The sequence below is a fragment of the Ceratotherium simum genome, chromosome 19, assembly GCF_057802395.1.
Source record: "Ceratotherium simum simum isolate JZ-2026a chromosome 19, ASM5780239v1, whole genome shotgun sequence".
In the NCBI taxonomy this organism is placed as follows: Eukaryota; Metazoa; Chordata; class Mammalia; order Perissodactyla; family Rhinocerotidae; genus Ceratotherium; species Ceratotherium simum.
The window spans coordinates 57,229,260-57,349,349 of NC_141918.1; the positions used below are offsets into that span (position 1 = coordinate 57,229,260).

At 41.2% G+C, this 120,090-nt stretch overlaps 2 protein-coding genes across 9 annotated transcripts; both read left to right on the forward strand.

The window, feature by feature from the left end:
* Positions 1 to 10,959: 10,959 nt before the first annotated feature.
* Positions 10,960 to 32,104, forward strand: CCDC28A (coiled-coil domain containing 28A). Its single transcript, XM_004422365.2, has 6 exons — positions 10,960 to 11,220; positions 13,036 to 13,235; positions 15,699 to 15,862; positions 26,527 to 26,681; positions 28,521 to 28,543; positions 31,540 to 32,104. Exons 1-6 carry the CDS (start codon positions 10,960 to 10,962, stop codon positions 31,592 to 31,594), a joined length of 858 nt encoding a protein of 285 aa, XP_004422422.2. The 3' UTR covers positions 31,595 to 32,104.
* Positions 32,105 to 47,922: 15,818 nt separating this feature from the next.
* On the forward strand, positions 47,923 to 119,187 carry ECT2L (epithelial cell transforming 2 like). 8 transcript variants are annotated; one of them, XM_087444189.1, is made up of 20 exons: positions 58,038 to 58,260; positions 72,090 to 72,252; positions 76,241 to 76,493; positions 77,297 to 77,465; positions 78,182 to 78,320; positions 80,156 to 80,324; positions 83,554 to 83,682; positions 88,210 to 88,302; positions 89,854 to 90,036; positions 92,045 to 92,148; positions 93,702 to 93,827; positions 98,986 to 99,072; positions 101,891 to 101,964; positions 103,066 to 103,213; positions 104,864 to 104,937; positions 105,030 to 105,186; positions 105,859 to 105,924; positions 107,549 to 107,637; positions 116,509 to 116,681; positions 118,067 to 119,187. In XM_087444189.1, exons 1-20 carry the CDS (start codon positions 58,151 to 58,153, stop codon positions 118,192 to 118,194), a joined length of 2,634 nt encoding a protein of 877 aa, XP_087300315.1. In that variant the 5' UTR covers positions 58,038 to 58,150; the 3' UTR covers positions 118,195 to 119,187. The 8 variants fall into 8 exon arrangements, with proteins under 8 accessions (XP_004422423.3, XP_087300315.1, XP_087300317.1 ...); XM_087444191.1 differs by having other exon boundaries at positions 76,241 to 76,301; positions 101,891 to 102,105; XM_087444187.1 differs by having other exon boundaries at positions 101,891 to 102,105; positions 118,067 to 119,186.
* The last annotated feature ends 903 nt before the right edge of the window (positions 119,188 to 120,090 follow it).

Consider the following 120,090-nt stretch of genomic DNA (forward strand, 5'->3'; position numbering starts at 1 on the left):
TTAGATGAGACTGCATGTAAATTTGTGCATACTACATCTTAGCTACTAGAATTATTTGTACTATTTGGCTATGCTCACTTTCATGATGATATTATCACTGTCATTGCTGTGCTCCTGAGAATTGTTCAGACATGGACCGGCATTCTAGCCCATGGGCACAGAACGTGTGACAGCAGTTATGGAAGTGCCTCCAGGGACACAGAACAGCAAGTTCTGGACAAAGGAAAAAGGGTGCAGACCTCCGAGGGCCAGGTCATGAAGGACCTGCTCGCCCAGGCCAGGAAGTTGGTTCCTTACATCCTCAGGCCCAAGGACAGAAACCGTTTTGTCTGGCCAAATACACATATTTCTAACTATCTTTCTTATAGCCGCCTCACCTTTTACATCACATTGGCCCCCCTCCCTTTCCCCTCCCCATGCTTCCAAAGCATTCCATTCATGTCTCTGTCACTGCATTTATAATGGGGCATTTTACAAGCCTCCTCAGTTAGACAAGAGCTCCTGCAGAGGCTGTCCCCTACCTCACACCATATTCCAAAGAGGCAGAAAATCCTTAGTAAATATGTAGTAAATGAACAGCTACACTTCTGCAGGACAAACGAGAAAAACTGAGAGGATGCAATCCGTGGTGGATATGTTTCTATAAGGAGAAAAAGAAGAAACCAAGAACTGAATGATTAGAAGGAAAAACAGGGTGAAATGACAGAGAGACCAAAAGCTCCGGCAGATGCAGTGGGGGGCGTCTGGGGGCAAGCCCCCTTGACACTTGACGAGAATCATCTGGGTAGCTATCATATTAATCAATCTTAACACACTGCTGTGTCTAGAAAGTGGGGCTCTGTATAAGTTAATATGAAACAAAATTTAAGACACATTGGTAACTGAAAAAAAAAAGTTGCAGAACAGTATGTATACCCTAAGTGTGTGGGGGAAATACATGTGTGTATATGCACACAGACACAGACATTCATACATTGCATGCGCAGGAGATGAAACCAACATCACAGGTTGTCTCTGGAAGAGAGAGATCTTTTTCATTACAAAACTTTCAGTACCTTTTAATACCAGATACACATATTAATCTACTCATAATTTATTTTCAAAGAGATCTATAAAGAGAAATTTTAGATTACATTTCTAAAATTAACTTTAAAAAAAAGGAAGCTACATGTATACGAGGAAAAAAGGTCTGGAATGATATATACCAAAATGTGAATGGTATGGCCATTGTCTGTGGGTATTTTTAAATTTTCTCCTTTTTTAGTCTTTCCTGTCTTGATTTTCTAATTTCCCAGGGCTCAATCCTTAGTAGTTTTCTCTCTCCATATTCTCTTGGTGATCTCTAGTCTCATGGCTTTAAACAGCAACTATATGCTAAACAAATGTACACATCCAGGCCAGATCTGAGCTCCACAGTTCAACACACAACAGTGCCCAAGACATCTCCACCTGGAAGTCTAAACATCATCTCAAACATGACGACTCCAGAGTGCACTTCCTGTCCTCCTCCACACCAACACACAAGGCGTCCTCAGGTCCAGGCACCATCGTCTCTCACACGGGTCACCTCGATGGCCTCCACACTGGTTTCCCTGCTTCTTCCCTTGAGCCCTATAGTCTATTCCCAACAGCAGCCTGAGGTAGTGATCTATCAAAATGCAGGCCTCTGCTCAAAACTCTCCACTTGCTTCCACTTCTCAAAGAGAAAAAACCCAAACCCTGAAAATGGCCTACAAGGCCCCACAGAACCTGCAACCCCACCCTCCCACCTGCACAGCCTTACCTCTCTTACCTCTTGCTTTCCTGCCCTTCCACTCCCTCATCCTCCCCAGCCAGCCCAGCCTCCTTACTGCTCTTTCCAACCCAGGCAGGCTCCAATCTCACGCCGTTACACTCGTCCTTCCTCTGCTGTGACCCCAGATATTCTCAGGATTCAACCCCTCCCTTCCTTCAAGTCTCTGCTCAAAACTCACCTGCTCAAACGGATCTATCTAAAACAGCAAGTGCCCACCCACAACCCTATTCCCCTTTCCCAAGTCTATATTTTTCCATAATACTTACCCCTTTCTAGTCTACAGAAGTGATTTGATTATTATAGCTATTTTTTATAATCTGCTGTGCTCACATTTGAATATAAGCTCCATGAGAATGGAGATTTTTGTCTGTATTGTTCACGGATCCCAGAAAATATGAGACATACAGTAGATGTTCAAGAAATACATGTTGAATGAAAAGCTTGTAATATTGGTGTAATAAAGAATAATTCTAAAATAAGTCACTATAATGAATGAATGCTACAACTGTCTACTTATCCATAACCTGAAACCTTTTTTGAATATTTATAAACAGTATATTTTGCTTTAAAAAATCCATTTCTGTTACCTTAGGAAAAAATATTTATGGCTTTTATTTTTTTCCTATTTATTAGAACCAAATTAGAAAAAGGCTTTATTTTCACTCTGGAAAAGAAAAGTAAACTATTTTATCTCAGTGACTGCACTTTCTACCATAGGCAGCACAGCGGAGGAAAGACCAACAGTATTCAGGTTAAAGACAGGGCCCACCTCCACCACTATATCAGCACCGTGCGCTTTCAACACAGTACCCGAGTCTCTCGAGCCTCCCTCACACGTCTGCAGAACGGGAAAGATGACCACCTCACGGAGCCGTGACGATGGCACCAAGTGGGCAGTATCCTCTCCATTTTCACAGCTTAGGACACAGGGCCAAAGGTTAGAGGACTAGTCAGGGAGCAGGTCAGAACTCTGTTCCACAAACCGTGAGCCCAGGATTCTTTCCCTGCACCATCTCTCCCCCTTATTGCCCTGGGAGAGGGTAAGGGGAGAACAGCTAACTGGGGACTGGATTTGACTCTTCCTTCAGCACACGAGAGCCTGTCACCTCGAGCAGGGCCTTCAGGAAGTGCACTATTGCCACCTCTGGGCAACGCATGAACCACCTCAGGTCACCACAGATCTAAGCTAGTTAGATGGAATTAACAATAATTCGGGGCAATGTCGCTCCCACTTCTCCTTTCCTTTTCATGTGGATAATTATGCAAAATCACATTCTCCTCCCTTTGATTCTGCTTTTCAGATCTCAGCTATTTCCACCCCAAAAACCTCTTCCTCATACCCTACATATGTGTTCTCTTCAACCCTCTTCCACTTTTTATTAGCTCTTCTCCAGTTACCGCAGATAAATCTTTCTTCCGCTTTCTGACATCCTTTGTTATATTTATAAACTCTAAATTAGCCTCATTCTGGTTGGAAAGCACAAAAACAGCATTCACAACACACCTAAATCAAGGAAAAGACCAGCATTTGCTCTGAACTGTTCTAGGCTCAGTGAACAACACAGTGCACCACCCCAGACCATGATCAGATGTCCCCTTCAGCATCTTCTCGGACAGTTCACGTACCTCTTTATTCTAAACTCACGTAGCTGGGTGCACAGTGCTTCATGGAGCTGTGGGTGGCTTCATGTGGTTCTACTACCTGGCAGCACTGTAACCTTGCGTGGCTATTCAACCTTTGCCCATTTCCTCATCTGTAAAGTGGGATCATAATGGAATCTCCCTCCTAGGGTGTTTTGAGGATTAAATGGGTTAATTCATTTAAAGCACTTACAATGGCTGCTGGCACAGAGTAAGAGCAAAATAAACATGGGTTACTGATATTTCCTCGAACATGAACATTCGATATTTAAAATTTTTTTTTCGTTATTTCTTACTCTTTAAAATACTATTACAACTTTTTTGTGTGTGTGTGAGGAAGATCAGCCCTGAGCTAACATCCGTGCTAATCCTCCTCTTTTTGCTGAGGAAGACCGGCTCTGAGCTAACATCTATTGCCAATCCTCCTCCTTTTTTTTCCCCCAAAGCCCCAGTAGATAATTGTATGTCATAGTTGCACATCCTTCTAGTTGCTGTATGTGGGACGCAGCCTCAGCACGGCGGGAGAAGCGGTGCGTCGGTGCGCACCCAGGATCTGAACCCGGGCCGCCAGTAGCGGAGCGCACGCGCACTTAACCGCTAAGCCACCGGGCCGGCCCAATTACAACTTTTTTAAAAAAACTCGTTTTAACTACAAATACAGTGTTTCAGTCACAAAATCAATTAAATATACTCTTATTAGGTAACCTGATGATCTGATTACCACTCATAATATTGTTTCTATGGAAAGCTTATTGAATTCAGAAATATTTACAAATGAAATTTTGAAGCATATGTTATCTGGAAGATAGGGACTGCTTACATTAAAAATGCAAATATACATAAAACTACGACATATGATTTAATTTACCAGAAAATTCTTTACTTTTTTGAACCAGGATTTATTTCATAAGCAGTTCATCCATTTCTGCTGACATAGCAGCTACGGATCAGGCAACTCTGAAAAGCATCAATCAGAGGTGAAGGGGGCAGGATCCCCTCGCTTATTTACAGTCTGGCTTTTGCGACCAGACTCACTGTGTTTGTATAACATCACTACTCTAGGCTACACCATCTGCACTTGCTCAGGGGTCAGTTTCCTGAAGATAAGTTACTCAGCTGAGGAACTAGGATCTGCATGGACAGAGTACAAAGAGCAGTCAAGTTAGACTGACAACCAGGGAGCCGATCCTACCAGCTACTTCCTTTTTATCCCTCCAAATAAGGAAACACCACTGTGCCCTGCAGACCCCATGAAATTCTGTTTGTTTTGGAACTAACAACAACAAAATATCTGTTGGTAAGATTGCCAGATTTAGCAAGAAAAACACAGGATGACCAGTTAAATTTGATTTTCAGATAAACAAGAAGTACTTTTTTGCTATAAGTATGTCCTAAATATCGCATGGGACATACTTACAACAATCAAGTATTCCTTGTTTATCTGCAATTCAAGTTTAACTGACCATCCTGGTATTTAATCCAGGTATTTAATCTGATCACCCTATTTGCTGGGAAATGATTTGTTTCTAGACATATTACAGTTCTCTCTCTCTGACTTTCTCTCTCTCTCTCTCTCACACACACACACACAGACACAGGTTTTCATACTTTGAAGGAATACATGCGTTTTATAAACAAAGTACACCAATTTGTATTTACCTTCAAGGTTTTGGAAACTGCTTGAATTAGAAAGCTACCAGTAATTCTCATTTGTGTTCAAATTGGGGAAGAAATCCAGAATCTCATGTAACTAATTTTATTTCTTATTTGGCTCTGTAGAATTACAGAAATAAGATATAAAATTAAGTTTTTATTTTAATTCATTTTTGTTCTCTTTTCTCAAAAGTTAAAGGAAATCCCGTCTCAAAACAATTTAATGAGATAATACTGCCACCTGGAGATCAGAGGCAGCTATGACTAAGAATTAGCCTAACTTCTAATTCCCGAATAAGTAATCAACTTATTGAAACACTTGATTTAATTAATAATGCCATTTTGCCACTTGTCATCATATGAGTCTAGTAATTTTTTCCCATTTGTTCATTCATTCAATGAACATTTTCTAAATTTCTACTTTATACCAGACACTATGGTAGGCTTTGGGAATATAAAGATGTATAAGATCTGGTTCTTCCTTTAAGCAGCTAACAGACTAGTGGGACAGAAAGGCAGATTACCAGGTGTCATCCTAGGTACTCTCGCCCTTTAAGATTAAAATGAAATTAAATATAACCTCAATCTTTATATAATGGAAAACTCTATCTCTCTGCTTTCTAAGATTGAAGGGTAGAATGTGGTTTGTAATTTTCCCATTCACCTTGGACTCTAAGCTCCTGCTTTATCTGACACAGTTCAGTTTATGGGCTACTTTATTGTTACACACATGTTGCCCTTGTTTCCCACCAAACCTCCCTAAGATGCAGAAGACAATGCCTTTTCCTTGACTTCCATTATGATTAACGCACACAAAGCTTTGAGCTTGTAGGAAATTTACCTTGATGTCTGGAAGCATGGAGGATGTGTGTGTGTGTGTGTGTAATTAGAGCAACACTAACAATTACAAATTGAATAACAGACTTCACTGCTCTTTTTAAAGTCCTTTCCACCTTTTTTTTTTTTTTTGTGAGGAGGACTAGCCCTGAGCTAATATCCAATGCCAATCTTCTCTTTTTTTTCTTGAAGAAGATTGGCCCTGAGCTAACATCCATGGCCATCTTCCTCTACTTTATATGGGACGCCACCACAGCATGGCTTAACAAGCGGTGCGTTGGTGTGCGCCCGGGATCCGAACCTGCGAACCCTGGGCTGCCACAGTGGAGCGCGTGCACTTAACCGCTTGCGCCACCGAGCCAGCCCCCTTTCCACCATTTTGACTCCCCTTTCTCCTTGTGCTTCCTTTTCTGTTTTCCCAACTCCCACCCTCTACCACCGTGAACGAGTCTTCCTACTTGATTATACAAAGCAATTCAACTTTCTCAATCTCATATCCCCAAACTCAGCCTCCTGCCCACCTGTGCATACCCAGCTCTTACCGTTGTATTATGACACACAATGGGCCATCTACCTAGAGACTCATCCCTTTTCTTGCCCCTATGTAAAGATTTATTTCCCCACTGTCAGGAATTATGGCAACTCCTTAAAAGACAGAGTGGAGGCAGTTTGGGTTTTAAATAACACATATAAATTTCCTTGTTCACTAGAGATATAAACAAGGTGTTATGGGAGCCCTTCCTCCTCTTCCCTCCCTCCCCCATCCCTTCCTTCCTTCTTCTTTCTCTGTTATACTGTAAGCCAGCCCTGTGGGTATTTCTTAGCAGTCCTGTGGTACTCCATGGTAATACTGCTGAACTCGAACTAAAACTCAGAAGGAGAGAAAACTGAAGGAAGGGTTGTAATGCAGTCTAGCTAATTTGCTCATGGCATGCTTTGTTTTCTGGTTAAGCCTGTAACACAAGCCTTCCCCTAAAGCTGCAGTGTTCCTATGACAAGAATTTGGAGAAAGGATACTAGAAGGATGAATCATCCTCATATCTTGCTGATAACCATTCCCTAATCCTGGTAACTACTCTTGGACTTAGAAAGGAAGTGTGAACATGAAATTGAATTAAAACATTAATTTTGTAAAATTCAAAACGTTAAGTTTAAAAAGAATCACTCAGTTAACAATTTCCCTAAGCTTTAGGACTGGTTCCTTCATCAGATCCCCTTGGCAGGAAGGCTAGTGCACCAGAACACAAAGTGCCCAGCTAAAGAAAGACCACACCCTGGGCATTAATGATGCCATCTGATTGGCACTGTGACTGAGCCTAGATTTTTAGACTTTGGGGTTTAAAGAGGGATTGTGGGAATCACTTTATTTTCAGAAATAAAATCAAAGAACTTCATTCATTCATAACACATACATTTACTGAGCATCTACCTTGTCACGTTCTATGCAACGTGCTTAAGATACAAAATCAAATAAAACGATACCTGCCCTCAAGGAACTTATAGCCTAACAAAGAAGGCAAATTTATTAAAGACCATATACATAAGAATTTTGTAAACGTCTAAGACTTTGTAACTTTTCAGGTTCGTTGTTTCCTCCTTGTTTGTTTTTCCAAAGCAATTAGCAGTAAAATATAAGGGTCTCTGTGTTATTTTTGGGCCCTTCACTAATGCTTAAGACATACATCTCAGAGGAGACCAGAAATCTAGGCCAGAACACTGCCATTCTTTCAGTCCCATGAACATGGCAAGCTTATTTATGCTTTAGGGTTTCTTTACTAGCTGTTTCTTGAGCCAGACATGCAAGGAAGCATTGAGCCCGATCTATCTCGGCCTAGGCATTCTGATATGGGAGGAAAAGTAGGTGGAGGAACACCTAGCAAATGATGGATAGGCTTCCAAGTTAACACAAAACAAAACAAAACCTCTTCCATATAAGAACCACAGGCACTGAGATAGAGCAGCCCTTTGCTTTGGGCTGAGACACTTGCCTTTTCCTTTAGAGTGTAACCTTCTCAGGGGGAGGACAATGCACGTTTGCAGCTCAACACATGAGGATGTACAACAGAGGCTTCCAAACCCATTCATTTCCTGAGGACCTTGCAGAAAAATATTCCTGATTCAAATAAAACGTCAAAAAGATTATGACATTTATGATGCTATTGGAGATTTGAACACTGCCTTGATATATAACAATATTAAGCAATTATTACTATTTTAGGAATAATAGTGAAATTGTGGTTGAGTTTTTTTTATCTTTTAGAGATCTATACTGAAATATTATGGATTAAATGACGTCTGGGATTTTCTTCAATATAATACTAGAGACGGGAGAATGTGGGGAGAGGGGTTTAAGTGAAACAACACTGGCCATGAGCCAGTACGTGGAGGATGGGTACAGGTGGGTTCATTATACCATTCTGTCTTCTTTGGTATATGTTTGAAATTTTCCTTAAGAAAAGATTTTTTTGTAATAGAGATTCCTGGGTTCCCAAGAGATTCTGCCTGAGTAGGTCTAGAGCCTGTGAATCTGTATGTTTGCATCACCATCACTACCAGGAGATTCCGGGACAGACTCCTCCTTGCCTACCCACACTACAGAGTACAGTAGTGTTGGGTGGGTTCTTGTTAATCAAAACTCTTATCGTCCATATAGTGTCCTTAAGAAGAAGGTATCTGATTAGAGTAACTTACACACAGTGTGCACTTAACAGTCAATCCAAGTGAGGGATTTTTGCAGTTTAAAGGAAAATCTAGCAATCTCAAAGAACAAAATTTCTTTCAGGGAGGAACTCTAGATTTCAGGTAAAAGAAATCACACTCGAAATTGTACCTCGTGACTCCATCTCATGTCACTCTTTCCCAAGTCAGTTCAATCCAGCCACACCAACACCTCACTTCTTCAAATGAGCCAAGTTCATTTGTGCCTAAAGACCTGTGATTTAGCCATATGTCTTGTCTGAGGATGCTCTTCCCTCAGATCATTCCATGCTGGCTCCTGGCCGTTATTCATATCTTAACCCCCAAAGCTGCCTTTTCAGGAAGGCCTTCCCTGATACTCCCTCTTCAGTACCCCGCCACTTACAATAACTCCCTACGACTTTAAGCTGTTATTTCAGAGCACTTATCACTAAATGAAACCATCCTATTTGTTTACTAACTTATTGTCTATACCCTGTATCAGGAATAAAACATCTCTGACTACAGGGCTCTTGTTCTTCTTGTTCATGGACGCACCCGACCTCCCACAACAGAGCCTGGCCACAACAGGGATTCAATACAGAACTCTGAATCCTGAAATAACTACATTCTACCTTCTTGTGGCCCTACATTATACTGGGGGTTGCGAATACAAATACCACAGGGCTCAGATGGGTACTAAAGGTAGGGGGTCTTAAAGAAAACTTGAGATCACTTAACCCCATCTAAAGGAGGCAGCTGCTCTTCAGCTTGAAGTATTGCTGCCAGGCTACAATGCAGATCTAGTGTGTTCAGATCTTCCCATTTATTACTGGGGTGCCAAATGAATGAAATGATATCCATTTTTTTATTCTTTCAATTTTAATTGTTAGCAATCAATTTGAAAAAAATTTAAAATAGCATGTGAGTCACCAGTCTGCAAGTTCTGCTCATACAGATAAGACAAATTGGAGATTAGTTAAAAGACACTTGAGGAAAGATACTGGGGAAGATTATACCCTACAGCATTGTTTGTAATGGTGACAAATGGGAAACAACCTAACTATCCATCATTATGGGAATTCTCAAATAATTTGTGGCAAACTTATTTGACAGAATACTATACAGTTAAAGTTAAAAATAAAGTCTAGCCATATGTATCAATATGGACAGATCTCAAAAACGGAATTGGGTGAAAAAGTCAAGTTGTAGATCAATAGACAAAATATAATAGCATTCAAGTAAAACTTCAAAAGCCCCAAGTCATCCTACATGTTGTTTATAAATACACAGTAACAGTGAAAGTATACAAACTATATTAGCATATGCATATCAAGTTTCAGACGGCAGGTGCCTCTCAGAAGGGAAGTGGAGTGGCACTAGGAAGAGCTGGCACCCACTTAATCCGAAATATTGTCTTTCATTTAAAAACATAAAACGACAAAACGTAACATCCTTTCATTCTGGACAGTGGGTACATGAATGTTTACTGTTTTCCTTTTTAAAACATTTCAGAATTTGGTGGTGGAAGAACATCCCATACCAGAAGCCAGGATAACTGGATTCGTCGTTGCTCTTCGTCTTCGGCGTCGATATAATCTCTGGATAAGGTTTCCTCATTAGCAAATGCGGGAGAGGTATGCGGTCCTCTCCGGAGTCTCTGCACTCTTAACAGTCTATGAACCTAAAACCTGCCCACCCCGGGCCCCTACACAGGCAAGGCTTTCCAGACTAGGGAATGAACATGGATTTCTGCCCTCATTTAGGATAGTTCCATCTCTCTCAATCCGCAATTCCTTCTCCACAGGCAGTATGTGTAGGGAAGAACTGTCCTGGCGACAGAGACGCGGCTTTATTAGCCTTTCTGAGTGTCAGATTCATTATTTCTAAAACGGGGATTGTAACACCTATCCCATACAACTGCAGTGAGATTTAGAGACAACGTGTATCTAGCGCCTGAACAGAGGAGCTGTTAACAGTGGTAGTAATCGGATCTCATTTAGGGGCACAGCATCGGGGCTACACAGAACTGCGGCTTTTCACGGCCCTCCCAGCCGAGGCTGGTTACCTGGCCAGGTCCTGGCAACGCGGCGGAAACAATCGGGGAACGGTTGCTATGGCGACGCCAGGTTCCGCCCCCGACTTCCCGAAGAGCCTGCTGGGAGCTGTAGTCCTTGGGCGCCGCCGCTCGCCGAAGGGGCGGGGCAGCTTCCGGAAGGGGGTATTTCTCGTTCCTACCTCCACCGACGCCCCTTATCCCTGCTGCCTGTGGACCCCAGACCCAAAGTAAAAGCCCCGCTGTGGATTTTTGTTTCCACGCCCGCCGAAGGCTCAGCTGAGGCCGGACGGCCGAGGAGATGCGGTGCCGGGGGCTGAGGCGGGGGCGGTGCTGGTGGCGCCGGAAGGGGCGGTGCTCGCGCCGGGGGGGGGGGCACGCAGGCTCCGCCCCCTTGCGTCACTTCCGTAAACAGAGGGCGCTGTGGTGGCGCGGGGTGTGGGATGTGAGCCCGGCTCGGGCGGCAGCGGGAGCGCCGGCGGCTGCAGCTGCGGCGGTGGCTTCGGAGGCTCGGGGGTCTCTGCCGGTTGAGGAGGAGGACCCCGATCCCCTTCTTCCTCAGGTATGAAGCGGAAGCAGAGGCACCCTCAGTGTCCCCCTGTAGGCCCTGCCACCACCTGCTCTGGCACCTGCTGATTCTGGGGTGAAGGGTCACCGCGCCGGCTGATGGCGGAGGGGATGAGGTGACAGGGACTCCTCGTGGTCCTGCTAGAGGCCGTGGTTCCGCTCTCAACCCCGAGGTGTGAGTAACTGGGAGCCGGGATACGAAGGCCTCCTTCTCTAGAAGGTTCCCTGCTCCTTGGTGTGCGGGAAGGATTTCCGTGCGCTTGTGACAGGTGTTACCTTCCAAAAAGGGATACATTTCAAGCAGTTTAGACCACTGTTGGTTTATTTGCGTGGCTTTGCTTTCTAGGTTTTATTTTTTTGTATGACCAAATGTGTATTAGCATCGTTAAATTTGAAGGCCCATGTGCTTATGTGTATCATAAACGTGTACAGATCCTTGCCTCTTCGGAGAACTGGTATCCCATCGTCTCTATTCAGTCGTTTTTTACAGTTTCATTTAATTTATGTTGCATGCTGAAACAGCGCCAAAATGCCTATTCTGTTACTAACAATGCTTCTTAAAGGAAAAATTGTTAGGATTTAAGCGGATATACATTTGGTATCTGGGATTAGAGCCTCTCCTTTAAAGCCTTTGCTGCTTTGGAGGTGCCATAGCTCTAGTGAAGACTGGCTAGAGTCAGCCTGAGTCAGCTGAGCTCAGTGGTTTAAATCTCAATGCTAGCGGCGTCGAGTCCAGACAGTAGAAAAGAATCTGTTTTCATTAAAATTCTCAAGTAATTATTTTGGGAGTGACATTAGTGGATTTGAATCTTTTTGAATGCTCATAGCATGATTAAATTCAACCCAACATACAAAAAAAAGGCCTGATGCTCCTGAGGCATTTGACAGTCTGATGAGGTAAATAGCCACATAAATTTCTCGTATTATGACACATGAAACAATATAATTAAGAATTTAATATTGTGCATCAATGTAAAGGAAATGTAGAAAGATAGTTTTAGATGGGTGGCTGTTAGGAAAATAAAGCTGGTTAATACATAAAATAAGGGAAAGTACTGGATAAATAGAAGACCTTACATTCTCTATGGAAGGGCCAGCTGTAACTTCATAGTGTAACTTTTGATATTAGGAAAAGTAAACATATAATAATAAAGTTTCATGTTTCCTTGGAAATAGGTAGAGAAAGTATATTCAAAATAGTCTTGGAACAAGTTTAGTTTTATAGAACTTCACGCCATCAATGAACTGGAATCAGGACTATCCCTAGGCAGAAATTGAGTTTCTGCTTGGTAGTTGAAGTAGGGTTTGTAATCGCTAGTTAAAAGGCAGATACCCCTGTCAGTTATACATCCGTTTGAGTCTAGTTGGTTCTTCTAAGACTATGTTTTAGAAGCGAGGCGAACGCCAGCCTGAAGCTGGAGTCAAGGTGGGAATATCACGTGACTGTTTTGATTGTTCTTTTATGTGTTGTTCCCCTCTATAATGTCAGCTTTTTGAGGGCAGGGACCTTGTTTTGTTTAGTGCCATCTCCCCAGTGCCCAGAATAGTGCCTGGCAAGTGGAAGAGGGTAGATATTTGTAGGATGACTAAATAAAGAAAATCGTGAAAAAAAATTTTCTCTAACAAGCAGTTCTGCTTAGGGCTGCTTTGTACACAGTATGGTAGGTTAAACTTAAGGGATCCTTGTTCTAACTTTGTCTGATGACCTCTGAAATTCTTGATCCTCTTTCAGCCCACGAAGTGGATCTTTGAACTTCTTTCATTTTGGCATATTGTAGCATACATGTATAATTTTGCTGTATTTCCTTAGGTCATAAGAAGCTGGCCTTGGTGTAACAAGGACCTTAAAACAATGGAGGAACGGAAAGTGAAGAGGAGGAGTCCTAAGTCTTTTAGTGCCCACTCTACTCAGGTTGTTAATGCCAAAAAAAATGCCATTCCAGTTAGTAAAAGCACAGGGTTTTCAAATCCTGCATCACAGTCAACTTCACAGCGACCAAAGTTAAAAAGGTGAATTCTTTTCTTTCACGTTATCATAGCAAAATGCTATTAAAACAAGTGCTAAATCCACTAATTCTTATAACAGGTTGTCTGTTGGCTTGACTTTTAAAACAGTTGAGGCCAGATTATATGTGATTTAGAAAAAATTTATAAAGGTTATAGAGATTAGAAAATGCAAAATGAATGACTGGTTTGAAGGCCTTTACTTTGCCTCATATTAAAGTATACAGACGAAGAAAACTTGTAGACAAAGTTAATGAGCTAGTCAGAATGGGAAAAAAGATATATGGGTTGTTTTTAAAACTAAGTTGAGTGTTTGAGTTTTGGTAGTTTTTATTCTTAAAAAAGAGTGGTTTCATTGTTTTCATTCATTTGTATTTATTGTAAAAATTCAAACAGGAAAAGTTCAAAGAAGAAATTTAAAACACTAAAATCACACCACCTAGAAGTAATCATTATTAATATTTGGTGAAGATCATTTGTCTTCAGACTCTAAAGAAACAGGAGTGACAAGTTTAAATGTGTTACGTATTACTGCTGTATATATATGAGTATTTTGTAGTATTAGATATTTGGAAAGCAAATAAGATCTTTAGAGAAAAAGCATTTCGTAATCTCGGTCCTCTTTCTAATTATGATTTTTTTTTTTTTTTTGTGAGGAAGATCAGCCCTGAGCTAACATCCCTGCTAATCCTCCCCTTTTTGCTGAGGAAGACTGGCTCTGAACTAACATCTATTGCCAGTCCTTTTCCTTTTTCTCCCCAAGGCCCCAGTAGATAGTTGTATGTCATAGTTGCACATCTTTCTAGTTGCTGTATGTGGGACGAGGCCTCAGCATGGCCAGAGAAGCAGTGCGTCGGTGCGCGCCCGGGATCCGAACCCCAGGCCGCCAGTAGCAGAGCACACACACTTAACCACTAAGCCACGGGGCCAGCCCCTCTAATTATGATTAAATAAACCTGTCTCCTACTGCAAGCTCATCATGGAGAGGCAGTTAAGGAAGTAATACAGCACTCTGTAGCCTCTGGGTTTACACAGAAGAAGAGACAAAATTGCTGCCTTGATGGTGATCTCATGCTCTCTTTGAGGAAACAAAAGGGACATAGCCAAAGACAGTTGGGAAAGAACATTCCAATAATGACTTGGCTGCTCTCTCGGGAGGGAAGAGGGATCAGAGACAACACAGAGGTAGGAAGACCAGTTGGGAAGCTGTTGGAGTAGTTCAGTCAGGAGATGGGATAGGGGCCGGCCCCATGGCCTAGTGGTTAAGTTTGGCATGCTCTGCTTCAGTGGCCCAGGTTCAGTTCCCAGGCGCAGACCTACACCACTTGTCGGTGGCCATGCTGTGGTGACGACCCACATACAAAATAGAGGAAGATTGGCACAGATGTTAGCTCAGGGCGAATCTTCCTCAACAACAAAAAAAGAAAAACCAGATAGGATAGTGGCAGTGGAGAAGGAGAGAACTAAAGATTAGACATATATTTGTGGGTTTAATCAGTAGGACTTCATGACTGCAGGTGGGGGCCTTGGGAAGCTGGAGGAGTCAAGGATGATAGCGGGTTTTAGCACTCCATCATATGGTGATTATGAATTTATTTGTCCTCCTCTCACTTCAGACTGGGCCTCTTCAGTGCAGTGTGTGATGCTGAGTGCATCTTTGTGTACCTGGTATCTGGCATAGTGTCAGCTCCTGAATAGGGCCCCATAACAACTTATTGAACACCTGATAGTCCGAGGAACAGATAGGGTAAAGTTTGGAAGGGAAAGGTGTAATATATTTTACTGAGAAGTGAAATATGAAACATAGGATAGTAAGAAGACTTACTAATTCTCTCTTCAGTTTTTTCAATCCAAAGAATTAGCATATTTTATAAATGTATTATTCAAACTTTTTATATGCCTTAGCAGTTATATTTTATACATTTGTTTGAGATTTTCACAACCTATTGTTTTGGTTTCTGGCTTAAAATTACTGGTTTTATTTAGTTTTGCTTTTGTTCTGATTTCTTGTTTTTAAGGGAAATTCCATTTAATTCACTAATTTTTGGGGGGGGGATTGCACTTTTATTTATTTATTTTGTGAGGAAGATAAGCCCTGAGCTAACATCGATGGCAATCCTCCTCTTTTTTTTGCTAAGGAAGACCGGCCCTGAGCTGACATCTATTGCCAATCCTCCTCCTTTTTTTCCCCAAAGCCCCAGCAGATAGTTGTATGTCATAGTTTCACATCCTTCTAGTTGCTGTATGTGGGACGCGGCCTCAGCGTGGCCCGACAAGCAGTGTGTCGGTGTGTGCCCGGGATCAGAACTCGGGTTGCCAGTAGCCAAGCATGTGCACTTAACCGCTAAGCCACGGGGCCAGCCCCTAATTCACTAATTTTGCTTAATCTAGAAGAGCCTGAAAAGATATAATTGTCTCTTTTTAAAGATAATTATGTCCAATTAATTTTTCATTGCATCCTCTTTGCAGAGTGGTGAAAGAAAAGACCAGACCTCAGGGTGGAGAAGGAAAGGGCGCGCAGTCCACCCCCATTCAGCACTCCTTTCTCACCGATGTCTCAGACGTTCAGGAGATGGAGAGGGGCCTTCTAAGCCTCTTGAATGATTTCCACTCGGGAAAGCTTCAGGCGTTTGGTAAGCAAGAAACATTTCTCTGTACTGTTTTCTTCTTAAGATGTTTGTGTCCTATTTTCCACGTGCATTTTGCACTTCCTTTTAAGAGTGTTGTTTTCTTCTATTAAAAAGGGAGAGTTAGTTGGAATGTTAAAGTAAGATTGCTGTTACGGACTAAGTGCCTTGAAAGTGTAACAAAGAAAAGGAAGATTCTACATCAGTTAAAGTATTAAGACTTAGTGTTTTAGTTTTGTAACATCATGAGGTCGTTTTTAAGCCTTAGCTTGTTTCTTGCCCATGATTCCTGGCTTTCAAACATGAAAGAATCTGGTTTTCTTGTTCTTTCATGAGGATATAAGAACGGTTGACTAATTGTTCCAATAAAAAGTCTGAAGAGGTATTTTTGTAAATTAGTCACAAAGTATATGGTCAGATTTTTGATATTCAGCTTGCACCTTACTTTACAAGCTTTTTCTGATGATAAAATTCTTTCCCTGTATTTTTAAAGCAGTTTTCAAATTACTGAATGCACACATACAGAATCTCACACAGACGCATAAATGTCATCAGTGTACGTGTTGGGTTTAGTGCTGTCTTCCCTCCCCCACTTTTTTGCTCCATGGCCTCCTGATCCCCTTCCTGCTCACTCTATTGGCTCCACCTTCCCTCATCCCAGCCAGACAACCGTGTTAAAGTCCAGGTGTGAATCTTTTCATATTTTTCTCTGGGTTATAATACAAATGAATATGAACATGCACACAAGGATTTTTGTTTTCTTGATTTTATACAAATAGTATCTTATATATACTTTTCTGTATCTTGCTTTCCTCACTAAACAATATTTGATGAAAATCTCTCCAGGTCACCTGGTATAGCTCTAATTCATTCTTGTTTTTAATGGCTACATAATATTCCAGGTTGTGAATATATCCTAGTTTATTCAACCGTTTCCCTATCAAAGGGCATTTACTTTGTCTCCAGTTTTGAGCCACTGGGCAGCTGATGTAGTGAACATCTTTTTACGTGTAGGCAGTATCCTTATGCAGGAGCTTTTCTTTCTTTGGGGTGGATTCCCATAAGTGGGATTACTGGGTCAAAGTACATGTGCAATTTTAACTTTAATAACAATATCCAGATTGCTTTCCAAAAGAGTTGTTGCACTTCTAGTCTCCATCAGCAGTTTATGAAAAAACGCTTTTCCCTGAATTGCCACCAGCAATAGGTTTACCAATCTTCTCATTTTTGCCAGGCTCTGGGTGTAAAGTGAGATTTCTTTATCACTGTGGGGTTTGAATATCTGTGTGTGTTTGCTAAGCAGCTGGATTGCTCTTTGCAAGACCTTGACCCAGTTTCTATTTGGTTGTTTATCCTTCTGTTGTTATTGTTAGTTGTTGAGAGCCCCTGTATATTGTAGATAGCCTCTGACCTCTGTGGTTTGTTTTCGTTTTTGTTTTTTACCAAATTTATTATGTTGTGGACTTTGTTTTGGTATACTTAACCTTGTTAAAGTCTTTGATTTCTGGGTGCTCATGTATGTCTGTCTTTTCTTATAGTGCTGGATTTCCAGGCTTGGTTATACTATTATTTGAAAAGAAGACATTAAAATGCACTATGTATTGCACAGAGATGTTTATTACATCCCTTCCTCCTTGCTTTACCCCAGCCCAATAAGGTGGTATCTTTAGAATATCTCCACTTGCCCCTCTCCTCCCCTCTTCTCTCCCACCCTTGAGGTGTAATCTTTGGATCACTTTACTTCTTTGCTTTCTCCCCAGCTCGCTCCCTGCCCCTACTCCTCTGTGACTTGTGTTCTTGGATTGAATCTGTGATTCGTTGGGTTGCTCTCTGTACGTGTTGCAGATGAGAAGTCAGTTGCCAGTCCGACTCTTTCTTAGTAGGTAATTTTTTTCTGTCTTGATGCTTGAAAGATTTTTTTTCTTTATCTTTAAAGTTTAGGCATTTACCAGGATATGCTTAGGACTGAATCTTTTCTTTTTTTTTTTTTAATTTTTTGTTTATTGCAGTAACATTGGTTTATAACATTGTATAAGTTTCAGGTGTACATCATTATACTTCTATTTCTGCATAGATTACATCATGTTCACCACTCAAATGCTAATTACAACCCATCACCACACACATGTGCTGAATTATCCCTTTCGCCCTCCTCCCTACCCTTTCCCCTCTGGTAACCACCAATCCAATCTCTGTCTCTAAGTGTTTGTTTATTGTTGTTATTATCTACTACTTAGTGAAGGAAATCATATGGTATTTGACCTTCTCCCTCTGACTTATTTCACTTTGCATAATACCCTCAATGTCCATCCATGTTGTCACAAATGGCTGGATTTCATCGTTTCTCATGGCTGAGTAGTATTCCATTCTGTATATATACCACATCTTCTTTAGCCATTCGTCCCTTGACGGGCACTTAGGTTGCTTCCAAGTCTTGGCTATTGTGAATAACGCTGCAATGAACACAGGGGTGCATGTATCTTTACGCATTGGTGTTTTCAAGTTCTTTGGATAAATACCCAGCAGTGGAATAACTGGATCATATGGTAGTTCTATCCTTGATTTTTTGAGGAATCTCCACACTGTTTTCCATAGTGGCTGCACCAGTTTGCACTCCCACCAGCAGTGTATGAGAGTTCCCTTCTCTCCACATCCTCTCCAACACATGTTGTTTCCTGTCTTGTTAATTATAGCCATTCTGACGGGCGTCAGGTGATATCTCATTGTAGTTTTGATTTGCATTTCCCTGATAGTTAATGATTTTGAACATCTTTTCATGTGTCTGTTGGCCATCTGTATATCTTCTTTGGAGAAATGTATGTTCAGGTCTTTTGCCCATTTTTTAATTGGGTTGTTAGTTTTTTTGTTGTTGAGATGCATGAGTTCTTTATATATTTTGGAGGTTAACCCCTTATCAGATGTATGGTTTGCAAATATCTTCTCCCAATTGTTAGGTTGTCTTTTCGTTTTGTTGATGGTTTCCTTTGCTGTGCAGAAGCTTTTTAGTTTGATGTAGTCCCATTTGTTTATTTTTTCTATTGTTTCTCTTGCCCGGTCAGACATGGTGCTTGAAAATATGTTCCTAAGACCGATGTCGAAGAGCGTACTGCCTATGTTTTCTTCTAGAAGTTTCATAGTTTCAGGTCTTACATTCAAGTCTTTAATCCATTTGGAGTTAATTTTTGTGTATGGTGTAAGGTAAGGGTCTACTTTCATTTTTTTGCATGTGGCTATTCAGTTTTCCCAACACCATTTGTTGAAGAGACTTTCTTTTCCCCATTGTATGTTCTTGGCTCCTTTGTCAAAGATTAGCTGTCCGTAGATGTGTGGATTTATTTCTGGGCTTTCAATTCTATTCCATTGATCTGTGTGTCTGTTTTTGTGCCAGTACCATGCTGTTTTGGTTACTATAGCTTTGTAGTATATTTTGAAATCAGGGAGTGTGATACCTCCAGCTTTGTTCTTTTTTCTCAGGATTCCTTTAGCTATTCGGGGTCTTTTCTTGTTCCATATAAATTTTAGGATTCTTTGCTCTATTTCTGTGAAAAATGTTGTTGGAACTTTGATAGGGATTGCATTGAATCTATAGATGGCTTTAGGAAGTATGGACATCTTAACTATGTTAATTCTTCCAATCCAAGAGCACAGAATATCTTTCCATTTCTTTGTGTCTTCTTCAATTTCTTTCAGAAATGTTTTTATAGTTTTCCATGTATAGCTCTTTCACCTCTTTGGTTAAGTTTATTCCTAGGTATTTTATTCTTTTTGTTGCAATTGTAAATGGGATGGTATTCTTAATTTCGCTTTCTGCCACTTCATTGTTAGTGTATAGAAATGCAACTGATTTTTGTATGTTGATTTTGTATCCTGCAACTTTACCATATTCGTTTATTACTTCTAAAAGTTTTCTGGTGGATTCTTTAGGGTTTTCTATATATAAAATCATGTCATCTGCAAATAGTGACAGTTTCACTTCTTCCTTTCCAATTTGGATCCCTTTTATTTCTTTCCCTTGCCTGATTGCTCTGGCTAGGACTTCCAGTACTATGTTAAATAGGAGTGGTGAGAGTGGGCATCCTTGTCTGGTTCCTGTTCTTAGAGGGATGGCTTTCAGTTTTTCACCATTGAGGATGATATTAGCTGTGGGTTTCTCATATAGGGTCTTTATTATGTTGAGGTACTTTCCTTCTATACGCATTTTATTCAGAGTTTTTATCATAAATGGATGCTGTATCTTGTCAAATGCTTTCTCTGCATCTATTGAGATGATCATGTGATTTTTATTCTTCATTTTATTAATGTGGTGTATCACGTTGATTGATTTGTGAATGTTAAACCATCCCTGCATCCCTGGAATAAATCCCACTTGATCATGGTGTATAATCTTTTTAATGTATTGTTGTATGCGATTTGCTAGTATTTTGTTGAGGATGTTTGCATCGATGTTCATCAGTGATACTGGCCTGTAATTTTCTTTTTTTGTGTTGTCCTTGTCTGGTTTTGGTATAAGGGTAATGTCGGCTTCATAGAATGCGTTAGGGAGCTTCCCCCCCTCCTCAATTTTTTGGAAGAGTTTGAGAAGGATAGGTATTAAGTCTTCTTTGAATGTTTGGTAGAATTCACCAGGGAAGCCGTCTGGTCCTGGACTTTTATTTTTGGGGAGGTTTTTGATTACTGTTTCGATCTCCTTACTGGTGATTGGTCTATTCAAATTCTCTATTTCTTCTTGATCCAGTTTTGGAAGGTTGTATGATTCTAAGAATTTATCCATTTCTTCCAGATTGTCGAATTGGTTGGCATATAGCTTTTCATAGTATTCTCTTATAATCTTTTGTATTTCTGAGGTGTCTGTTGTAATTTCTTCTCTTTCATTTCTGATTTTACTTATTTGTGCCCTCTCTCTTTTTTTCTTGGTGAGTCTAGCTAAAGGTTTGTCAATTTTGTTGATCTCTTCAAAGAACCAGCTCTAGGTTCTATTAATTTTTTCTATTGTTTTTTTGGTCTCTATTTCATTTATTTCTGCTCTGATTTTTATTATTTCCCTTCTTCTACTGATTTTGGGCTTTGTTTGTTCTTTTTCCAGTTCCTGTAGGTGCATTGTTAGATTGTTTATTTGAGATTTTTCTTGTTTGTTGAGATAGGCCTGTATTGCTATAAACTTCCCTCTTAGAACCACTTTTGCTGTATCCCATAAATTCTGGCATGTCATATTTTCATTTTCATTTGTCTCCAGGTATTTTTTTATTTCTTCTTTGATTTCTTCGTTGACCCAGTCATTGTTCAGTAGCATTTTGTTTAATCTCCACGTATTTGTGGCTTTTCTGATTTTCTTCCTATAGTTGATTTCTAGTTTCATACCGTTGTGGTCAGAAAAGCTGCTTGGTATTATTTCAATCTTCTTAAATTTATGGAGACTTGTTTTGTGGCCTAATATGTGATCAATCCTGGAGAACGTTCCATGTGCATTTGAAAAGAACGTGTATTCTTCGGTTTTTGGATGGAATGCTCTGTATATATCTACTAGGTCCATCTGTTCTAGTGTGTCATTTAAGGCCAATGTTTCCTTATTGATCTTCTGTTTGGATGATCTATCCGTTGGTGTAAGTGGGGTGTTAAAGTCCCCTACTATTATTGTGTTACTGTCTATTTCTGTTTTTATGTCTGTTAATAATTGCTTTATATCTTTAGGTGCACGTACATTGGGTGCGTAGATATTTACAAGTGTTATATCCTCTTGTTGGGTTGTTCCCTTAATCATTATGTAATGCCCTTCTTTGTCTCTTTTTACAGTTTTTGTTTTAAAGTCTATTTAGTCTGATATGAGTACTGCTACCCCAGCTTTCTTTTCATTGCCATTTCCATGGAGTATCTTTTTCTATCCCTTCACTTTCAGTTTGTGAGTTCTTTCAGTCTGAAGTGTGTCTCTTGTATGCAACATATATATGGGTCTTGTTTTTTTATCCAATCAGCCCCCCTGTGCCTTTTAATTGGAGCATTTAGTCCATTGACGTTTCAAGTAGCTATTGATAAGTATGTACTTACTGCCATTTTTTAACTTTTTTTTCTCAGTGTTTTAGTAGTCCTTCTCTGTTCCTTTCTTCTTCTATACAGAATTGATGGTCTCTTTAGTTTGACCTCTGTCTGAAAGCTCTACTCTTTTAACTCCCCTTCTCCCTCCTTTTATGTTTTTGATATCATATCTAACCTCTTTGTTGTGCATTTGTATCCGTTACCCTCTTATCATGGAAATAGATAATTTTTCCTATTTGTGGTCTTCTCTTTTCCCCTTAAATCAGTCCCTTCAACATTTCTTGTAGCACTGGTTTCTTGGTGACAAACTCCTTTAATTTTTGCTTGTCTGGGAAAATTTTGATCTCTCCTTCCATTTTGAATGATAACCTTGCTGGGTAGAGTATTCTTGGCTGTAAGTTTTTTCCTTTTAGCACTTTAAATATATCATGCCATTCTCTTCTAGCCTGTAAGGTTTCTGCTGAGAAGTCAGCTGATAGCCTTATGGGGTTTCCTTTGTACGTAACTTGACATTCTCTTGCGGCTTTTAGGATTCTCTCTTTATCTTTAATTCTGGACATTTTGATTATGATGTGTCTTGGTGTGGGCCTCCCTGGGTTTATCTTGTTTGGGGCTCTCTGTGATTCCTGTACCTGGATGTCTGTTTCCTTCCTTAGGTTAGGGAAATTTTCATCTATTATTTCTTGAATTAGACTCTCTGCCCCTTTGTCTCGCTCTTCTCCTTCCGGGACACCTATAACATGGTTGTTAGTGCACTTGATGTTGTCCCAGAGGTCCCTTAGACTGTCCTCACTCTTTTTAATTCTTTTCTCTTTTACCGTTCAGCTTGGGTAATTTCTTCTAGTCTTTCGTCCAGCTCACAGATCCGTTCTTCTGTATCCTCTACTCTGCTTTTGAGTCCCTCTAGTGAATTTTTCATTTCCAGTATTGTATTCTTAATTTCTGATTGGTTCTTTTTTATATCTTCCATTTCTTTGTTGACATTCTCACTGAGTTCATCTATTCTTCTCCCCACATCAGTGAGCATCCTTAACACTCTTTGTTTGAACTCTCTGTCAGGTAGGTTGCTCATTTCTGTTTCACTTAGTTCCTTTTCTGGGGTTTTGTCCTGTTCCCTTACTTGGAATGTATTCCTTTGCCTCCTCATTTTGCCTCTTTCCCTGTGCTTGTGTCTATGTATTAGGTAGGTCAGCTACGTGTCCTGCTCTTGGATAGGTGACCTTATGCAAGTGATGGCTTAGGAGGCCTGCAGTGTGCTTCCCTCAGTTCTCAATATTCCAGGGGTGACCCCTATGTGGGCTACATGTGTCCTTCTGTTATGGCCTGTTTGCTCTCCCTGTAGGCACCCAGGGAGGCCGAGTTATGCTCCTGGCCAGCTGTTGTAATGCTCAGCTGCTTGTAGTTGTTGTGGGCCCTTCAGTCTCTTTATCAGGTGTGGGGAGCCCCAGCACAGTTGGCTGCAAGTTCTAATACCACATTTGTGTTGCAGTATTTCTTTTAAATGAGTATGCCCCCAGCGTGGCAGTTTGTTAGGCTCAGGGCCTTACAATTGCTCTAAGCCTCCAGCCTTTAGGTCTCTTGTCAGCTCTCTGAGGATTGCAGCTGCGTGGCGCTGGCCTCAGGCACGGGAGCACCCAATTGTTTCAGGCTTTGGAAGGTGGGGCAAACCCCCTATGTGGGTCTTGGAGAAGCACAAGTCTTCTGCAGCTGACAAGCCCTGCCACCCACAGGTCCACACACACAGTCAACACAGTCCTGCCCTGTGTGCACGCCCCGACCTCCCGAAGCGGACCCAGTCTCTCCACACAGGCTCCCGCCACCGCCCCACACTCTCCACCCGCTCCTTGTGCACACCCTGCCCCGCTCAAGTCGGCTCAGTTGCCAGGCTGCAGAGAATCCAGTCACCAATCTATGCAGACCCACAAATTGCCTGAGGGCTTGTTGTTGGGTGGGGCCAGTCTCTAGGGTGGGCTGCCCACCCTGGCTGAGCTGGATTAAGTCGGTGCTCTAGCGGGTGGGGCAGACCCTGGGCTAGCAGGCCTCAGGGAGAACTCCAATGGCGTCTGTGTCAGCACGCCCACACCAGGCCACAACAATGGCCGCCGCCAATGTCCTAGTCCCTGGAGAGGTCTCACCTCTCACCAAGATGCACTCAGGGCCTATCAGGTGTGTCTCTTTTCAACAAAGCACTGTGCACCTTTTTTCTGGTGATTTTAGGTTGCTTTCTGAAATGGGTGAGTTTGCACATGGGCCCTTTAAGAGCCAGTTTTAATTTCTTTGTGAACCAGTTTTTCTGGGGGTATTCCCCAATGTTTTAGTAGCAGGCAAAGTCCGATATTATGCCACTCGTCTTGATTGTGCTGAGTCCACAAAATGCCCACAGGGGGGGCGCTCCCCCACTCAGGGCCCCGCTCCTCCAGGGAGGGCTGCATACCTGTGTGCTGCTCCCTGCGGCCGTGAGGCGCTGCAGCTTGTGAAGGCGGTGTTTTTCCTCTCCAGAAGGGAGTTTCGCCTCTTCCACCTCAGTTAGGATCGTCCCTTGTTGCAGGAGTTCCTCTTATCCAGTTTTCAGTTCTGTCTCAGGGGTAATTTTTCCACGAGTAGTTGTAAATTGGCTGAGTCCGCGGGAGGAGGTGAGTTCAGAGTCTGCCTACGGCGCCATCTTGACTTCCTTCCTCAGGACTGAATCTTTTCTTATCAATCCTGCCTGGGAATCAGTGAGCTCCTTCATTTCTGCCAACTCATCTTTCGTCTCAAGGAACATTTTTCTTTTTTTCTTTTTTTTTTCCTGAGGAAGATTAGCCCTGAGCTAACACCTGTGCCCATCTTCCTCTATTTTGTATATGGGATGCAGCCACAGCATGGCTTGATGAGCGGTGCACAGGTCCGCACACAGGATCCGAACCAGCAAACCCCGGGCCGCTGAAGCAGAGCACGCGAACTTAACCACTACGCCACCGGGCCAGCCCAAGGAACATTTTTTCTATTGTTCATTCATTTCTCCTCCATCTGTTCCTTTTTATCCTTTTGGAGCTTCTATTGTTCTCATGTTAGTTCACCTGGTTCATCCTCTGAATCTCTTCTCTTTCTCCTTGTGATATCTTCTACGTCTTTATATTTTTACTCTGTATTGTTCTCCTCTCTGTCTGTCTCTATGTGTGTGTGTGTGTAAGTATATATATGTATATACACACACGTATATCTATGTGTACACACACATGTCTATATGTGTACACACGTGTATGTATGTGTGTACACACATGTATATATGTATACACACACGTGTATATCTGTTGAGGTATCACTTGGCCTTCCAGGTTACTAATGATTAAAAAACATCACTAAAATAGAGGAAATATGAAGAAAGTATGATTTTGAAAGAGCTGTAACTAGCTTCAAAATTGTTAGTAGTCTTTAATGTAATTTAATATAGTCAATTTATGAAGATGATATAAAGCTGGATAGAGGAAACTATAGTGTAATTTACATTAATTCCTATTCAAGATACATCAACTTCAGCTGAGCTACAGTATACCTTTGAGAAAACCAAAGTTTTTTGGAAAAAGATCATCGTATCAATAGGTTGCAGGGGCTGTACTTAAACTGTAGGAAAACATATAATGTGCCATGTATGTCCATTAGTTGCTCTGGACAGATAATGCCACCTCAGAGGACTCTGGTCAATAAATACTGTAAGACCTGTGCTTTAGCAGTTAAGTTGTCTTGCACTGCTGTATACAATTGAAAATATTACATTGCGTTTCTCATGCCTCATAACATTCTTCATAAATATTTTCATTCATATTTCTTAAAGGAGGAATACATAATTGATTGGCAAAATGATTCATGGTTGAAGTTCTTATAGGACTCTTTTTTTGTTTGTTTATTGCAGTAACATTGGTTTATAACATTGTATAAATTTCAGGTGTACATCATTATACTTCTGTTTCTGCATAGATTACATCATGTTCACCACTCAAATACTAATTACAACCCATCACCACACATGTGCCGAATTATCCCTTTCGCCCTCCTCCCTCCCCCCTTCCCCTCGGGTAACCACCAATCCAATCTCTGTCTCTAAGTGTTTGTTTATTGTTGTTATTATCTACTACTTAATGAAGGAAATCATGCGGTATTTGACCTTCTCCCTCTGACTTATTTCACTTTGTATAATACCCTCAATGTCCATCCATGTTGTCACAAATGGCTGGATTTCATCGTTTCTTATGGCTTATAGGACTTTTAATTTCACTCAGATTATTATAAAATGTTGGGACACTCAGTTCAAATGGCAGTTGTCAAATTGGACATGGTTAGATGATGCTATCAGTTCTATATTTGATATTACTATTGAAAAAATATGTTTTCTTTACCTAAGAGATGATTTGGTTTTTTTAAAAACAATCTTTCCTATCTGATGTGTTTTAGCACCCATGGTCATTTCTTATATTGTCATTATTTTCCTGCTCAGAAATTTGATTTGTAATTATACACAGAAAATATGTAGTCATTAATGGTGTAATTTACAAAAGAAATAAAACTGATTTCTTTTGAGCACCTAGAGTTTGAAAGTTTTTCCTCAAGACAGTTAGTTTGAACTACGCTCATCTTTACTGATGTTCTGGGATGTCCCCCAGGAAATGAATGTTCCATTGAGCAGATGGAGCACGTCCGGGGGATGCAGGAGAAGTTAGCTCGCCTGAATTTGGAGCTCTATGGGGAGTTAGAGGAGCTTCCTGAGGACAAGAGGAAAACAGCCAGTGACTCCAATCTGGATAGGCTTCTGTCTGATGTGAGTATAGTTGCTTCTCTTTATTCTTTCTTTAATAAAATTTTCTTGAGAGAAAATTCACCACTTTAACTACTTTAAAGCATACAATTCAGTGGTTTTTGGTATATTCACAATGTTGTACAGACAACATCACTGTCGAATTCCAGGACATTTTCATCACCCCAGAAAGAAGCCCTGGATCTCTTAATTCTCCCCTCTCCCCATGCCCTGGCCACCACTGATCTACTTCTGTCTCTGGATTTGCCTATTCTGGAAATCTCATATAAGTGGAATGAGACAATACGTGCCCTTTTATGTCTGGTTTCTTTCACTTAGTGTAATGTGTTCAAGTTTCATCCATGTTGTATGTTACTCTTTTTTTAAAGAAATACAGTCTAAGGAAATTACCATATTTACATCTAAGCATATATTCTGAGAATGCTGGCAAATCTAAAAGTGAAATATCCACTTCCGCACATATATAAGATCTTAACATATGGAAAGATAGTATATCAGAAGACTGACATAATTAATACATTTTATATTGTTTACTCAGGTGGTAGTGACTCATTTTTAAATACAGAACTACGTTTGGTGTTTATGGTAATTTAGCACATTCCAGGTATATTAGCTTGCTAGAGCTGCCATAACAAAACACCATAGACTAGGTAGCTTAAACAACAGAAATTTATTTTCTCATAGTTCTGGAGGCCCAAACTTGGACATGAAGGTGTGGCAGGGTTGGTTTCTTCTGAGGCCTCTCTCTGTGGCTTGTAGACGGCTGTCTTCATGTTCTCACGGCGTTCTCCTTCTCTGCGTGGGTGCCTGTGTCCAGATTTCCTCTTGTAAGGACCTGAGTCATATTGGATTAGGCCCCACCCCAGTGACCTCATTTTAACTTAATTACCTCTTTAAAGACCTTATCTCCAAATACACTCACGTTCTGAGGTATCAGAGGTTAGGACTAAAACATGAATTTTGGGAGGACACAATTCATCCCATAACAACACGTATGATTCTTATACTGAGAAGTATTACATAAATTTGCCTCTTTAAACTTGTTTTGGAACCAAAATAAAGAAAAATTGAATTCAATATATTTTAGTTTCAGAATAGTTTCCATATTCACCAATGACAAAAAGGGTCAATTTCTGTTGCTTTTCTTTATCTTTTGAATAAGTAAATGTGAGGGAAATTATATGCCCATACTTGAACAATTTCAAGCCTATACTTTTGATTTCAAGTGTACCATATTCAGTCTTGGAAGTATTTCCTTTTACCAATTCCTTTTAACAAATATAAGCTTAATTTGCAATACATTTAGAAGAATGACTATGGTATGATGAAAAGAACACCAAATGAGACCAGAAAGACTTTGTTTAGTCCACGGTCTGCGTTTGGGTTATAACTGTGTAACTTTGGACAATTTACTTAACATTTCTATAACTAAGATTTTTCCCTCTGTAAAATAGGGGTGACTAATTCTACCTCATACTGAAAACCGAATGTCATGTGAAATCTTTTTGTAATTCATAAAGGTTTTAAAGATTTTGATCATTAAAATGGCAACTTTTTTCTTTTAAAAACTATTATTGAAGATGATTATAATTATGCATGGTTTTAAGAATACTTATAAAACTCTGGTTTTTATCATCTGGTTTAATTCTCTTCTCATATTCTTGTGTAATAAATGCTAAAGCTATGCTAAAGCTGGAGATTTTTGGAAAGATTTTTCTTTAATATTTTGCTTTTTCATTTAAAGAAAGCTTAAATGAAAAATTATTTAAATATGTACACATTTATCTACTTAAGATATTTATCTTATAAAATGAAAGTCCACTTTGTCTCTCTGTGTTGCAGTTAGAAGAACTGAATTCCTCCATGTATCCTTTGCCTGGTGTCAGCGGTGGAGGTTCACTTATAGCTTCTGCTGATCAGTCCCAGTCAAGTGAGCAGAAACACGGGCTGGTACTGACTGGGGCGATGCCTCTGCCCCTGTGGTTTCCAAATAGAATTCTTAGTTGTTTTTTATGCTGAAATTTTGTTTCTGGTTTCTTCTGCTTTGCTTTATATTGTTTTTGGATTTTTTTAAACAAATTAAAAGAAAATTTTTTAATTAAGAGAAGTGAGGATTAGGCTAGTTGCTGTATATCTTGAATCTTAGATTCTTAAGCTAAATGGCAGTTGGATTTGCAGACATAATATACTATACTTAATTTAGTATCATTACATAGAATATTTCAGATGCATAAAAAAGTGTATTATAGGATTAGCTTCAAGGAAACCACCAAGGCATATATGAAATATTCAGGTTTTGACATTTCATTAAAACAGTTATTTCAGGAACTTTTCAAAATGTATTTTTGAACATAGTGATAGGCACAATGTGAAATATACAAGAACAATAAGAAGTGATCCTGCCTATAAAATCATTTAATTTGAGGGGGAAGACATCCCTTTGAACCACACGGTGAGATACTAGAACAGGTACTGGTTGCAAAGTCAAGAGATCTAATTTTTGAAATTTGGTTCCACATTCTGATAATGTAACTTGGGCAGATTTTTTAACATCTCAGAGTGTCCTCTGTAATATGGGGTAATTGCTATATGTAATGATGTGTATATGAAAAGTTTCCAAAATACATAGAACATATATATATAAATTACCATTATTGCTATACATATACTGGTATTAATTGCTGAATTGTGCAGCAACAGCAATGAAGAAATAGAGAAGTATATACAAATCCAGTAATAGCAATTAATAGCTAATCTTTATTGAATACTTACTATTTGCCAAGTATTTTATGAAGGGTTTTACACTCGTTATCTCGTTTGGTCCTACCCTTGGAAGTAGGTGGTGTTATACTCCCCACTTTACAGATAAAGAAAATAAGGTTTTGAGAAGGCACATACACTGTGGGGAGATTAATGTAAGATATCATTGCCAAGAAAGACTTAAATACGGGGGTGAGATATGAGTTAATTAGGGGGCTTTTCTTAGGAGTAGTTCCTGGTTCTTTGTTCTTTTCTTTATATTCGTCCTAAGCTTTATCTTCTTTCTATAGCTTATGACATTTAAGTATCTCCTATCCTCTTAGCTGAGTTTTGTTAAACATTTAGACTTATTTTTCTCACAGCTTTCCTCGATTCAGCCACTGCAGTTCAACAAGGCAGCGAGGTAGAATACAAGAGCATGGGCTCTGGATTGTTGGTTTCAGATCTTGGTTAGCAGCTGTGTAACCTTGAGCAAAGTCTGGCAACCCTTATTTCCTCATCTGTAATAAATGTTGTGCCTGTACTAAAACTTTCCCCTCTCTGTCATCAATGCTTCTGTTATTTTTATCTCCAAGGTTATTTAAAAATCCCTTCCATGACTGTGGCAAACATTGCTGATCAGTCATGGCACTATCTGCATTGAGCCTGGACGTGAACATGAAACGATCTGCCATCTCTTAATTACAGCTAGTTGTCAGGCATCATTAGTTCTGCCTTTTATTCTTCCTTCATTCTCTACCCTCATCAGCTGATTCCATAACCTTTCAAATTTCTGTTCCAGCTCTAGAGCTTTACTGTCCAATGTGGCAGCCACTAGCCATGTAGCAACTGAGTACTTGAAATGTGCTATAAGTATAATATGCACACCTGATTTCAAAGATTCAGTATGAACAAAGAATGTAAAACATCTCAATATTTTTCATAATGATTACATGTTGAGATGATAATTTTCTGATTATTAGTATGAATAAAATATATGTTAAAAATTGTATCTGTGGCTTGCATTATATTTCTATTGGACCATGCTCCTGTAGACTTCGGACATTGCCACTAAATTATTCTTTCTAAACATCACTTTCATTTTGCCATTACTATTTCTTAGCAAGTTTTTTACCATGTCAGACATTTTAAAGGCTCTCAATAATTTGACCACAACCTATACTTCCTGTAATATTTTTCATTCCCCCCATGCTGGTTCTCCAGATGCCCAAGAGCACATGTTTGTGCTCACCTTAGTGCCTCTGTTCGGGTCGCACTTCCTGCCTAGAGATGCTCTGGCCTCCCCTGTCTCCTTATCGGATAACACTGAAGCTGACCACTTCCATAAAGCATTTCATTTGTACCTCAAACTAGCATTCTGCTTTATTTTGTTATCTGCTGATTTTTGTGTGTTAAATCTCAGCCTTCTGACTGGATGAGAATGTCTCTGATGGTGGTACTCCTGTCTGTACATTTTTGCAACCTCTGCCATACGTGAATTGCTAGCATTTAGTTGTCCTCAACATATCTATATCATTGTTTCAATTGAGTCTTGAAAGAATAGGCAGCAGGTGGATCATACAGATAAAAGAGGACGGTGAAACAATGATGATGACAAAGGAAGGGAATGTGTGCAGGAATTCCATCCTGTTTCCAATCTTCTTCAATAATTCAGAGGATTATAGGAAGGGCTTTAGAGCTAGGATGATTTTATTTTTGACTTTTACAAAGAAATTGTTTTCCCAAGGATAATAAAGTGGTATTGTCTTCTCAAATGAATTTTTTTTAAGTCCAGTAAGTTTTCATACTTTGCCTCTAATCAGCTCCTTACCATGAACATGATTCTAGCTGCATTAAAAGAATTCTGTGTTGTGTAAGAACCTGGAACAAAGTCTTGATTCAGTGATATGTTTAAAGTCTTCAAATTCTAGACATAGTATAATTACTTCACTTACATTTAAAAAGTCTTATCACATCTCAGTTTCTCAGTAGCAACATAAGTGCTTTCCCTTTAAACATATTTGGTTTTTTTAATACCTCTGTCTCTTACTTCCTGAGTGTAATTTCCAGAAATTTAAAAGAAGTACTCATTATAGAAAATCTTCTTAACTGATGACTTCAGACAAAAACTCCATTTGGCAGATGCACAAGATGTTACAAATACTTCTACCAGCTAAAATGAAAGACAGTTGCTTTCTTGTGGTTTGAAGACAAGCAGCATGTTTTACTTTTCCAGCTGAATCCAGTAGCAGAACCATCTTCCACAATAAGGAATTAAAGTAATTGAAGTGCAATTGCAATGATTGTTTTCACCTACTGCTTTTAGTAAAGTTGACTTGCTGTAATTCACTGTAACTGGAGGCCGAGGCCTTGTTGAAGCTTGATCAGGAAATGTGATACCGACGCTGTGCTGCTGTACTTTATGTTGTTGCCTTACGGGGTTATACTTGAAATGCGCTGTGCTAAACCTGGTTGATCGGGCTGCGGGATTCTTCCTTCCCGAGCGCACAGACTTAGTCCAGTGTGAGCCTAAGTTTATGACGCACAGGCTTTTTGTGGCGGCCCAACTTCAGTTTACATTAGACAATCAGTACACGTGCTGTGTTTTCCCATGGCCAGTGAAAACAAAATGTTAAATGAGTATCTGTGAAATTTGCTATTTTTAATAAAGCGATCGTTTTAAATTAGTCTCTTTTTGAAGAAACCTGTAGTCTTCAATCTGCGAATACAAGCGTTCAATCCTCAAAAGCAAGCAATGTTTATAAAATTTGAGGTTCTGTAACTTTGTGGCAAATTTTGCAGCTTGTGCACATTTAAATATTGGTATAATGAAAAGAGCATGAGCTTTAAAGTTAGACCTTTGTTTGAATCCCATTCTGCTCCCTTTGTGTTTATTTACTCAGTTTCTTTGAGTTTAACTTTTGTTCTTAATATAGAAAATAAGCTAAATAACCAACTCATAGTAGTTGTTATGAGGAGGGAGGTAAAAGTGTGTATAAGATGCTTAGCACAATAGCTGACACCAGTAATGTTCAGCAAACATTAGCTTCATCACCCTTTTCAAACAGCTTTATGGAAATAATTCAAACACCATAAAATTTACCATTTTAAAGTGTACAATTCAGTGGTTTTTAGTAGATTCACAGAGTTGTGCACCCATCACCATAATCTAATTCTAGAATATTTTCATCACCCCAAAAGGAAACCCATTGCAGTCACTTCCCATCTCCCAACCCCTCAGCCTTTGGCATCCAGTTATCTACTTGCTGTCTACGGATTTGCCAGTTCTTGACATTTCCTATAAACAGAATCGTACAATACATGGTCTTCTGTGACTGACTGCTTTTACTTAGCATGATGTTTTCAAGATTTCAAGGTTCATCCATGTGGTAGTGTTACTGAGCCAAGTGGGCTTGCCTCCTGGTGAGTTAAATAAGACTCTATACCAGTGGAAGTTGTCTCACAAAGTGAAGTGTATTTGCAGCAAATAGGAGGCCATGAGGAATCATTTCCGAAGTCATGGCATCCCTGAACAAAGGGAAGCAGGAACTTTTATTTGAGGAATGAATATTCAAAAGGGAGAGGAGGGTATTCGCTTGCACAGGCTCAGTTGGAGAACATGCTTCCACATAACTAGGCCTAAGCTCCTCCTTAGGAGCTTAGGAGCTCCTAATCTTTGCATTAAAAATAAGGCCAAGGTCGGGCCGGCCCCGTGGCTTAGCGGTTAAGTGCGCGCACTCCGCTACTCGTGGCCTGGGTTCATATCCCGGGTGCGCACTGATGCACAGCTTCTCCAGCCATGCTGAGGCCTCGTCCCACATACAGCAACTAGAAGGATGTGCAAATATGACATACAACTATCTACTGGGGCTTTGGGGGAGTAAAAAAAAAAGGAGGAGGATTGGCAATAGATGTTAGCTCAGAGCCGGTCTTCCTCAGCAAAAAGAGGAGGATTAGCATGGATGTTAGCTCAGGGCTGATCTTCCTCATGGAAAAAAAAAAAATAAGGCTAAGGTCATGGGCATAGTTCTTGTGGTCAGGCTTGGTCAGTGTCCGGATGGTTGTTGGTTACATCTCCTTAACATACAAAAGGAAAAGAAACAATTTGGAAAAACAGTTAATCACTTCCAAACCCACCTTTGAGTTTCTTGAGCCGCCTAGTTGGTGACAGTATCATTATCTGTATTTCATTTTTTTATATGGCTGAATCATATTCTGTTGTATGGATATACCACATTTTGTTTATCCATTCATAGTTCTATTGCCTTCACTTTGCAGAAGAGGCCCATGCTTCTTCCTCCTTGTTTTCAGGCCACAGAAACAAGCACCTAACTGAGGACGGGGAAGGTGGGGACCTACTGAATGATATAAAAAAAAAATCTTGATTTTAGTAATTTTTGATGTTCTGAGTTCAAGGAATTTTGATCAATTTAATGAGTCTTTTTAATATCCCTTTTAAAAATGAGAAAATCACTAGAACATTAAATGCAACCTTCAGAACTTTTCTGCTGGGCTGACAGAATAAGGAGACCAGGGGGATAAAGCATTCTAGGGTCTGACAGAGCGAAAGGACACTTGGCCCTGTCACGTTTCTCTTGGATGGGTCCTGAGACAGAGTGAAGCAACAGCTGTCTCCTGTGGATTAGTGACAGAGCAGCAGAGTGACCTTCTTAGTTCATTTGTCCTTGTGTCAAGGGACCCCATGTGGGGTAACAGAATTTTAGCTTATCTAATTTGTATCCTTTCACACAACTTAAACATATGTTAAAGGCAATGGGGTCTTGGTTTAGAATAAAACTACTAGAATAAAATTTATCCTATAGATGTTTATTCTATAGATGTTGCATATTTATTATAGAAAAAATTTACAGATGATTTTTTAAAAAGTACTAGCAGAGCAAACCATTTAACATATTTGTGTACATACTTTTAGACTTCGTAAACTTTATTTACAATAATTAGATCATACTATTCATATGGTTTTCCAATCTGCTTTTCATACTGTGAACATTTTTCTATGGCGATAACTATTCATCTACATATAAAAGAAAAAACTTAATAGGCTTCACAGTAAATACTTAAAGGCATTGTGACCAGAACCTTTACAAACTAATCAGGGTGTTGTCTTGGTACCTGTATCATGCGAAAATTGGCAATAATAAGTATTAAAATATTCCGAGGATTTGGTAAAGGTAAGAAATCCCACCTTTCCCATCACACGGCCTTAAAATGGCTGGCTTTCTTTGAGACCAAGCAAACGTTGGCTTTAGTGTCCAGGTCTCCTGGGGTCCCGCAGCCTGGCGCTTGACCCTCTGCTGGGCGCCTTCAGGGGTTTCTGGTACCAGCAGTGACATCCGGGCTCCCACCGCGGGCTTCCGGGAGGGTGGCAAAGGAGCCCCAACTCCACCCTGGCCTTGGAGAGGGGGCGGTGGCCCGCGCAGCGCCCGACCCTCAGAGTGTGGTCCCAGGCCAGCCAGCGTCTGGACACTCGGGCGGCCATGCGAGTCCCTACGTAGACAGCGCGCTGCGGCCACGGCGCAGGCGGTGCGCTCCGCATCCCCATGGAGACGATGGGGCGGGGCGCGGTGAGCCGCGGGTCCCCGTGGAGACGGCGGGGCTTGGCGGGGTGAGCCGCGGGTCCCCGTGGAGACGGCGGGGCTTGGCGGGGTGAGCCTCCGGTCCCCATGGAGACGACGCGCTGCCGGTCCCACCCCTTTCTCTGCTGCGCGCGGAGGTCTTGCTCTCGTTTTCACTGCGCCGTCCTGAGAGCAGGCAGTCGCGCGCCGGTCTCTCTCCCACCTCACGGAGGTAAAGTTCTTGGCTTCTGGGCCCCGCATCTTTTGCTTGGTGCCCCGCGGGCACAGCGCCTGGGCCGGTTTAGTTTCCCCACGCAGGAAGGACCGTAAGCAGCGCTGGGGCGGGGCACCGGGCGCTCCTTCCGTGACCTTGGAGAACCTGAGCAGCAGACTGAGGGGCCCTGGGGAGAAACAAAAACGATCTCTGCGTAGTGAGGTTTGAGTTGCATTCTGTCTGCTCCAGAGCACTCATTTGGAATAGAGGTGAAGTCAGGTTATTGAGCAGTTTGAAAAACACTGATTTTCATAGGACTCCACACTGACTCACACCAACTCCCTTCCTTCTGCCAGTTCTCACCCTCCTTCCTGCCATGGAGTCCAAAACCGTGGGGAGTGAGTGGGCGGTAGTGAAGGAGAAATACAAAGATCTACCACAAACACAGTTCGTGGTTAGGACTGTATCGCTCTAACAGTTAATATGCTAAGATTTGATGAATAGGACAAATAATTAAAACCGTGGTACTTCTAAATATTCATCTTTTTAAAAGTACTCATCTGTGCTTATTGATAAATCTTGCCATAAGCATCAGAACAGAATATCCTGACGTCGTCTGTATTCAAGTTCAGCACAACTCGTAGCTTTTATTACGTGGCCTCCTCCACCTTAGATTTTGTAACTTAATATGTCTGTTGGATCCTGTTACAAATGAGAGGAGCCACTGATTGGGGGTCTCCTATTTTGTTCCCTTCTTGCAACAAACTTCAGAAACATGGAGAGCGCTTGTTTTACAGAGTGAGGCAAGAAAGAGGTCCCAGGTTTGTATCACCCACGCTGGAGTTTCAGTTCCGTGGAAAGCTGGGCTGCAAGCGATGCAGCAGTGGGACCTTTCCTTTTTCAGGAGTGACACGCTACGTATAAGAACAAGAGAAATCCTGAGTGATTAAGGGAGAGCTTCGTAGGACAGTGTTTTGGTTTTTGGAGAAAGGACACAGAGAAAAGATGAAAAATGGATGAGAATTTGGTTTTGTACACTTAGGTTTTGAGTCTCTCTGGTATTAGAAGATATTGCTGACTGCCATATTGTAAACATAACTCACTGTAAGTATTCTTGCCCCAGAGTAAATTCTCATCTCAAGTGAGTACCCTAAAATACTTCCCTGTCTTCCAATTTGCTGATGTCGTGAAAGAATAATGTCAGATCTACATATTAATTCAATTCGAAGCTTATTTTACCATCTAACTCATTTATCGTAATGATGGAAATTACTAATAAGAAGATCACACAAGGATAAATTGTCATAGTTGTGATAGTTGTGACACAGTTGTCAAATTCTAATAATCAGTGAAGGAATTGGGCTTTATTTAGCTAGTAACTTGCTTTTCAGCCCTTTGATGTGGAAAATTGGTGGATGTGAACAATTATTCATTTACTCATTCAGCAGATACTTGCAAGTGCCTACTCCGGTGGAGGCACTTTGTGGTAGCCGGTGTCTAGAATGGCTCCCAATGGCCCAGCTTCCTGGTGTTCATGCCTGGTGTCCCCTCCCCTCCAGTGTGGGCTAAACTTGTTTCTAATGCAAGGAAGGTTGCCAAACTTTTTCTGTAAACGGCCAGGTAGTAAATATTTTTGGCTTTGGGGCCCTATGGTCTTTCTCCCAGTTACTCAGTTCTGCTCTTGTGGTATAAAAGCAACCATAGACAATACATAGATAAATGTGACTAGCTGTGTTCCAATAAAACTATTTACAAAAATGGGTGGCAGGCTGAATATGGCCTGCTGACCATGTTTGCTGACTCCTGTCCTAACTAATCAAAAAGTGATGGTATTACTTCTGAGATTATGTTACACAAAGACTCTGGCTTCCATCTCACCTGCCCTCTCTTTTCCTCTCACTTGCTCACTTGAGTGGAAGCCAACTGACATTTTGTGAGCTAAGCTATGCAGAAGCCCACATGGGAGGGGAGCCTTTGGCTAACAGCCAGCGAGGAACTGAAGCCGTTGTTCCAACAGTCTGGGAAGAACTAGATCTTGCCAGCAACAACTTCCATGAGCTTGGAGGTGGCTCCTGCCCTGTCCAGCTCTGGGAGGACTGGAGCCCCAGCTGACACTTGGATTGTGAGAGACCCTGAGCCAGGGGACCCAGTGGAGCCAGGCCTTGACTCCTGACACAGAAACTGTGAGATAATAAATGTTTGTTGTATTAAGCCACTAAGTTTTGGGGCTATTTGTTACACAGCATTAGATGACCACTGTCATAACCAGTACTCACTATGATAGGCTCCTGTAACAACAAACAAGGGAAATCTCGCGTGTTATTTCCTCCTCCTGGACAGTCGCTGTAAGCATCAGCATGTTAAAGGTCCAAAGCAGCCTACAAAGAAGAAACATAGTTAATTTTGTTCAGTCAATCATTTCCCAAGCATATTTAACCACAGACCCTGTTTTTCTGGGAAATACGTATTAATCTCTTATGGAGCTACTATTTGGAGAAGTCTAAAATGCTGGAATATGAAAAGAGAGCATTCCATTTAAAGAAGTAGTAACTGCCAGCTGCCAATTGTCCCTGGGTTGAATAACTACTCAGTAGAGTTGACATCTTAGAGAATGAAAATAATCCTGTGGAAATTTATATCTCTGTCAGTCTATATCTATATTTATATGTATATCTGTCTATGATGTACTGTAACCACAAATTTAAGCCCCAAGCAGAGGTAGTGACTATTCTTTCTGTAATGTTGCACTCTTTATGTAACTTAGTAGTCCCTTAACACAGAGGATAAGAACAACTTGGAGAATTTGCTAAATAAAAATCCCTTACATTGGCTCGTGGAGAGATTTCGCATAACAACAGCTGGACATCTTGTGAATCTTAGGATTTGTTTTGATTTAATGTTGATTCAGGAGGAGGTATTTAATTCCCACATTGCCTTGAGGTTTTTATCTGAACAATGCATTATCAGACGGTCATTTGCCAAAACACGTCACTGCCTTTCTTTACACATGAGAAGATTGTGGCTCAGAGACTAAATTACTTGTCAAGCTTCAGTCTGGGGGGTCAGAGCAGGGTTCCAGATCTGGTGCTCACTGCCATGCTGCCCTCTGTCCTATTTCTAAAATTGTTTCTAATGTGGTACATGCCTTTCCCATATATTCATTTTTAAAATGTGCTTCTGTCTTATTGATGTGTAGTAAGAGAGGCAAGTGTTTGTCTTATTCTCAGAAGCTTCTGGCTCTCCAATAAAGTTCCTTCAGCTGCTCCACGCCCCATTGTTCTCTCTCTTCTTGGAATTTATAGCAACAGAGAGTTGATTAGAAACTTAGACATTTCTGATGCTTGAAGCCCAGCTATAATTTCACCAAGTGGTCATCCAATTTCTGTTTTAACATCTCCAGCAATGGGCAGAACCTCCTGAGACAGCCAAAGCTGCTGAAGTGATTGTTTTCCCGCTTAGATTGATCCAAAATCTGTCTCTCTATCATCCATTGTTCTTAATTTTGTCTTCTGGGGATTCACAAACCATGTGTAATTGGTTTTAGATATAAAAAGCCTTCAGATAGTTGGTGTGTGTGTGTGTGTGTGTGTGTATAGTGTGAGAAAAGGGTCCAATTTCTTTCCCTTTTTAAAAAACAGATACTCTGGTTTCTATAAATGGAAAAATCCATCTCTTCCTCTTTGATTTATCACCTAACAAGTGTCCATTTATATATGAGTCTGTTTTGGAGTTTCTCTTCTCTTCCCTTGGTTTGGATGTCTGTCCCTGTGCTAATACCGTGTCATCTTATTACTCCAGCTTTGTAGTAAGTCTTGGTATCTAGAAACATATCTCCCTTTCTTGTTCTTCCAGACTGTCTTGACTATTTTTGGCCCTTTAACTTTCGTAAATATTTTAGAATCAGCTTTTCAAGTCTCTCTCGCGCACACACACATGCACACCCCACAATAGCTCTTGGGATTTTTTATTAAGATGTCATTAAATCTGTATATCAATTTGAGAGAATTAATTAATTTTTTCATTCTTCTGAGGATCTAATTCATATAAAACATATCTTTCCATTTATTTAGGTCTTTAAAAACTTTTTTCAATAAAGTTTTTTTTTTTAATAATTTTTATTTTATTTTTTTGTGAGGAAGATCAGCCCTGCGCTAACATCCATGCCGATCCTCCTCTTTTTGCTGAGGAAGACCGGCTCTGAGCTAACATCTATTGCCAATCCTCCTCCTTTTTTTCCCCAAAGCCCCAGCAGATAGTTGTATGTCATAGTTGCACATCCTTCTAGTTGCTGTGTATGGGATGCCGCCTCAGCATGGCCTGAGAAGCGGTGTGTCAGTGTGCGCCCGGGATCCAAACCGGGGCCGCCAGTAGCGGAGCGCGCAAACTTAACCAGTAAGCCACGGGGCCGGCCTCTCAATAAAGTTTTATAGTTTTCTTTATAAAGTTTGTACTTTTATTTTTTCTAGGTACTTAATAGTGTTTGATGTTATTGTAAATGATTATTATTTTTTAAACTTCTTGTTTTAAATAGACGATATAGAAGAATATGCAAATCATAAGTGTAGAACTTAATGAATTGTAAGGTGAATTCACCTGGGCCCCCACCACTAGATCATTACCAGGACCCCAATACCTCTCATGTCCCTCCCCATCATTATCCTCTCTTTCTTCCCCAGAGGTATCCATCATCCTAACTTATTACTCTGTAGTGTAGAACTTTGCATAAATTAAACCGTACGAAATGTATTCTTTTGTTTCCAGCTTCTTTTGTTGGTGTGTGATTTCTACATATTGTTGTGTGTAGCGCAGATTGTTCTTTCCATTACATGAATCTATGACATGTAGCTTTCCATTACATGAATCCATGACAATACATTTATCCATTCGATTGTTGATGGATGCTTGGGTTGTTTCCAATTTGGAGCTATCTGATGCAGCTGTAAATATTCTTGTGGTTATTTTTGGTCCACATGTTCATATTTTTCTATTGGGTCAAGTGTATGCATATGTTAAACTTTAGGAAATAATGCCAAACAGTTTTTCAAAGTCCTTACACCAATTTACATTTTCACCAGCTGTATGCAAGAGTTCTGGATGCTCACCAACACATGGTCAGTCTAGTAGCTTGAAACAGGAATCATTATTTTTCACAGTTCTATGGGTAGGATGGCTTCACCTTGGCAGTTCTTCTGCTTCCTGTTATAGTCTGGGCTCATTCATGTGGTTGCATTCACCTGGGAGCTCAGTTGAAATAGGGTACCCATTGGCCCACCCCGTGGCTTAGCGGTTAAGCGCGCGCGCTCCGCTGCTGGCGGCTCGGGTTCGGATCCAGGGCATGCACCGACGCACCGCTTCTCCAGCCATGCTGGGGCCGCGTCCAACATGCAGCAACTGGAAGGATGTGCAACTGTGACATACAACTATCTGCTGGGGGTTTGGGGAAAAAAAGGGAGGAGGATTGGCGGTGGATGTTGGCTCAGAGCCGGTCTTCCTCGGCAAGGAGAGGAGGATTAGCATGGATGTTAGCTCAGGGCTGATCTTCCTCACAAAAAAAAAAAAAAAGAAAAGAAATAGGGTACCCACAATGGCATCATTCACACATCTGGTGCTTTGACTGGGGTGGCTGAAACAGCTGGGGGCTGACTCAATCTTGATCTCTCCATGTGGTCTCTCATCATTCAGTAATCTAGCCCAAGCTTATTTACAGGCAGCTAGATCCCAAGAGTGCAAAAATAGAAACTGCACATCTTCTTAAGGCCTAGGCCCGGAAGTCACACATCTTCACTTCCACAACATCCTATTGGCTAAAACAAGGCAGTGCTAATGGAGATTCAAAGGAAGGAGGGCAATAGATTCCACCTTTTGATGGGAGGACTGGTATGCATGTACTGGGATGGGAGCATTTTTTCCCGGCCATATACAGACAACAGACCATGTTCCATCCTCTGGCCACAATCATTCGTATGCTTTTCGCGTGCAGAATACATTTACTCCATCCCAAGACACCCAGAATCTCATCCAGTTATGGTATCAGGCTTGAAGTCCAGTTTCTTGTGATCTGCATCAAGTCCAATTGCAAATGAAGCTCTTTGTCCATGGCTCCTCTTGACCTGGAGACCTGTGGACTTAGCTGTCTCCCAGACACCTGGCTTACGCTGGTGAAACACAAAAGGGGCAACCACAGCAGTCTTTCCTGTTCACAAAGGCAAGAAACAGAGGCACAGGGCAGTTGCTGGTACATAGCAAGTCTAAAATTCATCCAGGCCTATTGCTCTGATTATCCCTCAATTGTGGTCCAGGTCTATGCCCTGGAAGGGGTCTCCTAATAATTTTTCTCAGCTTCTCTTGGCTCTGTCCTCTGAGTCACCCATCCCTTTCAATGGGAAATGAGTTCTGGTTGCAGCTGCATAGCTTTCTCAGCCTGCTTCTTGCCTGTAGAAAGTGGGAGGCTCGGAGGCTATTTCTTGGTCCCTTTTGTTTCAAGCTGGTCATGCTTTCACCAGAACAATCTTCTTGTCAGTTTTGTGGGCTTTCTGTGTATCTAACTAGAATCCGTTCTATTAGATGAGAGTTAAATCCACAAATCTCTGTGAGATAGGCCCTTTCTCCCTGTGCAGACACTCAGAGTGCTGGCACAGTCTTTAAGATTCTCAGAAACTCTTTTATTTTCTAAGTGAGAGAGTCTATAAGGTGCCACCTTAAACCTTTCAAAAACTTTATCATGGAGGTCTTTAAAATGAGGCCATTTATTACTTTGAGACTTTTTACTGGCTGACGATACTGTACTAGATGTTTTTTTTTGCTGAGAAAGATTAGCCCTGAGCTAACATCTGCTGCCAATCTTCCTCTTTTTGTATGTGAGCCACCGCCACAGCATGGCCACTGACAGACGAGTGGTGTAGGTCCAGACCCAGGAACCAAACCTGGGCTGCCGAGGCAGAGTGTGTCAAACTTAACCACTAGGCCACTGGGGCTAGCCCTAGATATTCTTTATTTCCACTAAATTCTACTCAAAGACTACATGCATCTTTCAGGGCATTTCATGTCTCTCTCCTTGTATCTCCCTGTATCCTAAAGAAGCCAGTCCTCACTTTTGGTATCCTGCCTGGAATCTCTTTAGCCAGGTCTACATACCCCATGGCTCATTGTCTGTTGTCCACATTAATGCAGGCAACAGTGTTAGTAAAGATTCCGCTGCTGTGTAACACAGGTCACCCTTGTCCTGGTCTTTCACACAACGTTGCTGCTCTTGTAGCCTCGTCTACAGTCTCCTCACCTCCCTTCCAATTTCCACTGCCACCCTTTCCAGAAGTCAATGCCAGATGCTTTAAGTTATGTTATAACAATGCTCTACTTCCAGGTACCAGTTGTTATTGCTGAAAACAAACCAACCCAAACTTTAGTGGCTTAAAACAATAATCATTTATTGTTTCTCATGATTCCAAGGGTCATCTGGGCCCAACTGGACAGTGTTCTACTCCATGAACCCACCCTGCTCACTAGAGCAGAACCGCTCACTGGAACCTCTCACTAGAACCAGCACTGCCGCCTTTGTCGTAAATCAGACGTCCTCCGTATACCTGTGAGTCTGTCTCTGGACTCCTCGGTTCCGTTGGTTTATTTGTCCTTGTGCCACCGTCTCATGCTCTTCCTTACACTAACTTTCTAATGAGTAAGTCCTGATGTCGCGTGCAGTAGCTCTTACCACCTTGTTCTCTTTGGAGTTGTCCTTGCCATTCTTGGCTCTTTGCGTGTCCACACACATTTTATACTGAGTTTATCAAACACGCACACACACTCCCGTACCTGCTGGGTTTTGATTGAGATTGTATTGAGATTGATCGATTAATTTGGTAGAACCAACATCTATATAGATATATACTATTATTTAGATCTTTAAAAATTTGTCTTGATAAAATTTTTAGTATTCTATGTGGAATTCGTATCTCTCTTTGATTTAAATTGGATTTAAAAAATCGTTACAAGTGATATATTCTTGTTTAATAAATGTTTGTTGTTAGTATACAGAAATACAGATTTTTTAATGTTGCCCTTGTGTGCAGCAATTTTGCTAAGCTTATGCATTAAATCTGATGATTTATCTGTAAATTCTTAGTATTTTCTACATACGATTATGCCTTTAATAAATAATGACAATTTTATTTTTTCCTTTTCAATTATTTTACATGTTATTTTATTTTCTTGCTTTATTAAATTGGACAGAACCTCCAGAACGCTGTTGAATAAAGGTGGTAGTAGCAACCAGAGGGAAAATTTCAGCGTTTTGCTATTAGTTTAATGTTTGCTGTGTTTCTTGTAACACCTCCTTATTTGGATTAGAAATTTCCTTTGAGTCCTAGTTTGCTAAGATTTTTTTTTGTTATAAATGGGTGTTGAAGCTTATCAAATGCACTTTTTGTATCACTGAGATTATCATATAATTTTTCTTTTTTGTTTTAATGATGAAAAGTACATTGATTTTGTAATATCAAACCAAATTTGCATTCCAAGAATAAATCCAACTAGGTGGTGATATATTATCTTTTTTATGTATTTCTGGGTTTAGTGTTCTAATATTTTAGTTAGGATTTTTGCACCCATGTTTATGGTAATAAACCTATAGTATTCCTCCCTTGTAACATCCTTGTTGAGTTTTGGTATCAGGTTATGCTGACTTCATAAAAGGACTTGGGAATAATTCTCATTTTTTCTATTCTCTGGAAGATTTTGTGTAAGTTTACAGTTATTTCTTCCTTAAATGCTGGTAGTTACAAATATTGGTTCCAGGAGTAGCATGCTACCATAACAACATTCCAAATTATGTGGCATTAACATCCAATCTGACAGCATGGGACACTGGGAAAGATGGCAATCCATGTTATGCAGTGGAAAAAATTTTGTAAAACTATAGTCTTGAGTAGAGTGAAGGACATATAATGTACCTAATGAGCTTGTACTTTATGCAAAGAGGTAGAAAATTAATGTTATTAGAATGAGTTCTTATTACTGGCTGCATTTGCCAAGGTACCACACGAACTAGAGGAGCTCGGGAAATATTTGGCTGGTTCGCAAGCAGGAACATAAAGGAATTCAGAGACAACTGAAAAACTCAGGTACTCGCAAGATTGGAAGGTACAACCGATTCTCATCTTCCTCTGGTGAAGAGACAATGGAGACTGCCTTTGGGCAACAAATGCTGCTTAAAACTGCCTGGTGACAAGGACCAGGACGTGGGTATGGCTGTCACACTGCTGTGAGGACCTCTGAATGGAACAAGGTGGCGCCCAGCCATACTTTCAGTGGGAAAAATACCTCAGGGAAGGAGACTTAGGGTTTGGCTCTTCCTAAGGAAGAGCCGATAGGCTCAAAATACTTGCAGTTAAATTCAGAGAGAGAGAAATGTCTCTAAACCATCGTGGCGTATAGCACTGCCTAGAGTCAAACAAAGAACGTGAGATAGACTTTGAGAAAGTGGTCCAAAAGAGAACGTGATTGTTTGAGACTGAAGTGATAATTAGGCCCCAGCCTTCTGCAGCAGGATTCAGAATCACTATGGATTAACTCTTATATGTCATTCTTCTCCTTTACAAATGGGAATATTTATTGCAGTTATCCTTTCCTTTTGCTACCACTCTTTATATGGTGATTTGGGGCTAGAGACAGATAACTTATCTTTTTAGTCAGAGAGCTCTAGATCAAGAGGAGCTATATCTGGATCTGCAGAGGCTGTTACCAGTTGTTCATATCTCCTGGGATCTAAGCTAAAAATATTGATAAGATAGAATTTTGGGGTTGTCTCCCTTAAGAAGTGGGTGAGTATGTTCTGCGTGTGGGAAAAGAAGGGAACTGACCCAAAGAGTGAACTGTGATAGACTGTATTCCTGTTCATGCCCTTGTTTCATCCCCTCCCCTTGAGTGTGGGCTGGACCTTATGACTTGCTTTTAACTAACAGAATAGAGCAAAAGGGGTGGGATGTTATGTGTGAGGTCAGGTTACAAAGATCCTGGCTTCCCTCCATGTGCCCTCTCTTGCTTTTCGTTCGCTGCCTCTGATGGAAGCAGGCTGCCGTGTGAACTGCCCTGTGGAGAGGCCCATGTGATAAGGAAGACAAGGGAGGCCTCCAGCCGCCAGCCCATGAATAGCTGAACCTGCCAACAACCGTATGAACGAGCTTCACACCTTTCAGATGAGACTGAAGTCCTGGCCAGCACCTTGACTGCAGCCTTATGAGAGACCTTGTAGCAGAGGTACCTGTTATGGACTTAATTGTGTCCCCCCCAAATCCCTATGTTGAAGCCCTGACCCCTAGTATGACTATATTTAGAGATAGAGCCTATAAAGAGATAATGAAGGTTAAATGAGGCCTTAATCCAATGGACTGGTGTCCTTATAAAGAGAGGAAGAGACACCAGAGATCTCTGTCTTTCTGTCTCTCTCTCTCTCCATGTTTGCACAGAAGAAAAGCCTTGTGAGGACACAGTGAGAAGGGGGCTATCTACAAGCCAGGAAGAGAGACCTCACCAGAAACCAGCCCTGACAGTTTGGACAGTTTGATCTTGGACTTCTATCTTCCAGAACTGTGAGAAAATAAATGTTTGTTGTTCAGGCCACTGAGTCTGTGGTATTTGTTACGGCAGCCCTGTAGACTAATACACTACTCCACTGAGCTGGCCTACCTTCCTCACCCACAGGAACTTTGAGATAATAAGGGTTTGTTGTTTTGAGCTGTTAAATTTTGGGGTACTTTGTTATGGAGCAATGGATAACTAATACATTAGCCTAATTTTTTCCTCTGCATCCTCTTTGACTTGTGTCCTCATATGTAGGCAGGTAGGGTGCCCTCTTGAGCCCTTCAGATTCTTGCTTTCCAGGGAAAGATAAAGTCAATATTCCTGGCTGATAAGGAATCATTCCAGTTTCTGAGTCGTTTTCCCAGCAGAGTGAAAAACAGCTCTGGTTTAGATTCACATTTGGCTGCAAGTAGATGAGGACAGGATGAATCCAATGACTTGGAGTTCGTGAACTTGTGTATATTTGTGTAGATTATCTTCCGTGGAGATACATGTATATAAATTGCTGTAATTATGTCTGTGTAAATGAACTGCTATAATTATGTAATTCCTATGAGGACAACATTAATATACTAGATGTTTCTGGGTAATCTTTTTTTTTTTTTTGTGAGGAAGATCAGCCCTGAGCTAACATCCATGCCAATCCTCCTCTTTTTGCTGAGGAAGACTGGCCCTGAGCTAACATCTATTGCCAATCCTCCTCCTTTTTCTTCCCTTTGTCTCCCCAAAGCCCCAGTAGATCGTTGTATGTCATAGTTGCACATCCTTCTAGTTGCTGTATGTGGGATGCCACCTCAGCATGGGCAGACAAGTGGTGCGTCGGTGCGCGCCCGAGATCTGAACCCGGGACGCCAGTAGCAGAGCACGTGCACTTAACCGCTAAGCCATGGGGCCGGCCCCTCTAGGTAATCTTAATTAAACAACTATTGAAATGAACCTATGGTTCCTAGAACTGGAAGACAATAATTTGCTGGGATGTCAGTCAAAGATTCTTCCAGGAAAACCCTGGAAATGGAGAGCTTCCACACAAGATTCAGTGCCTGGACACCTTTTAGCAACAAGTCATTAAATAGACAGGTGAGTTACATACTCTAGAATAAAATAAGTTTAATTTGTAAGGTTAATTTTACTGTGATACATTGGGTCTCATGTTGCCATATTAAACAAAAAAAAAAACACCTCTAAAGAATTTAGTTTATGAGTCACTTTAAACAAAAATAAAACTACATTTGTCTCTCCCAAAGATGGTCTCTTCTCACCCCAGTCCCCAGCTCCTGCCTTATGGGAGGTTCAGGGTCTGCCTCCCTCTCCTCTGTCCTCCAGGGACAAAATAAGAGCCTCCAGGGCTCGCACTCTTTGCTGAGTTGGGGAGGGGTAGACAGGAGGTGCTTTTGGTGATGTTCTGGTGTGGAGAGTATCGGTGTGTGTTTCTCTAATCCTCTCTTCCCTCCTGAGCTGACAGAATGGTTTGGTGTCCTGGGGATGCCCCTCCTTTGAAAGCTGTGGAGGAGGTAGTCACGCAATGGCTCCAGCAGCTCTGCCAGACCCTAATAGAGAAGGCTGACTGGTCCTCACAGCTCGAGTCTGGGTCAGGCGCATTCACAAGGGAGGGGGACTAGCCATCGTCACCTGAGCAGAGCTGGACTGAAACCCAGTTTGGGAGACGCTGGTCCTTGGTGTTCGTCTTCCCTAGAGACACGTCTAACAGTGGCTGTTTAGCAATATGTACTAGCTTTCATTTGGTGGGTGCTATGAAGATGCAGGACTGCGGGTTAGTGAAATCATACCTACTTCAAATGGCCGTTTTCACAATTAAACAAGTGTAGCCTGTATGTGCTTTCAAGACGAAATGTTTGGAATCTGTTTCCCCAGGCCCTCCTTGGGCCCCTCTATAGTTACACTCCCTGCCCGCCTTTCCCACAAGCCCCCCCAACACTCCTGGACTGGTCTGTGTCCCTGGATAAAAGCAGCTTCACTAAAGGGAGAGACCCTGCCACATATGTGAAAGTGCTTTGTGGGCTATAACTACTGCGCAAATGTTCGCTGTGAGGTTGTTAGATTGCCTAAGGGTTGCTTAGCAGCTAAGAATATATTGAACTGTATAGGAAAATGTCATTTTTCTCCCTTATAGCTCTTTCAGGAAAGAGTTGCTCTCATAAGTCATTGGTTTGACCTCTGGACTAACAAGCAACGTGAAGAATTCTTATTCACGATTTTTTTACGCTGCACTAAATCACAATTAAGGTAATGTAGCCTAATGATGTGATTATCATTGGTTCTTAAAGAAAATTAAATATAGTAAAATGTTTATATAACCTTTAAGGGTGTCTTTTTTTCCCCTAGAAAAAACAGAGCAATTGATATTTTAAGGTTTATAAACAGACTCTTATAGTGCTGCTCCCTCCTTGAGGGTGATGTGCAGCCTCGGGGGCCTCACCACCTTCTTACCACAGTGGAATGGTTAGTTTTTGCAGAAGCTTGTAACTAGCTTCAGCTGGGGAATTTTTTATTTTCTTTTATTTTTTATTTTTCTCCCCCAAAGCCCCAGTAGATAGTTGTATGTCATAGATGCACATCCTTCTAGTTGCTGTATGTGGGACATGGCCTCAGCATGGCCGGAGAAGCGGTGCATCGGTGCGCGCCTGGGATCCGAACCCGGGCCACCAGCAGCGGAGTGCGTGCACTTAACCGCTAAGCCATGGGGCCAGCCTCAGCTGGGGAATTTTTAACATTCTCTTAGTATATTAAATTCTCCTTGGAACTGTCAGACAGACAATGTATTTCAAGTAGATGTCTGGTGCGTAGGTAGGCACTCCATAGATATCCGTTACGAGAGTGGATGGATCTGAAAAATAGCTGAGAGGTGACCACGGTAGCAACACTTAGGGATATGGCCGAGACTTGTAGGCGGTGTCACTGACTACCAGTGGTCCTTGTTCTTATTCTTACCCTCCCTCCTGTTATGTCTGCGAGTTACTTTGAAATACTCCGGCAGAGACCACCATGTGACACTTGAAATTATGAAGAATGTGTTACTTGAAATTACACCTGGGGCTGCTGATGTTCCGATCAGGAAGTAATACTTTGGAGGGGTTAGCCAGCATCATGTTGGGAAGGTCACACTGTCTCAGCTATTACCAGATACTTTGCTAATTAGCATAGCAAATATCAGACATTAGTTATTATCAGAGCAACGAGTGCCTTGTTAACTTGCCAGAGGAGTGTTAGAAATGGACTCTCTGGTGAAATTAAAGGTATTCAAATATGAGACTGACCAAAATATTCCAGAGAGCCCTCCAGCATGCCTGGACCTGGGTGAGGAATCCAGCCAGGCCAGAGCAGGTGCTTGTGAGGATGGTTTCCAGGCTTCATCCCCAAATAATGGCCTTGTCAGTCAGGGATCTCTGGTAGCCCGAGGCCAACAATGAAGGCAATAACAGAATCCTGCTTCTGGAAACTTGTCCTTTCTCAATCAAGTGAAACTCACCCAAAGGACAGAGAGCTGGGGCTCCATCGAGCCTGCAGAGGAGACTGTGACGTGGTTTGGTCTTATTTCCTAAGGTTTGCTCAGTGAAACTCTAGCTATGACATCACTGGTGTTAGTTGGTTTCACTACAACCTGGTGGTGAGGCTGGGGGAGAAGCTAACCTTCGAACTTCTTAGGTTGCTACCAAAAAGTATCTGAGAGCACAAGACCAAACTGGCTTATTTTAGTTTGCAACACCTGCGTCCCACTCTTTCTTATGCCTCTTCCTGTGCATCTCTTTGGGTCGGCCTTTTGATCTCTCCTACCTGCTCGCTCAGCTTCTGCACTGTCAGCTTTCTCCTGTGTTCATGAGCACGTGGTGGATTGTTAACCGACTGTCCGTGATGGAGTCACCAAGTCACAGGTGAGAGACAGACACTTTCCTGGCTGTGTTGACAGAGGCTGCAAAGAGAGGCCCCAGAAAAACAGGCTCTTCAGTCAATGCCTAAAAATCAAGGAAGGGAACTTTTTTTTTTCCCATGGATTTTTTTTTTTTGATGTTATAATAGTTTATAACATTGTGAGATTCCAGTTGTACATTATTATTTGTCAGTCACCACATAAATGCATCCCTTCACCCCTTGTGCCCACCCCCTAACACCCTTCCCCCTGGTAACCACCAAACTGTTCTCTCTGTCCTTGTGTTAGTTTGTATTCCATATATGAGAGAGGTCATACAGTGTTTGTCCTTCTCTGTTTGGCTTATTTCACTTAACATAATACCCTCCAGGTCCATCCATGTTGTTGCAAATGGGATGATTTTGTCTTTTTTTATGGCTGAGTAGTATTCCATTGTATATATAGCACATCTTCTTTATCCAGTCATCAGTCAACGGGCACTTGGGTTGTTTCCACTTCTTGGCTATAGTGAATAATACTGCAATGAACATAGGGGTGCATAAGCCTCTTTGGATTGTTGATTTCAAGTTCTTTGGATAAATACCCAGTAGTGGGATAGCTGGATCATAGGGTATTTCTACTTTTAATTTTTTGAGGAATCTCCCTACTGTTTTCCGTAGAGGCTGCACCAGTTTGCATTCCCACCAGCAGCGTATGAGGGTTCGGAAGGGAACTTTTTATGGTAGTCATTGGCTAGGTTTCCTTTTACTCCAACTTTACGGCTTTCAATATAAGAAAATAATGGATCAAAGCCCATATCCATAATCGCTTTGTGGTGCATCTTGTTCTAGTCTCATGTACCATAAACCAAGCAATTTTAGTTGTAACCACTGGAGGTCATTAGAGATCTTGTGGTATATTTTGAGGCTCATTAACATTAGGCCTGACATTTTGTCACTGGAAATTGCATCCTTTGTCTGGTACCTGAATTCTTGTTTCTGTAGGACAAGGATGTGGAACTAATGTGTTAAGTGAAATTACTCTGCTTTGTTTCATAGCAGCTGTGTTTCTGCAGAGAGCTATATGTGCTTCGTAGTTCCACAAAGCTGTTATTACGTATTCTGGGCTGCTGGTTTCAGGGGAAATTGCAGGTCAATTTCTGGCCTCTAGATTTGGCATCCTGAACTCATCTTTAATTTGTAGTAGTGGTTTTTGTTTTTGAACCTCAATCCGTTCATTGCCCAAAGTCTAGATTAGGTCTTTCTTATACTGCTTCCTCTCCTTCTCCTTTGGTCAGCCGTCTCTTCTCTCCTACCAACGTCTACTGATACCATGTGCCAATAGTCTAGTCCAATTTGAGCTGTGCTCGATTTTAATTAAATCTGAAAGCCCAACTCATTTTATTTTTTAGATTAAAGTTAGTGCAATCAACTTTCTTTTAAACACTTTTATTGAGATATAATTCACATACAATAAAATTTATCCACTTAAAGGGTAGAATTCACAAAGTATATTGAATTTAGTGTATTCAATATACTAAATAGTATATTGAAACTAGTATATTCACAAAGTTGTGCAGTAATCACTACAATCTAAGTTTAGATCATTTTCTTCACCCTGAAAAGAAACCCCCTACCCAATAGCAGTCATCCCCCATTTCCATCTCCCAACACTGGGCAACCACTAATCTACTTTCTCTTTCTATAAATTTGCCTTTTCTAGACTTTTCATATAAATAGACTCATACAATGTGTAGTATTTTGTGACTGGCTGTTGTCATGTATTATAATGTTCTCACAGTTCATCCATTTTGTAGCATGTATCAGTACTGCTTTCCTTTTTACTGCCAAATAACATTCCATTGGATGGATATGCCATATTTTATCAATCCATTCATCAGTTTATGGACATGTGGGTTGTTTCCACATTGGGCTATTGTGAATAGTGCTGCTGTGAATATCTGTGTACAAGTTTTTCTATATATGGGTATCTTTCTTTTAGGTACGTACCTAGGAATAGAACTGTGGGGTCAAGTGGTGACAGTGCAATCAACTTTTAATTATTAAGCATTTCTTTTGAATCGTATTTATTCCTATAGTCCCTGCTCCCCCACAACTGTGAATAAGCCTGTGAATAAATGAGAGAATTTAGCATTATTTGAATGCCTGAAATCTTTATATATGAGCTAGGCTTTATTTGTGCAATACCTTGTTTTCAAGGCAGAGAAGCCAGTGTTTTAATGTTTTGTTTTATAATTTCTGAGTAATTTTATTTTAATTCAGACAGTTACAGTTATAAAGCTTAAACAGGATATTGCAGTATTGGTTGGAAATATATTGTCATAATTTTCTTTAAAAGTTTCTTTTTTTTCTTTTTTTTTCTTTTCTTTTATTTTTTTTTTAATTTTTTGTTTATTGCAGTAACATTGGTTTATAACATTGTAAAAATTTCAGGTGTACATCATTGTACTTCTATTTCTGCATAGATTACATCATGTTCACCACCAAAATACAAATTACAACCCATCACCACACACATGTCCCGACTTTTCCATTTCCCCCTCCTCTCTCCCCCCTTCCCCTCTGGTAACCACCAATCCAATCTCTGTCCCTATGTGTTTGTTTATTGTTGTTATTATCTACTACTTAATGAAGGAAATCATGCGGTATTTGACCTTCTCCCTCTGACTTATTTCACTCTGCATTATACCCTCAATGTCCATCCATGATGTCACAAATGGCTGGATTTCACCGTTTCTTATGGCTGAGTAGTATTCCATTGTGTATATATACCACAGCTTCTTTATCCATTCGTCCCTTGATGGGCACTTAGGTTGCTTCCAAGTCTTGGCTATTGTGAATAACGCTGCAATGAACACATGGGTGCATGTACCTTTACAAATTGGTGTTTTCAAGTTCTTTGGATAAATACCCAGCAGTGGGATGGCTGGATCATATGGTAGTTCTATCCTTGATTTTTTGAGGAATCTCCACACTGTTTTCCATAGTGGCTGCACCAGTTTGCACTCCCACCAGCAGTGTATGAGAGTTCCCTTCTCTCCACATCCTCTCCAACACATGTTGTTTCCTGTCTTGTTAATTATAGCCATTCTGACGGGCGTCAGGTGATATCTCATTGTAGTTTTGATTTGCATTTCCCTGATAGTTAATGATTTTGAACATCTTTTTCATGTGTCTGTTGGCCATCTGTATATCTTCTTTGGAGAAATGTCTGTTCAGGTCCTTTGCCCATTTTTTAATTGGGTTGGTAGTTTTGTTGGTAAGATGCATGAGTTCTTTATATATTTTGGAGATTAAGCCCTTATCAGAAGTATGGTTTGCAAATATCTTCTCCCAATTGTTAGGTTGTCTTTTTGTTTTGTTGATGGTTTCCTTTGCTGTGCAGAAGCTTTTTAGTTTGATGTAGTCCCATTTGTTTATTTTTTCTATTGTTTCTCTTGCCCGGTCAGACGTGGTGTTTGAGAAGATGTTGCTAAGACTGTTGTCGAAGAGCGTACTGCCTATGTTTTCTTCTAGAAGTTTCACAGTTTCAGGTCTTACATTCAAGTCTTTAATCCATTTGGAGTTAATTTTTGTGTATGGTGTAAGGTAAGGGTCTACTTTCATTTTTTTGCATATGGCTATCCAGTTTTCCCAACACCATTTGTTGAAGAGACTTTCTTTTCCCCATTGTATGTTCTTGGCTCCTTTGTCAAAGATTAGCTGTCCATAGATGTGTGGGTTTATTTCTGGGCTTTCGATTCTATTCCATTGATCTGTGTGTCTGTTTTTGTGCCAGCACCATGCTGTTTTGGTTACTACAGCTTTGTAGTATATTTTGAAATCAGGGAGTGTGATACCTCCAGCTTTGTTCTTTTTTCTCAGGATTCCTTTAGCTATTCAGGGTCTTTTGTTGTTCCATATAAATTTTAGGATTCTTTGTTCTATTTCTGTGAAAAATGTTGTTGGAACTTTGATAAGGATTGCATTGAATCTATAGATGGCTTTAGGAAGTATGGGCATCTTAACTATGTTAATTCTTCCAATCCAAGAGCACAGAATATCTTTCCATTTCTTTGTGTCTTCTTCAATTTCTTTCAGAAATGTTTTATAGTTTTCGGTGTACAGATCTTTCACCTCTTTGGTTAAGTTTATTCCTAGGTATTTTATTCTTTTTGTTGCAATTGTAAATGGGATGGTATTCTTAATTTCTCTTTCTGCTACTTCGTTGTTAGTGTACAGAAATGCAACTGATTTTTGTATGTTGATTTTGTATCCTGCAACTTTACCATATTCGTTTATTACTTCTAAAAGTTTTCTGGTGGATTCTTTAGGGTTTTCTATATATAAAATCATGTCATCTGCAAATAGTGACAGTTTCACTTCTTCCTTTCCAATTTGGATCCCTTGTATTTCTTTCTCTTGCCTGATTGCTCTGGCTAGGACTTCCAGTACTATGTTAAATAGGAGTGGTGAGAGTGGGCATCCTTGTCTGGTTCCTGTTCTTAGAGGGATAGCTTTCAGTTTTTCACCATTGAGGATGATATTAGCTGTGGGTTTCTCATATATGGTCTTTATTATGTTGAGGTACTTTCCTTCTATACCCATTTTATTCAGAGTTTTTATCATAAATGGATGCTGTATCTTGTCAAATGCTTTCTCTGCATCTATTGAGATGATCATGTGATTTTTGTTCTTCATTTTATTAATGTGGTGTATTACGTTGATTGATTTGCGAATGTTAAACCATCCCTGCATCCCTGGAATAAATCCCACTTGATCATGGTGTATAATCTTTTTAACGTATTGTTGTATGCGATTTGCTAGTATTTTATTGAGGATTTTTGCATTGATGTTCATCAGTGATATTGGCCTGTAATTTTCTTTTTTTTGTGTTGTCCTTGTCTGGTTTTGGTATCAGGGTAATGTCAGGTTCATAGAATGAGTTAAGGAGCTTCCCCCTCCTCAATTTTTGGAAGAGTTTGAGAAGGATAGGTATTAAGTCTTCTTTGAATGTTTGGTAGAATTCACCAGGGAAGCCGTCTGGTCCTGGACTTTTATTTTTGGGGAGGTTTTTGATTACTGTTTCAATCTCCTTACTGGTGATTGGTCTATTCAAATTCTCTACTTCTTCTTGATCCAGTTTTGGCAGGTTGTATGATTCTAAGAATTTATCCATTTCTTCCAGATTGTCGAATTGGTTGGCATATAGCTTTTCATAGTATTCTCTTATAATCTTTTGTATTTCTGAGGTGTCTGTTGTAACCTCTCCTCTTTCATTTCTGATTTTACTTATTTGTGCCTTCTCTCTTTTTTCTTGGTGAGTCTAGCTAAAGGTTTGTCAATTTTGTTTATCTTTTCAAAGAACCAGCTCTTGGTTTTATTAATTTTTTCTATTGTTTTTTTGGTCTCTATTTCATTTATTTCTGCTCTGATTTTTATTATTTCCCTTCTTCTACTGATTTTGGGCTTTCTTTGTTCTTCTTTTTCCAGTTCCTTCAGGTGAATTGTTAGATTGTTTATTTGAGATTTTTCTTGTTTGTTGAGATAGGCCTGTATCGCTATAAACTTCCCTCTTAGAACTGCTTTTGCTGTATCCCATAAATTCTGGCATGTCGTATTTTCATTTTCATTTGTCTCCAGGTTTTTTTTTTATTTCTTCTTTGATTTCTTCGTTAACCCAGTCGTTGTTCAGTAGCATTTTGTTTAATCTCCACGTATTTGTGGCTTTTCTGATTTTCTTCCTATAGTTGATTTCTAGTTTCATACCGTTGTGGTCAGAAAAGATGCTTGGTATTATTTCAATCTTCTTAAATTTATGGAGACTTGTTTTGTGGCCTAATATGTGATCAATCCTGGAGAATGTTCCATGTGCCTTTGAAAAGAACGTGTATTCTTCGGTTTTTGGATGGAATGCTCTGTATATATCTACTAGGTCCATCTGTTGTAGTGTGTCATTTAAGGCCAATGTTTCCTTATTGATCTTCTGTTTGGATGATCTATCCGTTGGTGTAAGTGGAGTGTTAAAGTCCCCTACTATTATTGCGTTACTGTCTATTTCTGTTTTTATGTCTGTTAATAATTGCTTTATATATTTAGGTGCACCTACATTGGGTGCGTAGATATTTACAAGTGTTATATCCTCTTGTTGGATTGTTCCCTTGATCATTATGTAATGCCCTTCTTTGTCTCTTTTTACAGTTTTTGTTTTAAAGTCTATTTTGTCTGATATGAGTACTGCTACCCCAGCTTTCTTTTCATTGCCATTTGCATGGAGTATCTTTTTCTATCCCTTCACTTTCAGTTTGTGAGTGTCTTTAGGTGTGAAGTGTGTCTCTTGCATGCAGCATATATATGGGTCTTGTTTTTTTATCCAATCAGCCACCCTATGCCTTTTAATTGGAGCATTTAGTCCATTGACGTTTCAAGTAGCTATTGATAAGTATGTACTTACTGCCATTTTTTAACTTTTTTTTTTTTCTCAGTGTTTTAGTAGTCCTTCTCTGTTCCTTTCTTCTTCTATACAGAATTGATGGTCACTTTAGTTTGACCTCTGTCTGAAAGCTGTACTCTTTAACTCCCCTCCTCCCTCATGTTTTTGATATCATATCTAACCTCTTTGTTGTGCATTTGTATCCATCACATTCTAATCATGGAAATAGATAATTTTTCCTATTTGTGGTCTTTTCTTTTCCCCTTAAATCAGTCCCTTTAACATTTCTTGTAGCACTGGTTTCTTGGTGACAAACTCCTTTAATTTTTGCTTATCTGGGAAAATTTTGATCTCTCCTTCCATTTTGAATTATAACCTTGCTGGGTAGAGTATTCTTGGCTGTAAGTTTTTTCCTTTTAGCACTTTAAATATATCGTGCCACTCTCTTCTAGCCTATAAGGTTTCTGCTGAGAAGTCAGCTGATAGCCTTATGGGGTTTCCTTTGTACGTAACTTGACATTCTCTTGCGGCTTTTAGGATTCTCTCTTTATCTTTAATTCTGGACATTTTGATTATGATGTGTCTTGGTGTGGGCCTCTTTGGGTTTATCTTGTTTGGGGCTCTCTGTGCTTCCTGTACCTGGATGTCTGTTTCCTTCCTTAGGTTAGGGAAGTTTTCATCTATTATTTCTTGAAATAGATTCTCTGACCCCTTGTCTCGCTCCTCTCCTTCCGGGACACCTATAACGCGGATGTTAGTGTGCTTGATGTTGTCCCAGAGGTCCCTTAGACTGTCCTCACTCTTTTTAATTCTTTTCTCTTTTACCTGTTCACCTCGGGTAATTTCTTCTAGTCTTTCGTCCAGCTCACAGATCCATTCTTCTGTATCCTCTACTCTGCTTTTGAGTCCCTCTAATAAATTTTTCATTTCCAGTATTGTATTCTTAATTTCTGATTGGTTCTTTTTTATATCTTCCATTTCTTTGTTGACATTCTCACTGAGTTCATCTATTCTTCTCCCCAGATCAGTGAGCATCCTTAACACTCTTAGTTTGAACTCTCTGTCGGGTAGGTTGCTCATTTCTGTTTCACTTAGTTCCTTTTCTGGGGTTTTGTCCTGTTCCCTTACTTGGAATGTATTCTTTTGCCTCTTCATTTTGCCTCTTTCCCTGTGCTTCTGTCTATGTATTAGGTAGCTCAGCTACGTGTCCTGCTCTTGGATAGGTGACCTTATGTAAGTGATGGCTTAGGAGGCCTGCAGTGTGCTTCCCTCAGTTCTCAATGTTCCATGGGTGACCCCTATGTGGGCTACGTGTATCCTTCTGCTGTGGCCTGTTTGCTCTCCCTGTAGGCGCCCAGGGAGGCTGAGTTATGCTCCTGGCCAGCTGTTGTAATGCTCAGCTGCTTGTAGTTGTTGTGGGCCCTTCAGTCTCTTTATCAGGTGTGGGGATCCCCAGCACAGTTGGCTGCAAGTTCTAATACCACATTTGTGTTGCAGTATTTCTTTTAAGTGAGTAGGCCCCCACCGTGGCAGGTTGTTAGGCTCAGGGCCTTACAATTGCTGTAAGCCTGTAGACTATTAGGTCTCTTGTCAGCTCTCTGAGGATTGCAGCTGCGTGGCGCTGGCCTCAGGCACAGGAGCACCCAATTGTTTCAGGTTTTGGAAGGTGGAGCAAACCTCCTATGTGGGTCTTTGAGAAGTACAAGTCTTCTGCGGCTGAGAAGCCCTGCCGCCCACAGGTCCACACACAGTCAACACAGTCCTGCCCCGTGTGCACGCCCCGACCTCCCGAAGCGGACCCAGTCTCTCCACGGCGGGAGCCCCACACACTCCGCCACCGCCCCACACTCTCCACCCGCTCCTTGTGCACACCCTGCCCCGCTCAAGTCGGCTCAGTTGCCAGGCTGCAGAGAATCCAGTCACCAATCTATGCAGGCCCACAAGTTGCCTGAGGGCTTGTTGTTGGGTGGGGCCAGTCTCTAGGGTGGGCTGCCTGCCCTGGCTGAGCTGGATTAGATTGGTGCTCTAGCGGATGGGGCAGACCCTGGGCTAGCAGGCCTCAGGGAGAACTCCAATGGTGTCTGTGTCAGCACACCCACGCCAGGCCACAACAATGGCCGCCGCCAATGTCCCAGTCCCTGGAGAGGTCTCACCCCTCACCGAGATGCACTCAGGGCCTATTAGGTGAGTCTCTTGTCACCAAAGCACTATGCACCTTTCTTTTTGGTGACTTTAGGGTGCTTCCTGAAGCGGGTGAGTTTGTGCGCGGGCCCTTTAAGAGCCAGTTTTAGTTTCTTTGTGAACCGGGTTTTCTGGGGGTGCTCCCCAGTGTTTTAGTAGCAGGCAAAGTCAAATATTATGCCGCTGGTCTCGATTGTGCTGGGTCCACAATATGCCCACAGCGGGGGCGCTCCCCGGCTCAGGGCCCCGCGTCTCCAGGGAGGGCTGCGTACCTGTGAGCTGCTCCCGGCGGCCGTGAAGCTGGCGGCTTGTGAAGGCGGCGTTTTTCCTCTCCAGAAGGGAGTCTCTGCCTCTTCCACCTCAGTTAGGATTGTCCGTTGTTGCAGGAGTTCCTCTCATCCAGTTTTCAGTTCTGTCTCAGGGGTAATTTTTCCACGAGTAGTTGTAAATTGGCTGTGTCCACGGGAGGAGGTGAGTTCCGAGTCTGCTTACGCCGCCATCTTGACTCCTCTCCAAAAGTTTCTTTTTAATCTCTAAGAGATATATTCAAATATCTAAGATTTTTTCTTTCTGTCCTAATAAATATTCCATATTGTTAAGATTTAAGAAGATTTCTTAAATGGAGTTTTATGATATTTAAGACATTTTTCAAAGATTCAGCTTCTTAAACCCTCTCTCTGGCAGATTCTCCCTCTCACCTCATCATAAATGGCACCTCTCCTGAGGGACCTTCCCTGCCCATCTTCACCCCCAGCAATTTTTCCAAACCTCTATCATGGCATTTCCCCCAATACATTATGCTTACATGTTCTGTTTTTGTCATTAGTGACATCAAGTTGACCCTGTGCACAGCAGAGTGGAACCCCGCCTGGTCTTTTTGCACCATTGGCTCACCTTCTGGCGCTATATCAGAGGATGCCCCGCTGCTATTCATAGGGTTTTCATGGCCAATTTTTTCAGAAGTGGGTGGCCAGATTCTCCTTCCTAGTCTATCTAGTCTGGAAGCTCCACTGAAACCTGTCCACCATGGGTGACCCAGCTGATATTTGAAGTCCTGGTGGCATAGCTTTCAGCATCACAGCAACATGCAGCCACCACAGTATGACAACCGACAGATGGGTGGTGTGGTCCCCTCGTTGGGAAATGAACCTGGGCCGCGGCAGTGAGAGCGCCAAATGTTAACCACTAGACCACCAGGGCTGGCTGTGTGCTTATATGGCCACATGTCTAATGGTTTCCAGTGGTGTCGTCCCCCTGCCACTTGACTAGGCTGATCTTTCCTGTGACTCCTTAAAGAAGACTGGGCTGTTTGTGTCTGTCACCCTTGGAGAAACCTGTAAGAAGTTTGCATCAGTCTCCTCACCACACTAGTGGGACCGGTTTCAAATTGCCTCTGCTCAGCAGCAGGTACCACCCCATACAAAGGCCTTTCATTCCAGGGCTGGAGCTGTTCAAACTTGTAGCTTTCCCTGGTGAGTGGGGCCACATTCATGCAACTACATTCCCAGGAGACGGCTGGATTGTCTGTGTGTGTGTGTGTGTGTGTGTGTGTGTGTGTGTGTGTGTGTTGGCAGAGGGAGATTGTGAACAGTGAAGGATTGGCTCTAGTCATTTGTCCCCATCAGAGCCGACTGGGAAAGGGGTTGAGGGTAGAAAAATGTACGGACCAACGTTTAGTTAGGAGAGAAGACCCCTCGCTCCCACTTCAGTATGCCCACCACTCTTTGCAAGCAGCCCCTGGGAGGACTCCATTGAAGATGTCTGTCTCGGTTGTGAACTGAGGGAATCTGGTGTATAAATTTTTCAGAGACAGCATACTCCTAGGTTAATTTTGATACAGAGCAGCTAGTCACTCTGAGTTATTGAATTTCCATTTGAAAGGAGCATACTTCTGTGTGGAGGCGGTGGAGAGGACGGGGGAGTATTCAAAGACACATCAGGTTTCTAAATACTCAAGACAAGTCTGGAGATGCGGGTCACCCTGACTCTCCCTGCCAGCCTTGCATTCCTGACACGTTCCTTCCTTTCACATTGACCAGACGATCACGGGCAATCATGTGAAATATTAGCATTGGCAGTTGGGCGGATGAAGCTAAGAAAGAAAGTGCTTGAGTTTAAAACGAAAGGAGAAACCAAAAGCCAAACCTGTTTTATTGGGTGGGGACAGGGCCGGGGAGAGCGGGTGGTGGGAGGGTCACTGGCTCACGTTAGGCAGAGCCCAGGCACCATGTGGTAAGTGGTGCCACTCTCCATTTATAACGTTTGGCTTATCTTTGTGGCACTTGGCACCGCCTGACATTATGTTATATGAAGTGCTTGTCTATTTCCCATCTGCCTGCGCTCTTCCAGAACATAGCTGCATGAGCTCAAGGGCTTTTTCTGTGACTCTTTCTGTCCCTAGCACTCAGAGCAATACCCAGTACCTAGTAGCCACTCAGTAAATGCTTGTTGAATGAATGAAGATGTCTAAAACACTGCTGATTACAATAACAAAAAGATAAGCATAAAAATATTTTCATTTGATAGTTCTCTAGGAGGAAGGAATTTTTCAAGATATTACAAGTTTTTGAATATAGGAGATTACTAACGCTTTGCTTCATTTAAGACTTTTCATTATTTAATTAAATCAAGACCTCTATAAAGAATTCCAAAAGGAATTATGCACAGTAATAATACCCACAGTGCCATCTCACACAATTCCAGGCGTTGCTGTTTCCACTGTCATCTGTGTGAATGGCACCTCTTGAAGCTGTTCATTGCACAGCTTCCCAAATGCAGCAGCCCTGATAATACAATCAGCCGTTTATAAAGTACTTGATGTTAGCTTCCAGATCTAACAAGTGTCCTTTTCCCCTCTGCATGGGAGGAGTCGAATCCACAGTAAATTCATTGGGAAATGGAGACAAGGTGTTAAGAGACCATTGGTCTTTATTCTGTATTTGAGAATCTCTGGAAAATGTCCAGGATGGTTACGGCAGAATAAGTGAACTAGCATCTGCCCCTGAGACCTGAGGGGGCTGGCGAGTCTTAGAAGCTGAAGTCACGGGCCCTTAGTACACAGTAAGCACTCACTGAGTGCTTATCCTTCTCCTGCTCTCTCTGTGTATTCTTTTGATGTCATGGTCAGAATGCTTTCAAGTGCAAATAGCAGAAATGGAATTCAAACCAGCTTCAGAAGAAATGGGAGTTTATTGACTTAAGATTTGTGTAGCTTCAGGCCGGGCTAGATGCTTGGATTCAACCAAGGATACCAGGGCTCTCTCTTCCTTCCAGCTCTGCTTCCCTATGTGTGTTGCATAAAACTGAAAAGATAAGTGTAAGACCCTTATGAAGGAAATTATAAATTTATATTAAAGGATAGTTAAAAAAAAGAAAAAAACCTGGGTAAATAGATGTGCCATGTTTAAACATGCCAATTCTCTCCAAATTAATCTTCAAGTTCAATTCAATCACAGTACAAATCCCCAAATAGCATTTTCTTATGGACCTTGAGAAGCTGATTCTAAAGCTAATCCGGAAAAGAAAGTGGACAACAGCTAAGACATTTTAAATACTGTATAAAGAAAAAAATGAGTAAGGGTTGCACTACCAGAAATTAAAATTTATTTATTTATTTATTTATTTATTTATTTATTTTGTGTGTGTGTGTGTGTGTGTGTGTGTGTGTGTGTGTGTGTGGAAGATCAGCCCTGAGCCAACATCCATGCCCATCCACTTTTTTTTTTATATGGGACGCTGGCACAGCATGGCCCGACAATCGGTGCGTTGGTGCACGCCCAGGATCCAAACCCAGGCCACCAGCAGCAGAGCGCACGCACTCAACCGCCATGCCACGGGGCCGGCCCCATCGCTACCAGCTATTAAAACCACTTTTTTCCATTTATGAAATACCCCCAAGTAGTATCTCAGTGTAAAGAGGAGGAGATGAATAAACTCAGAAGGGAAGGTCGGGGAGCTCAGATGCTCAGGCGGCTGGGAGATCTTTCCTGTTCACTGCTTTGTAACACTGTTTGTGACCCCCACCCATGCCACTCCCCATTTCCTCTCCTTCTTCCTGACAGGAGCCCTGTTTTTCCCCAGGTGTCATGTGCTTCAGGAGTCACTGGTCACCCTGCCCCACCAAGGGTGACTCAGGGTTGCACTGAATCGTAATAATTCCATCCCCCTGGGTGGGGTCTGTTTAGGAAAGGGCCTGTAGATCCTAACTCTGCCAAGGGGACATAAGAGAGAGGCTGCTGAGAGCTTCTAGAGGGTTGTCTTCATTCTCAAATGGACTTAAATAGGGACTTGAGGAAGGGACATGCCCTTTGCCCTCCTCCTGGCCTGTCTCTGTTGTGTGAGGATCTGTGCACATGTGGTGAGTTATTTGGGAACCACCTCAGGGGACAAGCCTGAGGACCAAAAGCAAACTGTTGAGTAGGCACGGTGAAAATGTGGATAGTCCTTGAATTCACTAACCCTGGAGCTGCCCTGTTGTCATTATTGTGTAAGAAAACTGAAAGGAAGACACAGAGGTTTAAAAACGGTCCGTAATAGTCCATTTATCTGGTCTTCACTTCCCCGGTCACATCAACTCTCCAGAATCTAGCTGAGAACCAGCTAGATTTGGAAAAACAAAAAGCATTCAGAGCCCTTCAGACCCTCATGCAGAGTCAAAGTTTTAATTAATTCAGGGCTTCAAAAAGGAGTTATCCATCCTCCTAAGACCAACGCACACACGTTCAACAAGATCAGGATCTGCCAGGCTTCTCTTCTACCTGCAGGGTGTCGAGAAGGGTGGGCCCTCGAATCACCTGGTTTGTGAAAACACGGACTGTGAGCCTCACCCATGGAGATTTTGGGTCAACACACCTGGGGTGGGGCTGAGGAAGCTGTTTTGGTTAAGTTCCCAGGGTGATTGGTACCCAGCAAGGTGTAAGACACGAGGGCTGGGGGACTGAAGACTCCTCCCACCTCTTGACTCCATTCCTCCTTGAGGGCAGGACACAGACCACCCGAGTGCCCTCCCTCCTGTTCTCAATGCCACAGAACAAAACTGTTTGTTCAGGTTCTGCAGGTGCCTCTCCCATCATCCCCTTGTGCTGCTGCTGAGTGGTTTTTGAATGCTTCATTGTGAGTAACCTAAACTTGACACAAATAACAAAGGAAACACTTTGCTCTTATATAATTGAAAAATCCAGAGGTGGGTTTGGCTGCAGTTGATGCTTGATCCAGAGGTTCAGTAATAAAACCGGTGGCTTGTTTTTTTCTGTCCCTCTTCTCTGCTTTCTGCAGTCGTGGCTTCACGATTACATTTCCTCAGTTGTGTCCAGAAGCAAAAAGAGGTTCTTTGTTTCAGCTTCACTCTGGTTGGACTAGTTTAGGTCCCCGCCCTAAACTTCTGCTAACTGCTGTGGCCAGGGGACTGACCCATGTGGATGGCACTAGGCTTAATCATGTGCTTTTTGGAGGTTCTATAGAACCACATGGACCATCAAATAGAAATTGGGGATATTTTACCTAAAGAAGGGGAAGTAAACGATGGTTCTGAAAGCTAAAGTCTATTCATCCAGCATTTAACAAACATTTCCTGGGTGCCTGCTAGGTACCAAGCACAGCTCTGGGTGCACAGGATTCAACACTAAACAGAGTGTAGAAGACTCCTGCCCTCCGAGGTTCATATTTTAGTAGAATAAAACTTGTCATAAAATAGGAAAAGGGGAATGTCCTTGCTTCTCATGGGATATTTGACAGTAAAACATAGCACCACTATAAATATTTTGGGGTATTTTCCATGTCTCAGAAGTTAGAGCATGTGGCGGACTGAATAACGGCCCCCAAATATGTCCACACCCTAATCCCAGAACCTGTGAGTGTTAGCTTATATGGCAAAGGGACTGTGCAGATGTGATTAAGGATCTTGAGATAGGGAGGTTCTCCTGCATAACTGGGGCTCAGCGTAACCACAATAGTCCTCACAAGGGATGCAGGAGACATCAGAGTCAGGAGAGAAGAGGATGTGGTGATAGAAGCAGTGGAAGAGGCAGAGACATCTGAGGATCCCATGCTGCTGGCTTTCAGATGGAGGCAGGGTCCATGAGCCAAGGCATACAGGCAGCTGCTAGAACCTGAAAAAGGCCAGGAGCAGATTCTCCCCTCAGAGCCTCCAGAAGGAACCAGCCCTGCCAACACCTCGACTGCAGCCCATGGGAACTGATTTCAGACTTCTGACCCCAGAACTCCGACAATAAATCTGTGCTGCTTTCAGCCACTAAGTTAGTGGTAATTTGTTATAATGAACAGGAAATAAATACCAGCATTGATTTTCTCTTTATGTTTTTCAACTTTTATTATTTCTTCATTCTTTATTCTAGTTTACACATATTTATTTAGCCCCTACCAAGTTACAAGCACCACACCAGGTGTGGGGACACAGCACAGACAAGGCAGCCACCGTACCTTCTTTTGTGGGGTTCACAGTCCAGTGCAAGGAGAAGACTTTCAGTGGGGAGCTAGTCCAAAACTAGTCCAAAGGACTGAGTTGAGGGTCAGCAAGGACGTAACAGAAGTGGTGCTTAGATCACACTGCGGTGCACGTCAAGTGGAAAGGACGCAGGTCCCAGCAGAGGGTGGGAGGCGGGTCCTCCCAAGGTCGCACTTGGTGAGGGTAGGCAGCCTCCATGGCGAAGTGTTTGGGCAGCAGGAATGGTCAGCCTGTTGGGAAGATGGGGGGATTCTGGCAGTACCCCAAAGCAAAATCCACTATTGTTATCTTATGCGGTTACCTATTTTGTTGCAAAAATAGCTTTTTCCTAGCCACATGACTTAGATTGGCAATGCTGGTTCCAGATAAAATTTCTTGCTCCTTTCTTGGCACCATATTGCTTCACTGGCCACAAGTTTTGTAATAATAGGACTCACACACGGGAAGTTATACTGCAGTTACATAACAACAACAAGTCTGTGTGCACGCATTGTCCTCTATTTTCCACAATCCAAGGCAGGCTTGGCCAGCCCAACTGATATCAAATAAATAGCTATGACTGTGCTAAGTAAGAGAGGAAAAGTAATAGGGACCTCGGCAGCCTTCCCTGGGGACCGGACACGTGGGCTGGAGTCTGAAGGACAAGTAGGAGTTGGATGAGCAAAGACCTGGGAAGAGTGTTCCACCTGGATGGGACGATGTGTTTGAACGCCTCAGGCCTCCTTTGTCTCCTCAGTAGTAACACCAGGCTTTTGTAGATGCGTTGGAAAATGTGGATAAACAAAAAGAGGAAAATACGAATCACCCATAGTCCCACCACCCAGATATAACCTGATGTCTTATGCTGATGTGCTTCTGTGTAACTATGAATCAGATATACAAATTATTTTAAACTCTTTTTTAAAAAACTCTTCTATCACCCCTCATTATGGTTTACCCACACCTGGCTTTGCTGTCTCGTTCACTGAAGACTTTAGCACATGGTTCTCCACTTTCTTTATACCCCAAACCCAGTCAGTATTCGTGTGACATTGGCATCCACATGGAAACCCACCTGCTACAGACCCTTACCATGCCGTAGAGCGTTTGCAAAGCTACCGCACAGACTAAGAGGTGCTACCTAAGCAGCTGGAAAACAGGGACCTCTGCCAATTCCACTCACCTCTCCCAGGCCACCTCCCCAAGCTGTTGTTCTAGTCATTGTCATTACTATTTTGGCAGCTTCTTTCTACTTCTTATCAGAAATTTAAGAGCAGAGAATTAGATTCAAGTCCCGTATTACTAAGCCTTGTTCTTTTTGCAAAGTACACGTTGTACATTTAGTAACACACTGCAAATCGTTATCATGAATTATTTAAATGAAGCCATCTTTGACACAATAAATGAGCAAAGCACATTTTGTTCATTGTCTCCTTACGTGTTGTTATTTCTCTTCACAGATTTCTTACTTTGCAGCATTAACTAAAATGCAATTAGCTACAATGTCATTACTGCAAACTACCCTCTGCTGCTCATATACTGATTTTTTTTATGTGACTGAAGCATTTTCTTTCCGTCTTGCTTAAGATTCATTATTCTTAAGTGTGTCCTTGTAGACTAGACTAGGAACAAATATTAAACATGTATAATTGAGGTTTACTTTAAAAGTAACTCAGGGGCCGTCCCGGTGGCTTAGCGGTTAAGTGCACGCGCTCCGCTCCTGGCAGCCCGGGGTTTGGATCCCGGGCGCGCACCGACCCACTGCTTCTCCGGCCATGCTGAGGCCACGTCCCACATACAGCAACTAGAGGGATGTGCAACTATGACATACAACTATCTACTGGGGCTTTGGGACCAAAAAAAAAAGGAGGAGGATTGGCAATAGATGTTAGCTCAGAGCCGGTCTTCCTCAGCAAAAAGAGGAAGATTAGCACGAATGTTAGCTCAGGGCTGATCTTCCTCAAAAAAAAAAAAAAAAGAAAGAAAGGAAAAATAACTCAGACTCAGTTCTCCCCTTGCTCCGCTGAGATGGAACAGTAGACGCTGTGGGTGGGAAGGGGAATAGAGACGAAAACTCCGAAGATACTGAGACTTGTCTTTGAAAAGGAGGCTGAAAACATTTCTGTGTTGCATCTTATTTTGTTGATCTGTTTTCTTATTCCAAATGGGAGCAAATTGTCTCTCAAGGGCCAGTGAAATGATTATGAAGCCTACCGCACAGTGAGGATTAGTCAGTGATCCATTGGGATTAACTGTTCTCCGTGTTGTCCCAGACTCGTTCAGCTTAAATGTTAATTTCTTTCGATACTGAGAAGATCCTCAAGTGACACTTCTGTATGTGGATACTACAGTCTGCCAGTACATGCACAGCTCCATCCTTTGCCCTCCTGCTTACACGACAGACGCACATGCACACACACACTTTCCCCAGGCTGGCATGCCAACAGGTTCATTTTAAGCCACTCTGTTTTGTCTTGGGTTGTGACAAGGCTGCCTGGACAAGGATCAAGAAAGAGCAGTCACTTAAAGCCAGAGGAGTAGAAACACACAAAATAATAGGCAATCATTAAACCTTGGAATTGAAGCAAGTTGCCTCTTCTTTAAAAAAAAAATTATTTTGCAATAATTTTTTTTTCTGTTTTTACAATTTTTATGTATTTATTTATTTATTTATTTATTTCCCCCAAAGCCCCAGTAGATAGTTGTTTGTCATAGTTGCACATCCTTCTAGTTGATGTACGTGGGACGCGGCCTCAGCATGGCCGGAGAAGTGGTGTGTCAGTGCGTGCCGTGGATCCGAACCCTGGCCGCCAGCATCGGAGCGCGCGCACTTAACTGCTAAGCCACGGGGCCCGCCCTGCGATAATTTTTAACTTACAGAAAAGTTGCAAAACTAGTACAAGTGATTCCTTTATACTTTTTACCTGGATTCCTCAACTGTTAACACTTTACCATTTTTGTCTTATTCTTTTGAGTCGTTGGAGAGTAAGTTGTAAACGTGATTTCCCACTGACTTTAAGCATTTCAGTATGTGTTTCCTAAAAAACAAGGACTCTGCTGAAAAATCAGAGTATATCCTCCAATATCAGGAAGTCAGCATTGATACAGCACTGCCATCCGACCCGCAGACTCCACCAATATTTTGACTGTTCCAACAATGCCGTTGTAATCGTCCTTTCCTTCTCAGTGCAGAATCCAACACAGGTCACCTACTGTGTTTAGTTTTCATGTCTCTATATCCACGTTTGATGTGGAGCAATTCCTCAAGTGTTTCCTCGTCTTTTCTTACCTGACACTTTTGAACAGTACAACTCTGCTACTTTGTTGAATGACGTTTAGTTTGTGGTTGGCTGAGATTTCCTCAAGATTACATTCAGGTTATACGTTCTTGGCAGGAACACCACAGAAGTGATTCTGTTCTTCTCAGTGGATCGTCCTGGGGACACACCGTTGCTCGTGATGTTGGCTTTACCACTTGGTGAAGATGGTTAATTATTAAGTATTCTGTGCTTATTAATTAATAAGTAATTAAAAAGTCTTTAAATTAATTAAAAAGTATTTGGATCTATAAATATCCTGTTCCTCATCGAACTTTTGCCCACGAGTTTTATCATCATTGATGAATCTTATCTGAAGCAATTATTACTATGATAGCTGATTTTCTAATTTCTTAATTCCTTCCACGTGTATTAGTTGGTGTTGTGTTGCAAGGTAGAATTTTTCCTTATCCCCAGACTTGTAGATGAAGCTCCAGTTAAGCCAGCAGTTTGGTAAGTTTGTGGTCAAGATTGTCTCTGTGTCTAATGGGTGCTCAGCAGCCTGTTCATGAAGGTAACCAAGGTCTTTTTGTCCCTAACTGGAGGTGCTGTTTTCATTTCACATTGGAACTTTCTGAGGCTTGACCCACCCTATGAGGCTTGACCCTATGACCCTATGGGAATTTAGGTCAGAGAAGAACCACTGCAGGAAGAAATCTGTTCAGAGTCATGACTTTTCTTTCAGTGAGTAAGTCTGTGTCCAGTAGGACCCAGTAACAGGGCAGCAGTGGCCACTTAGTGAGAAAAAGTTCTGTAGTCTCACTGGCCCAAGGATAGTGAGTTCTGGTGGGTTCTTATTGCCAAAGTTTCCAATCAGCTGTGAGATTGGGCACAAATTCTAATTCTGCTGAGTTTGGAGGATATTAGAGGTTCCAGGAAGAGTTTGATTTACTGATACCTGGATTGCTTCCAGACTTTCTTGTTCTAGCGATTCTTATTCAAATACGGCCACCTATCTGGTGGCTTGGGACTGTAGCACATGTCTATTGATAATATCTAAAGACGACAATCACGTATTAGGTATCTTTTTTTTGTAGTTGGTGGCCGCAGGGCCAGCAGTGCGTCTTTCATGGGCCATGAAATGTCTCTTTGGTCTAAGGCCTGTATAGCCCCTCAGATGACCACTTTGGTGAAACCGTAGATTATTTGTTCAAGATCCATCTGTGCTTAGGTGGCGTGCAATGCAACGTAAGACGTTTTCTTGATGGATGTCACATTATAAAGTTATTGTTGAATTTGTTTAGGCGTGATGATAGTATTATATGTTTTTTTTTAATGTTCTTATTGTTTAGTGATACACACTGAAATATTTATGGATGAAATGATATTATGTCCTGGATTTGCTTTAAAATAATATGGGAGTGAGGGAAGAAGAAGAAGGAATAGCAGATACTGGATGGGCTGTGAGGTGATAATTATTGAAACTGATTAATGGGGTCATAATAGTACCACAAATATTAAGATGAAATAAAGACATTTTCAGGTAAAAGGAAACTGACAAAATTTGTTGTCAGAATACTTGCAGTAAAGAAATGCTAAAGGAAGTTCTTCAGGCTAAGGAAATTGATACCTATGGAAACTTGGATTTATAGGCAGAAATGAGGACAGGAAATGGTAAATATGTGGGAAAACATAAAATTAAAAAAAAAAGTATGGGGCCGGCCCAGTGGCATAGCAGTTAAGTTTATGCATTCTGCTGTGGTGGCCCGGGGTTCGCCGGTTCAGATCCTGGGCGAGGACCTACTCACCGCTCATCAAGCCATGCTGAGGCGGTGTCCCGCATAGAAGAGCTACAACTCTACAACTATGATATACAACTATGCACTGTGGTTTTGGGGAGAAAAAAGAAAAAGTGGAAGATTGGCAACAGATGTTAGTGCAGTGCCAATCTTCCTCAAAAAAAAGTTATTTTAAAAACATATGACTGTTTAAAGCAAGAGCAATGTATTATGGGCTTTATAACGTAAGTAGATGCAGTATACGTGACAACAGGAACACAAAGGATGGCGAGGACTATACTATTGCAATGTTCTTTAGAAGAGCTGAGCAATCTTCTCAACTTGACCTAATATTTGTAGAAAACTAAACCCACCAACTTCCAAATATATGTTCTTTTTATGGGCAAAATGACATTCACTATGATAGATCATTTCCTGGTCTGCAAAATAAGACAAGATACATTTGAAAATGTTGAAATCTTATTAAATATATCTTTAACAACAGTGCAATAAAATTTGAGATTAATAAAAATATCTGGATTATCCCCAAATATTTGGAAATTAACTCACTTATAAATAACCTGTGGTCAAAGAAGAAATCACAAGGGAAATTAGACAATATTTCAAACTGAATGGTGATGAAACACAATGTATTCAAGCATGAGGGATGCAGGTAAAGCACAGCCGAAAGGGAAATAGATCATTAAGTGCTTATATTAGAAAAGTAAAAAGGCTTCAAAATTAGTGATCTAAATTTACACCTTAAGAAACTAGAAAAAAAAATAGCAAATAACACCTAAAGTAAGCAGAAGGAAAGAAATGATAAAGAGTGAAAAATCAATAAAATAGAAAATGGACAAACAATAGGGAAAATTTATAGAAATAAAAGCTCTTTTTTTGAAAATAGTAATAAACTTGATAAACTCCTAGCAAGAGTAACCAAGGAAAAAAGAGAGAAAACACAAATTATCAATATCAGGGATGAAAAAGGGGATATTGCTATAGATCCTATTAACCTTAGAAAAATAATAAAGGAGGGACTGGCCCAGTGGCATAGTGGTTAAGTTCGTGCGCTTCGGTAGCCCAGGGTTCACAGGTTCAGATCCCAGGTACAGACATATGCACCGCTTGTCAAGCCATGCTTGATGGCGTCCCACATACAAAAATAGAGGACGATGGGCACAGATGTTAGCTAGGGCTAATCTCCCTCAGCAAAAAGAGGAGGATTGGCAACAGATGTTAGTTCAGAGCCAATCTTAATGAAAGAAAATTATCAACAATTTTATACTAATAACTTCAACAATTTAAGTGGTTATTTTGTACATTCCATGGTTGTTTTGTAGATTCTATGTACATGCTACATGAATTGAGACAGTTTTACTGCTTCCTCCCCCATATGTGTGCCTTGTATTTTTTTCCTTGTCTTGTTGAACTGGCTAGGACCTCCAGTACATGCTAACTTGAAGTCGTGAGAGTGGACATTCTTACTTTGTTCTTTTTTTTTTTTTTTTTAATTTTATTTATTTATTTATTTTTCCCTCAAAGCCCCAGTAGATAGTTGTACGTCATAGTTGCACATCCTTCTAGTTGCTGTATGTGGGACGCGGCCTCAGCGTGGCCGGAGAAGCGGTGCGTTGGTGCGCGCCCGGGATCCGAACCCGGGCCGCCAGCAGTGGAGCACGCGCACTTAACCGCTAAGCCACGGGGCCGGCCCTCTTACTTTGTTCTTGATGTTAGGGGAGGCCTTTAATATTTCACCACTGAGTGTGAGACAGCCATGGGTTTTTCCTCTAATTGCGTTGGGAAGTCATTGTACGGTTTTACTTGCACGAGTGACATTATCTAATTTGCCTTTGAAAGAAACCGATTGAGCTGCCGCGTGGAGAATGGGCTGTAGGGAGCCTGGGGAGGAAGCAGGGACAAAGTTGGGAGGCGGCTGCAGTTGTGCAGGAGAGAGGCGGAGGTGCCTCGGACCAGAGGGCCAGCAGGGGAGATGGAGAGAAGGGACTGGATTTGGGGATACGTTTTGGAGGTAGAGCTCCCAGGACTTGCTGATTTATTGAATTTGGGGTAAAGGAAAAGAAAAAAAAAACATTTATAGCTTAAAAAACTAGGTTTATTTCAGATTTTTTTTCTGTGGATTTTAGATACTTTTGTTATTCATCTTCCTCTTTAGAATGGATCATTGCAAGTGGATATAGTATTTTTAAAAATCTAGTCTTATGTCATTTAGGATTTAATTATTTTTTTTAGGTCGAACATTAGAGAAAGAACAATGACAAATATTTATATTGGATTTTTAGTCAATTTTAGATATTAGTGTTCTGAACTCAATTTCTGTATCTTTCTTTTTAGGTTTGTCCAAGACTGGTTTTCAGAAAGGATGCAAGTAGCCAAAGTGGACTTCTCCACAGTGTTACCACGCTTCTTGTCTCTGTATATCTTTTCCTTTCTGAGTCCGAAAGATTTGTGTGCAGCTGCACAAGTCAGCTGGCCCTGGAAGTTCTTAACGGAACAGGTTTGTTGCTTGTCGTGTCCTCGTAATAGGGCCCAGATACAGCTGTGGTCTGTAATGAAGTCAGCTGGGGCAGCTTCCTTCCCTGAAAATAGTAACTGAGGGCGTCTGAACCATAATTAACTTATCCTTAAGAGAAGAAATGGGCATAAGTTAAATACAGTAATTTATTTTGTAAGTAAGGGGATATATACTATTCTAATAATTCATATGATTTTAATAATCTTTAAATAATTATACTCAATTATTTAGAAAACATTTTATCTTGCCTGAAGAAGTCTATTTTTTTCATGAAAAATTATTTAAGCTTTGGTTTTTATATGATATTTTATCCATGATCACTCACCTCGAAAACTGCCTTACAACCACCGAGTCAACTGACCCTCTTGTCGAACCCTCTGTTGAAGAATGTAAATCCACATCTCCAGCATCCTCTGCCATTAATTCTGCCTCTGTCCTGTTTGTCTCCTCATTTCCTTTTTAAAGATTTAATAAAATGTAATGGTAGACATACTTTAAACACAAGTCAATAATTTGCTTCTTCAACTTGTGCACACTTTCCAGGGTGGGCTTGTGTTGAGACTCTGATCTCAGAGAACACCTCGCTGTCTGCGGAGGCCCTGTGGCAAGCCCTGGGTTATAGCATCTCAGATGCCACACTCAGTGTGTGCGTGTACTGTTTCCATCTTTTTACTTTCAACCTTTCTGTGTCCTTATATTTAAGGAATATGTCTTGCAAACAGAAGACAGTAGTGGTGCTGGTTTTTTAACCTTCAGCAGTCTTTGACTTTTAGCTAGGGTAATTTAGTCTGTTTACATTTATGTACATACTGATATATTTGGGCTTAAGTCCACCGTTTCACTGTTTGTTTTTTGTTTGTTCCATGTGTTTTATATTTTATTTCTCTCCTTGTCTTCTTTTGGAGAACTTACATATTTCTTAGATTTTTGATTATAAATTCTTCTGCAGCTCTTTCATGGCTGCATAGAGATGGGGCTATTTTTCCACTTCTGAGATGGTGCAAGGAGCTTGGAACCTTTAACTCCATCGGCACCTCGCTCAGTTTCTATGCTTTTGTTGTCAAATATTTTAATTTTATACACACACACACACATATAAACAATACCCAAACACATTTAAATATTTACATATGTATTAACCTCACCAGACTTTATTACTATTGTTTTATATAGTTGATGTTTATTTATGAGTAACCACATTTACTTTTCTGTTGCTGTTCCTACCTTCCTGCAGCTCTGAGTTTCCATTTCAGATCATTTTCCTTCTGAATTCTCTTTAATATTTCTCTTAGTGTCGCTTGCTGCTGACAAATTCCCTTAGTTTTTTCTGAAAATGTCTTTATTTCACCTTCGTATTTGAAAGATATTTTCACTGGGAATTTGAACTCTAGGTTGACAGTTAATTTTTTATAGAACTTGCACAATTTTCCATGTTCTCTGGCTTCCATAACTTTTTTTTTTTTGAGAAGTAGGAAGTTTTATTCTTGTTCCTTTAAAGGTAATATTTCTATTTTCTGTAGTTGCTTTTAGGATTTTTTCCCTCTGTTTTTTGGTTTTCCACAATTTTATTATGATATACTATAACCGTCTGATCTCTCAGGTTCTTAGCGTTAAGAGAGGAATTCAGACATGACACAATGGCAGCAGCAAGCAAGCAAAGGTTTATTAGAGGAAAGGTCAGATACATTCAAAGAGAGGAGCAGGCAGTGCCGGAGAACGCATCTGCCCCGAGTCTTGGGCTAGTTTTATTTTTATTTGGGCTGTTTAGAGGGAATTAGCATTATCTCGTTATCCGCCAATAATGGTCTTTCCTCCACCCACACTTCGGGAGGGGGAGTTCTTGACCTTCTAGGGGAACCTCCGGAACTGTCATGGCAGTCATCCCCATGGAAGGGGGGGGCTCATGCATATGGAATTTGTATGTAAATTAAAGAAAGGTCATGTCCTCTAGGGGTGTAGAGCAGAAGGCTTTGTGCTGTCTGAGCACTCATTATCTTTATCCTCGTGGTTGAAGGTCTCAGACTCTGGTGGCGGCACCAGGTGGGTCTTAGTTCCTCTTTATCTGTGTCTTATGGGATGCCTGCAAGACTCTTCTTTGATGTAGCGAGGTCTCCCGCTGTGATTCCTCTGCTCATGTCTGGATGCCAGTAAGATGCTCCATTGATGTAGCAAGGTCTCCAACTATGATCCCCCACTCATGTCTACCTAACTACCTATCTCAATACCTAGAGGTGTGTGTGTATGTGTATTTATCCTGTTTTGTGCTTTGCAGTGATTTTTGAATCTGAGATTTAATATCTTTTATCAATTTTGAAGAGTTCTCAGATGCTGTCTCTTTCTATGTTGCTTCTGCCCTACTCGCTCTCTTCCGGGATCCCAGCACTTACATGTTAGGCTGACTCACCATGTCCTGTAAGTTTCATATTCTCTTCTGTGTCTTTTCCATCCTAGGTCTTTAGGATTTCAGTCTGGATTTTCCTTCTGGCCTATCTTTCAGTTGACTAATTATCTCTTTAGCTAGATTCTAATTTGATCTTAAACTGGTCCATTGAGTTTTAAATTTCAGTTACTGTATTTTTCAGTTCTAGAATGTTGATTTGATTATTTTGACAAAATTCTTCACCTAGCCATTTAATTTCTTAGTTATATTAATTATAGACTTTTTTTTAAAGTTCATGCCTGATAATTACAGCGTCTGGATCTCCTGATAGTCTCTCTCTATTTACTAAAACACAAAAGAAGAAACAAACAATTCTTGTCTTTTTGCGTGCCTGGTGTTTTGGATTGAGTACCAGATATTCAGCACAAAAACTGATGCCGTAATCTGAGTCTCTGGATGATGTGACCTTCCTGCAGAGAGAATTTGCTGTTGCTTCTGGTGTTTGGTTAGGCTAGAAATAGATCACTTAAATCTAATCAGAGAATGAGATATTTCAAACCTCACTTCAGGCTTTGTGATAGTTTGTCTAATTCCTTATCTTTACCTGGAAAGAGTCTCAACTGAAAGCCTGGTGTGATGAATACGGCTTTCCGCTTACTGGGCCCTGAGTTTAAATGTGTTTCTTCTCTTCCCTTTGGGACTCCTAAAATTCTTTATTGCTTCTCTGTCTTTCAGCCATAACTTTCTGCTCTGCTTCTCAGCCTGAACTTTACTTTGGAACTGTCACCTGCCTTGAAGTGAAAAGTGATGCCAAATATCAGGCTCACCTCTCTGGATTTCCCTGCTCGCTGGGGTCTTGGTTGCACAGTCCTTGTTGTATTGTAGCTCTATAATGCCATCAAATAAATGTTTTATATTTTGTCTAGATATTTGATTAGATTAAACCACATGAAATTTGCTGTTTTCTTTTTTTTTTTTTTTTTTTTAAAGATTTTATTTATTCAGTTTTTTCCCCCCAAAGCCCCAGTAGATAGTTGTATGTCATAGGTTCACATCCTTCTAGTTGCTGTACGTGGGACTCGGCCTCACGTTGGACGGAGAAGTGGTGCCTCGGGGCGCCCCCGGGATCCGAACCCGGGCCGCCAGCATCAGAGCGCGCACACTTAACCACTAAGCCACGGAGCCGGCCCGAAATTTGCTGTTTTCATATATCAAAACTGGTTGCATATTGGCAATATCACGTGGTTCAAAGTTGTTCCCAGTGGGAGGGTTGGTCCAAAACAAACTACTACACCATTGCTAGAAGCAGAATTCTCAGAATCTAGGGTTAAAGTAACCAGATGCTGTGGGAGCACTGGATAAGTGTACAAAGATAACTAACATATATATATGTATGTTCTATGTATGTTCATCAAAGAGTATTTTTCCTGTGGGGTAAGGTATGCTTCTTATTTCTCAGAGTTAGGTTTAGATCAACAGCACTAGAAATGTCAATGTAGTAATAAAAGTCATCTGTGTACCTGAAAACGTTACTAGAAACTGTCCTTAGAAAATTTTTACAATGCATCTTTTTCATTTCTCTTTCTGAAGGATTGCTTATGGATGCCCAAATGCACTAAGTTTGGATGGTTTCTGCCCTACACTCCAGCAGGTAATGAGTACGGGGCTTGGAAGCACCACTACATTGCTTGTGTGTCCAACTTAGATTGGCTGACACCTAGAGAAGCTGCTGCCATTTATGGGACCCTGAATGAACCCAAAACAGAAGAGGAGGAGCTGCAGGAGAGACAAAGAGAAAGGCGCCTAAGGAAAGTAATTTGGGAGAAAATTGCACTACGTAAGAGTGAGTGGCATTTTAAAACTTTGTATCTTATCCAAGTATTATAGAAACATGGATTTACATACAGATTCCCACAGAGAAGATAGCGCTGTCTTTCTGCAATAGCGTGTGGGTGGCATTCTCTGAAGTATGTTGAGGAAAAACTCTTTTTTTCTTCACTATATATTTTGAGTTAATTAAGAAAAACAAAAGGATTTCAGATGAACTATATAAGGTCAATATCAGTGCCTCCATTGCTGTCCTAGTTCCCCTCAGTTTATAAGACCAAAGACGAGGAGAAGAGAAAAGTACCAACACAGGCAACAGCAAATAAATAGGCTCAGGACAGTTCAGAAGAATTGGTGAAAAGGAGGAGAAATGAAAATGGGGAGGGAGCAGGAAGAATGGCATTAAAAACAGTGGAAAGGGAGCAGGGACCACACGTTTTTGGCTAAGCCTTTGATCTGCACGGTGTGTGAAGGAATCACCGAGACCGGTTGAGTTCTCCTGCCTGCTTTTCCGCTGACTCACCTCTGTGAGGGCCTGGGAAGTCACCTGCAGCCAGGAAGGGCAGAAACGGCTGTGGAGCCCATCAGTTGGTTAACCAGTTTCCACAGGAAAGAGGTGCTCGTACTCTGAGTTTTGTTTCTCGATCTGAGACGACTGGGGACTTGTGGCCACAATGCTGAGAGGATAAGAAATCAAACAGAATCTGTAAAAATGGCTGTAATTACTGCCATTTGGAGTACTGCCCTGGTCCAGCTAGATTTTAGATGCTTTATCTCTGTCGTGTGGCTGGGAGCCAAGCCTACTTCTTTTGTTTTCAGAGGAGTTATTCAAATTGCGACCCCCGTGGGCGAGTGGAACGTGCTGCTCGGAACTGTTAAAATCCAAATGCCAGCCACGTCTCTCCCAGACTGCCAGGGGTCAAGTGGGATTGCAGGAGGCTGTGGAGAAACAGCTTGTTCTGTCATCCTTAGAAGCTTTGCCCAAGCGGTAAGTAAACCTCCGTCTCCTGAAGGCTCAAGACCATGCCACGATACCAAGAATTCATTCTAGAATAACTTAGCAAACATGCAGGGTCTTCTATAGTTATATGGCTCATACCCTATGAAATATCAATAGAAATAATTCCTTAGTCTGCAAGAACAGTGGTCTTTAACGTGCTTTCTGAAGAGGGAAATATATAACTCTCAAAATTTATGTTTCAAATATTCTTAACCCTGCAAAGAGGTTATATTGTGGAGGTAGTTCATTTTCTGTATAAAGATATTGAGCAAAAATAACATTTTTCCAGAAACGTGTTTTATGGAATAAGCGTAGCCAGATGGTAATGTAGGTTAGGGGCGGCTTTGGGGAGCATGGAGACATCACTCAGAAAGCTGTGAGGCCCAGACAATTTAGGAAATTAAAAATTTCTCAGCTACTCCCTTTTAAAATGTTGTTCTGAACCCCTAGGTATGTCACTACACTCATTTTAAGTGCCCAACAAAAGCTAAGTCAGTTCCAGGAGACCCTTCCGGTGTCCCACGAATGTGGAGGAGAGGCCAGAGGACAGCTTTGGCCCCCTGCTGGGGAGCCCCCCTTGCTGCTATCCCCGAAAACCACAGGAGGAGACAGGCCCTGAGGCCACGTGCCCTGGATAGTATAACTGGTGCTCACGTATCAAATCAAATTCAGAGAAAATTAAAACTTCACTTATTCCCCTTTAGAAGCAATGTTTCTGGAAGCCACTCCTACCCTTTACTATCAAAGAAAAATTGGCGAGGAGTTTATAAAAATGATGACAGCTCTTCATATGCCTCCCAGCTACACTTCATATTAATATCATCTCGGATCCCTGCGTATGAGGTACGAGTGTGTTAGGGGCCCGCTCTTCCTGAATCGGGTTTTTTTTTTTTTTAATTATTAAATATTTATTCAACAAATAGGTGAAAAATTACCTGATGAGTCTGATTAGTATGAACAAATAACTTTTGTAAAGGTTTTTCTTAAATTTACCCGATTTGGACCAACCACGTTCAGATTTTAATTGCTTTAAGGTTATCTAAATAACCTACGTTACAACATCACTGATTTTTCTTTTTCCACTTTTTTTTTAATTTTGAAATTTTGTTGTACATTATTGTTTATCAGTCACCCTATAAGTGCATCCCTCCACCCCTTGTGCCCACCCCCCCACCCCACTAGCTCCTGGTAACCACCAAACAGTTCTATCTGTGCGTGTGTTGGTTTATCTCTGAATTGGGTTTTTTCATCGACACTAGAGGATGTGTGGCCGTCTTCTGGCCACCGTGTATATGAAAATGATTCATCTAAAAGGAACATGGTCTGATCTAGGTGGAAATTTACAGACCCAAAACAGTTTTAAAAATCTTATTTAAAATTCTTATTGAATTGAATTTGTTGCACTTAATTGAAAAAAGAGCAAGGTGATTAAGAAGTATTTTACAACTTCTTTGGAATGGCCAAGGAATTTAATAATATCATGTAACCACCATCTCTCAAAAGAAGAAGGTCGGAAATCCTATTTTGTGATCTGTTTAATGAGGGCACCATTAAATTAAAATATGTTCTTTGTATAATAAATTTTATGTTTTAATTATAATATAAATGATAAGAAAGATAAAGGAAGCACAAAGAGGACATAGGAAGCATGTATTTTATAGGTGTGTGTATATATGTGTACATATATATGCATTCATACACACACAGGGTTGACAGTCAGTAGGTTAAATTCATTGGCCTACTTAGAAAGTTTTCAAAAAAATTCCTATTTGTAACAAAATGATTGCTTTCAAGATACGAAATCACTTCTCTTTCTGGGCGTCTAGGAATTGACTCTAATAATTTACAATCGGCTAGCTTAGGGGATCCACATGAAAGCAAGATCAGGGTTTTGATTTCCTTGTGGGCCACAGGTAGTTCTCCTGGTGTGTAGATACATCCTGCTGGGCACAGAGGATACTTGTGACAGCATGCGGGTGAATAAACTGGTGTAAAATAAGTCCGTTCTCTCATTCGTCTTCTTTACATGAGGTTATGCCATAGTCACTTATCTGATTACGAATGTGGTGGGCGTTTAGTTGAACTGTGACCTCCAGACAGTGGCATGAGGTTTTGGGAAAAATCAGTGACATCAATGAGTTTCCAACCTATCTGCTGCTAATGAATTAACTTTATTACAATGAAAAGTTGATTTGGTTGTTGAATTGAAAGAACAGTGGTTTTAATATTTATTTAAATGGGAAATATTTATCAATCAGTATCGATAATTCAAAAATTCATAATTAAGAGGAAAACTTTAAATCTATTTAAGAAGTCCATTGCAAAATCGTATGATCTCCATTTTATTATTTTTTAAAAGTTGTATATATGTCTCTGTGCGTGAATGTGTATAAAGATGAAGAGACTGGAAGAAAATAACCTAACGTGTTAATAGTATTCATTTCTGAGTGACTGAGTTACAAGTGTACTTAATTTTCTCCTCTTATAATTAGAAAAGAAATAAAATAATTTAAAAAGAAACCAATGAAGGGGAAAGCTTATCTTCTTCCTTCTATAATTTCTGAACAAACAATGGTCTTTAAAAATCACAGAGGGTCACGTCTCTGTTGTGTTAATTTTGTTAATAAATATTCTCAAACGATGGCTTCAGCTTCTGCAGCTTTGATTTCGTTTTCTAGGTGGTGGTGGACAGTGTGCGGGCGGGGATCATCTCCGTGGTATATGAGCACAGCGGCCTGACCTTGGAGAGCCTGCTTTATCTCATAGAGAAAGCTCTGGATGGGCGGAAGGCACAGAGTCTGGGAGTATTCAGCGATGGAGACAGCAGAGAAATCAATTTACTCCAAGGTAAGACTGGGGATTGGAAAAAACAACCAAGTTTGCATTGATGTAGTGTTTGTCCACATGTATGACATTCAGAGTACTATTTAAGCTCCAATTTGCTAAGAAGGTTGATATCCTAGCTCAAAGCAGTCAGGCAGGAGGAGTTCCCTCTTATTCAAGGGAAGGTCAGCCTTTTTGTTCTAGTTAAGCTTCAACTGATTGGGTGAGGCCCACCCATATTGGGAGGGCAATCTGCTTTACTGACTCTACCTATTCAAATGTTAATCTCATTGCAAAACATCCTCTCAGACACACCCTGAATCGTATTTGACCTAGTATCTGGGTGCCCATGGGCCAGTCAAGTTGACACATAAAATTAACCATCATGCCATTAAACAACAACTTCCTCTTTTCCCCTCCCCCCAGCCCCTAGGAACTGCCATTCTGTTTTCTGTTCCTATGAATTTGACTACTTTATAATTTTATTTATTTATTTTTTTCCCCCAAAGCCCCAGTAGATAGTTGTATGTCATAGCTGCACATTCTTCTAGTTGCTGTATGTGGGATGCGGCCTCAGCATGGCCGGAGAAGCAGTCCGTCGGTGCGTGCCCGGGATCCGAACCCGGGCCGCCAGCAGCGGAGCGCGCGCACTTAACCACTAAGCCACGGGGCCGGCCGTGAATTTGACTACTTTAGATACCTCATATAAGTGGAATCATACAGCATTTGACTTTTTGTGACTGGCTTACTTCGCTTATAATGCCCTTAAAGTTCATCAATGCTGTAGTATATGACAGGATTTCCTTCCTTTTTAAAGACTGAATAATATTCCATTGTATGTATAGACCACATTTTGTTTATCCATTCGTTCTTTAATGGGCATTTAGGTTGCTTCCACTTCTTGGCTATTGTGAACAGTGCTGTTATGAACATGAGTGTGCAAATATCTCTCTGAGATCCTGCTTTCAATTCCTTTTGCTATGTACCTGGAAGTGGAATTGCTGGGTCGTATGGTAGTTCTGTTTTTAATTTTTTGAGGAACCTCCATATTATTTTCCATAGCAGCTATACCATTTTACAATCCCACCAACATAGCACAAGGGTTCCAATTTCTCCAGGTCCTCGCCAGCACTTGTGATTTTCTGTTTTTGTTTGGTTTGTTTTGACAGTGGCCATCCTAATGGGTGTGAGGTGATATCCATTATGGCTTTGATTTGCATTTCTCTGATGAGTAGTGATGTTGAGCATCTTTTCCTGTGCTTATTGGCAATTTGTAAATCTTCTTTAGAGAAATGTTATGAAGTTCTTTGCCCATTTTTTAATTGGGTATTTGGTTTTTTGTTATTGAGTTGTAGATATTCTTTATCTAGTCTAGATATTAATCTCTTATAAGATATATTATTTTCAAATATTTTCTCCCATTTTATAGGCTGCCCTTCAGTCTTTTGATTATGTCCTTAGATGCACAAAAGTTTTTAAGGTTGATGAAAGTGAAGCTGTTTTAACAGCAGCACATACCAAGATCTATACATTGGTGTGCGCTAACAACATTCATCATACTTCCAAATCACTTATACCTCAAAGGAAAGGTTTGGCTGACATCATTAACTTGTTATGGCCCATGTTTTAAAAATGTCAATGATGGGGCCAGCCCTGTGGCATAGTGGTTAAGTTCGTGCACTCCACTTCAGTGGCCTGGGGTTCTCTGGTTCGGATCCAGGCGTGGACCTGTGCACTGCTCATCAAGCCATACTGTGGCAGTGTCCCACATACAAAATAGAGAAAGCTTGCCACAGATGTTAGCTCAGGGACAATCTTCCTCACCAGAAAAAATAAAATAAAGATAAAATGTCAATGGTTACTCTTTCTTGGGGGAAGGAGATGATGAAGGTTTCAGAAGTAAACTTTCAGTTGCTGTTCTTCTTCATACTATAACTTGCATCCTTCCTTGCTTTTACCTAAAATAGAAGGTTTTAAGTTTTACTAACATGAAATCTTCTATCTTTGTGGGGTGAGGGAAGAGAGGGAATAAGATGGTTAAGGATCCAGCTGGCAAGGGACCCACGAAATGGCAGAGTGAGTACCTGAATCACCCATCAGACTGCTCCTCTGTGGCTGGAACTCAGCATTCTTGGAATAGTTTTAGTGAATTTTATTATTAGTAAAAATGAACTGTTTTCGGTTTAGTTTTACCTTACTTTTGGCCTTTCTTGTTTAGTTTATCTGTGCCTGGAGCAAGTTGTGTTCCACATTCTATTTTATATATCCCCAAAAAGTAAAGCACAGCTACTATTTGGGATTTAAATTTATGATGAGTTGCATGGTAGCCCTTCTCTAAATGGTGGAGAGGTACCAACTGCAAGTTTATCCGTCACGGTGGGTTCATCTCACATGGAGCAGACGAGCCCGTTAGGGTTTCCTGATCTCAGACTTTTGTTCTCCAGATAGAAACGTTTCCAAACTCTGCCTTTTCCTTGTTTTCTTTTTGTAAATCAATGGTAACAATAACAAAATACCTCAGAAAACTAGTTTCCTTTTGTATAATTGTGGTGTTTTTCAAAAAGCTTTTGCCTTAAAACCAACAACAAAATGGAACCCTTACTCCAGTCACCTGAAGAGGTCCTTCCATTCTGTATCTAGACCTCTCAATGTGAAGGAGTGAACTGTCGGGATTCTTGTGCCTGACTTAGTTTTCATTTTATTCCTGGGGCTTAGGAATGCAGAGTCTCCAGGACTTCTTTAGAAATGGGTCCAGACAGGCAGATTAGCTGAATTGTCGCACGGAATTCCCAGGAAGTGAGAGTGACAGTGATGTTCACCATTTCTGGGAGCCTTACTTCTGCTCTGATGACTTATTTTTTAATCAAAAAAAAAAAAAAACAGTTGTGGGAAACATTTTTATTTTGAAATGTGGTTGCCAAGTCCCAGGACTTGACTGGCGACCCACCCTAAACCTGCCTCGAGCCTGGTGACTGGCACCGCTGCACAGTGGAGGCAGAGACACGTCCTCACCCCGAGTGCATGGTGTCCAGTAAACCCAGAACACGAGGGAGGCCGTGCCATGTCCGACAGAGTCTCCGGGTACCTTCTGTGGCCCTCACGTGGTGCAGCGCTGAGGCGAAGGTGCCCTGCAGATCTTGGTCTTAGGAGCAGATGTTGGCATGTGGATTGTGGTTGCACTTTCACAAACTGCTGAGAGTTTCTGTTCATGAGACTATTACAAACTAAGATGACATCTTGATTTTTTCCTCAGGCTACAAAATTGGTATTAAAAATTTATTGAGGCCTGAGGTGAGAGACTTCTGGGAGAAATTAGGAAGCTATGTGGCCCCTGAAGAAGAAGGGGGTCATGTGGACCTCTTCGTACCACTCGGAGCATCAGGTCAGTTTTGAAAGGTCATGCCTACTTTATGATGATATGTTGTGAATTTGTGAAATGCCCTCATTTTAAAGGATTCAGTCATATTTACTCTCTATTTCTTTTTTCTCTGTATACCTCGTATACTCAGGTATTTAGGGGGAAAAGGGTTGGGGTTAGTGGTCAGAGTAACCTTTCCCTCCAGAAATAAAGTCACTAGTGGCAAGAGCCAGCCAGGAACATTGTTTCTATTTCTTTCTGGAAAACACTGTAAAATTAGCTTGCACAATACAGAGGAAAGTGCCTGACCAGCACAGAAACCACTGAATCTTCTCAGTCAATCTGAGAAGACTCTTCCTGCTGTGTGCCAGACCCAGAATGAGCAAGCATGAACTCAGTGACCCGGGACCTTGGGTTTGAATCTTCCTGGTACCACTTCAGCTGGGTGGCCTCAGGAAAGTGTGTGGACCTCCCTTTCCTCATATGAAAGTTAGGATAACAGTACCTTACCTTAGAACACTTGTGAATATCAAAATAGCATAAATACTTAAATAATAAAAATAAATAATAATATAAATACTTAAGGAATATTAGAATATTAAAGACGGTGAAGTAAGATGAGTGTGCTTGCTGATATAATTTTAAGTGCCTGCCTGTCTAATATCAGCCACTGTAATTCAAAGTTGATTTCAGTACCTGAAGGGAAACTTCAGAAACATTAAGTCAAATTCACTTTTTAGATATCTGTTAAATAAAAACTCTGCATTCATGGGCTATGTTTTTTTCACCAAGCAGAGCAGGGGTGAGGGAATGTGAAATTAAATTTTCTCAAATTGTTTCTTATTACCTGTTCCTTAGGGAACTGTGAGTTTTAAAGTTCTTCTTAATCCTCAAATTTCTCTGGACAATTCAATACATGCAAAGCATGCCCCTGGTGGGCTTCAACCAGGGGAAAGGAAAAAACAGAAGGATGGGATGGGGTTTAAAAGAAAAGGAAATACAAATTAGTGTAAAAAATATTTTTACACAGTTATTACAATTATATAATCTCAATTACTTAGAAAATACATGTAGAAAAATGTAGGAGGAAATATAGCGAAATATTAAGAGCATCTATCTCTAGATGTGTTTTTCAAATTTTCTACTTTTGAAATTAGTTTTAAAAGAGCAGGTTACAGAGAATATGGATGGTGTGATCCCAGTGTTTAAAACCTGCATCTGTGTGGGGAGGGTGCTGGTGGTGATAACAGTAGTTGGATAGGATGATAAGTACGTTTTCTTCCCTTCTGTTATTTTCCCTTTCTTTTATCTCTTTTATTTGCCTCTGTTTTCTGTAATGAACTAGTATTACTTTTATAATGAGAGCAAAGCAAATTTCTTAACTGGATTAGAAGAAAAAAAAGGATATAGGAAGTAAAGTATTAAAAGGATATAGGAAGTAAAATCCTGCAAGGCAGAGAGAATAAGGGCAAAAGGGACAGAACAATGGGTTTAGTGACATAAAAACTGTCTCAAGTGAAACTTAATGGCACTCAAACAATAGATTTCCCGCCATCACTCTGGGCCCTAAATCCATCCCTGAAATTCTCGTCCAGTGCAGTTTCCCCCTGGGTGAGCCATCAAGATACTCGTCCAGCCGGCAGACCCTGACTGCTCAGTCCAGACCACCTCAGCGTCACTCCTGAGCCTGCCCCCAGTAGCTGCATCACCTCTGGCCTCTTGATCTCAGGCACTTTGCTGTCTGAGTACCACTTCCAAATCCTGTACATACTCAAGTATTCCCACATCAGCAATTCTTCCCTGAAGACCTCCAGTCCACACACTCCTACTTTTTCACTATCATCATGCCTTTATCCTTGGTTTCTTCCTTGTTAAACTTGGATTTAATGGTCCATCATTATCATTACTCTTTTGCAAAGAATCTGAACTTCTTTGTCTTTCTCCTGGCTAAATCCCAACTCACCTTGGCTAAACCCCAGTGCTGGTTAAAACACAACCATCTGCACATGCGTGCACGAAAGCAGATGAAGACTGTTGGAAAAAGTAATACAATTGTTCTTATTGACCTAACTTTATTTTAATGGCATAAATATCAAATGGGGTTCTTCTCTTGGTTTCCCTAATACCACACATTCCTTGTTTTTCTCCTACCTCAGTGGCCTCTTCTTCTCAGTCTCCTTTGCTAGCTCCTTCTCTTTGGCGAGACCCTAAAATGTACCTGTGGTGTGATCCTGGGCTCTCTCCTTTTCCATGACTTCGCTCTTCCTATAGGCAGTCTCATCTATTCCCATGACTCTAAATTCAGTCTATCTTCTGAAGACTCCCAAATTCATATCTTCAGCTCTGAAATCTCTGAGCTGCAGACTCGTATCTAGCTCCTCTTTGACATCTTCTTATGGATGTTGAGTTTGCATGTCTAATAGGCATCTCAAAGTTAACACATCTAAAACAAACTCTTGACTGCCTCCCCAGCACCAAACCTACCCCTTCTCCAGGATTCCTCGGTTAAGATATCGTCATTCACCCAGTTACTGCGTTAGCCAAAAACCGAATACCCATCTTTTTTTCGGCATTATTTAAAAAATTTTAAACAGCTTTATTAAGATGTAATTGACGTAAAATAAACTGTACATATTAAAAGTGTGCAATTTCATAAATTTTGACATATGTGTATTCATACCCTCTGAAACCATAAAACTATCAAGATAATGAACATATTCATCACCCTCAAAAGTCTCCTCATGCCACTTTGTAATTTCTCAATCCTGCTTCTCCACACCCCCAGCCTGAGGCGACTACTGCTCTGCTGTCTTTCACAGTTTATTAGTTTGTGTTTTATAGAAGTTTCTATAAATGGAACCATACAGTATGCATTCCTTTTTGTCAGGCTTCTTTCACTCAGAATAATTATTTTAGATTCATCCATTTGCTGCTTGTGTCAATGGCTCATTTATTGCTGGGAATTATTGCATTGTACAGATATACCACAGTTTGTTTATTCATTCACTTGTTGATAGATAGTTGAAATCTTTCCAGTTTCTGGTTTTTACAAATCAAGCTGCCGTGAACATATTTCTCTTGGGTAAATACCTAGGAGTGGAATGGCTGGGTCATATAGTAAGTGTACGTTTAACTTGTTAAAAACCAACCAAACTGTTTTCCAAAGTGGTTGTACCATTTTACTTTTCCACTGGGAGTATACGAGAAGTGCAGTTGCCCAACACTCCAACACTTGACATGGTCTAGTCGTCTTAATTTTAGCCATTTGAATGGGTGTGTGGTGCTATCTCATTGGGGTTTTAATTTGCATTTTCCTAATGACCAATGATGCTGAGCATCTTTTCATGTGCTTATTTGCCATTCATTTGTCTTCCTTGATGATGTGTCTGTTCAAATCTTTTGCTCATTTAAAAAATTAAATTGTTTTCTTATTGAGAGATCTTGGAAAAGTGGATTGTGGAAAAGTGATTTGCAAATATTTTCTCCTAGTCTATGACATCTTTTCCTTCTCTGAACAGTTCCTTTTGAAGACAAATTCTTAATTTTGATAAAGTCAAATGTGTCAATTTTTTCTTTTATAAATCATGCTTTTGGTGTCATATCTAAATTTTTGGTGTCATTAATCTAAATCTAAAATTCTTTACGTAACCAAAGGTAACAAAAATTTTTCCTATGTTTTCTTCTAAATTATTTGTAGTCTTAAGTTTCTCATTTAGGTTTGTGATCCATTTGATTTTTTTTTTTTTAATAGAATGAGAGATATGGGTTAAGGTTCTTTTTTTTTCTTTTAATATATAGATATCTAATTGTTCCAGCACCATTCCTCATAAAGACTATCCTTTTCCTGATGGATTTCATTTGCATCTTTGTTGAAATCAATTGACTATATATCTGTGGGTACACTTTTGGACTCTCTACTTGATTTCATTGATCTATTTGTCAATGAAAACATCAGACACCAATGAGAGACCTCCCAACATTTCAGCTGCTGCCATCTAGTTCCAAGCAACTGAAGCAGTTTGGAGTAATTATTTATTCTTGGACCCCAAAGAATTAAAATATATTTTCCAATATATTAGTTTCATTCTAAGTAATTCAATCTACAGGCTGAATTCAAAGATTCAGTCTCTATGCAGGATCACTGAAGAAGGGGTGAAATTAATGCCAAATTTTGACCATTGTGTTCTAACCTGTGTTTAACACTTTGAAATCTATCCTCTTACAAGGAGACTTCCCCTTAGAGTCAGACTATTTTAGAAAATATATGTAGACTTTTCTCTGTTTAGCCCAAGGATTCCACATTTGAAGATAAGCACCAGGTCAGACTTCACGCTCTCGTCCTCCACCCTGTTGTTCAGTCCTCATCAATCAGTGTTTGACTTCTTAGGGTGGGCTGTGAAGTCTGACAGGCTGTTCCGTGAGGTATTTGAGTTGAAGATGAGAACTGGTCGTGGCCTTTCTTGACCAGTTTCTGAGTGCTCCTGAGTAGCACCTCACTGTTCCATGGCAAATCCTGTGAGTCAACTAACGAGAGTGTTCTTGACTGTGCAGAGGCAGGGACGGAGTTTCTCTCACAGCTGTCTCGACTCAGCGGCACGTTGTTTACCGCCCCCACTGGGATTGCAACTGGCTCCTACCAACACAGTAAGTGTGTATGGGGGCTGACCATGCTCAATAATGTCCACCAACTCCTGGATCACCAAAAGACAAAGCACAGCTAGTAATATTGATTCTGGCTGATGTCATTTACTGTCTTCCATTTCTTCTCTGAAGGAATGCCATCACTTCCCAACTATGTCATTTCTTGTCACTCAGTTATTTGCTTAGGATGGGATTATTCATTGTACATATTTGCTTCAAACCATCATTTGCAAAAACTTTGTTGAAAACTTCGTCTTTAACAGTTAAACAAAGATTTATAGTTGCTAATCTAGAGAAATAATAAGTGCAAAGAATAATTTTTCTTAGTAAAATATGACCAATATGGTTTCATTTGAAAAAATGAATTGTAGTTTTAAGGAGATGGTGCGGAGGCTTACTCAAGTTCCATTTCAGTAGCATTATCTGAGAGGAGAAACAAAGATAAAATACACCTGGAAGCAAAGTTTCATTTAGATACTAAGGCTGCAAATATTGGATCAAAATGTAACATTGGCTGACCAGCAAGAGAACCCAATTGCTTTGCTACAATAACTGATGGTTTCCTCACCTCCTGTCAAACAGGGCTTGGAGTGATGTAGTCTCTAATACCAAACACCAAGGGTCTTTCAAGACTGGAAAAGTCAGCATGCTTGGGAAACTTGTAAGGGAAGAGATTCCATGTTGATACCACAAAAATCACATTGACCTAAGAGTTTTGTTGCAGAAGTCACTTGTTAATTTTAGTTTATACAGCAACAGCACCAAATGATAGCATCTGTGGCTATGGAGAGAAGAATTGGCCAGCAGAGCATAGCAGGGCACAGACGCTGTCTTTTACGGAACAAGTTTCCTTCTTTTTCTCCTACTCTGTCTCCTCGTCCTCCCCTTCATTTTCCTTTTCGCTCTCTTCTTTTTACTTTCTAGAAGAACATGTTATAAAGATTTTCACATTGATCAATAAAAATGGGGGGAGGGGAATCAAATAAGTCTGTCCATTCAGGACAGAAAATCAAATTTAACATGGCACTGTATCATTCAGTAATTGATTTTCAAGGAGAGAAACTTTCTTAAGCACCCACACAGTCATGTAGAGATATTTGTAGAGAGAGAGCAGCTTGACATGATGTAAGAAAGATACAGGGTTGGCTACGAGGGGAATGACTTTGGATGGCATGATGGGGAGACCAGGCAGAGTAGGGTTTACTTGTATTTTCATTTTGGGGATGTAAACATAAAACAGTATATTCTTACTTAGATGCCTACTCTGCTTCCCGATGCACAAATTCAGCAGCTATTTAATTTTTGATTTCAAATATAATATGTCAACCTTTTCTATCAAAGAGTAGATAGACATTTGAAATTATTCATTGCATCCTTTTTGAGTTTCTAATCTTACCTTTGAAAGCAGACTATGAATGTTTAGCTTAGTCTTCTAATAAGAAAAGATAATAAGCCTAATACAAATGCAACTAAGTTTTTTTGTACTATAAACAAGAAGTAGAATTCTTTCATCTGTGCTAAAATCTGCAATAATAAAAGGAGAAAACAATTCAGTTCTCAGTGATTGGCTGGGACGACAGTGGGAAAGAGCTCCCCCTTCCATCTACTTCAGTGAATCAAAGCTGCAGATGTGGTCCAGCCTCACGGACTTCCTGGAAGACACTTTGAAATCAGTAAGGAAACAGTTAAGTCCTCTTTTCAAGGAGTTGCAGAAGAACATCAGTGGCAGGATGATAGGTGAGAACTCTTGCTACTTTTGTTGCAGGTTAATTATGAAGTTTGTCACATATCCAGAGTGAATACACATGTAGGAATGGTGCAAGTAAAAGTTGACTCTTAAACATCTTCAGTAAAACTTAAAACTTTTTTTTCATATCTCCTTTCAAATATAATGAATATCCGCTAAGAACAAATATATTCATCCTCAAAATGCTGAAGCTAGTTCCTGGTTTCATATTTTACCATCTCATTACCTCTATGTCAGTCAATTATTTACCTAGAAAACTTGCCACTTGTTAAGCCAGAGAGCTCTGTCCTTTTCCCATTACAATTTGCTATGAAAGTTAAGCACCAACATCCCAGTTAAGCATCTCTTAGACCACAGCACCCATTACTTAAATTGTTTTATACTTAAGTTCTATTTATTTGCTATCTAAAATATATAATTTGGTGATGGGCTCCATGGCCCTCTACTGAGCCTATGGACATCACTAAATTTATTTTCTCATTTATATTCCATACTTTATCACAATAAAGTCTTTTGGAAACAATTTCCTCTCTCAAGTTTGGATCTTCATCTACATCAGTCAATTCTTTAAAATGAAGTCTTTTTTTAACATTTAGTTAAATGGGTTTTCCTCCTATCTTTACCTATTCAATTTTTTCCCTAACTCTCCCCATTTGAATGAAACACTGTATCAAGTCATTATACAGCTGTGCCTTATCCTTTCTTCCCTTCCCCTGCCCTCCTCCTATTTAACATTTCTTTTTTTTTTTTTGTGAGGAAGATCAGCCCTGAGCTGACATCCATGCTAATCCTCCTCTTTTTGCTGAGGAAGACCGGCTCTGAGCTAACATCTATTGCCAATCCTCCTCCTTTTTTTTTTCCCCCAAAGCCCCAGCAGATAGTTGTATGTCATAGTTGCACATCCTTCTAGTTGCTGTATGTGGGACGCGGCCTCAGCATGGCCAGAGAAGCAGTGCGTCGGTGCGCACCTGGGATCCGAACCCGGGCCGCCAGTAGCGGAGCGTGCGCCCTTAACCGCTAAGCCACGGGGCCGGCCCTATTTAACATTTCTAACATAGTTAACTGTCTACACAGGAGCTGTAGCACACAAGTATGCATGCAGATATTTCATCTGTCAGCATACGTCCTTACATTCTTTACATAAATGCCTCCAAAACCAGGATTTGTTATCTTGGTTTTAACTCTACCATATTTAGAAGATGTTCAGCCAATATTTAAAAATATACTGGCCGGTGGTGTAGTGGTTAAGTTCACGTGCTCCGCTTTGGTAGCCCGTAGGTTCAGATCCTGGGCGCAGACTTACACTGCTCATCAAGCCATGCTGTGGTGGTGTCCCACATACAAAATAGAGGAAGATTGGCAGCAGGTGTTAGCTCAGGGCCAATCTTCCTCACACACACAGAAAAATAGTTATGAGGTTATAAGGGAGAACTTAGCTTCTCCGTTTTTTCACAGACATTAAGGACTAAAGAGAAAAATGGAAAGATTAACTTTTTAAAGATAGATAGAAGTATTTTTTTGATGATATATGTAAGCAATGAGAAGAAAATTGTTTTCAAATAAAAGCAAGTTCAAAACATCAAAAATGTAAAAGATGTCTGTGTGTGTATGTTCGTATGTTATTTCCTGTGGACTTAAAATATTTGTGCATTTGAGCACAAAGATAAAGGGGAGTGAGTGTGGAGGAATTTTTGGTAGAATTGAGAATATAAACTTTAAATTTATAATGTTCATTTTTGAGTGTTCTCTCTTGTTGTCCAGTTTATAGATTTCATTCAACATCAGCTTTGCCAGGGTGGGTGCTTTTTATATGCTGCACATTTAGTTGCTTTTGCTCATTTTATATTTTATTGTGGTAGATAATCCTCATGGCATAATAGGATTTTTATTCTTATTCTTGCATTTTATCCACTAACAAGCAACTGTGAGGACTGAGTTTTCTCCTTGATCAGGTCTCTTACATAAATTAATTACTAGCACATGGCCTTATATTTACAGGGCAATTTATATTTGACACCATGAGTATGGACAACATTCTGAATAACCAAGGAATTGCACAAACTTTGGCAGACGGATTGACAGAACTTTCAAAAGAAAACTCTGTAAGTGTTTCTATGAATAAAACAAACTACAAAAGCCCCAACACTTAAATAAATTTTTAGTTCCTATTTATTGTTTTTTACCAGTTTATCCCTTTGGGGGCACAATTCCTCAGAGAAATTGCATCAGTTTATAAAAATAGCCACTCAGATTCTGGGCCTAAGATGTATTGGGTACACAAAACAGATGGATAGGACAATCCTCTGGGGGATTTAGAGTTGAAGACATTTTGCAATTTTCTGTCTTGTGAGTAATTTCACTCAGAAGTGACTTGTTGCAAAAACACCTTAGTGGCTTTATATTTCACATAAACATTATTCAACAGTTAAAACAATTAATCGTATGACAGAAGAGCTGAGAAAGTGTGAAACCAGACACAAAAAGATGAAGGGCAAAGAAGGCTGAATGAAAGAGGAAGGAAAGAACACAAAAGAACGAAAATAAGCAAATCAGTGCTTTGGTTGGGGACAAGCATGGGGGCCCCTGAAGAAGCATTTTAATCAGAAACGGATCGTGGATCCTCTCCCAGAAGAGTCAGCCCAGTAGCAGGAAGCGGTGAGGAGAAGCAGTGTGAACACACCCCGCCCAGGACAATAGCAGGGCTGTAGGAAGAGGAGATCGTAGGAGTGGAGAACAGTATAGGACTGGGGATGATGCTAACATACCTGAGGCTACACAAGGTCTTTAGTTCTCCGAGGAAAGACTCTCAAAGCCTCCCCTGGAGTAGTTCTGTTTGAGGGTGAGTGTAACAGTGTCTTTGCACGCGCTCTCCTTGTCTATCGTGTTGTCTGCTCTGGTTTCAACATGGCTTCCTGGGTGAGCACCAGACATCTCGGGTCAGCTGTCCGTGTGGGTCTGAGAAGTTACAGTTTCCCGTGCTCTGTCTCCTCTGAAGGCCCAGCTCCTCAGTGCTCTAGCCAACCCGCAGGCAGCCCAGGGATAAAGGCCCTGGTGAGCTCTGCTGATAATATGATCAGGGATGTTCACAGGGACGACCCTGAGGCCTGAAAGATCTTGCACTGACCCCAAACACCAAAGGATTATTAAACGTGTTTGGCGTAGGTGCAGTAAACTTATCGCCACCTGATTATTTTAAATTATCTGTATGATATAGTTCCAGTGGTGCTCAAGCATAGCCTATGAGGGAACCGAGTGTGGGGTCTCCCGGGGTGGTTTCTCGGTGACTGTGCTGCTGGAGCGTCTCGCCCAGGCTTCTTCCCTGTGAGGCGAGGTTCCTCCTGTCCCCTCCTCGTCGGGCTGGGAGGCCCATGTGGGCCACTTTATTCTGAGGATCCTGAGATCCTTCCACAAGACCTTGGCATCCTAACTGGACAGTGACAATGAGTTGAGAACCAAAATTAACTAAAAAGTCCCATTTACTGACTCTAATTGAACAATAGTTACTTTGTTTTCTGGACTTACAGGTTAATTAGGTAGAAAGCTGAAACTCTACCCACAAATGGGTTCTCTTTTCTGCTACACTTTTGTTGGCATGTATTTCAGATGAATGTTTTAAGTACGAATTCTTTTTTTTGGGGGGGGGTGGATTTTTCAGAACAAACCTCTGGAATATTTGTCATATTTTCTGCTGAAGAAATGTAGTAAAAAGAGCGAAGACTTTGAAGGAAATGTTATTCTAACAAAATGTGACCTGAAGGCAACACTCCGTTTATTCACGAAGGTAAAGTTGTCGCTGTGACTTGGTGCTGTGGCTTCACTGCCATTAGACACGTGTGCTTAAGAAATTCATACACAGTCGTGATCATTCTACAGGGAAAGCTTTCAACTTGTCATTTCTCCTAAGAACTTCATTCTCACGGATTATTATAAAAAAGAGTGCTTTGTAGTTTGCTTAAAAGCAAAAGTGGTGCCATGTTGACCAGAGCAGCACCATTTGGTCGTGGGGGAGAATCGCACACTGGCACCTTTTCAGCTGAGTCCTGAGTTAACCTAAAGAGAGTTTTTTTTTTTTCATTTGCAGCCCAGGAAACTTTTTTTTTGTGAAACTAAGAATGGTTCTTTTTTTCTTAGTTGAGATTCAAATTCATAAAAGAAAAAACAAGTGGGTTTGAAGCTAGTTGTTCAGCTTGACTGACTATGTTCAGAATCCATACATTCTTGGTTAAGTGAAATAATCAGGATTCAGGAAACACTGCAAATTGCATTCTCACTCAGAAAGCTGATTTCTCTGAAAATGTCATTTTATGCCAACAAGGCACCTATCCTTGGTGACTGAAGGCTTGGGATTCCACCCCTGAAGCAAGCTTACCATGGAGACTGTTAGTAGTTCCCCCGCAGGTGAGCCATTTGCTCCCTATTCACCTGATGATCTGGAAGCTTCCTCAACACTTCTTTAGAGGAGAGCAGGGTGCAGGGATGGGCGGACAAGGAGGACCCCTGGCGGCAGCGTCCCCTCCTCCAAGCTGCCCCAAAGTTGTTCAGCAAAATGAAAGGCCTGCAGTTATGCAGACCCACCCTCTCCTGTTCCCAGAGCATGCCCCTTAGTCGAACCCCCTCCCCCCAAGCAGCTTGTTCTTCCCAGCCACAAGCACCCTGCCTGAGAGGAGCCTTAATAACCCCCTTTCTGGGGACCTCTAGGCCCTGTGTGGTCAGAGCCTGTTTCCCTGCTGCTCCACCCCTCAGTCTGTCTTGTCGGGAGACACTGTGGACCACGTGTTTGTCAGCGTTCTCCAGAGAAACAGAACCTATAGGATGTGGATATATGTGTAGAAAGGGACTTTTTTATAAGGAATTGGCTCATGCAAGTATGGAGGCTGACAAGTGCTAGGTCTGCACGGTGAGGAAGCACGCTGTGGACCCGGGAAGAGCTGATGGTGTAGTTCCAGTCCAGAGGCAGGAGAAAGCCAGCATCCCAGTGTGAAGGCTGTCAGGCAGGAGGAATTCTCTTTCATTTGCAGGAAGGTCAGGCTTTTTGTTCTAGTCAACCCTTCAACTGGTTGGATGAGGCCCACCACCTTAGGGAGGACAATCTGCTTTACTCAGTCTACCAATTTAAATGTTAATCTCATCCAAAATCACCCTGACAGACACATCCAGAATAACGTTTGACCAAATGTCTGGGTATTCCATGGCCTAGTCAAGCTGACATATAAAACTAACCATCACAAAAGACTTCTTGGGCAGAGGTCAAATCCCCATCTTCCCAATTCAGTTCCCTAAATATTTATAGGAACCAGCCATGTGGTGGGCATTGCCTTAGGCCCTGGGAATAGATGTAAAATGAGACACAGTACCTGCCTTGGAGGTGGATGAGATCTACACATAAATAGATGAGCAGCGTGGTTGGTTCCTGTTAGCAGAATGCAGGAGGCATTGGGGGCCCCAATGGGGATGGGACCAGGAGGGGATGGGGACACCAAGGCGGGTATTTAATCCAGATTCCCTTTCTGCTTCTCAGAGTCCTTCTGCTTTGTTATGGCAGCCACTATCTCTCTGAGATTCTTGAGCATTGTTCTCCCTGAAGCGTGGATGTAGTCTCCCCCATCCTTCAGCCAGTGAAAGCCTTGACAAATAGGACCCAGGGCCCCAGTCACACTCATTTTCCATCGGTTCACTAAAGGGAATGTTACTGCCAAAAAGCGGGGTTCTTCTACTCCCCACAAGACAAGCCAACAGTCGAGAGCAAGGAGGTAGGAGAGAAAGGTGTTTTTTACAGCTTGCCAGCAAGGTGGAAGATGGGGGGACTAACGTCCAGAAGAACCATCTTAAAACTACAAAATCTTGAGGCAGTTATATAGGGCAAATGGGCTGAAAAAGCAGGTCTTGGAATGTCGACCATCTGGTGTTGCAGACCTTGAGACACCATATCATCTCTTCTTTCTGTCACTGGTGATGGATACCAGCATAGGGCTTTCTTCCCGGAGGTCGGTACCTTCCAGAGAAGACTTAAAGAACAAAGTTATTGCCTTATTGCAACAGTGAGGTTTACTTGTAAACTGGGGCCATAAAGCTAACAGAGCATGCGTGTCCCCTGGAGACAGGTGCTTAATTATCTAGGCTACGTGCAAACTAAAGCGTCTTTACAGGGGCTGTCTGGAGAGTCAGGGTCATACGTAGTTCCGACGTGGTTTCCCTCCATAGGATGGCTTCCCCTATGCCAACTTTTGACTGTGCCTCTGTCAGTCAACTCAGTGGTGCTAACAGGAATAATCAACATGTAACCACATTACACACGCTCCAAATTCTTCCCAAGTCCTTATGACTTCTGGGTCTTTCTTGACTCCCTGTGGACCTTACTGAGGTTCTTCCATCCACCAGGACAGAGGGTGAGGCTGTCACCCTGACCATGGACATACAGACCCCGGAAATGCCCCTCTTTGGAGCAAGAAAACTTGAAGAAAGCAGTTGAGACAGAGCTATAGGTGCTTCCTCCTCTGAAGTGTTGATTTTACATTTGAGAGACCTGTTCTTGGTGAGAACCCTTCCTGGAATTTCTGACGTCTGGAAGAAGGGCCACTTAGAACATTTCCTCTCAAAGACACTGTCATTCTTTCCTCTGCCAAATAAAATCTACACTGAGTTAAGTCTTTTCAATCTGCTGTTGACCTAAACGTCAAATCACTTTAATAAAATAATGCAGCAAGTTTGGGCTTAGGGTTGCCTCATTGCTGAAATCAGGCCTGCCAGTGTTACATCACCTGCCTGTAATAAAACTACAAAAATGTGAAACTCCTTAATGCCCAGGAATTTCTTTGATACGTATATTTTTTAATCAAACTAGAAAAAATATGTTAGATTCTTATTTGGTTTTCTATTATTTAACTCTTAAGAACTTGTGCACAAAGCCCATGAAACAGAGTTGAGGACCCCAGGAGGAAAAACCACAGCTTAAATGTAGGTGCTGAATTAGGATAAAATAGAGAAGCTGAGTTTCTGCACACATTGGGGTTTATTTTTAAACCTGTCAGTATTCATCCAGAAGAGCACACAAACTCACAGCCACAGGAGTGGACAGTAATGGCTTCTACTGAGATAATTGCTTTAAAGACCCTTACGTAGGGGCTCATGTAAGAGGGCTTGTCTGCCAAATCCAGAACTGGATACACATACACACATATGTATATACATGTATACAGATAGATACACGTATAGAATTCTCTGCATCTATCAATCAATTTATCATTCATCTATCAATCATTTATCATCTATCTGTCAATCATCTCTATCAATCATCTACCTACCTATCACCTATCTATCCATCTATCTATCATCTATCTTCCTGTTGTCTATCAACCATCTATCCATCTATCATCTATCTATCAATCTATCAATCATCTATCTATCAATCTATCATCTATCTATCATCTATCTATCTACCTACCTATCGTCTATCTATATCTATCTCTCTATCTCTCTATCTATCAATCATCTATCTATCATCTATCAATCATCTATTTATCAATCTATCATCTATCTACCTATCATCTATCCATCTATCTGTCTACCTATTGTCTATCTATCATCTATCTATCTTCCTATATCTATCTATAATCTATATCTATCTATCTATCTATCATCTATCTATCATCCATCATCTACCTATCAATCATCTATCTATCATCTGTCTATCAGTCTGTCATCTATCTATCTATCTATCTACCTATCATCTATCTACCTTTCATCTGTCTCTCTCTCTCTGTCTTTCATCTTGCTGCCCCGTCAGGCCTGACTGGATCTGTGTGCTTGTAGTGTTTACACTGATTTGGATTCTCCACTGTTTGGGTTCTCTCAATCTTGGGCCAGACAGTTTGAGTTTAATTTTTTGTCTGCAACCACTTCTGCCTACACAACTATTGTTGTCACCACTGACCGGTTGAAGTTATCATTTTTCTATATAAATAATCAGCATTATTATTTTTTTGAAAGAAGAGAATGTTTCACTCATAGAAATTTTGAATTATTTTGTCAAAATTCAAAGTAGAATTTTTTCCCCTAACACAAGTATAAATACTTGCCAGGCTGACATGGGACAGCACGATGGGGGAGACCAAACAGTGAAGGGAAGACTCTGGAGCCGACGTGAAGTGCTTAGCCATCAGGAGTGGCTGCAGATACACAATAAAAATTCGTTTTTGCCTGAGCAGAGTAAGGCAAAAGGAATCTTGGTCACAAGCGGACCTCAGGGGGTTGCCGTAGGGAGTCTCATCTTTGAACGGGAAGGGCAGCAGGAATGACCACTCAGCAGCAGCTTTCGGCACAAATGTGGGACAGTCACTCCTCTGCTTGAGGGAACCTGGGAGGCTGCAGGCAGCAGAGGCGGCCATTCTTTGTTGATGTGCTAATGTATATGGAAGCCACAAGAACAATTAACAAGGTAAAGTGAAGGAAGAATAAGCCATATTTAAATGTGGAGACAGACAGGTCTAGAAATGGCGCGTGAGTTGTTTCTGACACATTTTCATTAGGTGAAGAAAGGGATGAATTTTAGAAAGTGCTGTGAGCTTTTTCTTCTGGCTTCTTAAAAGTAAGAAACCTATTTGCTCTCAAGTGACGAAAAACAGAGCAGGTTCCTTGAGCCTGTGAGGAGGTGCTGAAGAGCAGTATCCGTCCCCCGGCTCCCAGGGAAAAGCGGGATGCCCTGAGTGTAGTTTCTCAAGAATAACGTAGTTCAGAGTAAGCTAAACGTTATTTTTTAAATCATAAAATTTGATTTAAGAGAGGCATCAAATTTGTCAAGTGCTTAATTCATTGTGTCTGGAGAATATTGTGATTAGGGCTAAAAGCAGATCTCCTGAGAGCCTCCTGCAGGCACAGCCCTGACGGGGCGCTCACAGGTCCCAAGTCCTGCCTTCAAATAATCGTCTGCACTTAATCCTCAGGAAAGAAATGTTATGGAAGACAATCCTCAGGACAAAAAGTCAAGTCTCAGCCAAAGTGATCCAAATTTTGAGGTGCTGGTTCAGCTGGTAAGCCAATTATTACATAGTAAAAATTTTCCATTTGTTTTGCTCCTGACAAAAAAAATCTTCAGCTTTTTTTCTGGTTAGTTCTTTTTTCTTGCAAGTTTCCCTTAGGGGAAAAAAACCCCAAATACAGTTGGGGGAATCCAGGTGGTAGATTTTTCTTTTGAGAAAGCCCTAGACTGAAGGAAATTGAGCCAAGAGGATGGAGGGGCAACATCTTGGCAGCAAGAGCAATCTCTATGCCGCTCCTCGGTTTTCCATTATGACACCAGGACAGCATTTACAGAAAGGGCACGTGGACACAGAGGCTCACCATTTCCAACTGACCCACCAGCTTAGACCCAATTCAAACATGGTGTCTAATCAGTATAACTTTCAGGGGTCTGTCTTTCCATGTAGAAAGGGGAGTGCGTGGAGGAGGCTGCCAGATAAGCAGAGGGTTGGTCCTGTCCTGCCCTAATACATAGCATGCGCGTGCTGTTTCCATTTCTTGAATACATGCACACATTTATTATCATCACATTTCTTTCTCAGAATCCTGTAAAGTAGATGTTAGTAACCACATTTTATGGATGAGGAGCTAAAGTTAGAAAAGTTAAATGACTTCCCTAAGGTCAGACACCTGGAAGAAAAAGAAACTTGAATCCTGCAGGGCTGCACCCAGCCCCACTGCGCTGGGCAAATCCACCACTGCAGACAGAGCAGACCTCGGGTTTGCGGGCGTGGTGCTCACTCACCCCGAGTGCAGCCCCAGGATGACAAGGAGGAGCCTTTACACAGGGCAGTGGATGTGATGCCATCTCATCTGGCCGTTGATAGTAACACCTGACAACAGTTTTAAGACAACAGTGAACAGTTTTACAACTGAAACCTTAAGTCAAAATGATTATAAAGGTTGGATAACTCCAATATTAAAAAAAAAATGTACGTACATACCCATAAAAATATAATATAGGTTGCAAGCGAACTGCCAAGTGAGATGCAGATGTAGTTTTTTTTTTTTTAAAGATTTTATTTATTTTTTTTCCCCCCCAAAGCCCCAGTAGATAGTTGTATGTCATAGCTGCACATCCTTCTAGTTGCTGTATGTGGGACGCAGCCTCAGCATGGCTGGAGAAGCGGTGTGTCGGTGCGCGCCCGGGATCCAAACCCAGGCCGCCAGCAGCTGAGCGCGCGCACTTAACCACTAAGCCACGGGGCCAGCCCGCAGATGTAGTTTTAATTGTGGATAAGTCTAAATAGGCATTATATACAGGCCATGTGTTTGAAAGATAACACTTAACCAAGAATAGTGCGTTTATAGTATTTCAAACAGAGTGAGTTTTCTCATTTTTCCCTTAAATTACTTTTTACATTTAACTTTTAGTTCATGAGATTATGGTTGACTTATTTGGGTGAAGGTCACATGGCATTACCCTTAGTCTTGTCTTATTTTATTTGGGGCAGTATGGGGCAAACTCGGGGCTGGAGGGCACAGAGGAAATGGTGTTCTAACAGTATTAACAGTTCTAGACTCAAACACAAGGCCACTGAATTTTAAAAATTTAAATATTGTAATGGTTTTCTATTATAAACACACTCATTTTATAATATTTGAAAAGTACAGAGAAAATAAAAAGAATTGCCTAGTCCCAGTAATGAAAATTAATTTCTCCATATATGAGTGCAGCACACACAATATCAGGATTGTGGATATTGGTGGCTTCCTCTACACCAGTGTGTGATTTTCCCTTCTGCATTAGAAAATAAAACAGGACTTTGAAATCTAGAAGACACAGGACGTCTGGCTCCTGCTCCCCAGGAGGGTCCACAGTCCCCAGTCAGCACCTTTCTCACAGCACATGTGAGAGAGGAGCGTGAGTTTCAGTATTTCGTTATAAGCCAGTGGGCAGCAAATCAGCTGACGACGAAAGGACCAGCTCATTTCAGTTCTTCTGCCTGCAGGGTAATTGGGAACACTGCTGGGAAAGGAACTAGGAAAATGAGTAAGAGGGGGCAGCTCAGAGTCACGTCCACGAGGGCCAGACCCTGTGTCCTCGTCACTGAGTGACCAGCAACGAGCACTGACCCTGAACCAGCCCTTGATGGGCAGATGGATGAAAGTCAGGTCTCAAAATGCTCCCGTCAGGATTCAGGAGTAAAAGTCCGTTTTCTGCTACGGCATCAGGTGCCTGATGTGAGGGCTACCTGGTGATTCTGGGGACAAGGATGGTCAGCGGGGTCCTCCCTAGTCCCCTCTCAATGTTCCCGCTACCCTGCGTATCACAAACCAGAAAGGGGGATCTGAGAGTGACTGCCTGATTGCTCACTGCTTCCTTTTCTCCATCTCTGTTGACATCTGGCTTTTTGAGTCTGTAAGCCTGGAAAGACCAGCCCTGGCGGTCCAGTGGTTAGATCCGGCGCTCTTACCTCTGAGACCGGGATCGTGTCCCCGTCAGGGAACCACACCCCCCGTCTGTCTGCTGTCACACTGTGGCGCCTGTGTGTTGCCGTGATGCTGAAAGCTAGGCCACTGGGATTTCAGATACCAGCAGGGTCACCATGGTGGACAGGTTTCAGTGGAGCTTCCAGTCTGAGACAGACTAGGAGGAAGGACCTGGGCACCCACTTCCCAAAAAGTGGGGCTTGAAAACCCTGTGAATAGCAGCAGAGCATTGTCTGATAGAGCACCGGAAGGTGAGGGGATGGCGCAAAAAGATGGCAGGGTTCCCTGTGCTGTCCACAGGGTCACTAGTTGTCGGAATCCTCTCAATGGCACTAACAACAGAGCCTGGGAAGAGTCGTTGCGCTGTCCCTACAAGTTCTTAATGCTTTTTTACAGGAGAGAAAGCTCCAGATGGATTCAGCCGAAAAGCGAACTGGAATTGTCAGGGAGCTCTTACAGAGTGAGAGAAGGTACGTGCAGACGCTGGAAATCGTGAGGGACGTTTATGTAACGCCACTGAAAGCAGCACTGTCCTCAAATCGAGCAATTCTGAGCGCCGCAAACATCCAGAGCATTTTCTCTGATAGTCTGCGGATTTTAAGTCTCAACAGGTAAGCCTTGAATACGTATTCAAGGTGGGAGTGGTGGAAGGAATCTACAATTAATTGTTTGAAAGCTGCACAGAGGCTTGGTCATTCCCTGCCCCCTTGGGACCCTGATCATCTCACAGAAGAGAGAGGATTCTTGCCACTGGGCTGCAACCAGGAGTGATGATTCTCAGGGGCTTCTCCTGGCCTCCATTCAAAGCCACTGTACAAGGAGTGGAGTTCAGTGCCTGGGGATTCCGTATTTAATCTACTGTTCATGCAAAAGACAGTGGGAAGGAGAGCCCTCTGGGGCTGTTCTTAATCAGCAGTGTTTAGTCGAGCAATGGGAAAGGAACCGAAGGAGTCACTGAGATTAAATCTCTAGGATACTAGAATTGCTTAGAGGACCCGTGGCTGGGGGTCAGCTTGATAACAGCGTGTGTCGGGTGTGTAACAGTAACAGAGAAGTGATCATCTGCGCCGTGGCGAGTGGACAAGCTGTGCTTGTGCTTCTGCTGGTAACTCTCCGGGTGACTTGTGACAAGTTCTTCACCCTCACTGGGCCCCAGCTCCCACAGAATGAAGAGGTTGGACTAGGCCTCTGACAGCTGAATGAGGGAGTAATCCACCGGGACATGGGTCGAGAGAGGGTTATGGCACTCGCTGCTGAAGGAAGTTGAGCCCTGTCCCCTGAGGACTGTAAGAAGCTTCACCTGCCTGCCTGGCTGGCCTTGAGGGAATGGGATAGTGAGGCCCAGCCCCTGGAGGCCAGCCTGGGCTTCCGACTCTGGGAACTAAGGGGAAGTCAACTCCTCCTGTCCTGTCAGATCTGCACTGCCTTGTGTCAAGACAGAAGTATTGGGCAAAAGCTCTGCCATCGATGACCAGGCTGGAACAGGCTGCAGTAATGACAGTTAATTTGTTTTTGAAGTTTGTAGGTCATCACTGGGCAATATTTCATGGTCATGCTTTTCTCATTTGCAGGCAGTTTCTAGGTAACCTGAGAGACAGACTACAGGAATGGAGCCCAGCTCACTGTGTGGGAGAAATATTCATAAAGTTTGGGAACCAGTTGAACACATACACCAATTTCTTCAACAATTACCCTATTGTTCTGAAAACGATTGAGAAGGTAAACGACTGAGTTACCATCCAGGCATTCCGTAGACTTTCTGAGCTTGAAAGGACGTTTTGGGTGGATTGCAAAGGACTAGAATTACTAGGAAAGATTCCTTCTCTCCTCTTAGCTTCTAGGTCTCCCCCAGCTTACTGTGAGCTCCGTGAGGATGGGACTCCGACTTGTTTGATCTTGTATCCTAGGGGCCAGCACAGTGCTTTACACACAAGCAACTGGCTGTGGGACTGAACTAGTCCTTGTACAAATTGCAGACTTTCATCTGCCCCATTCACCCTGTGGCTCAGTGACAGGGAAGTGGTTAACAATTAGGTAGAAGCAGGATCACAGGCTCTGATTCCCTTGGCCGCCGCAGGCCTGTGTGGCCTTAACAAGTTCAGCTCTCTTACGGAGAAAAGGAATCAATAATCCATATGTTTCTTGGAATAAGGACACTCAATCTGTGGGATCTCACTACGAAATAAGGAATTTCTTTCTCACATTCCTTAGAGATTTCGTGATAAGCAATTTTCCCGTCGTGACTTATGCCGTATGCAGTCTGAGCAGGAACATTCAGCTGCCTTCTGCATCGCTTGCTGCTCTTGTTGAGATCTCTTCTGATGGCAATAAGGTCCCTCTTTCTTCCTTCCTCAGTGTGTATCAAAAGTAGCAGAAGAGGCTACCTTGCGACACGGTGTCGCACTTCTGCCAGTGTCCACTGTGCCCCCTTTGGCTGTGTCCCCTGTCTGCACTGAGGCCCTGGAGGGAAGGCCTGGGGCTGGGAGGTCTCTGGATGATTCCTGACCTCAGACGTCTCCTTTGTAAACTCCTGCCCCACCAAGGGAGTTTAAACACTGCTGGACCACTCAATTATGTGCAAGTTCCATGAATCAGGCAATTCCATAGATCTGACCTTTAGGCCAAGGATCGGAGCCAAGTGTCACGTATCATCATAAACAAAGTGGTGCCAACATTTTTATAGTTATGGATAATAATGATATCTATTTCACTAGCATAGGGTGTGCATGTAGGTCCTCAATAAATGTTAGCTATTAATATTATTAAATCAGTGAATATTTGATTTCTAGAAATTAGCAATCCTGGCATCTTTTAGGCATGTATGTACTGAGAAAAATGAGGTAACTTCTAGGGTGCTCCACTGGTGACGAATGAACACATTTTAACACAGGCATTAGGTACAGGGAAGCACTTCTATAGCGTCACTGTGGACAACGAGAGTAACGTGGTATTGCAGGTGAAAACCGTTAGCTGTTTCTTACTCTAAGGAAACAACGTCTGCCATGTAACAGGCACTTATGGATAGGATCCCCCACCACAAGAGTCAGGCATGAAATCCCTGAGCAAACCGAGGCTCAGAGAAGGTGAATAACTGGACGAGGTCACACAGACTTAGATAAACTAAATTAGAATTCCAGTTCTAATCCAGGCCCACCTGGTTGCGAGGTCCATTCCCATTTGTCTACACTGGTTAAGTCAATGAGTAGGTTAGGGTCATGGCATGATTAACACACTACACTCAGGATGTCAGTGGCACCAAGAGGACTCAGGACACTGTGGCCAGAGGTGGATCACGCTCGCCTGGTGGGACGGAGCGTTCTGCGGCTGACCTACAGAGCAAAGTTGTGACAGTGTAATGCCCACCTTCAGTGCAGAGAAATGATGCCAGCGTTCCGAGCTTTCCTGAAGAGGCGTGACCACACTGTTGTGACGAACATGCTGAGGTGGGTTCTGAGGCAGAGCACAGCCAGGGCCCCCAGTCAGGGCATGCTTGACCTTCAGGAGACTGGGGTTCCCTTCCCTGTGCCTCCTACAGCCTTCCGGAGCTGCTTCTGTACCCATCCCGAAGATTTGAGGAATATCTTAATCTTCTCTACGCTCTGAGGCTTCATACCCCTGCAGAACATGTTGACCGTGGTGACTTGACCACTGCAATTGACCAAATCAAACAATATAAAGGTTATATAGATCAGGTTGGTCGTTGATAAAAATGCTACAGTGTTTTGTGGTACTCTGACTCCAAGATCCTGAAATACCTTACCTTCTTATGGTGTTCTTTTGTTCAAACAAAATCTTTCATCCTTCTAATGCGAAATCACTGTGTTCAGTGATTTTGAGCACTAAGGGCATCTATTCCAAGCCAAACAACATGAGACAGAATATTTTCAGACATCTGTATAAGTACAATAAAACCTTTGTTAATATGACAGTTTGAAGAATAGAGTATTTGGATTGATTTTTCTAAATAACTAAAAGAAAAAAAACTAAAATTCTTTGTTTCTGAAAGTACTTCTTAATGTATTAATTAACTTTCGTGCCTTAGTATGTACAGCAATCATAATTATTCTCTGAAAGAGTTCAGCATCTTGGAGTACAGTACTGTCATTCTGAAAATATCCCTAATGTGCATACTGCAGGGGTGTCCGGGCTGTGTAAACTGATAACACATTATGCCCAGAAGATGCTTTTTGAATAGTCTTGTCACTTGCCTCTTCGTTTTAAAACATTGGGTATGTGAAATTGAGATTCTTATAGTTTATAAAAATACCAAGCCTGGTATCAAGTGCCATAAAATATTTTAAATCTATTGTTTATGTATAAAAATTTCATAATTTTAGTTTGCCTAAAATCACTTTGTTTTCTAGATGAAGCAAAACATCAATATGAAAGAGCAGCTGTCAGACATACAGAGAATCATCTGGGGATGCCCTGTACGTATTCTGATATACTTGCTACGTCTCCTGCTCATGAATGTAATAACCTCAAGTCATTGGCAAAAGGAGACTTGCAGGTTTCGGTTCAGCTTACATCTGTTGAATACCTGCTGCATGCCAGGTGCCGAGCTCCCACATTTCACATCCGTGCCGTCTGCAGATATGCTCTATGAGAAGAGGTTCACATGGGCTTCACACCATCCCACGGCTTTTCCGCAGTCTCAGCTCCTTGCTTGTGCCGCTGTGATCATGACCCCTCTGAGGAACGGGGCCATGTCTCCTGCTGTTTTATATCTCCCTGCACTTAGCACTAATGCAGGATGCTGAGGCTGAGGCTATCTCAAAAAATCTTAGAAGTCTCTGCTGGCTGTCTGTTCCCTACAGAACACTATCTGGTCCCGTTCTACCTGCTCTCTTTCTGCCTTGCTACCACCTTATGATCAACCACACTGGTCTACTCACAGTTGTCCAGTAACGTTGGTCTCTCCTCACACGTTTGTGCTTGGCCTATGCTCTTCCTTCTCGGAAATTGCCCTTCTTTCCTACTCCACTGGATAAACTCCTGTTCATCCTTTAAAAATCCAGTTCAATCATCATCTTCCTTTTAAAGTTCCCCCGACATCTCCCGCCGTGAGTTCCCCCTTCCTAGGTATGCTGCAGCACCCTGAACACCTGTCACATTTTATTGCCCTCCTTTACCCCTGGGTTGGGAGCTCCATCAGAAACTAACTGTGATTTACTTGTCTTCTAGTGTTTGGTATATAGGAGGAGCTCAATGTATGAGTTATTTTGAATAAAAAAGTATCAATTGATTGGAAATGTTATTTTTATTTTGTCAGTTGGGGAAGAAAGATGGAGTTGTTTTGTCAGAATTTAGATCTGCACATTTTGGTAGGGAAAGAGAAGTGGAATTGACTGGATTACAAAATGGCACATCTTGGCTCTCACAGAGTCCACAGAACTTATCTCTGGGTCACTGCTCACACCAGTGACCGTCTCCAGGGCTAGAGGAGCACAGGGCCAACTTCTTAATTTGTAACAATCCACTCACTTTCTGTTCTTGATAGACCCTTCTAACCCACCCCCACCCTACTTTATTTTTGATACTAGGAAAGCATTTATAAATAAAACAATAATTTCAGTAGTTTTTTTTTGTTTTCTGTGAGGAAGACCAGCCCTGAGCTAACATCCAATGCCAATCCTCCCCTTTTTGCTGAGGAAGGTTGGCCCTGGGCTAACATCTGTGCCCATCTTCCTCTACTTTATATGGGATGCCGCCACAGCATGGCTTGACAAGCAGTGCGTCAGTGCATGCCCGGGATCTAAACCTGTGAACCCTGGGCCGCCGAAGCAGAGCGAGTGCACTTAACCGCTGCGCCACTGGACGGGCCCCGTCAGTAGTTTTAAAAATTAGACAACATCCTTAAATAGTTTTCATGGTCAATTCTGTGGTCTTTCTAAGGAAAACTTGTTTTATAAACAATGAAAACATTTGCTTTTTCATAATTGAACTGAGTTCTCCTCAACACTTGCATCTTCTGGGACATAAAATTGTTCTGCAGTGGTGGGACTTATTTTTAACCATTTATGCACGTTTCTAATTTTGTTTTTGATTTCATAGACTATATCAGAAGTAAACAGATATCTGATTAGGGTCCAAGATGTAGCCCAACTTCACTGCTGTGATGAGGACATAAGTTTCTCTTTAAGGTAAACATTTAACCATCCTATGGCTGTGACTGTGTCTTACTCGTCTAGTACGTAGCATCCAGTACAATGTCTGACATATCGTAAATTGACGATAAATCTTTGTGTTGAACTGAGAAGTTACACACACATCTCTTTGAGATAATGTCAGATGCTTTATGACCTTACTCACACTCCAGGCAGCTACTGGGTAGAATGGGAGAAAATAAATTGTCTTTGCCAAGACCACACACTCCACAGAAACAGGAATTCTGAAGGTTGGTCACTTTCCTACTGAGAAGAGATCCAAGTATTGTGAGATATCACACTAATGATCTGCTTGACTGTAAGAAATAGAAGACCAGTTTATTATCCTCAGACAGTTATTGAGGTCAGAGAGAAAAGCTCTCACCATAAGACCACGATTATGCTGAGGTCTCACCATATCCAGTTTGCATAGTGCTCATGATACTGAGCAATGGGCTCCCTCTGCTCACTGCAATCTGAGCCAATTAATCACAACAAGTTAGAGATCAAGAAATGAAGTATAATTAGATGAACTGGCAAATCGGAAGACAGGTGACTAATGTCTCAAAGACCCATCTTCCAAGATTACAGAATCTTGAGGCAGTTATATAGGGAAAATGGGCAGTAAGGAGGGGGTCCAGGGATGTTGGTCTCCAGGCATGATGGGCTCCAGTTATCACATTGTTCCATTCTTCTGTCAGCTGTGATGGATACCTCGTAGCTGTGTTTCTGCCTGTGGTCAGCCTGTCCCTGGAGAGAAACTCAGAGAACAAAGTTTTAATTTATCAAGCTATCAGGGAGTACATAGGTAAGCGGAGGATTTTTTTTAGGGTACGTGCAGAGCAGCGAGTAGTAGCACAGAGGAGGGGCTGGGGCCATTTAGTGTAACAAGATGGCATCACTTATGCTCACTGACACTCACAGTAGTGTAAAAACCAAAGATGAGAGGGTGCCAATTTCCATAAGCTAGCATCCTCTCTCCTCCTTTAGAACAAGGACGGGCAAACTTTTTCTGTAAAGGGTCAGAAGGTAAATATTCTAGGTCTTGCTGGCTAAATGACCTCTGTGGCACCTACCTAACTTTGCCATTGTAGCTCAAAAGCAGCTACATAAATGACACAATACATGACAAATAATACAATCTTCATAAACAGTGCGGTACGTAAAGGAACAAGCATTGCTGTAGTCCAATAAAACTTTATTTACGAAAACAAGTGATGGGGCCCTAGTTTACTGATCCCTGCTTTAGAAAATTGTTTGCGAAACCGTGTTCTCAGTATTAATGGCAAAGATGACAACTCAAAAAATAGCAACCAAATAGAGAGGGATTAACTCCAATAAAAGAAATAAAAATTGATTTGTCTGCCATTTCGATGACTATTTCAGTGAATGTTTCCCAAGGCCCAGGGTAGGGGAATAGTTGGAAGAAATCAGTCCCCTCACCTCTATCCCCACTGAGAGTGGATCTTAAACGAAAATCAAATCAAACAAGTGTGTCACTTTTCTCGCTGTCACTGTTTTTTTTTTCTTTTGTTGTTTTTGGTCAGTAGCAATAGAAATGAGCTACAGTGATAGCTTTGGAAATTAGCTACCAAACCAGCAATTCTGAACCCAGTGGTGTAGCAGGAGACATGCTAGGGAATATTCCAGTTTTTTTTTTTTTTTTTTTTTTTAAGATTTTATTTATTCAGTTTTTTCCCCCCAAAGCCCCAGTAGATAGTTGTATGTCATAGGTTCACATCCTTCTAGTTGCTGTACGTGGGACTCGGCCTCACGTTGGACGGAGAAGTGGTGCCTCGGGGCGCTCCCGGGATCTGAACCTGGGCCGCCAGCATCAGAGCGCGCACACTTAACCGCTAAGCCACGGAGCCGGCCCATCCAGTTTTTGATTATTAGAATTTATTTTACCTTCATATATTCATTCTCAAACACTGTTCCTTTATGTATGTCTGAGTTTCTGACCTACAAAATTTACTTTTTCTCTGAAGGACGTCTTTTGACATTTCTTGCTGGGGGGGCGGTTTGGGGGGGACTACTGGCAATGAATTTCCTCAATTTTTGTTTGTCTGAGGGTCTTTATTTCTGCTTCACTTTTGAAAGATAATTTTGCTTGCTACAGAATTCTAGGTTGGTGGGTTTTTTCTTTCAACACTTATTTCACTCCACTCTCTTCTTGCTTGCATGGTTTTGGAAGAGACCTCCAATGTAATTCGCATCCTTGTTCCTCCATAGATGAGGTGCTTTTTTTGTTCTCTAGGTTCTTTCAAGATTTTATCTTTGTCTTTGATTTTCTAGAGTTTGAATGTGATATGCCTAGGTGTAGATCTTTTGGTATTTATCCTGCTTGGTATTCTCTAAGCTTCCTGGACGTGTGGTTTGGTGTCTATCAATAATTTTGGAAAATTCTCAGCCATTTTTACTTCAAATATTTCTTCTATTACTTTTTCTTCTCCATCTGATGTTCCCATTAGACATATGTACACTTTTTGCAATTGTCCCACATGTCTTGGATATTCTGTTCCTTTCTTTTTCAGTCTTTTTTTCTCTTTGCTTTTCAGTTTGGAAAGTTTCTGTTGACGTATCTTCATGCTTTCCTTGGCAATGTCCAGTCTGCTGATGAGCCCATCAAAAGCATTGTTCATTTCTGTTACACTGTTTTCTTTTTTTTTTTTTGTTAGGAAGCTCAGCCCTGAGCTAACATCCATGCCAATCCTCCTCTTTTTGCTGAGGAAGACTGGCCCTGAGCTAACATCTATTGCCAATCCTCCTCCTTTTTTCTCCCCAAAGCCCCAGTAGATAGGTGTATGTCATAGTTGCACATCCTTCTAGTTGCTGTATGTGGGACGCTGCCACAGCATGGCCTGAGAAGTGGTGCGTCGGTGCGCGCCTGGGATCTGAACCCGGGCCGCCAGCAGCGGAGCACACACACTTAACCACTAAGCCACGGGCCCAGCCCCTGTTACACTGTTTTCGATTTCTAAAATTTCCTCTTAATTCTTTCTTAGTTTCCATCTGTTTGTTTATATTACCCATCTGTTCTTGCATGTTGTCCACTTTTTCCATTAGACTCCTTAACTTATGTATCATTGTTATTTTAAATTCCTGTTCTGATAATTCCAACAACATCCCTGCTGTATCCGAGTCTGGTTCTGATGCTTGCCCTGTCTTATCAGACTGATTTCTTGCCTCTTACTATGCCTTGTAATTTTTTGTTGAAAGCTAGACATGATGTATTGGGTAAAAGGAACGGAGGTAAATAGGTCTTTAGTGTGAAGTTTTCTGTTTATCTGGCTAGATGTTAACCTGTGTTCACTATTTGTTGTAGCCATGGTGTCAGAGGCTACAATTTTCTCTGGTATTCTTGTTTTTGTCTCCTCTATTGTCATTGGGTTTCCCTAGAGATCCCTTAAATAAGGCCTGAGCCTTGTAGTTCTTTTTAGCTGTAATCCCTTGCTATTATAAGGAGTCCTATTGATGTGGTAGTAAGATGGGAGAGGAGGGGAAGTGTGCTGTAGTCCTAGGATTAGGTCTTAGTTTTTTAGTGAGCCTGTGAACCCTGCCTATGACCTTCACAAGTGCCTCTCAGCTTTTTTTTTTCACCTCTAAGATGAGACAGGAAGGCTAGAAGGAGATGGAGCTGGGTATTTCCCTTTCCCCTTGTTGGTTAGATTCTGCTAAATAGTTTCCTTTGAGGGCAGGCCTTTGCTAAGGAGAACAGAACTCTCTGGGCATGTTTCAGAATGGTTACTTTTCCCCTTCCCATTAGGAAGAGTGAGAGGATTTTTCATAGATCTTCACAGTGAGAACATGTTGGGACTCCTTAAACTATAACTCATGCAAGTTTTATGCAAGTGGGGAGGGGTGAGTCCCCCTAAGGCTAGGCCTCCAGGAGTTTTTCATCTCTTAAACTAGTTCAGTCTCTAGCAATTAGTCGTGACTTCCAAGCCTTTTACATGTCCAACCAGAAACCAGAAGTCTCAATTATTAGAATTTAGGCTTCTGTCTTCAGTATTTGAACAAAGAGTACGTTTGGGAATTTGAAGATAATGGAATACTAAATTATTTTACACTCTAATCATGAGGTACATTTATATTTAAATAGGCACTAACTCAGTGATGATTTGTGAAATAATAAATGTAAATGTAATTTTAGATTAATATTTGAATTTAAGTAAATGCAAAACAGGTTCATATTCCAAAAGATATTACAGAAAATTTAGCCAGAAACCTTGTTTTAGAAAGTTTAGAAAGTCACTTAAAACCCAAGAAATGCCATCCCCATGACTTCCATTAGGGATTGCTCACTTAGTGGAAACTCCGCTTACATTTATACCTGTAATACCGAGCCCATGAGTATCAGGCTTAACAGTTTACCATATATTTTAACTTCTCTCATTTTATATAATCATTACAATCACCTGGTGAGGCAGGTGGGCCTGGAACCGTGTTATGGGTGGGGAATCAGAACTTAGGTAAGTTGTCTGAGGTCACAGAACTAACAAGTGCTGGTCTGGAATTCAACCAGTGCCTTGTCCACTGATTAGACCAGCAGGTGGAAAGATGAACTGAGTCTTTCTCATAGGAAACTCACAAACACGGCAACAAGTACTGAACAAATTACTAATAAACAAGAGCTGTGACACAGAAAGAACAAGTGAATATTTGCACTATAAATGAAAAAATTTACTCTGGAGTAGAGGTGAAGTCATAGAGTCATTTTAGAGCTAGGAAATGTGGAGGCATTTGTCCCCCTGTGGACACAGCCCACAGAATTTTGGTATGCTAAGCTTCTATGATACTTTTATATACCTTGTAACTTTTATAATATTGTTTTTTAGAAACACTACTTTTAATTTATGTGACTTTAAGCTTGCTGATTTTTAAGCATGTTTTTGTTTTTCTTCCAATGGGGTTTCACCAAAGGTGCAAAAGTGGACCCTCTAGGGCTGGTGAACAGAGGCCTGGCCTTGAATCACCAAATGGAGGCATCCACTTCTCAGACCTAGAGTCCTCTTGAGGAAAAATCTTACTACCCTGACAAAAATGCATACTGTAAACTTTCCTTTTAGCCTTACCCAAAGGGGCTTACAGTCATTTACCAGGCACCTATGCACCGGAGAAGGGAAACATCCAGACTTCTCAGGGGTACTGGACTCTGGCTCTGAATTGACTCTTACCTTGGGGACACAAAAAGCCACTATGACCCACCAGTCAGAGTGTGGATGGCTGGAGCTAGGTCTCAGGTCAGCTCACAAACCTATGGCTGGCGGTTGTCTGTTTATGCCAAAGGTTGTGTCCTGAAAATTAACTTAAAGTTTTATTTAGTTATAGAAGTTGGGTACTTTGTCTTGTGGGCTGGGTAATGCAATAGTTAACAACAAAACATTTTTAGAAAGGTGTTAAGAATTTAAACTATAGTAGACCTGTTCCATTTTGCTGAGTCATTGAACCTATTTGTGACTAAGAAAAGAAATCCTACCCAAGTTCAGGGCAAAAACTCTACCCTTGCAATTGGTTCTTTTGAATGTGAGCAGAGTGGCTTTCTGAAACCCTCGTAGGAGCCATAGATTCCACTTCAGCTCCTCCATTATGTCAATATGAAAGGTGAAATTATTTGCTTTTACATATGTAGAAGAATTAAGTTTTTAAAAAAAGGTTCTGGTGTTTTTTGTCTTTGGATGAAAATTGTTGGAGATCATGGGGGCTTAATTTAGTAAGAGGCTTTTGAAAAGCTTTTTTCTAGATAAAACTGAAATTTATATATATTTTAAATAGCACTCTCATAATCAGATTGAAATAACAAAAGCCTCTGTGTGCGTTTACCTTTCCCTCCTTCATGCCTTCCAATTACCAGTGGCCTCAACTCCAAGTTCATGTGCCTGCTCCTTCCCTTCGTGGGCCAACAACTCACCTGGTCTGAGTGGGTCACAAAATTGGAATTCTTTTTCATTTACCTCTACTCTTAATGTTGTCCCTTCCAAGGAAAAAACTAAACACGTATTTAGCAAAACAAACACCCCTTTCAAAGCCACTTCTTTAAAGCTCCCTTGTAGGCACATACCCTGATAATTCAGATAAGACAGCAGTTTTAGTACAGCTGTTAAACATTTTTCTAAACTGGCAGAATAGTAGAAATAATTGCTCTTATCAGTGATATGGTAAAAATATTGCCCAGTAAGGGGCAAGAATATGGGTGGCGTTCCTTTGCCTGTTTAAAGTGGCCATGCACCACGTATAGCCCATTACACACACACTGAAAATGCACCCTTGCCTGCTTCCTCTCTCCCTCACCCCTAGTTCTATATGCTTCATTATTGTCAGGATAACCTACCCACTTGATCTAGAACACTGTTTCTTGCAAGATATCAGTATATGTGAAGCATTACACTCCTTCCAGCCTAAATTGTAATCACCTAGAGACGGGAAGGAAATGTGTGAAAAAGGAAGAGTTGGCTCTGGTGATTGGGTACCACTGCCTTTCTGTCTTATCACACTTAACCTGTACTTCCCAACACTCTCCAAAGGGCTGAACCTGAAGTATAGTACACCTTAAAAATGTCTTAACTCCCTGACCCAGTCCTTTGCCCAGCTCATAGGCATGGTTGTAATAAGTGACTCAAGTGCCTCACTTCTCATAGTGTGGTCTGCATATCAGCATCACCAGAGAGCGGTCAGAAATGCAGAATCTCAGGCTACTCTAGCTCTACTGAACCAAAATTTGAATTTTAACAAAATCTCCAGGTAAAAAGCAGGTGAATCCTGATGTGAATCCAGGGAACTCAGATGCACATTAAAGTTTGTACTATGTACAAGTCAGAGCCATTATCAAATAAAGTGGATTCTAAATGTGAATTATAGCGGCTTTAATGGAGAACAATCTGGAAGTCTTTGATAAAAATACGTAAACCCTTTGACCAACCAGTCAAACCCTTTGACCTACCCTTGGGAATCCTATCTGACAGAAATAACATGTAAGGATCCGTTTATTCCAACATTGCTGGTAGGGGCAATAAAGAAAGAACAAACGAAAGGAGGGGCAGATGGAGGGAAGCAGGGAGGAAAAAGACCCAAGTCTGTAAACCAAGCAAATGTCATCAGAAGGGGAAGAGTTGAATAAATGATGGTCCATCCACACTATGAAGTATTATTTAGCCAGTAAAAACAATGAATTAAAGCCATACCAGTTAACTTGAAGTGATTTCCATTGCTGAGTGAGAAAAGCAGGAAAAAAGTATGGATAATATTACCATTTTTTGTAAAATAATGGCAACCTACCTGTAATGTGTTTATGTATATATGTGTGAGATTACCTGAGCAGGTAACAAAAGTGGAAAGATATGTACTAGTTTGGTAACTTACGTGACCTGAGTGGAGGGAGGAGGGAGCCAAGCAAAAAGAAAAAACGGAACAAGAAAATACACTAAAAAAGCCAACTGTATCTACTGATGGCACTTTAGCATTTATGTAAAATCATATGTAGATCTAAAGTGACAATTTAAAAACTAAACAAAAAGATGGTAAAGATAAAAAATAAAAGACTTCCTTTGAATAAGCCAGTAAAGTGACTTCCTTCCTTAGAGTAACTTCCTGAGGGTTGCTTGATGCTTCCAAGAGAAAAACTCTTGGTTATCCTCCTATCAAAACATTGAGCTTGCTTCACTTAACCACTGCTGTTTGGGGGGGCATGGGGACATGAGGTGGGGGCATGGGGACATGGCGGGGCATGGGGACATGAGGTGGGGGCATGGGGACATGAGGTGGGGAATGGGGACATGGGAGGGCATGGGGACATGAGGTGGGGGCATGGGGACATGAGGGGGCATGGGGACATGAGGGGGAATGGGGACATGAGGGGGCATGGGGACATGAGGTGGGAGCATGGGGACATGAGGTGGGGGCATGGGGACATGAGGGGGGGCATGGGGACATGAGGGGGGGGCATGGGGACATGAGGTGGGGGCATGGGGACATGAAGTGGGGGCATGGGGACATGAGGTAGGGGCATGGGGACATGAGGGGGGGCATGGGGACATGAGGTGGGGGCTCCCCCAAGCTCCTCCCCAGCACGTGATGCTTTTTGCTTGATGCTCTGCTGAGTACTCACGCAAGATAGCCCATACCAGAGTACAGCGAAACCTACCAAACATGGTGACCTGGCTCTGACAACGGACCAGCAAAGAGGGTATAGATGGAGGCTGAGGACACATTTTGCCCGTTGATAAATAAGCCCACAGTTGACCATGGTAGCAACCTCAGTGAAAATGAGGAGCTATTTAATTCTAATCTTTCATATTGATGAAGTACATTGTTACCTATTAATCTCCCTCTGATCAAAGTTTTAGAAATGTTTCTATTTATTTCCTACCTAGTTAAATGCTTTTCTTTTCCCTGCTTTCTACTTACGACACCTTGTGCCACATTGGTTCTGGTGTATTTTTCTACCCCAACCTGTTACCCTTAAAGATGAGACCAAATACAACAAAAACTTATTTTCCCCAGACTGCCCAAATACAGCAAACACAAAATGCCAAATTTGACAAAAATTTAAAAACACAGCTTCAGCGTGATTCATGTCATAAAAGAAGGAAACGTCAACGTCCATTCCCCCCCCCACTGACTGAATACTCGTCCAATGGACAAGCTCAAACCACTCCACCAGGAAACTTGAGACCCACCCACAGCATTGGTCTGAGAGACAGAGAAGGGATTTTTCACACCAGGAAGATCATACTGAGAACTTCAAAGAGCCATTCCAAAGGTCTGTAGCAGGGAGAACGCCTTGACTACTGGCTTCTCAGTGTAAAGATAAAAGCACATATGGATGCATATGGAACCCTTCTAAAGCTCCCCCTTCTCCATTTAACACAGGCTCTATGAACACACCCGCGATCTCAGTCTTTTTCTCTTCAACGATGCACTGCTCGTTTCTAGTCGGGGCACATCTCACACTCCATTTGAAAGGACATCAAAATCAACCTACCAGTTCATTGCGTCAGTGGCCCTTCACAGGTTACTAGTAGAAGATATTTCAGACACCAAACGTATGTATTTTCCTTCCAAGAGTTAAATACCTTTAGAAAGCTATATTATATAAAGCTCGTTAACTATTAAAATAGAAAAGTAGGAAAAGGACTGGAATTATAATTTTCCAGCTTGCAAATAATTCCCCAAATGTTAGGATTTCATTAATGTAAACTCTCATCTACCTCTGAAATAGCAAAAGAAAGGACTGCTGGCAGTGTCAGACACACACCCTAGACTAATACTAGGAAAACAGCTTTCAAAAATCACAAGGGGAGGCACGACCCTCACATCATCTTGGAGTTCTCTGAAGCAGTTGCACATGAGCTTGAGCCCCCAACCGCTACTCCATACTGCTTGTAGGTGTTAGTTTTAGACTTTTATCCATTAATTTTCCATTCTACTAGGACAAGTGATTATTACAGATTTGACTGTACCATTTCTTCCTTAAGTTCATATTTAAATTGGGAGTTCTATAAAGGAATCAACAGATTCGCAAAGGATGTTTAGTAACTTAAACATTTCATTCATAATAACTTGAACAGAAATATCATGTTACAAAAAGAAATCCTACTTAAACCTACTGTGCCTATTTTTAGTTATTATCCTGCACTCTACTTCCAACCTTAAAAGGATCCATATCTCTTTCCTGTATTTGTTAGGCCAGACCACCTAAATGTAACGCCTCTCATTCCAATATTTCTTACTGCATGTAAAGGCAGGACTTAAGGGTAAAGCTGGAACCAAGAGCTCAGAGAAGGACCTAATCTAAAAAGGGCTGCTTCCCATTAGCATAAGCCCCATTTTAAATCTGAGAAAAAATGTGAAATACTTCCACTCCAAAGTCAAACTCAGGTAAAATGGGCTAGTCACCTATAACCACTGGGTATGGTTAAAGTGTGTATGACATGTCTCCTTTCAGCTCCCTTTAATCAGCTCTGCCCTACGTCAAAACCCCATTAAGTAACCTGATAGACCGTGGGCACTCAGCTAAAGAGTTGGCTTAATTCTGTCATGGGCCCTCATACCAAGGTTGTCTAGGCCTCACTCTCACCATCTCTATCTACAATAGCGATTAGTAAAGACCCTTATTGATTCCAGGTCCTTCTGGAGTGGCTGAGCCAAGGAATTACAGAACATTACATCATCTGTCACTTAGTCTTTAAAGATAACTGCTAATTACGATTAAACAATTATAAAGACAAGATCATTTTAGATTATATTTGAATTATTCAGTAATTTTAGGAAGTTATATTCTAAACTGGATTTGTATTTGTTTGAATCCCTTTCTAGTTTTCCAAAAATTCTTAAAGATGAGTTGGTCAATTCTTGAATATTAAAACATTTTCTCTTTTTCTTTTGTTACCTGCAAAGATTAATTAGTGTATCTCAAATATTTTTACAGATATCAAGAATGCATTTATTCTTCAGGGTCCACAATGTGAATGGATTTGTGCTACAGAGGTCGAGGAGGATAAGTTCCTGTGGCTGTCAGTCCTCCAGAATGCAATCAGAAGTAGAATGGAGACATGAGACGTGACTAGAGAACACTGCAGGTGCCAGTTCTCCCTGCGAGATGACCCAGACCACAGCATGTATTTCCTGTTCTGGAAGAGCCAGTAAAAGCAGGATTACTTGTCATGGATGATGGGAGGATGAAGTTGGATGACCCATAAACTTCTTCTTAACTTTTAAACTTTATCATCTATGCTCAATTATGTGAAATGTACAAGAAGAACAGTTTGAATCCAAAATTTTGAACCACTTCTTTTGGTAGTTATTTTTCATGGACAGTATCATTTAGTTATTTGATGAAACCTAAGACAGAATGAGGATATTGTGTATTTAAAGTTTTCTTTTATGATCTAATGAAAAATAAAACCAGAATGAAAAGTTTCTTAAATAAGTCTAGAGAAACATTTTAATTTGTTGGTGATTTACCAATCATCTTTAACACTTTCATGAAATAATTATTGATTTAAAAATATGTATAAGAAATATAAAAGGCAATTTACTCAAAAACTTGTCACATATATCCTTAATATAAATGTACTCCTCCAGAGAGCATTAAAAATGTACCACCACAAAGCACTAAAACATTTTCTGCAATATTTAAGTGTTCTTGGGTTGCATAATTAAATTCCTAGACCTTCCAAACAAGAAGCTTTAAAAATCTGTGACATTATTAAATTACAAAGCTACTGGGAAAAAAAATTTTTTTTAAAACAAAGATAAATGGGAATCTAGCAAAACTTGCCTGTAATGGAATTTAGCTGAATAAAAATGAAGAAATTAAGACAATTCTGTTTTAAAATAGAGAAACAGCAACATAGGTGTTGAGTAGTTTTCTGGGCCTTTAAATCCTTCATCAAATTATTTAACAAACTGAAGCTATAACCTGTTAGCACTTGGAAACTTTAGCTGATGTATGCAGAAGTGACAATATGTTTACTTAGTTAATGGCAGATAAAAGTTATATTAATCTTAGAAGCTTTCGGTTGTCAGTTTCCTTTTTGCTTCATGTTTTCCTTTAAAGTAATGAAATTTACTAGTACAGTAGAGGATTGTGAACTAGGCTGTTTTAAAGATTTTCTTTTTTTCAACACAAAAATACAAATTCCTTCTAATTCTTAAAAATTTAAGTTTTTGTTAGAAAATATACAAAAGTTAAAATACTGTGCTGTTTTATTAATGTAAAATCACAGTTCTGATTCTGTCATGATATATCCGTGCAGCTTAATAGCTATAATCCCACAGACAGAATAGACATTAAAGGGAGTATCTGCTGTTAGTCAGCAATGAATGCAAATTCACAAATGTGATCAAAACGTATTTATCACATAACATAAAACAAATCCTAAGACAGTATCACCCTGAATAGGGCACACTTCAGAAACTCTGTTAATAGGAAAAACCTGTCCATATGGCAAAAGCATGAGTGACAAGATCGCTGAAGGTAAACTAGAAATCTTAAGGAATTTCCATTTATGCTGTGAATAATTAATGTCCTCAGAAGTTTTAAAACATATTGCTTGAAAATAATCTCTGTAGAAACTGATGAGCATAAGCTTCTAATTGAGAGTTAGGTGCATAAATCATGCAAGAAGTGGTGATGTTTGCAAGTGGACAGAGCTTATGTTGTTTGTGGTTTCAACGCTTGGCCGTCACTTCCAGGGGACAATTAAGAAAGCCCTGTCTTCTGGCTATTTCTTAAGTTTACACTATTGCTGCTGAATTAAAATCTCACACAAAAATTTTAAGTCACTGGTACAACTGATCAAATTTTCACAGGGAAAATATAAAACCTGACCTCCAAGTTGGAAGACATGGAAAAGTCTGAAAGTACCACGTGACTCCTGAAAATGTTGATTACTGTAGAGCTTATGGTTAAAGAATGCCTTATCCAATACAGTTCTTCCAAATCAAAAG

Coding starts and splice junctions, on each gene's coding strand:
- ECT2L (XM_087444187.1), top strand. CDS start 58,151: ATGGTGTCTGTGTCAGCACACCCACGCCAGGCCACAACAATGGCCGCC. Junction 80,325..83,553: donor AGAAATCAATTTACTCCAAG/GTAAGACTGGGG, acceptor TTTTTTCCTCAG/GCTACAAAATTGGTATTAAA. Junction 104,938..105,029: donor GTTGTGACGAACATGCTGAG/GTGGGTTCTGAG, acceptor TGCCTCCTACAG/CCTTCCGGAGCTGCTTCTGT.
- CCDC28A (XM_004422365.2), top strand. CDS start 10,960: ATGCGGTGCCGGGGGCTGAGGCGGGGGCGGTGCTGGTGGCGCCGGAAG. Junction 13,236..15,698: donor CAGCGACCAAAGTTAAAAAG/GTGAATTCTTTT, acceptor TCCTCTTTGCAG/AGTGGTGAAAGAAAAGACCA. Junction 28,544..31,539: donor GAAGAACTGAATTCCTCCAT/GTATCCTTTGCC, acceptor TGATGACTTCAG/ACAAAAACTCCATTTGGCAG.